Here is a 114,286-nt window from a genome sequence, read left to right as displayed (position 1 = left end):
CGGGCAGGTACACGTACGGGTGTGCACCTATGGACGGACACACAGACACACGTACCGTTGTGGGATTGTGAAGACAGACGCACAGACACGTGTGCCAATGTGTGCATAGGGACACCTGTGCTCGTGCGGGTGCATGGACAGACGCACAGACATGCATATGGACAGAGGCATGGACATGTCCATAGGTGTGGACCTACACACACAGAGGCAAGGACATGTCCGTAGGTGTGGACCTACGCGTACAGAGGCATGGACATGCACGCACATGCACACATATGGGTATGCACGCACGCACACACATGCACACCTACCTGCATGGGCACGCATGCACAGGCAGACCCGTGTGCACACACACATCCATGCACACACGTGTGTACACACCTGTGCATACGTACTCCTGCACTTCCATGTGTACACAGCACACATACACACGTGGCACATACAAGCACAGACACATATACACATACAGAGACAGGAATACATGGCACATGCACACATATGTACATCCACATGTGTGCACACATATACACACACATCTATACATGCATAGACATACATACACACAAGCACACACATATACTTCCCTGCAAAGGGCGACGAAGCTGGTGAGGGGTCTGGAGCGCAGGTCTTCCAAGGAGTGGTTCACAGAGCTGGGTTTGTTCAGTCTGGAGAAGAGGAGGCTCAGGGGAGACCTTATCGCTCTCTACACCCCCCCTGAAAGGGGGTCGTAGAGAGGTGGGTGCTCCCCAGTGACAAGTGATAGGACAAGAGGAAATGGCCACAGGTTGCATCAGGGGAGGTTTAGATGGGATGTTAGGAAAAGCTGCGTCACTGAACGGGCTGTCAGACACTGGAACAGGCTGCCCAGGGAGGTGGTGAGTCCCCATCCCTGGAGGTATTTAAAAGACGTGTGGATGAGGCGCTTAGGGACATGGTTTAGTGGTGGACTTGACAGGATTAGGTTTACGGTTGGACTTGATGATCTTAAAGGTCTTTTCCAACCTAAATGATTCTATGATTCTATGCGCATACATAATCATATGCATGCGCACACATAGATGTACGTACACACACAGGCACAGGCATATATATACACACCTACATGTACAGGCGCAGGCAGACATGCATGCATACACACAAACGCTCACACACACAAGCACACAGGCACGCTGGCAGTGTGCCGCTGTGGTGGGCTCCTCTGGGGACCCCAGCATGCCTCACTCTGGGGACGCATTTGGGCAGGTGGGGGCCAAGCGGGTGCTGTGGTGGACTCAGCATACATTGGGTGAGAGGCAGGAGCCCACGGCTGCCACATACCACCCTGTGCCACCCTGGGGTGCACATGGCCCTGGCACCCACGTAAATTGACTTCACACAGGTGGGAAGGGGCAGGAAGCTGCTGGACGCGGGCAGGGGTTCAGCAGGTTTATTGCCTGCACAGAGCCTCCGGAGCAGATGAGCAGTGGGGGCACAGCCCTTCCCCGGCCCAGCCCCGCAGGGCATGCAGCTGCCAAGGAGTCCTGTCCCGACGGTGAGCGCACAGCGCACCCCGGTCTCAGGTGGTCCCAGTGCAGGGTGGGCTTTCCTGGGGTTGCTGGCGGCTGTCAGCACTCGTACTGTGGTGGGGCACAGCGCCCAGCCCTGCGGGGCAGAGCAGCCATGAGCACTGTGCCAGGGCCCCTGGAGGGGGGGGCATCCCTGGGCTGGGGGCACCCCGGGTGAGGGGCAAAGCTGGGCTCTGCCGGGGCTCAGCCATGGTGGCTGCCTAGGCTGGGGGCACTGGGACTGGGGTGCACGGGAGGTCCCTGGGCTGAGGGCAGTGGGAAGTGGTGTAAGGGTGGGGGGTCCCAGGGTGGAGAATCCCCAAAGCTGAGGAGGATAGTGGGATTGGGGTGCTTGTGGGGCCCTACAGCTGGGGACATGGGGTACATGGGGGGGTCCCAGGGCTGGAGACACTGTGGGGATGGAGATAGTTGCGGGATCCCAGGAGTGCAGGCTAGGCTGGGCAGGGGGTGATGAGGGAGACGGGCAGGGGTCCCCGCTCACCTGCAGGCCCTGGTGACGCACTCAAGGCTGTGCCGGCAGTGGGCACCCAGGGGTCTGCTGCCCACCATCCTCCAGAAGGGCGTCATACGGGGCAGCCGGGGGGCCGCGTGCCCCCCCACTCCCCAGGGCTCCTGCAGTATCCAGAGGGGTGGATGGTGCTGGGAGTGGGATGCCGAGCCCCTGGCCCCGGGCGCCCGCCCCCCGTGCCCGGACCCACCTGGAGGGAGCTGGGGAGAAGCAAGAGGAGGGAGAGGAGGAGCGCGAGGCCGGTGGCAGTGGTCGAGAGGGTAGGGGGAGCCCCACTGGCCCTGCCACCTCGGCTGGTGCCTGTTGCGACAGGGGCTGAAGCTGCCATGGTGTTGCAGACTCCAGCTGTCCGGTGCCTCCGCTGGGCACTGCTCCTCCCCTGTCACGGCCCTGCACAAATATTTGAGTGGCCCCGGGTGGCGGGACAGCCCCTTGTCACCCCCCCTCCACAGCTGGGGGCTGCCAGCACCTCTGCGGGGCATCCACGGGGCACCCACAAGACACCCAGTGCCTGGGCATCACCGTCTGTCTCCAGCTACAGCCCTCAGCAGGGTGCCTGGGGTGCAGCTGAGCTCCACAGCTGGGTGAGCTCCACACCTGATTCCCCTGTGCCGTACCCGGCCCAGATTTGCTCCAACGCTGCTGGGGCATGTGGGGCAGGTCATCCCCTCCCTGCCCGGTGTCACCCCAGAGAATGGGGCATGCAAGGTAGCAGTGCCCACTTGGGATGGGCAGCAGGAGGGGTAGTGAATGGGGAGCCGGTGGAGACAGAGCAAAGCCTCAGCGTAGGGTTTGGGGCAGGAGAAGGGGCTGGGAGTGGGGCAGGAGGAGCCAGGGATGTGCTGGCTGGCCTGGAGGAGAGTGGGGGGGCCAGTGCAGCCCCCAGCACAGGCAGCAGCCCCACAGGCAAGACCCCTGCCAGAGAGCGGGGTGGGGGCATGCCCCCAAAGGCGGGGCTCCTGGTGCTACCCGCAGGGCTGGCACCAAAGGGGTGCCAGGCTGTGCCCGAGGGGTTCGCACAGCTGTAGAACCCCCAGGAAGAGCAACCTGCCCCCAGCACACCGGGCTGGGGGCCCTGCACCCTCCACCCGGCTCTGCCCTTGCAGCCCAGGTGCTGACGCAGGCACAGTGCTGGGGTCAGCTGGGGACAGCAGCTCTTTCCCTGAACTGCTGCTCCACCATCCATTTGGCAGCAGCTGCCCCACCGCCAGTGCAGAGGAGATCACACAGCTAGGGCAGCCCATCAGCACCTGGGGGTACCCCAGGAAGGGGTCTAGCCGGATGGGCACAAGAACCCGCTTGCACAGCGCGTACAAGGACACCGGGCTGGGACAGACAAACCCCAGTGCCCATCTGTCTCCAGGCACCCAGCAGGTCTGAGGGGTGCCTGCAGTAGGCCAGGGTACAGGTCCCTGCCAGGGGCAGCACTGGGCACAAGCATCCAGCGGTGCCCAGGGCTGGGAGTGTGCCCAGCTCCCATGCCTTTCATCATCGCTTGCAGGTATGAGTCAACACCCCACGCTTAATGATTGACAAGGGAAAAATCTTCCCCCTCGGGTCAAGTCCACAAGCTTCCAAAAAAGCAGAATACATTCCCCTTCCCACAGCCTCCTGGCTGGAGGTGGCCAGGATGCAGCCAACTGGGGACAAGGGGCAGGAGAGGAGCCTGGGGCGCTGTGGCTTCTCACTCTGCCGGGATGGGAGAGAAACATTGGGGCTGGCAGCACCCTGTCCCACAGCAAACACCCACAGAAGGGAAGACGTACTGAAACATCCCCACGGAGCTTGGATCAGCAATAACAGATGGGGCTGGAAGCCAAGCCAGAGATGAGACCCTGGCAAGAGCTGTGAGCTGAGGATGCGGAGGCAGTACCACCGAGCACTGAGGACAAGGATTACAGCTGCCACCCATACCTCGCTGCTCAGAGAAGGGGAACTTTGCCCCAGCTTTGCAAACACAGGGCATCATGCCCAGGAACAGGCAGGTTTGCCTGCAGACACCTTCCTAAAATAACCCTGGCAGACAAGTGCCTTGGCCACAGTGACAGACAGCCCGGGGAGTCCCAGCTCATTGGCCCCCCAGGAGCTGCCCCATATAGAGGGATGTGGGGCACCTCTTGTTCCCAGCCCCACGGAGGCAGCTGCCTGCAGCCACATCTGCTCCCCCCTGGGCCCAGGGCAGGTCTATAGTCCAGGGGAGCCTCTTCTCCCAGCTCCTGCTTCAACCAGCTGGGACTTACCCCCTGCACACAGCAGGGAGCAGCACCCACCCCCTCCAGTGGAAGCACAAGGGTGGCTGCACAGTGCCACAGTCTATGCCAGCCTGTCCCAGGGGCACCTGCTGCACCCCAGGGACAGAGCAAGAACAGGCCAAGATGGTCTTTAGCAAAACCCATCAATTTATTTACACAGTCAGCAATAAATAGAGGAAAGCCAGGCGGCAGGGGTGCTGGGAGTGGGACCGACCCCTCCGGGAACGGAGACAGGCAGGAGCCCAGCAGAGCCTGTACCCCGTGGGACAGCAAGGGTGTGAGAAGGCAGAGGGACACTGCAACAGGGGTCCGACCCCTGTGATAGGGTGAGACCCGAGCCCTGCTAGAGGGCAAGCCAAGGAAGTGAAGGACAGGAGTGGCAGAGGAAGCAGCGGGCAGAGCCCAGCACAGGCAGCTGCCTGGCCCCCAGCACTGGGAGCAGAGCTGACAGCTCAGGTCCCTCCAGTCTTCACAGCCCCCCAGAGCAGAACAGCAGGGGAGGAAAGGGGCTTCCCCCCCCACCCCAATTCCCAGCCCGGTGAGATGCTGCTGCAGCTGGGACTAGACTGGATGGGGTGCATGTGAGCTGGGAAGGAATCCCACAGGCAGGGTTGCACCAGATACTGACGGCACCAGCTTGGTGCCAAGCACAGGGACACCTGGACTGCTCGCCCTCCCTGCCCTGGCTCCACCAGGAGACCCCCAGCCACCTCCTAAGAGCTTTGTGCTCCAGTCCAGGGACACAGCTCTTCTCTGGGAGCACTGGGCCAAGCCCCCCTGCACCCCAAAACCAGGCAGCGGCTGTGGGGCTGCAGGAAGGACAGATGCCACAGGGTAACTGCCCCAGCATGGGCTCCTGCCTTTAAAAACCTACAATTTACATAAAACTGCCATTGTAAAACCTTCCCGCAGAGCAGTGCTGCGTGGGGAGGGGGGACGAACCCACCCCAGGCAGAGCAAGACAAACCCTAAAGTCCAGATCCAGCAGGGACAGGCAGAGTCTGGGGGTGATGTGCCAGGGCAGCAGGCATTACCGGCAGGTGCAGGACTCTGCAATCATGTTCTCGTACTCCTTGTAGAGGATGCCGCCGTCACGCTCGATCATGAGGACGCTGATGGGGCTGTAGCGGTAGGGGACGCAGGAGGGCCAGGGCACATTGGCATCCACCAGCTGATGGACGAAGCTCTGCACCACAGCGTGGTTGGGCGCGTGGTAGTCATAGCGGAGCAGGCGGGGACAGGCACCCTTGCAGTAGCGCGGGTTGTAGCGGTGGGGAGCGATGATCCAGTGGTCCCAGCCCAGCTGGGCGAAGCTGACGGGAAAGGGGTGCAGGGAGCAGTCGCTCTTCTCCCCTCCCTGCTCCCTCAGGTAGCTGGGCAGGTCGTGGGCCAGCGTCCCCGTGTCACGGCGGTGCCGGTGGGGCTCTGCCACTGGCGGTGCCAGCCCAGCCTGGGTGTCATTGAGGTAGAGAAGGAGGAAGGGGTGGCTGGGGGCCACTGGGGCATCGCGGCCCCCTGCCCGGCCGGCACGCACACAGACATGCCGCACCACCAGGCTCCCCACGCTGCCGTTCCCCAGCGCCAGGTAAGGGGTAACGTCCGCTTCGGCCCAGCCATGGTGGGGGCGGGTGGCAGGGCTGAGCAGCACCCCAGGTGCCTTGCCGGTGGCCACCAGCTCCAGGGCGCAGAGGAGGCGACCGCGGGCCAGTGGCAGGCTGGGCAGGTAGACCACAGTGGCTCGGAGGAGGTGCTCGGCCTCGGGCTGGCCCTCCAGGCGGTAGGTGAGGGGCTGCACGTACCAGCGACCTGTGGGGAGGCAGCAGTCAGTGCTCCCCAGTACCGCACAGCAGGCACCATGCCAGCACAGCCTTCTCCCCGGGTGCTGCTGCAGCCCTGCATGGTGACTGGGAGCCCGTGGCACCCTCAAAGCCCGTAACAGCCAGGTGCCCGAGCACGAGGCAGGAGCCTCAGCAAACAGCAGCCGTGTGCCACGGCTCGACAGCAGGGTGAAGCGCAAAGAGCAGCCGGGACAATTCCCATCCTCTGCACCAACACCACTGGCCTAGCACAGTATCGGGCAGGATGGGAAGGGGAGAGGGGCACGTGGGGCCAGCAATGCCCTTGCCCATCTCACCCCTGGGGCAGGGAGAGCCTGGGACCTCTGCCAAGGGGGACCCCTCAGCCAAGGGCAGCCCCACAGGGCACGGGACTTGCCAGCCCTGGCCAGGACACTAAGGAGGGGGAAGGAGGCAGGCAGAGACACACCCCCCCCCCCCAGGGGTCAAGCCCACTCTGGCAGCTCTGCTAAGCCCCTGCACCACCCTTGGTGCCCAGCTGCTCCTTACCTGCCCAGGGCTGACCCCTGTGGGAACTGGCCTGGACCAGGCGGACGGTGTTGGTGCCCAGGCTGCGGCCGTGGCGGGGTCGCCCTTCGTGGTCGGCAGCATGCCGGTACAGGTTCAGCATGTAGCGCAGGGGCTGCCCAGTTGCCGGCCCCGCTTGCCAGCCCCGGCTGCCTAGTGCCCGCACTTGCAGGGCCTGCAGGAGGGGCAGTGGGGGGACAGCAGGCAGGGAGCTGGGGGGCTGCGGGGACTGGTTTGCACCCCAGGAAAGGGGCACAGCGAGGAGGAGGAGGAGGAGGAGGCGGCTGGTGAAGGGATGGAGCAAAGCCATGATGGGGAGGAGGTGTGAACAGGGCAAGGTGGGGCTGGCTGGCAGCAGGATTAGGGAGAGCCTGCAGTCATGCTTCTCTCCCCTGGAGAGGCAGAGCTGGTCACGGGCACCAGCAAAAGGAGACCCCAGGGTGCTGCCAGCTGCTATTAAGCCAGGACAACCATGCCAGCTTCTTCAGCTTGGCACAGGAACAGAAAGGGGGGGGGGGGGGCTCTGTATGCAGAAAGGGGTGCAAATTCCAGACTAAAACCCAGACCAGGGGCAAAGCCAGCCGGACAGGAGCCTGGCTACAAAGGCTGTAGAAGTGCTGGGGCAGGGGCGAGGGAGTGGGATGGATGGGGGGGTGAAGTGGGGTGGGTGGGGAGGACCAGCTCGCTCAGCCCACCTGTGCCTGGCCAGCCTCCTCCTGCAGGATAAGAGGTTCCGGCCCCCGGGGCCGATTTTAAAGGCACGGCCCCAATCAGCGGTTAAAGGGCCAGGCGCTCCCTGGGTCCCAAGGGAGGGGGGCTGGAGCCCGGCGGGGTGCTCCGCTGCGGTGAGAGCCCCTCCAGCTCCACCCCGCCCTGTGCCGACTCTCCGGCAGCGGGCTCGGCACCTTCGTGCCCGTTGCTGCAAGCTGGTATGCACTGCCCAGAGCAGAGACAGAGTTGGGGGTCTGCTCCCAGACTGGCCCCGCAGCACGGCCAGGCTGCCCAGTGCCTTGCTTTCCCCAGCTGAGATGGGCATCAAGCCCAGGAGCCGTGGCAATGAGGCACACGGGTGGGCAGAGCGACCAGCAGCCCAGCGGTGCTGAGTGTGGCCGGGTCAGCCGGTGTACCCACGCTGTGGGCATCACCATGCCCACTGCACAAGCTGGGCTTGGCCGTCCCAGCTCCGAGGTCTTTCTGCCAGCACCTGCCCAAGGCCGGTGGGTGCACCGCAGAGCAGGGTACAGGCAGCTGTGGCCCATACCAATGGCAGAGCACCTGGCATGGTGCCCAGCCCTATAGGACACTGCTGATCTCCTGCTGGGATGGAGGGTGCCAGGGGAGGGGGTGGACACTCTTTGGGAACCACCAGTGCAGGCATAGGGACATGGGGGGAGCTGGGGGGTGTGTTGGTGCCTGCCTTGCTCTGGGTGTTGCCCACCCTTCAGGGTGCAGGCTGGGCACGGCAGTAAGTGCTGGGAGGGCCATGTGGTGGTGGTGGGGGGGTGTTGGGGCAGGGCGGGCGATGCAGTGCTTAATGGGGTGTAGGGCCACGTGAGAAGCCAGGGCGTAGAGCCCTCACGCCTGGCTGGGCAGCCCTGGTTACTCATTTGGGAAAGGGCACAGGGGCAGCTGAGCCCGGCAGAGGCTGGGAAAAGTCCGGGCATGTCAGGAACCAGCCATGAGTGGGGGGCATGGCAAGGGAGCTGGCAAGGCCACAGGGGAGAGCAGGAGAGTCAGGCCAGGGGTGGACATGTCGAGGCCGTGTGAGGGGGGCCATGCATCACTGCTGGGTGGGCCCCGGCGCCACAAACACCCCGGGGACTGCTGCATCCCCGTGCCCTGGGACCCCCTGGCGCAAGGACAGGGCACCCGTACTGGGCTGCCTGCAGCTGGGCTGGGCAGGGTGCAGGCAGGGTTCAAGGCAGGCACTGGTGGACGGGGGCTGCCACGAAAAACTCAAGGGACCCTTCCTGCGCCAGGGCTGAGCAGCCCAGGGGGGAGCTCACCAGCCCGGCAGACCAAGCCCACCCTCCCGGGCCACGGCATTGTGCCTGCCCAGGCTGCAGGCAGCCAGGGGCCATGGGCGTTGCTGGCAGGGCAGAGCTTTCCGGGCCGGCTGTGCTGTCTGGGAAGGAGATGAGTAAGAGTCGGGGCCCCGGGGTGGGGAGGAGCAGGACTCCCGGGCTCCCCCAGGAACCAGCACTGATCCATTCTTACCACCCCCAGCCGCTGCTCACCGCCTCCTTCCCCTGCCACAGTTTCCCCAAAGTGGCACAGCAGCCCCTCCTGGACCTGGTGGGGGAAAGGCGGAGGTGAAGCACGGCCATACTGCCATGTGCGCCCCGGGATGCCTGGCAGGACAGGGTGGGGGCCAGAACGGGCAGGCCAGACAGGAGCCGGCAGCATGTGCTTGCCCGCAGGCAGCGGGGCTCAGGGCGCCAGCATGATTGCCGGGACCGGGTGCTGCGGGGAGCCTTCTGCCCTGGGGAGCTGTGGCAGGTGCTGCATCACCCCACTGCCACCCGAGCAGGCACCCCCTACCAAACTGCCAGTCACACCGCGCTGGTGTGCTGGGCTGAGCTGTGCCAAGCTGAGCTGTGCTGTGCCAGGCTGAGCGGTGCTGAGCTGGCCCTAATGATGCTGGTCCCTGGCAGCACCATACTGTGCTGGGCCAGACCGGGTCGTGTTATCCTGATCTGTGCCAGGCCAAGCTGAGCCAGGCCAAGCCATGCTGTGCCGAGCTGAACCATGCCAGCCCTGCTTGTCCATGTCAACCCAAGCTCAACTGCCCTGAGCAAAACCGAGCCAAGCCAAGCAGAGCCAAAACAGGTCAGGCCCCTGGCCATGCCATGCTGTACCGAACTGAACCATGCCAGCCCTGTCATGCCATACTGAGCTGAGCCAAGCCAGAACATGCAAACCCAGCTGAGCTGCACTGAACCATGCTGGGCCGAGCCATGCTGGGCCAGCCAACCCATGCCAGCCCCCTTGCCACCCTATGCTAAGCTGGGCTAAATTGTGCTGGGCTGAGCTGTGCTGTGCTGAACTGAACTGCGCCAGCCCTCCATGTCATGCCATGCTGGGCTGAGGTGGACTGAGTGAAACCATGCTGGCTGAGCCATGCCAGGCTGAGCCAAGGAGCTCAGTGCAGGTCCCTGGGCTGAGCTGCGACGCGCCAAGTTGAGCTGAGGAGCACAGTGCTGTGCTGTGCCATTGTGTGCTGAGCCACACCATGAGCTGAGCCGTGCCGAGCTGTGCCACGAGTTGTGCCGAGTCGTGCCATACCGTGCTGAGCTGAGCTGAGTTGTGCCGAGCTGAGTTGTGCTGAACTGGGCTGAGCCGAGCCATGCCAAGCCAAGCTGTGCCATGCAGTGCTAAGCCAAGCTGTGCTGTGCCTAGATGAGCTGAGCCATGCCAAGCCGAGCTGTGCCATGCTGTGCTGAGCTGTGCCACGGCACGCTGAGCCAAACCGAGCCGTGCCAGACTGAGCTGTGCTGTGCTGCGCCTAGCTTTGCCGTGCTGTCCTAGGCTGAGCCGAGCCGTGCCATGCCATGCCATGCCCTGCCGAGCCAAGCCGAGATGTGCCGTGCCGTGCCGTGCCGTGTCGTGCCGTGCCGTGCCGTGCCGAGGCGAGCCGATCGCCGCCGTCCCCCCGCGCCTCATTGGCGGCGGCGGAGCAGCCCCGGTGCCGGCCGGCCCCGCCCCGCCGCTCGGCTCCGCGCCGCTCGGCCCGGGCGGGCGGGGGTGTCACTTCCTCCGCGGTGCGGGGCCGGGCCGGGCCGGGCCGGGCCGGGATGGGGCGGTAGCGGCCATGGAGCGGGCCGAGGGCCGGCCCGGCGCCCCCCAGTACGTGCATGTGCAGCTGCAGGGGGGGCGCGCCCTGGGGCTTCACGCTGCGCGGCGGGCTGGAGCACGGCGAGCCCCTCATCGTCTCCAAGGTAGGGGCCGCCGGACGCGGTCCCTCGTGGGCTCCGCGGCATCCCCCCGCGAGGGGCCTCCGACCCGTGGCGGGGCGCAGGAGGGGGGGGACACCCGGTGCGCGGCGGCGCTGGGGGCGCGGGGAGCCCCCGCCGTGGGGCCGCGTGTCCCGGCGGGGCGGGGCCGTGGCGGTCACCCGCACCCCCGTTCCCCCGCGACCCGCCACCCCGAGCCGCGGGGGAGAGTGGGAGCGGGGGCCGTGGGGGCCGAGGGGGCGGAGGGACAGCCCAGGCCCGGCGGCAGGAAGAAATTCCTCCGGCACATCCGTTGGGCTGGCGGTGGGGGCGGCCCGCGCGTCCCCCCCGCGCTGTGTGTCCCCCCCCGGCGCTGTTCCGCGGGGCGCAGCCGGCGGGGGGGCAGCCTCCCTTCCTGCGCCCACCCGTGGGTGCCGCGCCCACGGGCACCCCCGGGACCGGGCTGTGAGGGGACGGTGTGCGCCACGGTGGGGGGGACTTGAGTCCGCCCCGTCCCGTCCCGGCACCCCGAGGCGCTTGGGCAGGGCCGTGCCCGGGCCAGGGGGCTGGTGTCGGGATGCGGTGCCGAGCGGGGGCGGCGCAGGGCCCGGCCGCCCGGCTCCCTCCCGCGGGCGGGAGCGGGGAGAGTGAGGGTGGGGCCCCGCGGCCGCGACGTCCCGCCGCGCGGGGGTCACCGTGGCCCCGCCGGGGCATCGCCCTGCTGGGAAACCCGCTGGGAGCCGGGCAGCAGGCGGGGGTGCCCCAGCACCCCGTGCCCCCGCGGAGCCCAGCCGAGCCCCTGTCACCGGACGCTTTGGCTGCCTGCCGGCCCGGTGCCACCGTCCTGCCAGGGCCGGGGTGCTGGCGGGCCGGGCTGTTCCGCGGCCCCGGGGCTGCCTCCCTGCCCCGGGCCGGGCTGGCTGCCCCCCCGGGGGCCCTCCACGCCCTGCGCCGGGACGCGGGCAGCGTGGTCTGGCTGGGGGAGCTGGAAAAGTGGCTCCGGTCCCTGCCCTGCGCCTCGGGGTGGCACCGCCGGCGGGCGGGAGTCGGGGCCCTGCCGGGGGGGGCCGCTGCCCGCCCCGGGACTAGCTGCCGGGCCGCGGCGCGGTGGGTCCCGGTGGGTCCGGCGGCTGCTGGAGGAGGGGACGGGGCGGGGGGCGGGGGATGTCCCCCACCGCGGCTGAGAATGGGGGGGGGTGTCCTTGCGGGCCGGGGGGTGCCGGCCCCCGCGCTCCCCCGGCCGGGCCGCTGCTGCCGCGTGTGCTCTGCAGACAAAGGGGGCTTGTTCCAGTGCTCTGTGCATTCAGGGGAGGGTCCCCCGGGGCGCCCGCTCTGCCGCTGAGGCTGGTCGAGGTGTGTGCGCGCCAGCCCGTGCGGGGAGGGGGCAGCCCCCACCAGCGGCGCGGGGGGCCCCCGGCCTCGCGCCGGAAAGGGGGTCCCAGCGCTCAGTGAGACGGTTTGGCCTCCGAGCCCGCTCCGGGCGGGGTCCCTTCCTGTGGCAGAGTCCCACGGCGGGGCTGGCGTGGGCTCCGTGGCGCTGCTGAGCACCCCCCGGCACGGGGTCCCCCAGGCACATCTGGGGCAAGGAGGGAGGTCTGTGTGGAGCAGGGTGGGCATAGCTCGGGCACTGCCATGGCTGTGACTCCTTCTAAGAGAAGTCTCTCCTGGGGCAGGCAGATATTCCTGTGAGCCAGCCAGTGCCTACCATTAGGGCCCAGAGTGAACACCAGGGGTGGTGTCAGGGAAGTGCCCAGGGCTGGCCCGGCCAAGCAGGGCAGCAGGCGGCGGGGTTTGGCTGCCAGTGCTGAGTTCACTGGTGGCGAAGGCAGAACAAGGGACTGTTTGTGCTAGATTTAGCTCCTGGTGAGCGATGTCAGGGCTAAGACGCGTCCGTCCCCGCGCAAGTGGTGGCCCAGATGCGGGTGCAGCCCTGGCGGTGTCCTGCAGCAGGGGGGGACCCGTCACCACTGACTCATCCCCGTGGCTGCAGCAGGCAGGACGGGATGGGCACATAGCCAGGCAGAGGACTGGGGTGAAGGTGCAGCCTGCCCTGCCTGCCTGCTCTAACGGAGCAGCCCGGTGGTGGGCAGCAGCATGGCAGGGGTTAAACTTGGGTGCTCCAGCGCATGCATGGTGGGACTGGGAGCCCTTGCAGGCAGCTGGGGCCCCAAGCCAGGAAGGCAGCCCCATGGCCAACTCATGGCTGGGAGGGCAGCCTGCCTGCACGGGCACTACATTGGGCTGTGCTCAGCCTAGGCATGGCATTGCAATCCCCAGGTCCCTGAAAAAATGGGAGAGCTGTGGGGCGCTGGCCGCAGCTGTGCCAGGCAGAGCCATGGGGCAGTGCCGGGCTGGCCAGGGGGCCTGGCTGCCCCTGCCTGGCTCCCCAGGCACCATGTTGCTCGTGGGCAGGGGAATGCCCCCTGAGCCCTGCCCGGCACCAGGGCTGGGAAGGGGTGCCCGGGGTCATGTGCGTGGCGGTCAGCCTGTTGGAGAGCCACAGGTGCCCTCCAGCACTGCGGCCTGGCTGCCGCTCAGGCTGGGCTGCGGAGACGGCGCTGCGGGCACTGTGGGCAGAGCTCGTTTCTCTGCCGGGCTGGGAGCAGCAGGGCAGGGTGAGGAGCCCATGGGCAGGGTGGGCACAGGAGCCCTGGCACGGGGCCAGGCGAGCTCTGCCTGTCGCCCTGTGGGCAGCTGTAGGGTCCGGCCAGGTCAGGTTCCACATCCATGCTGGACTTGGGGGCATGGGGCACCCCAGGTCCTGCCCCATGCGCCTGCGTGCCCCGTGTCACTGCCACCATGCAGCCCAGCAACAAGGCTCGTTTGCCAGCCCTGCGGTGTGAGGGGCTGATCCCTGGCCGTTGGGAGCAGCAGGATGGGCAGGAATGAGTGCCAGCACTGGGCGCCCTGCCTGCCCTGACTGGGCGCTGCCCCATCACAGGGCTGCCTGCGCTGCACCTACCTGCTGGGCAGAGGGGACGGGCTGGGGCCGCTCTGTGCCGGCGGCACCGTGGCCCTGTGTCCTCCAAGGCATGGCGGTACAGGGTACCAGGCTCATTTCGGTCATGGGTGCCAGGATGGGGTAGGCACGTGCCAGGGCACAGCTTGGTGCTTCCCCTGCTGTTGTCTCCCCTGGGTGCACATGGTGTGATGGCATCCTTCGGGCATTGAAATAACCGCGGGTGCCCAGGCAGGGCCAACGTGGGGCTGGGAGCAGCGGTGGGGGGGGCTGGCATCCGTGCCTGACAAAGGGCCCTTGTGCTGCCCGCGCCTGCGGGGGAATCTGCTGGGATGGGACATTTTTCTTCTCCCCCCCTCCCCGATGCCCTTTTCTTGCTCAGAAATTCATGTGACTGGGGCAGGGGGGGAGCCTGGCGCCACAGATCCCTCCGCAGTGCCCAGGGCGCAGGCACCCCCTTTCCAAAGCCTCTTTCTCCCCTGGCACCCGGCGGCAGCGCCACACCCCTTGGGGTGTTCTGGGGGGCTGTGTCCCCCCGACACCCTTCTCTGTCGCCCAGGTGGAGGACGGGGGCAAGGCTGCACTGTCCCGCCGGCTGCAGCCGGGCGACGAGCTGGTGAACATCAGTGGGACGCCGCTGTACGGGTCCCGCCAGGAGGCCCTGATCCTCATCAAGGGCTCCTACCGGACCCTGAAGATGATCGTCCGCAGGTTGGCACTGCTGCGGGTGGCGGGGGCAGGGGTGGTGGTGGTGTCAAGGCTGGGGGGGTATCACCTGCCCCGGGGAACTGTTTGGAGCCTGGTGGTGCCCCTGCCTCCAGCCTGCAGATGCAGCCTGCTGGAACGGGGTGGGGGTCAGCCCAGAATGGCTGCCAGCACCCTATGGTGGGTGGGTGTTCCCCGACCCGGGGTGCTAGAGTTGGGGCAGTGCAGCGGGCTCACCACCCCCTTGCTGGGCGGTATCCGTGGCCGCTCCTCTCCCTTCCTGCCTGCCTGCCTGCCTGCTGCCTGCCTGGGAAAGGAAGGAGAGGCAGGGCCGGGCTCTGCAGTCTCCCCCGCCCCCCCAACATCCACTCCCCGGCTGCATCCCGACCGGGCTCCAGCTCCTGCGGCACCCAGGGGCTGGGGCAGCGCAGGGCACTGCCCAGGGGGCAGGGGGTACCACGGCACTGTGCCGGGGCTCAGCATCATCCATGGTGAGTTTGGGGGCTCTGGGGGGGGAGGGACCCCTGTGCTGACCCTGCAGCTCATCCCTGCCACCCTCCCTGCCCGCCTGATGGATGCTGGGGCAGCACCGGGCACTTGGGGGGTACAGGAGGTGGCATCTGCCCACATATCTATGCAGTGGCACTGGATATCGCTACTTGCGTGCCCTGGGGGGACTGGAGACCTCCACGGCTGCCTGGCACAGGGGGTGGGACAGGGCCTGGCACAGGACCCCTCCCCAGGGACATGATATGGCCGGCGCTTGCTGCGGATCCTGAGGGACCGAGGAACAAGGGGGATTGCAGTGGGGACACAGATGTGGCCTCAGGGTCCCTTGGTGTGCCTGCAGAGCCGGTCCAGTCCCGGCAGGGACCCTCGACCCTGACAGGGCATTGCCTCTGGGCTGCGCTGGGGACACGTCTTCAGTCCCCTGTTGATGCTAGCGGTGGGTACGCTGCAGGCAGGGGAGCCCTGGCAGCTGGGGGGAACCGTGGGATCCCCCTGCCTGGCGGCGGGTGCTGGCAGGGCTGGACCCTCCTCGCTGCCGTCCCCCTCAGGCAGGACCTGGCCTGGGGGGGACAGGAAGCCCCGTAGGAAGTGACTTCAGCCCCGGTTCCTCAGCCCGGCTTCCTCCCCATTCTTGTCCTCTCCCGCTGTTGCTCTTGGCAGGAGGAGCGTGCCCGTCCTCCGGCCCCATTCCTGGCACGTGGCCAAGCTCGCCGAAAGCCGCCCCGACGCCCCTGCCATGCACTGCCCCGCTGATGCCTTCAGCCTCTCCTGGCCCTCGGGGTGTGATGTCAGGTGAGACCCACCACCCACTCTTGGGGGCACCCATGGGACCGCGCAAGGGGAGGGAGTGGACAGGGCACCCGCTTGGGTCGGGGCAGGGAGGGTGCAGGGTGGGTGCTCGCTTGCTTGCCTCACGCCGCTGTTGGTCATCCCCTTGCGTTCTGCCGCCGCGCTGCCCTTTCCCCTGCCTGTTTACTTGCCGGCTCCTGGCAGGAAGGGGCGGTGGCTCAGCCGGAGCTGGCCAGGAGCTGCCGAGCCCCAGGGGCCCCCCTGCCAGCGCGGGCAGGTCCCGAGTGGCCGGAGCCACGCACGCCATGTCCCCGTGCCCGCTCCCACTGCCAGCGCTGAGGCAGCCTTGGTGCTGCTGCCAAACCCGGGGGTGAAGGGCAGGTTGGGGCTGCACTGGCCCGTGCCCCCCCTATCCCGGGGAGGACTGTATGTGTGTGGGGGTGTGTTGGCCCCCCGGGATCTCGTGCCCATCGGAAGGGCTGGTGGGGAGTTGGGCGGGGGGTGGCAGGCGCACCTAATGCCGGCATGGGGCCGGGCGGCAGCGAGCTGTCCCTGCAGTGGAACCCGCTGTCCCGGCACTGCAGCACCGACCGGAGCAGCTCCATCGGGAGCATGGAGAGCCTGGACCAGCCCAGCCAGGCCTACTATGAAGGAGACCCCTCACCCATTGACCAGGGCATGTACCACAGCAAGCGGGACTCAGCCTACAGCTCCTTCTCCGCCAGCTCCATCGCTTCTGACTGTGCCCTCTCCCTACGCCCCGAGGAGGCCACCTACGCCGACTCCAGCCTCCAAGGCTCCTGCAAGCCCCCTGACGGGCGCTACCTGACCACGGGGACTGAGTCACCTGCCAGCCGGCACGCTGAGACCTGGCGGGCGCCTGTACCCCCCCAGCCCCCTGTCAGGAGGGACAGCCTGCGGGCAGCCCCGGCCAGTGGAGGGGACAGGCGCCGGGCATCAGTGTCGGTGGACATGCTGCATGCCAAGGGCCGGTGGATCTCTGACACGTTCCTCTGCCAGCGGGACAGGGAGGCGGAGGCAGTGGGTGGGAGGATGCCGGCGCCGTACCCCATGAAGGACCGTCTCTCCGCCGACCAGTATTACATGCTGAGCTCCCACCCGGACCGGTGCCCTGCCGAGCCGCTCATCGGGGAGAGCATGGAGTCTGGTGACCGGCTGTACCCAGATGGTGGCGTGCACCGAGTGCCGGATGCGGCGGCGGGTGACAACCTGCTGCTCACCCCCCTCAAGGGCCATGCGCCGCACCGGCACAGCGCTCCCGAGCAGCTGCTGGCCTCCCAGCTCCGCTCCCTCCAGGTGGGCACCGGCAGTGGGCGAGCCTCGCCGGCCCCTGACGCGCACCGCTGGACCCTTTCCCCGCTGCACCCTGAGGGCAGCCGGCCGGGCACCACAGGGGATGCCCAGGACTCCCCGCTCTGCCTGGAGCCATGCCGCCGCCTGCCACCCTGCCGCTGCTGCCCCGAGCCACAGCGAGCCTGCGGGCAGGATGGGCGGGGGGCCAGCCCGTCGCATGGTGCTGAGGGGCTGGCGGAGGAGGAGAACCGTGTGGGGGGCCGGCGAGCTGGGGGTCCTTCCCACCGTTCTGCTCAGATGCGTCGCCGCAGCGACCGCTTTGCCACCAGTCTGCGCAATGAGATCCAGCGGCGCAAGGCCCAGCTGCAGAAGAGCCGGGGTCCCGGCGCCCCGCCGCCTGGCGAGGAGCCGGTGGAGGAGGCGGATGAGCCCCCTGAAGGCAGCGTGCCGGCGGAGGGACCCCGCGCCCCAGCCGAGCGTCACAGCCCCGCGCTGAGTGAGGACAGCAGGAACCCCGGCTGCTCAGGGGACCGGGGCATCCCCACCCCCGACCCACTGCCAGTCCCCAAAGGGCCTCCGTCCCCCGAGCAGGCGGTGCCGATGGGCCGGGGCCGCTGGCGCTGGTCCCCAGAGCGCAAGCTGCAGCGGCAGCGTTCGCCCAGCCCCAGTGAGCTGGAGGGCTATGGCCAGGGGCTGGCGGCCCCCGGCTCCCCACCGCAGGGTGGTGACGAGGCTGTCCTCCTGCCCTTCGCTGATCGCCGCCGGTTCTTTGAGGAGAGCAGCCGGCCGGTCCTGCCCCGGCACAGCAAGCCCCCGGCGGGTGATCATGGTGCCTTCCAGCCCCCTGGCCCTGAGCGCCGAGACGCCCGCCGCCTCTCTGTGGACCAGCCCTACGGCTCCCCCTCGCCCGGCCGCCCCGGCTCTGCCAGCCCGTATGCCGAGTGCTGCCGGGAGCAGCCCCCCTGCTACAAGCCGCTGGGGAGGCCAGGGGAGCTGGAGTACCTGCGGGGCTTCTCCTACCCCTACGGGGGTCCCCTGCGCCCCGAGCCCTGCCGCTATTGTGGGGGAGACCTGTGCCCCCCGCCGCTGGCCTGTGGCCACGCCTGCCGCTGCCACCCCCAGCCCTGGGCACGCTGCCCCGACTGCTGCTGCCTAGCCCCCCGCCCCGGGCGGGAGGAGAACGATGCCTGGCCTCCCCGGAGAGCTTTCGCCCCGGTGAGTGAGCCCCCTGGGACTGTGCCGGGGAGCACTACTGGCACCACCCTGCACCCCCGGAGCATGACCCTGCGTTGGGGTGGGGGGTACTGTGCCCATAGGAGGTCCTGCAGACCCCCTGCATGCCTGTTGCACCTGGATGGGGATGGGGTGGGGAGTGCTGGGGAGCCTGGGTGCTGGGGAGGGTTACGCTGACCCCACTTTCACACTCCCTCTCCTTCCCCCATGCAGGAATTTCCTCTGGATGAGTGGGAACCGCCAGCAATAACCAGGAAAGCCAGCCAGTCCATCAGGTAAGCCTGTGCCGGGGTGCCGGCACGTGCATGCCACTTGACAGGGACCTCTGCCAGTGAGGCATGGAGACCGCTGTGGTTTTGGCTGGTGATGTACAAAGCGCCTCCCTTAACGCCCTGGCCACAGGTGCGCTGTGCCCTGCGAAGGGGGGATGCGTGCCACATTGGGCAAGCAGGGCCCGGGGGTGTGAGGAGGTGCCCGTGGCAGGGCGGGTCTCTCCTTACCCATCACCAGGGGGCTGGGGGCATATCTGGGGGGTTGTGCCCAGTGCAGGGGCCCCGGGAGAGCCCGGGCTTCCCCGGCCAGCGGGGCTGGGTGACTCCAGCTGGGGAAACTGAGGCAGGAGTGGGCATGAGCTGTCAGGGGGATGACTGGGGGGGATGGGTGCCCCCTTCTCTCCCCAGCGAGCTCTCTCACTACCAACTGGGCTTCCCAAGGCTTGGCCCCTTCCGCCCCCGCTTTGAGAGCGCCGAGCCGGAGTGGCCACCCTGCTACCGGGCCACATCCACGCATGACCTCTCGTGGGATGGTGACCGCCTGGCCCGCTCCCCTGAGAGCCCCCCGGACCCCCTGCACCGCCCGCTGCGGGGCAGAGCCTTCTCCGAGAGCCACCTCAACCTGGAGCCCAGCAGCCCCCGGGGCCGTGACCGGAGGGACCTTCTCCGTGCCAAGCTGGACCCGCCCAGCGTCCCCAAAAAGAAGGGCCCCCCACCTCCTCGCCCGCCTCCCCCCAACTGGGAGAAATACAGGCAGCGCCGGACGTCCCAGCGCCTGCCAGATGGTGCTGGGCACAGCTCTGCCTTCACCACCGCCCTGATGCCAACCCGCAGCATCGCTGAGGCTGTGCACGAGCGGTCACAGAGCCTCACCGGGGAGCAGGGGGGCCGGTCCCGGGGGCATGCCGCTCGCCCCCCTGCCCCGCCGAGCGCCTGGCCCCGACCTGAGCCCCCCGGATCACTCCGCAGGACGCCTGAGCCCGATGCTGGCAGCGCCGAGATTGGCAGGCAAGTGCCACTGTGGCGTGGAGGTGGGAGCAGGGCTGTGGGCACAGTCTGGGCACGGGGTGGCTTTTGGGGACATGTGGCCCTTTGAAGCCTGCATCGGAGCATCCTAATCCACCCCCTGGCGTGGGCTGTGGGGTTTTCTCGGGGTGGGGGTGTCTCTGACCTCTTTCCCTGGGGTGGGCACAGCCCTGCATGTCCCCGTCCCTCATGGGCTGGCAGGGGAGCTGACATGGGTGTCCCCGGGTGGGTGTTGGCAGGGCGGCGGGGGCCGGGGAGGAGCGGCCGAAGGTGAAGCACCCCTGGGAGATGGAGGAGCAGCCCCAAAGGCTCGGCCGGAGCCAGGAGCGTGGCTGGGCCGGCCCCCGCGGGGTGGGTGAGTGCTCCCTGCCCCTGCATGGTGGCCCCAGCCCCACCACCCCGGAGGCGCCCAAGCCCAGCCCTGGAGCAGCGGAGGAGGCAAGCTGCCAGGGGGGCCGGCCCCAGCCCCGCCGCATGGACTCGGAGGAGCTGCTGTGGGATGCGGTGGGCAGGGACCGCTCCCTGGCCGGCATCCTGGCCCCGTCGGCCCCCCTCGTCACTGCCACCGAGGCGATGGGTGAGCTGCTGGTGGCGGGGGAGCGGCAGGCCTGGCGGGAGCGTTTCCAGCAGGACTGGCGCCTGGAGGCCCTGGCACAGGACAGGTAGGGCTGGTGGGGCACCAGGCACCGTGCTGAGGACAGGCTGCACCCCGCCGCCCCCGGCGCTGAGCCCCTGTCCCCGCAGGCAGGGCTTTGAGCCCATCTCACCGCCCGCCAGGAGCACTGCCAGCTCCACCGCCTACCCAGCGTACTACAGTGCGGCAGCGGGCAAAGCCGAGCCACTCGGCAAGGTGAAGGAGCTGCCGGAGGTGGTGGAGGGAAGCTCAGAGGAGGAGGAGGTGGACCGTGAGCTGGTAGAGAAGAAGGTAAAGTGGGCACTGCTGGGGACGATGCCCTCGGGGTTCCCCACTGCCATCGCCAGGTGCTTGCAGGGACCAGGGGCATCACCAGGTGCTCACAGGGACCGGGGGCATTGCTGAGTGCTTGCAGGGACTGGGACATTGCCAGATGCTCACAGGGACCGGGGGCATTGCTGTGTGCTTGTGGGGACTGGGGGCATCACTGAGTGCTCACGGGAACTGGGAGTATTGCCGCATGCTCATGGGGTCTGAGACATTGCCAGATGCTCGCAGGGACTGGGGGCATTGCTGGTAGCTCAGGGGAACCAGGGGCATCGCTATATGCTTGTGGTTTGTGGGGCCCAGTGCAGCACCTGTGTGTCAGTCCCCTAGTCCCAGTGGGGTCTGGCCCCAGTTGCCCTTGACCCTTTCCCTCCGGCAGCTGCAGCTGATTGAGAGCCTAAGCCGCAAGCTGGCAGTGCTGCAGGAGGCACAGCGAGGACTGCAGGAGGACATCAGTGCTAATGGGGCGCTGGGCGAGGATGTGGCTGCCCGCCTGCAAGCCCTCTGCACCCCGGGGGAGTTCGACAAGTACCGCCTCTTCGTGGGCGACCTGGACAAGGTGGTCAACCTCCTTCTCTCCCTCTCGGGGCGCCTGGCCCGAGTGGAGACCGCCCTGGGCAGCCTGGGGCCGCACGCCCCCGCCGAGGACAAGGTGGGCACGGGGCAGGGGACACCCATGGGGCATTGGGGTGCGGGACCCCCTGCCAGCGCCGCCTGTCTTGCCCACAGGTGGCCCTGCGGGAGAAGCAGCGGCTGCTGGCGGCACAGCTGGAGGACGCCAAGGAGCTGAAGGAGCATGTGGGGCGACGGGAGGAGGCAGTGGGTGCCATGGTGGCGCGGTACCTGCCCACCGAGCACCTCCAGGACTACCAGCACTTCGTCAAGATGAAGTCAGCCCTCATCGCAGAGCAGCGGGAGCTGGAGGAGAAGATCAAGCTGGGCCAGGAGCAGCTCCGCTGCCTGCGTGAGAGCCTCGGCCAGGCCCCTAAGGGCTGCTAGCCCCCTGCTCAGCCTCCCCCTGGGGCCCTGGCCATGGTCCCAGCTTGCTGCCAAAGTGGATCTGGCCCCCCGGAGGCTCTCCCTGTGTCCGTCCCTCTGTCCAGCCCCTGCCTTTTATTTATTTTTCCGGTTTACTGAGCAGGGGAGGGGGTGCCAGTCCAGACACTGGCAGGGGGGAGGTTGTGCCACAGAGCTGCCCTGGGCTCTGTGGCCACCCAGCACCCTGTGGCCTAGCAGGACCAGATGGACGGATTCTGCCACCCCCCACCCCCCCGGGGGTCCCTCCACCTTGTCGTGGACACCAGTGCCTGTCATGCAGCTGGTGCTGCACCATGTGCCTTAAACACCCTTGCAAGCTGCCCCAGGGCGTCCCCATGCAGCGCCTGGAAGGGTTAAACCATCCTGGCCCTCCATCGTGTCTGTTTGTCCATCTCAGTCCATCTGTCCGTTGGGAGCTGGAGGAATTTCGGCTGGAGGAATTTCGGCCTCCGGCATCCTCTTCCTCTCCATTGTGTCCAAAACAATGGCCCTGGCCAGTGGGTCCTTAACCCATTCCCCGCCTCCCCGAGGCACCGTGGGGGGCCGAGGCAGGTGCTGGTGGGTGCTGTGCACCCCTCTCCTGGGGGACACTGAGGTGGGTGCCCCTGGGATGGTGCCCTGCCAGAGGGTGGTGTGCTGGGAGCTGTAGACTGGGAGCTGTGGGCAGCCCCTGCCACCAATGCTGTGGACACGGGGACCACCCGACCTCATCCAGCCCTCACTTGCATCCTCTGCCCAGGCACTGGGAGGGATTAATAGAGGAAAAACCATGCTAAGGGCGAAACGGGACTCGTGACCCCCCTCCTTTTGCTGCAGCAGCCCCAAATAGCACTTAGACGTCACCCTGGGTCACTCTGCCGCCAAGGCGCTCTGTCCTCACGGGCTGGGCAGGTGCCTCGATGCTGATTTTCCACAGGGGTTTCATGCAACCGGCAGCGGCGTGGGGGGGCGGAGGAGGAGAAGCGTTTTGGGGAGGCAGGGTGGGCCACAGCCCCTTTGGGGGTGGCCACAGCCAGGCAGCCCAGCCCCAGGGTGCAGGCAGCGCCTGTGCCTGCCCGCTCGGCACCGCAGCAGCCCCCCGTGTGGCTGTTCCTCCCAGGGGCTCCCCTCAGCCCCCCAGCCTATTGAACACTACACCCCACACCTATCTGGCCCTACCCTGGGATGATGCCTGGCAGGAGTGGGGTACCCTGCACACCCCCCATCTCAACCGCCACCTGTGCCTGCTCGGGGACACTGCTAGGACCAAAGACTGCACCCATTGGGAGCCGGGGCATGTGTTGCTCTTGGGGGGACCAACAGCCCTCAGCAGGTCACCGCACCGGGGAGTGTGATGGTGATTGTGCCCGTGCCTTGCCATGTGCCACTGTGCCTTTCTCGCACTAAAGGAGCAGCAGCAGCTGCACAACTGTCCGAGTCTTGTCTCATCTCGTTTGTCCCTGCGTCCCCAGCCAGTGGCACTGGGGCTGGCAGGTGCCTTCCGGGGGGGGGGGGGATGCTCCAGCTGGGGTGAGCCAAGCCCTGGCAAGCTCTTAGGATCCAAATGCTCCTGTGGCATTGCAGGCACCTGGGGTGCACCCGTGGGCGGGGGGCTCTGCACCCAGTGCCACCAGGCCGGGTCTGGGCAGGGGGCAGTGCCTGGACCCCTCCCAGGGGCACATGGGAGGGGGCACAGCGCTGGGGTGACAGCTGTAGCATTGTGCCTGGCACTCGCAGCCACAGCATCACTGCTGGAACGTTTTGGGTGGCACCGGGGAGGGGGTGGCCCAGTGGGGGTGGCAGCGCCCAGGGGAGTGGCAGGGTGCTGCTGCTACTGAGCTGGCTCTGGGGTGCCCTGGCTCGCCCAGCACGGCAGGGTGGTGCAGATGGGCACGGCCACTGCCTCCTTGCCGGCCAAATGCCTTCCCCAGGGCCTCTGCGTGCCAGCCGGGCACCGGGGAGCGGGGCCTGGCAGCCCCCCCGCTGCGAGGGCAGCGCGGGCCCCCTGCCCACGCCTGGCAGCCCCACGCCCCGGGGAGCCGCGGTGCGAGGGCAGCGCCGGCCGCTGGATGGCGCCAGCACACGCGTGTGAGCACACGCACACACGTGTGGGTGCGTGAGTACAGGTGGGTGTGAGCCCACGCACGTGTGGGTGGGCACGGGCGCTCATCGGTGGGTGCGTGCACATGGGTTGGAGCGTATGCACACGCACGTTGGCATGGAAACACGGGAGGATGCTTGCGTGTGAGCCCGTGCGGCTGTGGGTGAGCGCATGTGCACGGGGATGAGCGTGTGTGAACGCATGCGAGCACACACTGGGGTAAACACGTGCACGCATATGGGAGCCTGTAGATGAATGGCTGAAGGCACGCTGAATGTGAGCATGTGGCTGCGCGTTGGAATATAGGCGTGCGCACGTCGGTGCACACAGGTGAGCACATGCACACACAGTTGAAGGCATGTACACGCACCTGAGCACACACAGCTGAACATGAACACACAGGTGACTGCATGCACACGTGTGCGAGCACACATGCACACACAGGTGAGTACACGCCATGCATGTGAGCACACGTGCACAGGGAAGAGCACAGCCCCATGCCGGGGAGAACAAGCACCAGCGGCGAGTGACTGCACATGCGGGTGAACACCCACATGGGTGAACATGTCCACGTATGTGTGACGTGCACATGTGAATGCATGCACACATGTGTGTGCACATGCAGGTGAACAAATGGACAGGCAGGTAAGCACACGTGGGTGAATACGTGCACATGTGGGGGAGTGTGTGTATGTGTGCATGGGCAGGGCCACTTGTGCAAGTCCATGCATATGGATAACTGGAGGCACACAGGGAGGGGGACACATGAATGCATGTGTCTGTGCCCCATGTGCCCGCTTGCCCCTCCATGCAGCTCCCACTGCTGCCAGGCAGGACCGCGGACCCAGGGCACAGGGGCTATGGCTGGGCTACTGGGTACCAGTGTCAGTGCCTGCACTGGATGTGGCCATGGGGTGGGAGGGGTCCTGGGGATCCTTGCGTGGGACCCCAGGGGAGCTGCAGGCCAGCAGGCTCATTGTAGCATGCAGGGCTCCTGGGTCTCCCAGAGTTGCAGACAGGACCCGGACATGCTGGGGTAGCCCCTGGCCCTGCTGTCTGTCTGCCTGCCCATCACTATAATCTCTCCATTTTACATATCCCCTGTCCATCCCCCTGCATCCCACACCCTGGATCCTGAGGGACCAGGAGCTGGAGGAGGATGAGGACGTGGTGGGTAGTGAGGCTTCAATGAGAGCTAAGCCCCCCCCGCCCAGATTCCTGCCCCATGTGGTAAACGGGGAGTCCCAAAACGGGGAGGTCCAAACCCCACAGCAGCCCCCCCTGCCCCCCTGCTTATTACAGCCCAAAGGACAAAGCCACGCACAAAGTGGGGGACAAGGGAGACCCAGGCCCTCTGCACCTGGGCATGGACCATCGGGGGGGTGGGCTGTGGTTTAGGGGGATGTGGGACTCTTGTCTGGGCCTGGCTGGCTGCCAGCATGGGGGTCCCAGAGCAGCAGTGGGTGAGGGCTAGGCACCGGGGGCCATGGCACCCCACGCTGCGAGGCTGGGGCCCTGTGCACACTGTGGGGTGGAAAGCGGGGCCAGACCCTCTCTCGGTCCCAGTGGTCTGTTTGGGGGCACGCCCCTATGTGTGCACATGTGTGTGTGAGCCCCGTATGCACCCTCTGGAGCGTATTCCTGTACAAATACACCTTTGTGGCGTGTTTGCGTGCATGCGCACCATAGAATCATAGAACGGTTTGGGTCGGGAGGCACCTTTGAAGACCGTCCAGTCCAACCCTCCTGCCATGGGCAGGGACACCTTCCGCTAGATGAGGTTGCTCAAAGCCCCGTCCAACCTGACCCTGAACGATTCCAGGGATGGGGCATCCACAGCTTCTCTGGGCAAACTGCTCCAGTGCCTCACCACCCTCTTCAAAAAACGTTTCTTCCTTATGTCCAACCTAAACCTACCCTCGTTCAGTTTAAAACTGTTGCCCCTTGTCCTGTCGCTACAGGCCCTGGTAAAAAGTCTCTCTCCGCCTTTCTTAGAAGCCCCCTTTAAGTATTGAAAAGACACAATAAGGTGTCCCTGTAGAGCCTTCTCCTCTCCAGACTGAACAACCCCAACTCTCCCAGCCTCTCTTCCTAGCAGAGGGGTTCCAGCCCTCCGACCATTTCCGTGGCCTCCTCCGGACCCGCTCCAACAGGTCCATGTCCTCCTTGTGCTGGGGACCCCAGAGCTGGATGCAGTGCTCCAGGGGGGTCTCACCAGAGTGGAGTAGAGGGACAGAATCACCTTCCTCCACCTGCTGGCCACGCTGCTGGTGATGGACCCAGGGCACGGTTGGCTTTCTGGGCTGCGAGCGCACGTTGCCGACTCATACGGTTTGTGTGCATGTGTGAGTGTGTGTACAAGTGTGTGGAGGCATCAGCACATGTGCTCACCCATGCCTGTGCATGCCTGTGCATGTGTGGCCACACGGACATAGAGTTGCATGGAGGTGGTCCATGCACTCACCCATGCCTGAACTGTGCATGCTGATGCACACACGGGCGTGTGCACACATATGTGCATGGCCACAGCGTGCGTGCTCCCCCGTGCTAGCCATGTGCATGCCCTTGTCTGTGTGGGTGGTGCACATGTATATGCGCAGCGGCAGTGCGTGTGCTCGCCCATGCCTGTGCACATGGTGCATACGCTTTCCCATGCCTGGGATGTGCGTGCTTGCGCAAGTGTGCCTGTGTTCACACGTATGGGCACGGCAGCCATGCATGTGCTCGCCCATGCCCGTGCACGTGCCTACCCATGTCCGCGTGAGCGGTGCACCTGTACGTGCATGACAGCAATGCATGTGCTCGTCTGTGCCTGGGCTGCGCGTGCCTGTACGTGTGTGCGACCGTGCACACGTATGTGCATGGCAGCAGTGCATGTGCGCGCCCATGCCGGGGGTGTGCCCGCCCGTGCCCGCCCCGGCGGCGCACACGTATGTGCACGGCAGCGGTGCGGGTGCTCGCCTATGCCCGCGCGGGTGCCCGCCCGTGCCCGCGTGCTCGGGGCCGTGCGTGGGCCGCCCGTGCCGCCGCGCGCGGTGCGCAGCAGCGCCCGCCGCGCCGGAGCAGGCCGGGGCTTGCGGCGCAGGGGCAGGGCCGGGGCTGCCTGCAGAGGCACATCCCGGCGGGGCCGCGCTGCGGGGCCGGGGGGGGCTGCGGGGCGGCGGGCGGGGGCCGGAGGAAGAGCGACCTTGCACAAGCGGCGGCGGCGGCTCGGGGTGTGCAAGGTGTGTGCGCGGCGGGGGGGCCGCTCCGCCTCCCCCCTCCCGGGCGTGCTGCGGGATGCTCGGCGGAGACCCGGCACCCGCACCCCGAGGTCGGAGGGGGGGTTCGAGGCCCGCAGCGAGGGGGGGCTGCGGCCGGGACGGGACGTGGGGGGGGGGGGCGGCAGCGCTGCGGTGCCCTCGCTTTCCCCCCTCCACCCCCCCCGAAACGCTTGTTGCTGCGCGGGGAGACGGCACCGCGTTTGCCGGCAGCCGCGGGGGGGGGGGGGGGGGCGGCGGAGCCGGCCCGCGGCAGTCGCGTGGGACCGGGCACGGCGCCGTGGGGTGCCCCCCCCCGCCACCCCCGGCCCGGGCACGCAGCCCTGCAGCCGGCCAGGCTCGCTCGCCCAGGTAGGTGCCCCCAAGCCCGGCCGCAGCCCCCGGGGCAGGCAGGGGAGCCGCGGGGAGATGGCTTCCCCCCCGTGCGGGGAGCCCCGCGCCCTCCCCTCCGTCCCACCCCACCCGCAGCCACCTGCTTGGGACTGGCGACCCACCGGCGTGGGGCCAGGAGATGCTCCCAGCTCTTCCCGGCTGCCGGGGCGAGGCGGATGGTGGGAGGCTGCTGCTGCTTTTCATGGAGACCCCCCCTCTCCCACCCCCGGCCTCTGAGGGCAGCCCAGCACCCTGGGGATGGGCACGGGAGGGGGGAACTGGCGCAGGCTGAGGCAAGGGAGGTGCTCCCCGATGCCAGGGCACGGGGTGACCGTAGTCTCCCACAGCAGAGCGAGGGCCGGTGTTGGGATGACAGGCAGGGTGAGGAAGAGTTGGGACTCCGAAAAAAGGCAAGGAAGGGAAACTTTGCCTGCACAGAAGCCACCCTGAGTGGCGTTCCTGGGCAAGGAAGCGCCGTCTCCCCTGGTTTCCAGGATTGCACCTCCCGGCTGGCGGAGCCATAGAGGGTGAGGGGCTGTGCACCCCCTCTCAGGGCTCTCCTCTCCACTCCTGTGTGTCCTTGTCCTCCCAGGGCTGTCACAGGCGGCGGCGGAGCCCTGAGCCAAGCTGGGTGGGAAGATGGCCGAGAAGCTGGTGGCTGGGGACCTGTTCCTGAGGAAGACCCGGGAATCGGTGTCATCCCTGGACTCAGACAAGCTGGCACCCATCTCGCCCGAGGCGGGCGGTGAGGAGTCTTCTGACAGTGAGGGCGAGCAGGAGGACAGTTCCCACAAACTCATCCGGAAGGTGTCCACCTCGGGGCAGATGAGGAGCAAGGTCAGGGGCGCGGGGGCCTGGGGCGAGGGGCTGGCTGGCGCGGGGTCCCTGCTGAGAAGGGGCGGGGGGGGCGGTGTTTGCCCGCTCTGGGGTGTAAATCAGTGCCAGGCACTTGCTGCTTGCAGACCCAACTCAGCCAGTGCCCAGGTCAGTGCCAGGAGGGGTCCGCACCCCTGTGCCCTGCAGAAGGGCACAGGCAAAGGTGCATACCCCATGGTGGCAGGGTCAGCATTGGTCCCGTGGGACTGTGGAGCACAGATTTTACCCCACCATTCGGGGACAGGGTCTCTCCCATGCCTGGACCCCCCTCCCCAATTGCCTTCATCCCGTGTTTGTATTCCCTGGGGTCCTCCCACCTGCCCCTGGGGAAAGGGGAATCTTTCGGGAAGGCTTTGCCCCACAGATGCTCTGGGGGTGAGATTTAGGGTCATCGTGGTGCTGTAGGCTCCTGGGATACCGCACCCCACTGCAGGCAGCTTGTGTGTGGGGCCTGGTGGGCAGCAAAATGGAGCCAGCATCTTTCCCAGCGCCCCAGATTAATTTGGCTGTGCCAGCTCCCCTGCAGGCCCCACTCCCGCAGCCTTCCCTAGATCCAGTCCTCCCTGGTGGTTTGCTGGGTGGATGGGGACACTTTTGAGGTTGTATGTGACGCTTTTGCCTCCCAGCTGTTGGCAGGAGGGCAGCTTGTGTGTGTATGTGCGCAGCTTGCTCAGAGGAAGCTATTTTGGTAGGACCTATAAAAACACGGGATGCGGTTCCTTCTGGCCAAATAGGAGTGGGTGGCCATAGGTGTCCTAGGTGGGGACAGTGAAATGGCCAGGCACCTCCTGCCTGAAGTGCAGGGAGAAATAACCTGGGCTGAACAGCCACGTGGAAAGCAGGGAGAGGAGGAGATTTTGGGTGGCGGGGGGGCATTTTGGGGAGGGGGGATTCAGGCACGACGTGGGGCGACCTGCCGAGTGAGCAGTCCCTTTGCATCCACCTCCTGGCTGCGGGAAGGAGGCGGTGGTGTGAGTCAAGGCGGTGCCTGCAGTGCCAGGGGGCACTCGGGGGCTGCTGCACTGGGGGGTGTGTGTGTGGGGGATCCTCGCCCTGGGGCTGTGCCAGAAATCCCCCCCACAGCCGGCTTCCAGCCCCAGCGACCCCTCGGCAGGGGTTTGGTGGCCGTGCCACCCCGCAGAGGGGTACAGCTGAGAAAACACCGCGGGGGGATGCAGTTGGGGAGCAGGGGGGTGCCCCCAGGGTCTGGCATTGGGTGCCGTGGGCACGGAGGGAGGCAGCGGGCGTGGGGCGGTGTGCCGGGTCTGGTGGCAGCTCGGGGCTCCTCAGGGCTGGGGTGAGTTCCCCTCCTGCTGGCCCAGTCCTGGCTCTTGTGCCAAGCCTGGCACACTGGCACGAGGGGGGGCAAAGGGCGTTTGCCCAGGGGTGCGGAAGTCGCATGCTCTCAACCCGGCACCATGGGGTTTTTCCACTTGGCAGGAGACATTTCCAGGGCAGGTGGCGCTGGGGGGGTCTTGCCAAGTCCCTCTGGCTGCTCAAGGAACGTGCCTCAGTTTCCCCTTCTTTGGAGCAGGCTGGCACCTCCTCTGCCCGCTCCAACCTTGCTGCCAGGTGGGTGCCATGGGCTGTGCTGGGGTGCAGGGTGCTGCGCGGGGGGCACGGTGGGAAGCCAGCTTGGTGGGTGGGGTCCTGGGGATGCTTAGCGCTGTGTGTGAGCCCTCAGCACCCTCCGGGAGGGGCGGCAGCAGCCACTGGAGTTTGCCACACAGCATTTACTGTGCTGAAGGGGTTTGCCGTGCTGTGGAGCATGGGGGGTATCGCAGGGAGTCGTCAATGCCAGGAAACCCGAGAGAAAAGGGTGGATGGCTGGGCTGTGCCCATGTCCTGCAGCAGCAGCACAGGGACACAAGCATGCCCCGAGGCCCCAGCCGAGGTGTCAAAGCCTGTCTAGGCTCTCTGGCTGACAGGCTACGCGTGGGGAAAGGCTGAGCTGCCAGCTCCCTGCCTGCCACAGCCACTGCCTGCATCCTGCCCGGCATCGGCAATTAGCCATGCAGGAGGTGATGCCGCTAAGCGTGCCGGAGGAGGTGGGTGTCTTAATGGATGGGCAGGTGGAAGGGACGCAGCTGGGTTAATGGCCCATGGAGTGGGGAGAGAGGAGGAGAGATGGGTGAGTGCGGGGCAGGGCTGGTGCTGGAGGGGGCTGAGGTCAAGCTGTGCGTGCATTCCTCTCCCCAAATGTAAGCGTTTTCAGTGTCACAGTTCAGGGTGTTCCCTGAGGATTCCTTTGCCTTGGTCTGGATGGGCAGGACCATGCTTTCCACCCTGGCTCCTTGCTGGATGGGTTCCTTTCTTCCCTACGGAGATAAGGATTTTGGGATGCGATTGCTGCTGCCACCCAGGTCAGGCTGTCCGGAGCTCATAGCTGTGCCGCAGCACGTGTGCTGCCCGTCCCTCTGGCCACGGCCACAGCTGCAGCCAGAGGGACAGGCAGCACGTGTGCCACGGCAGGCACCTTTCCGAGCCACTTTGACACCCCTGTGCACCCATGTGGGTTTGGGATGGCGGGGGGAACCATCGCCTGCATGCCAGAGAGCGGGGCAGGTACCTAATTAGCATACAGGTAATAAGTAAGGGAGAGTCTAGTGCCAGGGCTGCAGTTCCTGAGAAATAACTGGGTTAGCGGTGGTGGGGGGCAGGTTGGCCTGTTTTTTGGCCATCGGTGGTGTTTGGGGTGCTGGAGGGGGTCCGTAGGAGCTGCCATGTTGGGGAGCTGGGAAGGGTCGGGACTTCTACCCCACTGCCCGCCCACACTGACTGGGGGGACCCTGGTCCCTGGTGATGGGAGCGAGCAGCTTCCCCCACGCCAGGGTGTTGTCCAGCGCAACGGGGACCGAAGTGGGTGAGGATCATTTCGGGCTCTGCTGAATCCTTCCTGATAGCTACTCCCCTTTACCAGTGCCCCCCAAAATGCCTGTTCCCCCATCCCCTCCTCAAACCTCCCCATCAGTCACGTATCCCCACTCCACACCCCCAGCTTGGCTTTCTCTGGGCTGTAATTGCCAGGGTGCCCCGCGGGGCACTTTGTGCCGGCTTCTGTGCGGAGGCGATGAGGCCATTGTGCTTGGTGACAATGACAGCTGCCAAGCACAGGTGCCCCCGCCGGGCTGAATGGCCCCAGGATGGATGGGGTCTTGCTGCCGTCCCCTCCTCCTCCTCCTCCTCCTCCTCCTCCTCCTCCTCCTCCTCCTCCTCCTCCTCCTCCTCCTCCTCACCTCGGCGGGGGGCTGCCGGTTGCCTGCACCAGATTTTGGAGTGCAAGAGCGGGGCGGGGGCGATACTGTGCTGCACCCCAGCACTGGTCCCCTTAGGGCTGGGCATGGAGGGAAGGGGCAATGGGGAAAGAGGGAGTGCTGGCTCTGGGGTGCATCGAGACATTTGAGGTGCTGGCAAACAGGGGTGGGGGGACACATCCTACCCGCGTGGGCTGGCGCTGCCTCGGCATGGGCTCTCTTGGCAGCTGAGCGGAGGCAGGGAGCAATCCGGCAGCTCTGCTCGGTTTGGCTCTGGCTGCAAGGAGCTGCAGTGAGTGACTGGTCCCGGGGTGCTTACACCAGAGCTGGGGGGCTGCAGGGCACCAAGGGGGGCATGGCGGGGTGCATGCCAGGGATAGGAGCATTGTCCATGAGGTGGGCACAATGTGCACTGCCATGGCAGGCAGGGGCATGGCTTATCTGCTGTTTAGAAAGGGGGATCATGTTCCCAAATTCCTGATGTTGGGGTATGTCGCAGCTGCTCGGTGGGGCTGGGGGACCTGCCAGCATCCCCTGGAGGACTGGGGGATGTCAGTGGGTTTATTGGTATCCCAAGGGATGAGTTCTCCTGGTCCTTGCTGGAGGCACTGGGCACCCCGCAGGCTCAGGGTGCCCCAGGGATGGGCGAGCAGTGCCTGTGGATGTAGGGGTGTTGGGGCACCTGCGGGAGGCCTGGTAGGGTGGTGGTGCAGAGCCAGGCTGTGAGGAGGGCTGCCCGCCAAGGGCCAGATCCTGGCCAAAAGACGAGGAAAGCAAGGTAGGGCCCCTGGGGCCAGACCTGGAAACCTCCTTCCTGCAGTGGGAGGGTGGCACGTGGCTCCCGGGCAGTGCATCCTCCTGGCTTGACACTGGTGAGGGACTCGAGCATCTCTCGTATGTGGAGAGGCTGGGAGAGCTGGGGCTGTTCAGCGTGGAGGGGCGGCTGGGGCTGGGGGGTCCTTAGCAATGTGGATAGATATGTGAAGGGGAGGGTGCAGCAAAGAGGGAACCGGGCTCTTTTCAGTGGCGTCTGTCGGTGGGACAACGGGCACAGATGAAAAAGTAGGAAATTGCATCTGAACACAAGAAAACACTTTTTCTACTGTGAGATTGGTCAAATGCTGGCATGGGCTGCCCGGAGAGGCTGTGGAGTCTCCATCTGTGGAGATGTTCAGAATCCACAGGTTGAGTATCTCTGTGATCCTGGGCAGCTTCAGGTGACCTGTCCTGGTCTCCACCCCAGAGCTCCCTGCCAGCCCCAGCCAAGCCACAGCCAGCCAACACCAAAGCCCATCTCCACCCCAGCCGTGCTCCGCATTGCTCCCAGCCTGGTGGCACATAGCCTGCCAGGGGCGGGCGAGGGGACTGGATGGTCACTGGGTCACCCCCCACAGTGGGACTGTGCCACACAAGGCACAGTGATGCTGCCTGGGACCATCCCTGTTGAGGAGGCTGCAGCAGGGCAGGGGAGGCTGGGCTTGCCCTCGTTAATCAGGGCTCACGGAGCCGGTGCCTGGGGTGTAAAGATAGCCCCAGTGTCACCAGCCGGATGTTTGTGAGGTTTCTCAGATGTGCTGCCCTCTTCACACTCACATTTTCCATTATGCAAGTGCTGTTCTTGCCCGTCAGCAGCTGGGCAGGGTGGGAGAGCTACGGCGGTGTCCACCGGTACCCAGGCATGAGGGGCAGGGGGGGACCGGCACAGGGAGGGATGCCTGCCGTCCGGGTGCTTGGGGACAGATGTGGCTTTAGATAGGGAAGCATGAGCTCATTTCTAAAAAGCAGCTGAAGGTCATGACTGCTGGAGGATGAGGTATAGGGGGGATTGCCCCTCTTCTGGGGGCTCCTTCCCTTACTCCTCTCCTCCCCGTTAATCCTTCATTCCCTTTCAATGGCCTGAGTGGTGCCTTGTGGCATCATGTAATGGCATGTCAGGACCGGTGCTGGAATCTCCTTTCAAGTATCCTCCCAGCACTGGGAAGGGGGATTTGGGGTCCTGCAATGGCAGCAGGCTACATCCTCTGGTAGCATGGATGCAGTTGAGCCTGTGGGGCTGTGGCATCCCCTGGGCACCGAGCCACCCGGCTGCCCAGTCCCGGAAGAGGTCTGCCGTGTCGCAAAGCCTGATAAGGTTTCCAACCGACTCTAGCCCAGCAGATGCTGGTAGCCTCACGGCCGGGCTGTTTGCAGGTCTGCTGGCTCTCCCTTGCTGTCCTGGCATCTGCTGGCTCAGGAGGGGGATGAGGTCTGACCTGACCAGACCCTGGCACGTGCCTACTGGGCTGTTGTGTTTGGAGGAGGGCGGCTGCCCGGGATGATGCTGTTGCAATGCAGGTTGGTGCATTGGTGGGTGCTGGGTCCCCTCTCCTCCTCGCCGGGCAAGGCATTGTGTCGCCACGGGGCCAAGCAGATCCCATCAGGAGTGGTGTAGGGCTGCAAGCTGGGTGGGCAGCCAGTGTGGTGCCCACCAGCCATATGAGCCAGCATTCCTGATTAACTCAGCCTTCCTGGCTCTTCTCCGGCAGCTCCTTTGCTGTCCAAGCTGATCCTAGCAGGAAAACCCTCCCACCCCAGCTGTGGTCAAACCTGGCTGTGCTATGGGCTCTTCCCGGGGATGGCGGTGGCAGAGCTGGGAGAGTGGTGTGGGGGTTCAAAGCAGCATCCCAGGGCTCTGCCTTAGGGCCGAGGGAAGAGCCGGCATTTTGGGTTGCACCCTGGCCTGGAAGAAGCCCTGCTGGGGTATGGTCCTGGAGGGAGGTGAGTTCCCCTGGGCTGCGCTTCAAGCCCCCTTGCCTGTGCCGAGCACACCGCCAGCCTGCAACTTGATGGCCTCTGGGGACCAGCGCGGTCCTGGTGGGGTACATTGCCTATGGCTGGCCATCTTCCCAGGGCTATTTTTAGCTGTGTACCCACGAAGGCCCCACTGCCACTTGCCCTCTGCCAGCTGTGGCTGAGCCGGAGGTGGCAGTTTCTGCACAGACCCCGTGTGGTTTCGTTCTTGCCTTCACCTCCCCACCCTGTGTCTCCAGGACCACCCCCCCGGTGCCGGGCACATCCTAGGTGCTACTGAGCCCCCCGGGCTGGAGAGAGCAGGGAGGGTACCCGAGATGGGGCAGGGGGAGGGCTGGGGCAGAGCCCCGCAGAGGGGAGCCAGCCTCTGGCTGGTGGCCGGGCAGGTTGCACATTGCTCTGGGCATCGGCATGCCGTGTTGCCGCCTCTGTTGCTGGGACGGAGCCAGCGCTGGCTCCGCTGTGGCTCCCTGCAGTGCTGGCTGGGGCTTGCCAGCCAGAGAAGCTGTAGTTGGGGTGAGCGGAAGGGCTAGGGCTTGGTTCGGGGTGTGGGTGGCACCCCGTGCTCGCGGCTGTGCAGCAGCCAGCACAGAGCTCCCACCCCAGTGTCCGGGGGCTGTCAGTGTCCCCGAAAACTCTCCGGGAGGAAGAGGCAGCCCCTGCCCTGTGCTGTGGGTGCACGGCTCCTGCTCCTGGGAGCCATAGGGTACGTAATAGCCACTTGCTGTAGGGGGTTGTATTATTGTAGTGACCCTGGAGCCCTGCTTGGGGCTGTGGGGGAGCCAGCATGGCAGGGGTGATGCCACCCCAGCTTGTCCCGCCCGCCACTCGCCCTGAGTGCCGGCCTCTGCCCTCCCCACCCCTTTCCTGTTTGTGAAGGGGAAGCGATGGGCTCGCTCGACGCTGCCCGCTGCAGCGCAACTTCCCACTGCGTGGCCAGGTCTGCTGGTGGCCTTGGCCATCACATGCCTCCCAGGTCTCCTCGTGTCCCTAGTACCAAAAGCAGGGGTCCAAAACTGCTGAGCCACTGGGGAAGCTGCTCCGGGCACAGGGCGGCACCGAGTGCTCCTGGCTGAGACCCATGGACAAAAAATCGGGTGTGTGTGGGTGACTCGCCCCAGTAAGACCCTCAAAGAGCCCTCCTGCACCCGAGGCAGAGTGACTTGTGTCCCTGTCCAGGCAGCGTGGCATGGCTGGGCTCCATGGCTCGTTTCAGAGATGGGACCTGCCTCATTTTCCCCAGGGAGGGGGCTGGCTGGCTGGCCCCACACTGGCAACACTGGTGCTGGCTGAACCTGTGCCCCGTCATGTCAGCGTGGGGAGTGATGGAGCCTGGACGCGCAGCTGCAGGCGTAAGGGGTTGTGCGGCAAGATGCTGTGCATGGTGGAGCAGAGGGCTTGGGCTTTGCTGCCGTGCCTGGGGCACCCTGGGCATGTTTTGGGGAGCACCCAAGGGTAGATGTGGGGAGAGGTGTCCCCCAAGCTTTTCTGCACCAGCTTTGCCACCCCATGCTGGGATGCTGGTGACTAATTAGTCTGCACTGGGGGGAAACCCAGGCATGCCTTCCCATAGCCACGGCACTGCGGGTGTCATAAAACTCTTATGGGTGTCATTGTGGAGGTGGTGGGGGCTCTGCCTTTCGGGCTGTGCCCTAGCCTGGGGCTGGCACAGTGCTGGCAGCTGCGTCACCGACCCCAGAGTGGCCAGGACTGTGATGTCCTGGGGCTGGGTGATTCCTTGTTGCCACTGGCTGCCAGGAGAAATTGCTGCAGCAGCCGCAGCAGCGCAGCTGGGGGTGTTTCAGCTCCGGCCCCCTCGCAGGAGGGGATGCTGTCCCCTCAGGCAGCCTTCCTGGCCGTATCCTGCCACCAACGTGGTCCTGGAGCCAGGCAGAACTGAGCGCCTGTGTCCCGCTGCAGCGCTGGCTCCAGCCCCTGCTGTGATAGCCCTGAGCCACTGCCATGGACCTGCTGCCTCTTCTTCCTTCTCCTTGTCATCGTGTTCTCCTGCTTCTCACCATCACGGGCTCCCACACGCAGCTCCTTGCCATCACATGCTGTCTTTCCTTTGCAGCAAAAGCAATGATTGCAGCAAACCCAGAGCCTGTGCCTGCGTCCGCTGCATGCAAACAGGTGTGGTGGAAGCGGCGTTCGTGGCTGGACCCCACCTGGCCGTGGCAGGACCCTGCCCTGTCCCTTCCTGGCATGGGGCAGGGACCGCTAGGGTGCATGGCTTGTATGTGGAGTTGGGGGTCACAGCTGGACTCCCCTGAAAGGCTGCATTCCCTTTGCTGGCTGTGTCGCAGGCTGGGCTCAGGGCAGCTCTGGGCTCACCATCTCCTCTGTGCTCTCGCAGCCGAGTCACCAGGGAGGGGACGCGGTGGGTCCCTAGGTGCTGGCACTGGGACACTAGGGCAGTTTGAACCTGCACTGACACTCACAGGCAGCATGGGGACCAACCACAGCCAAACCCTGCGCCAGCCCTGGGGGGAGCAAAGCGTTGATAGGGAGTGATAAAGGCTTAAAATACTCCTTTCCGAACTTGGGGCTGCAAGCTGGAAGAGAGCCGGGGACACCCCGGTGCATGCCCTGGGGGGCTTGGGGACGGGTCAGTCATTTGGGGGAGTTGAGGCTTGGGGAGAACCCCAAGCAGGGTTTTGGCTTCTTTGTGACCTTGGAGGCTCCTGCTTCTCCTGGTGCTCCGGCCATCTTTTTCGGGGCAGTGGGTTAATGCCGAGGCCAGGGACCGGTGTGTTTGCAGGCTGGCAAGCGCCTGAGTGCCGCCTCTTGCAGCACAGGGGCTGGGCGCAGCCCCAGCGCCGCGGTTCTCTCAGATGCCCTTGGTGCCCAGTGCTAAATCACCGTTAAATGTTGTTGTGCTGGGATCTGATAGAACCGCTGTTGTGGCTAATTGCAGACAAGCAGCTGAATGGGGCTGCCGATGGTGTTTAAAGAAGATACAATCAAAGATTAGGCAGTGCCACAGCATCTCTGCCACCCTCCTCGGCACAGGCTTGTAGCCGCGTTGCAAACGCTAGTTAATTGAGCCTTGTAAACACCACTGGGAGGAGGGTAAATATTGGCAGGTGGTGTGGATCGGGGAGGGCAGAGGACAGGCGGCCAGGCTGCAGGGATGTGCTGCGCTGCAAGGGGATGCTGTGCCTGCTGCGGGCTGCCCTCCGCCTCAGGTTGTCCCCTCCGGGGGCTGTGGGTGCCAGGCAGGGCTGGCTGCATCCCGGCCGTCTGCTCGCCAACCTAGCAAAGAGGCTGGGCCTGCAGTGCCCAGGTAGTGCCACGTCCAAGACACAGTCCTCGTGGCTCTGGGGCATTGGTGTCTCCTCCAAGGGAGCTCTCCCAGCTCCAGCTCTGCCCTTGGCTCTCTTGGGTGCTGCTCTGGGGATGGGAAGGAGGCAACCGGCAGCGGTGGTTCTGTGTGCCTGGAGACCTCCAGCCGCCGGCACTGCCATGCCCAGCAGCATCCCCCTGAATCACATACAGTGCCCAATGCCCAGGGTGTGGTGGGCAATGGACATAATTTACCCTGCTACATCCAGCACAGTGTGAACCCCAGAATGTTCCATCTGTGCTCTGGGCACCACTTAGCTCCTGGGGACCCAGGGACCGGTGTCACCGGAGGGGAAGGGGTGGCTTTGGGGGTCCTGGGGGCTGCGGGAGCTCATGACCCTGTGGTCTCTGCAGAAGAGCGTGAAGGAGGGGCTGTTGCTGAAGCAGACGAGCTCCTTCCAGAGGTGGAAGAGGCGATACTTCAAGCTGCGGGGCAGGACACTCTATTACGCCAAGGATGCCAAGGTAGGCTGGGGGGGTGCTTCCAGCATGCTCAGCTGGGGGTGCTTGAGTCTGCAAGCCCGGGAAGGAGCCCAAAATCCCTGCCTGGTGGACTGGGGCTCCGGTTTCTCCCACGCAGTCCCTGATCTTCGACGAGGTGGACCTGTCCGATGCCAGTGTGGCCGAGACCAGCACCAAGAACATCAACAACAGTTTCACGGTGAGGGAGGTGCAGGGCTACCTGCTGTGCCCCTCCACCTCAGACCCTTGGGGGGAGGCACCACAGACCCCTCCCCACAGAGCTGTGGGGCACCTTGCAGCATGGCCTTGTGCTGCTGGAGGTGGCACCAGTGGCAGTGTGCCAGGGTTTGCTGGGGGCTGCTCTCCTGGGGGGCTGGCTGGCCACGCGGTGGCCTTGCAAGGGGACACAGGGATGGTGGCTGTTGCAGGTGATCACGCCATTCCGGAAGCTCATCCTATGTGCAGAGAACCGGAAAGAGATGGAGGACTGGATCAGTGCCCTGAAATCTGTCCAGAAGTGGGAGATCCATGAGGTGACGTGGGCCGGGGGCTGTGTGGGTGCTCGTCTGCGAGTGGGTACCCTTCAGGAGCCAGGGGTGCCTTTGGCTGCTGGACAGGAGCTGCTTCCCTTGGTGCAGCCCTGTGGGGAGGACAGGAGCCAGGAGTGGGGCTGGGGGGACTCAGGAGGGCTAGGAGGGAGGGAGTGCCAGCTGGGGGTCCCAGGGGACTGACCGGGCAGCGCTGTGCCCTCCAGCAGACCACACAGTTCAACATGGAGCACTTCTCGGGCATGCACAACTGGTACGCCTGCTCCCATGCACGCCCCACCTTCTGCAATGTGTGCCGCGAAGCCCTCCCGGGGGTCACCTCCCATGGCCTCTCCTGCGAAGGTCAGTGCTGGGGTCCTGCTGGGGGGTGGGCTGGGGCTGGGACCAGGGCAGGGGACCCTCTCTGAGGCTGGCCTGGAGCAGGAGCGTTGCAGGGTGATGCCCACCGGCTGCCAGGACAGCACCGTCAGCAGCCGTGGAGGGGTTGGGAACCAGGGGTCCGCATCCCATGGGGACCATCCCTGCTCCTCACCTGCTCACCCCTGTGCAGTCTGCAAGTTCAAGGCGCACAAGCGCTGTGCCGTCAGAGCCACCAACAACTGCAAGTGGACAACCCTGGCCTCCATCGGCACCGAAATCATTGAGGACGAGGATGGGGTAAGCAGGGGAGTCCCCATGGGGGATCCTGGCAGGACAGAGCCACCAGCAGAGCTGGCCTTGCTGTGTCCAAATGAGAAGCAGGGGGGACCCTGGCACCCAGCTGTCCCCTGCACTGTATGGCCTCTGGGCTTGGCTCTGCAGGGACATGGCTTGGGGACACCTCCTCTGCCACCTGGCCTCAGGATCCCTATTGCTCTCCAAGTTGGGCCACCCCCAAACGTTTGCTGGGGACATCCCTGCCCTGCCCCACGCGCTGGCGGCTGCAAGGGGCCAGGCAGGCAGGGTCGAGGGGGCACGGGAGGCGTCCCAGGGTTGTCTTGCCCTGCTGTGGGGCATCATCCCCTGCCCACCTCTTCCGTGGTGCCTGGGAAAGGGGGTGGCCCACGTCACTGTCCTTCAAGTGCGTGGGGGCAGCAGGGGTGATGTGGCGTTGGTGACTTCCCCTTTCCGCAGGTGGCCATGCCCCACCAATGGCTGGAGGGGAACCTGCCCGTCAGCGCACGCTGCGCTGTCTGCGACCGGACCTGCGGCAGTGTCCGGAGGCTGCAGGACTGGCGGTGTCTCTGGTGCAAGGCCATTGTAAGGATGTGTCAGTCCCTGTCCCCTCCACCATGGCACAGACAGCACTGCCCCTCCTGGGTGCATGGCTGGGGAAACTGAGGCTGGGGGCTTTGGTGCTGCGTCCCCTAGCTTTGCTTATGCGCTTTTCCCTGTGTCCTCAGGTTCACAGTGCCTGCAAGGAGCTCTTTGGCAAGAGGTGTCCCCTGGGCCAGTACAAAGTGTCCATCATCCCACCGACCGCCTTGAACAGCATCGATTCAGATGGTGAGTCACGGAGGGGACAGGGCTGGGCTGAGGGTGGAGGGGACAGCCTGTTTGGGACAGGGCTCTGAGCTCTCTGAGCTCCTCTGCAGGCTTTGACTTGTGGCACTGTGCACGCTTTCCTGTGGAGCACCAGGAACACTACCATCAGTAGGCTCCAGAGTCAATGCCCCTCCCTGCCACACCCTTGGTTGAAGGCTGCTTGTTGCCTTGCGCTCTGCCCCAGGGCTGTGCCGGTGCCATGCTTTGGGGTGGCACTTCTTCCCTGCATGTGGCTTCGGTTGCTCCTGCCAGGCTGCCTCTCATGGTGGCCCTGGTCATGGTCCGTGCTGGGGTCAGCAGCGCCAGCCCTCAACCCTGAAGTGGGGTGCCCCTTGTTGCACCCCAATGGTTCAGCACCTTGCAGGACAGGATGAGGCCCTTGCTTGGGTTATTTCTCAGTGTCTGAAACTTGGATGGTTTTCTGGTAGTGCGGAGCACAGCTTCCCCCCAGCGCGGGTGGCTGCAGGGCACTGGGGGGAGAAGCAATGTGCGGCCCTGCGGGAACCCCCCCCCCCCATCTCCCTCACCCTCTCCGGAGGGGCCCAGCTGGCCTCAGCCAAGCAAAATCTGTTCTTCTCCTCCGGATATTTCTTTCCTTGTTCTTTAATGATTTTCAGCGCTCGGCTCAGCTAGTGGCTCATCTGCTTCTCATTACTCATCAGGATGCTGTCAGGGTAACCATCACGCGGCTTCTCCTCCGGCTTCAGAGCCGCGGCTGCTCGCGGCTGGCTCCCCAGTAGCGTCTCTGCCCTGTCCCTCTCGCGGCAGCCCAGTCAACCAAGGCCGGCACGGCTGCGGGGCTGGCAACTGTGACTGCTGCCGAGCCCGACTGGGCTCTGCTGCCGCAGGGAGCAGCCCGGCAAGGCCTCAGTCCCCCTCCTCCTGCTGCGCTGTGCCCCCCTGGCATACGGGTGCCGCTGGCAGCGGGCTCTTCCGCAGCAGCCCACGCTCTGACTCAGCAGCCCCCAGTGTTTTCCTTTGCCGATACACTCTGCTCGGCTGGGTTGGGAGCGGAGATCGAGCGATGCCCGGGCTGGGCGGCGGTGGGCTGTGGGGATGCCGCTCCCTGTGCGGTGGAGGCACCGGGGCTCCCGGTTGCATGCCGCAGGGCTCTGGGTGCAATGGCTGTGGGGCCGGTGCCAGCGGCAGTGAGGGCTGATGCTTTCTCTGCCGCAGCATCGCCCGGTCTGCCAAGGGAAGGAACTAGCAGGCACTGGCCTGTGGCCTGGGATGGCCAAGATGTGCCTGAGGCGGGTGTGGGCTGCGGGCCAGCTATCGATCCTCCTCTGCCCTGGGCACGTTTCATTCCCCATCTCATTTCTTTAAAAGCACGGTGCCGGCTGCCAAGCCTCCCGAGGCTTCTGCGTCATTCACACCCACCCCACCAGAGCCCTGGTAGGAGCAGGCAGCAGCGCTGGGGGTGACAGTACAGACCCCTGGGGCTGCGGCTGGTCCCCTGTGGCCGTGCCGGCTGCCAGTGCCACCCCCGGGAGCACCCCCAGGTGGGAGTGTGCCTTGTTCCCACATGGTTTTGCTGGGTTGGTCCCAGCTGGGCTGTTGACACAGTGAGGAACCGACCCTCCTGTGCGTCCACCACCACTGCTCCTTTCGGAGTGGCAGCCCGGGGACGTGAGTCAGCTCGGTGACACACTTTGTGCCTGCAGGGACAGTGATGGAGCAGGAACCTGACTTGGATCTGCCCTAGTGCTAGCCTTGCCCATCCCGATCCCCATCCCACCCCATCCCCATTCCCATCCCCACTGCCATCTTTTACTCTTCCTCCCACCTCTCACCATCCCCTGGGCACCCTGATCACTGTGCCTCCTGCCTGGCCCCAGCACCCTGCGGGTCGGGCACAGCACAGTCCAGGTATCCACATGGCTTCTGCTCTCCTAAGGTGTCTCCATCAGTGTCCTTGGGGGGTGGGAGCTAGTGCTGGGGCCTCATGCGCTTGGGCTCGATGCAGGTTTCTGGAAGGCCACCTGCCCATCGACCTGCTCCAGCCCTCTCCTGGCCTTCGTCAACTCCAAGAGTGGGGACAATCAGGGTGTCAAGTTTCTGCGCAAGTTCAAACAGTTCCTCAACCCGGCTCAAGTCTTCGACCTCATGAACGGGGGCCCACACCTGGGGTAAGCACTGGCCTGGCCCCCCCGGGGTGGCCCAAGCAGGGTCCCAGCGGGTGCCTGGCACAGCCCCCAGCCCCTCTCTCCTGTCCCCTTGCCAGGCTGCGCCTCTTCCAGAAGTTCTCCACCTTCCGGATCCTGGTGTGCGGAGGGGACGGCAGCGTGGGCTGGGTGCTCTCCGAGATCGACGCCCTTGGCCTCCACAAGCAGGTGAGTGGGGGTGCTTGGCATCACCAGCGCGGGCCAGCACTGTCCCCAGCGCCAGCACCCACTGCAGCTGGGACCCCCCCCGTGTACCCCAGGGTGCTGCGAGTGATTGGCACAGCGGGGTTGGGGGTGTCACGGGTGCCCTCAGGGGCTGCTCCGAGCGCTTCCCGCCCTGTCCCTCTCCCGTAGTGCCAGCTGGGAGTCCTGCCCCTGGGGACCGGCAATGACCTGGCACGGGTGCTGGGCTGGGGCAGCCTGTGCGACGATGACACCCAGCTGCTGCAGATCCTGGAGAAGCTGGAAAGGGCCACCACCAAGATGCTGGACCGGTGAGCGTGGTGCAGGGCACGTGCCTCTCTGCTCCCCCCCGGCCTCAGCACCTCTCAGGCAGCCTGTCCTTGTCCCCTGCCCACATGTCCCTGTCCTGGGGTGCCAGGAGGTGGCAGGCAGATGTGGTCTCTGCTTGGCAGGTGGAGCGTGCTGACCTACGAGGCCCCCAAGCAGTCCCCCCCGGCCCTCAAGGAGGAGGAGAATGGGGACTCCAACATCCAGGTGGGCACCACTGGGGACCGAGGGCTTGAGATGGGGCAGGGCACACTGGGGGGGGCAGGTCCCCCACCACCCCATCAGCACACAGAGGGGGATAGCACAGGGAGAGGTCATGCCAGGGGTCCCTGGGGCCTGGGGCTGTGAGGGGGCTGGCAGCCAGCTGCATGCGATGAAATGAGTCTGGTAGGTCTCAGCCTGGCATGTGCACTTGGGAGCAGGCCAGCAGGGTGAGGTGGGGCTGGCCTGCTACCGGCAGGCTCTTTTGGATTCTTCCGTGTGCTCCCCCTCAACCCCTTGCCTCATTTTCCCTCCTGCTGTGGCTGAGCATTCTCTCTGCCCGGAGATGTGGGCATGGCCGCCCTCAGGGCTGGGAGAATCAGCTAAGGAGGGATGTTCATCCCTGGTCCAGGGCTGGCCGGGCAAGGCTCCATCCTGGAGCGGGGCGCCCTGCAGGGTGTCATGGCTCCAGCTGTCCCCCCTGTCCCCCCTCCAGGCCCAGATCTCCCACTACGCTGACTCTGTTGCCTTTCACCTGGCCAAGATCCTGGAGTCGGACAAGCACTCTGTGGTGATCTCATCTGCAAAGTAAGAAGGGGCCTGGTGATGGGGGCACGGGAGCCCCCCTGCCAGGCGGGGGGCATGTCCCCAGGGGTGCTGAGCCCCCTCAGGCCAGACTGTTCCCTGTCTGGCCACCAGCATCTGCCGGCTGTGCTGGTGCCTGGCAAATAACCCTGGCACTGCCCCTCCGGTGCAGGGGGGTGTTATCCCAGCAGCCCCCCCCGGCTGGCATCTGTGCCCAGCTGGTCATGCCGTGCCCCTCTCCATCCACCTGCTGCTTCTCTCGGCAGGTTCCTCTGCGGCACTGTCAATGACTTCGTGGCTGAAGTCGGCCGGGCTTACAAGAGGGCAACAGAGAACAAGCAGGAGGCTGAGCTGATGGCACGGAAAGTGGGTTGCAGGGGGAGCTGGAAAGCTGGGGCGTGCTGGGTGGCACAGCCCCTGGGCAGTGGAGGGGCTGGCGGGGTCTGGTCAGGTGGCCCGTGCCCTTCCTGTGGATGCATCAGGGTGCGCTGTACTTGGGGTGCCAAGGCACTCGGGATGTCCTGGCGAGCATGGGGTATTCAGGCGCCTGGGGTCCCTGGGCAAACACGGGGTGTCTAGGCACGCGGGGTTACCAGTCAAGCATGGAGTGCCTAGGCAGAGATGGGGGTGCCCTCATGCTTGGGATGCCCAGGTGCTACAGGTGCCCAGGCAAGCACCCAGCACTGGTGGTGGGCAGCAGCTTGTGCCAGGGTGCTGAATGTGGTGGGCGTCCCACAGTGTGCCATGCTGAACGAAAAGCTGGACTCGCTGGTACGGGAGCTGAATGAGGAGGCTCAGGCCATCGTGGTCCCTGAGGGAATGGCGCAGGCCACCCCTGCCGACACCAAGGACCAGGAGAACGGAGGCAGCTTCAACCCCAGCCCCATGCCTCGCATCTTCAAATCCAAGGAGCAGCTCATGCTGCGGGCAAACAGCCTGAAGAAAGCCCTGCGGCAAATCATTGAGCAGGCGGAGAAAGGTGAGGGGGTGGCAGGGGCTGGCAGCTTGCATGGCACTGCAGCAGCCTGGCACAGGCTGCAGAGCCACCACAGCTTGGTGCTGGACCTGTGCCTTGGTTTCCCCATCTGAAATCTTGGGGTGGCAGCAGTGCTGTGCAATCCAAGGGCATCAGCCCTTCTCTGATGCTTGGTGTGGCTGAGGGAGGTCCCCACTGCGGGGCAGAGGTGCCACCCTGGGCCCTGCCTGGCACTAGCCCATAAGGCTGACCCGGGGAGGGGGCACAGGGCCATGCTGCCCAGGACTCGCTGTCACACCCCTCTTTGCATCCAGCTGTGGATGAGCAGAACAAGCAGACCCAAGCCTACCGGGGCAATGTGGGCCCCAGCAAGAAGGACAGCTCAGAGGAGCTCAACAAGGAGGATGAAAGGCTCAGTAAGATGCCAGTGGGGCACGTGGCTTTTTGGGAGGCATGGGGGTGAGCTGTGGGATGGGCTCAGGGTAAAAGTCAGTTCAGCAGCTACCTCCTCTCCCCCTCGGCCAGGCTCCCGGCGGGAGACGGTGACCTCCGCGTCTTCTCCCATCATCCTGGACCGGCCGGACACCTTTGGCAGCTTGCAGTTCCCCGAAGACCCCAGTGCCCTGTGAGTCTGAGGTCCTGCCCACCCTGGGGCCCCTGGCCCACCCTTGCTGCCCATCATGGAGTGGGAGCAGAGCTGAGACCACGCTGCCTCTTGGAGATGGCCGCTGGGGGATCCTCTGCCCACCAGTGTGGCATTGCTGGTGCCCAGCCCTCCCTGGCCTGGTGGTGCCCATGCCGGGGAAGCCTGCATGTGCCTGGTGCAGGATCTCTTGCTGCCAGCCCCTTGGCCAGCACCGTGGTCATGCTGGGAGCCCAGGGCTCCCCCCCAGCCCAGTGCAGGCAGGTCCTTGGTGCGCCGCGGGTGTCCCACCATGGGGACCGAGGGGGCTCCAGCCATCCCTGCTGACTTGGGTCAGGCTTCCCAGTGCCAACACCTCTGGGAGCTCACACCGCAGCTTCGGCAGATTTTATACCCCGTCACCTGCTGTCAGCCCAGCGGTTGCCCGTGTGCAGCTGCCTCCCAACTTGCCTGCCCTGTCTGCTGCTTTCAGCCACTTCTCGGAGAAATGTGTCATGAATAACTACTTCGGCATTGGCCTGGATGCGAAGATCTCCCTGGAGTTCAACAACAAACGGGATGAGCACCCCAAGAAGTGCAGGTTGGCTGAAACCCCCCAGATTCCTCTGGGAAAAACACATACAGTCCCCCCCCCGGCTCTCTGATGCCTGCACCAGGAGGGACCGTCAGGATGCCGGGAGCCATGGGGTCGGCTCAGGGCTGCCGTGTCTGGCTGGGGACCCCTTCCTGCGGCAGGTTTTCCACCTGCACCCAGTGCCGTGGTGCTGGGGTGAGCACCCCTGGGTGGGCAGCAGATTGCAAACACCCCTGGGAAGGGGGAGGGCTGCTGCAAGGCTCCGGCTGCTGATGCCCCCCCCAGGTGTGTGAACGGGCACAGGAGAGCTTGGTGGGATTTTCCCACTCTGCACTTGGGTAGAGGAGACATTGCCCTGCTGCCGTGGAAGGGTGCACATTTGGGTGCCATGTGCTGCAGCCTGCATCTTGTAGGGGGCAGCGGACAGCCCCCCGCCCCCCCCGTTCTGGGAGTGGGGAAACTAAGGCAGACGCAGGGCCAGCAGTCCAGGCTGACTGGTTCAGCCCAGTGGCCCCGGGGAGGGCACAGAGCCTGCGGCAGGTGGGGGGGAGGAGCCCACAGCCTCTCTCACCCGGCCCGCTTTGCCTTGCAGCAGCCGCACCAAGAACATGATGTGGTATGGGGTGCTGGGCACAAAGGAGCTCCTGCAGCGTACCTACAAGAACCTGGAGCAACGGGTGCAGCTGGAGGTATGGGGCTGGGGGGAAGAGGGATGGGACGGGGGGGTGGCGGCATGGCAGCCCCCCAGGCTCAGCCCTCTCTTGCAGTGTGATGGGGTGCCCATCTCACTGCCCAGCCTGCAGGGCATCGCTGTCCTCAACATCCCCAGCTACGCCGGGGGCATCAACTTCTGGGGAGGCACCAAGGAGGACAATGTGAGTGCCAGCGTCGTGGGCTGGGGAGGGGGGCACGATGTCCTTCCCACTGTCCCAGGGAACCTGGGAGCCCTTGGGCAGGGCTATAGCTGTCCCTGCCTTGGGCACACACAGGGCAAAAAGCTGGGTCCCAAAACGAGCCAGGTTTGGGGGGGTTTCACTTGTACTGGTCCTCTACAGAACTTTGGGGCTCCATCCTTTGATGACAAGAAGCTGGAGGTGGTGGCTGTCTTCGGCAGCATCCAGATGGCCGTGTCGCGGGTCATCAACCTCCAGCACCATCGTATTGCGCAGGTAGGGACAAGGGACCCTGCGGGACCCTGCGTGGTGCTGGAAAGCTTTTGGGGCACCAGCGGAGCCTGGGGCGGCGCAGCTCAGCCAGGCTGCTGGCTGGCACCGGCATGGCGCTGGGAGACTTTTCAGCCCTGGCACAGCGGCTGAAGCCAGTGGCGCGGTGCCAGCCACGATGCCAACCCCAGGCTGTCCACCCCACAGTGCCGTGTGGTGAAGATCACCATCCGGGGGGACGAGGGCGTTCCTGTGCAGGTGGATGGAGAAGCCTGGATCCAGCCGCCCGGCGTCATCAAAATCCAGCACAAGAACCGAGCCCAGATGCTGACAAGGGACCGGGTGAGCTCGGGGTTGCACAGCCCATGCAGTGGGGCTGTGCTGGGGCATGTGAGGTGTGACAGGCTGAGGGGGGGGCCATCTCTGTCCCCCACAGGCATTTGAAAGCACCCTCAAGTCCTGGGAAGACAAGCAGAAGGGGGAGAGCTACCGAGCTGCCTCCCGGCCACGGCTCAGCTCCCAGCAGTCCATGGAGTACCTGACCGAGGAGGAGAGCAGCCTCTTGCAGCAGGTCTCGCAGGTTGCCGAGACCCTCATTGCCAGGTCAGGCTGCGGGATGGGGTGGGCACAGGGAGGTGGGGGAGCTTCACTGTGGCCACCCAGAGCTACGGGGGTTTCCTAGTCCTGTGCTGCCTGTCCAGCTCGGGGGAGCCCCGGCAGCTCCAGCCCCTCTCGTCCGCAGGATCCACGAGGCAGCCAAGGCTCACAAAGCCGTGGAGCAGGAGCTGGCGCACGCTGTCAACACCAGCTCCCTGGCGCTGAGCGAAGCCCTCTCCAACAAAGCCGCTGGCAACGCGGAGGTGAGCTAGGGCTGGGGATGCAAGGCAACCTTCACCCGGCTGCCCTGGGGCCCTGCCGCTCAAGGGGTCACCCCTCTATGCCCCCAGTTTCTCAGCAGGAATGCAGCTGTGGAGGTGGTGCTGAGTATCAAGGAGCTGTACACCGAGACCAGGGCATTCCTGGAAGGGAAGGCGGTGAGTGGGAGCTGGAGAGCACCCCAAGCCCCGCAACGGAGGGGCCGTGCCCTTGGCCGACACCTCTGGGGGTGGCAGCAGGGCTGGGGATGGTCCCTGTCCCCCACAGGTGGACTCACCGCAGGAGGAGGAGGCCCTGCACCGCCCCCTGAGTGTCCTGGGCCAGGAGCTGCAGAGGCTGCTGGACATCCACTGGCTGGGGCCTATTGCCCACCCCGCTGAGGAGGTGGGTGCACAGGGACTAGGGGTGGGGTATAGCCCAGGGGGTCTGTAGCACCCCACTCAGCCTGGCTTCTTGCAGGAAAGCGCCGGCAGCGCCAACAAGGGCAGCTTCAAGCTTCGCCTCAACATCCCCAAGCCCAGGAAGGACAAGGACAAGGTGCAAAAGCAGAAGACCAACAGTGTGCTCCCAGGTAAAGCAGGCAGCACGCCAGGGAGGGAGACAGGCACAGCCCACACTGGTAGGGACCCCCATGTGCCTCCTGTCCTGGGCATGCTGTGGAGGGACCCTCTGGGAGGGTGACAGGGCATGTCCTGGCTGCCTAGGGATGTTACCTTAGAGCTTAATTTTTCTGCTAACGGACATGTGGAGCCCCTCAGCTCTGTAACTCCACCACTACTGCAAGGGGGAGAAGGGGGCTATGGTACAATTCAGCCCTTCAGGTAAGTCCCTGCCCCAGGGCTGGGGGTCTTGTCAAGGGGGAGAAGCTCAGATGCTCCATAAGTAAGCTAAGGAGAGGAGAAACCTCTCCAGCCTGAGCCTGCTGTGGCCTCTGGCCCTGCCAGAGCTGGGCGGGGGGGAGGACACTGGCTGCAGCCTGCCTACCACTGCTACCTTCCCTGCTGCATCTGGCTGCCTCTGCAGGGGCCCTGTCCACCTCTGTGGTTTTCCTCCCTGCTAGCAGACAAGTGGAGCTCCGAGGAGGTGGCCGCTTGGCTGGAAGCACTCGGTTTAGGGGAGTACAGAGACATTTTTGTCCGGCATGACATCCAGGGCTCTGAGTTGATCCTGCTGGAGAGGAGAGACCTGAAGGTACAACCCCCTTTGTGCCCCCTAAGGGACCCCCAGCCCTGGGGAGCATGGTGTCCTCCACCCCTCCTCTCCCCATTCCTCAGGGTGGCAGGGGGGAAAAGCAAGGCAGGTCCTGACCCTGCACCAAGCCCCAGCCCTGCAGGGCTAAGCTTGCACTGCTTGCTTAGCTTGCACACAGGGGCAGGAAGCAGGGGAGGGGGTTGGCCCTGGCTGCCCGGCTTGGAAGGCTCAGTGCACCTGCCCAAAGCAGGATCAACAGCACCATGCCCTCTCCTGCACCCAGGCATGGGGACATACTTGCGAGAGGACAGAGGGCTCCTAGCAAGGAGCATGCTCCGACAGAGAGAGCACGGGGAGCTGGGCTTTACAGCCTTGTCCTCCACCCTGTGGCTTCCCTGCCAGCAAAAGCCAAGGAGGGCTGGCCCCCTACGAGCATGTCAGCTCCCCTCTCTCCTTCCTGCAGGACCTGGGGATCACCAAAGTAGGCCACATGAAAAGAATCCTCCAGGCCATTAAGGAGCTCAGCAACCCACCCTAGGCCGGCAGCAGGGCAGCAGCCCAGCCCACTGTGCTAGGTGCTGCCCCTAGGGACCAAGGGTCAGGCAGGGGGGCTCCACAGGTCCCCGCCATGCCCTATGTGTGTGGATCCCCCCTGCTTGCCTTGCTTTGTCTGTTTGTCCTCCGGTGTGCCTGGAGCTGCTGCTTCTCCCTGAGCCTGTGGGGCTGGAAACACTAAAGCAGAGGTCAAGCCCCATGGGCAATGTGGCCTGACCCCCAGTCCAGCCCAGAGCTGGGTCACTACAGGAGCTTGGGCTGCTATATGTGCACCCAAGCTGGGGCCAAAGCAAAGATCCCCCTTCCCCACATGGGTATTTAAGCTATGTAAATATTTGGAGAGAAGATACTCATTGCTGCTGCTTGTGTAGTCTCATTGGTGCGGGGAGGGTGATGGGGTGCGGGGAGGGTGATGGGGTGCGGGGAGGGTGATGGGGTGCGGGGAGGGTGATGGGGACCTGGCCCCTTCCAGCCTTCACCCCTCAGCTTCCTGCTCTCACCTGTTTCTGCTCCCCATCATGCAACCCCCCCCCACCCTCTACCCCAATACAGCAAGGGGAATCGCAGCTCAGGGGCTCAGCATAATCTCCACCACCATCCCCTACCCCTGTCCCAGCAGCCACCACCAGCACATAAGACAAACACAGTATTTTATTGACAGCTCCACATGACTTTTTTTTTTTCCCCTTCCCTCCCTCCCCTTCAGTTAAAATAGGTATTAGTTATGTACATGGTGCTCCCCTGCCAGAGAGCACCCAGCTATTTACAGGCTATTTACAGAAACAGGGCTAGCAGCTCTTCAGTATCTCCTCCAGCTTGAGCATGTCCATGGGGGTGACTTTGGCAACCTCAAAGAAGACCCTGGAAGGAACCACATCGGCTTAGGGCTGTGGCTGAGCTCTAACACCCGTCCACCAGGGTCCCCCAGCTCTCTGCAGCACCCAAGGGTGTGTGCTAGTGGTGCCACCCTCCACAGAGTACTCACCTGTGTGAGTACTTGGTGCGCACAGCCTTCAGCTTGTCGTGGGGCTGGTATGTAAGCAGGAAATTCAGCCTCTTCACGAGGGGATGCAGATCCTGGCAGCGGTACCCACTGTAGTACTCCAGCGTGGGGGTCTGCAGAGGGACAGCAGGGCTGAGCTGAGTCCTCTCAGCAACAGTACAGCCATCATCTTCCCTTTCCAGCCCCCCAAATCTGAGCATAGCCCCAGAGCATCACCCCTGCACACCAGTCCATCTGCTCCTGCAACCCTGTGGTGCCTCCCAGCGTGCCTTGGGGAGGAGCAGGTTGGGCAGGTGCTTACCCAGCCACCAAGGTTCTTCATTGTGAGTGCCAGCAGCAGGCAGCTGGCAGCCAGCTTAGAGGGGCTCTCCCGGGCGTAGTCGTACTCCTGCAGGGTCATCTCACAGAGGAAGCGGGCTAGCGTCAGCGTCTCCATGGTGGCACGGGCACACTACAGCCGGGCAGGCAGGGAAAGGCTCAGCCTTCTGAGCAGTGCTGCTCCCCTCCCCAACCTTTTTGGGATCTAGAGTGCAGCCCCTGGGGCACAGATCCCACATCCCCAGCATCCTCAGCCCTGTTGGGGGGGCCTGGCCAAACCCCCCTTGCTGCTAGCTGGGAACGCAGGGATGCACATTGCCACCCCAGGGAGCCAACAAAGGGGTGCCTGGAGGCACCTTGACACCAGCCCACCCTCCTGCTGCACCCACCTTGGCAAAGCGTCTCAGGAACCGGTAGGGGATGGGGATGTTGATGTCGAACTTGAGGGTGCTGAGGATGCTCATCTCCATAGCAATGAGCTCTTCCCGCTTGTAGGCATCATCGCAGATGTAGAGGAAGTCATCCACGCATGGTGGGCACCGCTCCTGCCGAGGCACAACTGCTCAGCACCCTAACAGGGACTCATCCTTGCAATGCTCAGGAAATCCTACCAGTCTGCAGGCCCTGTAAGGGCTCATGCCCTGCCAGGCCCTGAAAGGACTGTTACAACATCCAGTGGGGCTTTGTGTTGTCTATACTGCCTCAGCCCTTGGCTCTAACTCCAAGCTTTGCTTGGATGAGGTGAACTCAGGTGTCCTGGCGGTCTCTGCAGAGCAGAGAGGAACCACGTTTCCAGTGACAGCAGGAGACAGGATCCAGCCCACTGGGACTGTATTCACAGCCCTTTCGATAGGAAGGGGTAACACGAGGACAGACATGCTGTCCCAGCAGCTCTCAAGGCAGAGGCCTGGCACCATGGCGACCTGGCCTTCTCCAATAACCCATGGGGAACCAGAGAGGCACAGCCCCCTCTGCCCCAGCACCCCAAGACAGCACACGAGGAGTCACCTCAAATTTGGAGGCGATGAGGATGGCCGTGGAGCCGATGAGCTGCAGCTTGTCCCTCATGCTCACTACCTCCACCAAGTAGTGGTCCACTAGCTTCACAGCCAGGTACAGTGTCTCGTGGTTCAGCTCAAAGTTCTCCTGCAAGGATGCGGGCAGGAGGAGGTGTAAGGCAGAAGCTAGGCCCACCTGGCCATCCCAGGTTCCCTCACAAGGGCCAGAGGTGCCCACGGGGCCCAGCTCGGAGAGAGGGATGCAGGCTCATCCCCCAGCCTGGAGTGGGGGGGAAGATAGCTCTGCACTGGGGAGACTTGCAGAAGCCTCTGCCAGCATACTGAGGTCCCACACGCCAAAGGCAGGGTGGGGGCTGCTCTACAGAAAGCCGTGCCCCCTCCTCATGCCCACATACCTGCACCTCCACCATCCAGTCCACCAGGATGGCACGCATGTCCCCGCTGATGTCTGGCTGCTTCTCCATGTAGTCAGGGAGCATGAATTTCTCCTGCCAAGGTACCAGCTGTCAGGGACTTGCTGGACACCACCCTCTCAAATGAGCCCCCTCCTGTCCCATACAGGCCCCTGCCAGGTGCTCAGAGCCTCTGGGCAGCGAGTGGCCCTGCCTGCTCGGTCACCCCTTCCCCAGACAGGGCTGCCACCCCCTGGCCAGGTATCACCCACCTCTCTTCCCCGCATGTATTCGAAGATGTCCTTGGCGTACTCTGCACTGGCATAGGGGTCACCCAGCTGTTCCTTGTCTATGTCCTCCACTGCTGGTATCTGGTGGGAGGGAGGAGGCAGCAGTAAGGAGGAGGCCCCAAGCTCTGTGGGTGCTGGTCACCCCTTCAGGGCAAGGCTGCTGCACCTCTGCACCCCCTTCCCCACCTGCCCCCATCACCCTGCAGCCCCCACCCCACTCTTTCCCATGGGAGATATTTTGAAGGAAGAAGGTGGGTGGGTTTACCCCCCTCCCCAGCTTCCCCATCACACTGGCCCGAGTATCTCCGAGGTCCAAAGCACTGCCTGGTGCACTGGTATCACCGGTGGCAGCCATAGACCAGCAGAGTCAGGATGAGACTGGGGGCCAGGCTGCAGCCCAGAGTCCCTGCCCTCTCCTTGAAGGGCTTCGGTACCTGCGCAGGCACCAGCTCCTCTGGCACAGGAATCTCCTTGGGCTCTGCAGGAGCCTCTGTCGGGGGAGTTTTCTTCATTGACCTGGACAGAAGAAGAGCATAAATAATTGCTGGGAGGAAACCACATTTGCTGGCTGAAAGGGGTTCTCCAGAGCCCCTTGCTGCTTTAGGAAGGGGCTAAACCACCCCTAAAATATCCCCACAGAGACTCTTAGAATCATTTAGGTTGGAAAAGACCTTTAAGATCATCATCAAGTCCAACTGTAAACCTAACACCGCCAAGTCCACCACTAAACCATATCCCTAAGTGCCACATCTACACGTCTTTTAAATACCTCCAGGGATGGTGACCCAACCACTTCCCTGGGCAGCCTGTTCCAATGCTCGATAACCCTTTTGGTGAAGATATTTTTTCCTAATATCTAATCTAAACCTCCCCTGGCGCAACTTGAGGCTGTTTTATCTACTGTCTGCCTTCCTCATCTGGCTGATGGTCTCCTTCGCCCAAAGGAATCCCCCACTGCTTGTTCTTCCCCATGGGATAGGTTTGCAGGTCCCAGCCCTGCAGCATCACCCCTGCCCGGGCGGGTCTTTGTCCCCATCTCCCCTGGCTACTCACTTTTTCAGGTTGATCTCATTGTTCTTGGCCACCACCAGGGCAGCATGAGTCCTCTGTGCCTTGTGTGGTGCCGCTTTCACAGCCTCCTTCTTCCCTGCCACCACCTGGTTCTTGTGAGCCTGTTTGGGTGAGGATGGGGGTATACAGAAGGGTGCACAGAGGGGAGTGAGGTGTGCCCTGCAGGGAGACCTCTTGTCCTGCTGATGGGGCATGGGACACCCTCCACCCCATGTGCTGGAGGGGTTACCCAGCCCCACCCTCACAGGGGACTCACGGGGGCACCAAAGCCCCCACACCCACAGAAGCACTCACATTGGTGATGTCCCCAAACGCGGACCTCTTCTTGGGCCCACCCTGCGGTGAGGATGGAGACCTCTTGGCCTGACAGCTCTCCTCCTGTAATAGAAGCTGTTAGAAGATGGGACACCAGCTGCCCCACAGGAGCCCCCCCCACACGCCTCGATGGGCTCAAGACTCACCTTCTCGGGGTTGGCATTCTCTACGGCAGGGCCCACCTTGCCTGTTCGGGGCTGCTTGGTGCTCAGCATCTTGGCATTGCGTGGCAATGGCATCCTCTCCCTTGGCCTCTCCAAGCAAGCTGGGAGCAGAGCAGGGCTTGATGCAGGCAGCTGCCTGCCCCCAGGGATGCCCTCAAGGGTTAGGGGCAGAACCACGGGGCGCTCATCTCTCCTGGGGGGGGGCTATGCAGCAGGGACAGCCCAAACCCCTCCTGGGCAGGCAGATAGTGCCCTGAGGCAACCCCATGGAGGGTGCAGGTCTGGCTAGGCGTGCAGGGAAGCGCTGGTGTGCTCCACCCAGGGGAGGGGGGGGGACAGGGAGCCCCACGACCCCCACCGAAAGCACCCCGCTGGGAGCGGGGGGAAGGAGTAGTTCCCAGCTCCCTGCATCCTGGAGAAGCGTGTAAGGGCTCCCACTCCCTTATCCCCCCCCGCCCCCAACACCAGGTGGGGAAGGTGGCTCAGGGGGACGTTCGCACCCCAGGGGAGCAGGAGCCCCCAGGCCAGGGGTCTCCACCCCTGCCCTCCCCCGGGGCACTGGGCCTATGGGGGGGATACCGGGCCTATGGGGGAGGGGGGGGGGGGGGGGGCGACACCCTCGGGGGAGGGAAGGGCTAAGCCTTCAGGGTGCCCCCCACTCAGCGGCCCCCCTCCCCTACACGCCCTCCCCCAGCTCCGCGGGTCCGCCGGGGGAGCCGAGGTGTCCCACTCACCTGCGCCGCCGCCCCGCAGCCGGCCCCGGCTCTTTTGAAAGTAGCAGTTCGGTAGCGGCCGGCCAGCACTGGCCGAGCGTCGTCCAATCAGAGCGCGGGGCGGTGCCAGACGGCGGCCAATCGGCGAGCGGGTAAGGATGCGGTTGCTAAGGGGCAGGGCTGCAGGGTTTAAAATTCAGCCCCGGCGGCCAATGGAAGGGCAGACTTGCGGCAGGGGCGGGCCAGGCCGGCCTGCCGAAGTGGGCGGTGATTGGTGGGACGTGTTGCCGTTTAAATGCGTCTCGCGGGGGCTGGTGGGGAGGGTGTCATGGCGGCCAGCGGGCCGGGCTTGGTGCCGGTGGAGGAGCAGCTGCTCCTCCGCCATCCCCTACCGTGCCCTGGTGGGACCTGGAGCTCCGGGGGAGCAGCCCCGGCTCTCCCGCCCTTCATGGCGGGGTTGGAGCGACCTCCGCAGGCCTCTGGGCCTAGCGTCTCCCGCAGGGCCCTTGCCCTCGGCCTGCTGCCCACTTCCTCTGCCCGCAGCCAGGGCAGCAGGTCACCCCTTTGCCCCCTCGGGGGGACACCGGGGCTGCCCTTTCTCACCGGGTTGGGGGTCCCTGGTTTGGGGGGCAGGGTGTACCCCTGGCTGGCCGTGCAGCTCCTGTGACCCGTTGTCGCGAATGCATGATTTAGATTGCTTAAAGAACGCTGTCAAAAGGTACCGGCAAAACTGGTATTAACACGATGTTGTAAAAGTGCGATTTAACGAAGTTCAATGGTAAGGTTCGCTCTTCCTGTACCGCATGGTCATTTGAACAATGATTCAAAACTACCAAGGCAGAGTCAAAGTTACCAAGGCCCAAATCAGAGTTCCCGTGATACAAGGTTATGCGTGATATCAGACGCTTACCAAAGACCTGCCATTGGGAAAAGGCCTCTGCCTCGAGGAGCAACCTCGAGAGGTGTCCCAGCCCAAGGGGAGATCGCTGCCATGCAGCCACGCTGCCTAGCAGGGAGAGCTCAAAGAAGGCTCACTTAGGCTGTCACATCTATGGGACAAAGTGGTTGGCTTGTAGTCAAATTACATGCAACAGGGAAGGTATGCATAAGACTCCTTGTACCCACAACTTTCTTCGTTCCTTGACAAATGAGTCTTGGAAAAGCCAGCCACTATTCATGTGTTAATCGTATGATCGGTGTTCCAAGCTCACATGCATCATATGCCTATGCTCACTGTGGCACTCTGTTCCTTTGTGGGTTTTCAGAGAACAGATTGGAACTAGAGAAGTTCTGTTTAGGGCTCAGGCCTTTAGCTCTTTTGGAACCTGAACAAAACTACTGCGAGTTTGGTTAAGGGGTTGAGTGCATTCATCACACCCGGCCAGGCAGGGGTGGCATCAGCAGCCACCAGTTCATCCCTGTTGGTCAAGCTCTGAGGGCTACAACGCACTGCTGCAGACACAGCCTCAAACGGGGCATGAGCGGGTGCTGTTTAATACGCTGGCCAGGGAGAAAGACCCTTGCCCCAAAAAACCCTTGCAGCATGGCTGGGGGAAAGGGTCTGTCCCTCTTGCCTCCTCCCCTGCCCTCTGCTCCTGCCTGCTGGGCTTGGGACACCCAGGAGGGCCCATCTTGGGCTCTTCCAGCAGCTCAGTTGCTCTCTGAGGGTCTGTCCACTTCTCATCCCCTGCTGAGATCAGAAAGAGGCGGGGGTTGACCTCCCCAGAGTGGAGCCCCAGCCAGTCACCCCCCCTCCCCCGCGTCTCCTTTTCTGGAAGGAGGATGGAGACATTGAGTAACATCCACGTCACAGCTGGCCATGACAAGTACCTGGGGGAGCAGGGATGGCAGTAGCTGCTGGGGGCAGAGGTAGCCCCTACCTGCAACCCTGGGGTGGGAGGCACCTGCTCCACGCTCATCACCTGAGCTCAACTGGGGGGCACTGAGCTGGGCTGGTGGGAGCAAAAGGTGGCTCCAAGGCCAGGAGCTGCCCTGCTTGTGAGGGCTGGTTCTCGCTGGGCAGCCCCTGACTGCCCGCACACCATCTGAGCTGCTCCCGTGGTACCAGAGGCTTTGGGGATGCTCTGACCTGATCCCCATTCCCTTGGTGACTGGGATGGCAGGTGGCACATGTGCCACCCGTTGTGCAGAGGTCCCTTCCCCTCTCCAGTTCTTGGGGGCTTTTAGCACTGCGCCAAGATTCAGGCTCAAAGGAAACCCCCCCCGCCAAGTCGAGGTAGCTCGGCAGAGCTCAGCACTGCAGCAGATGAGAGCTTCCCCCAGCTGGCAGACTCCCAGCAAAACCTTCCAGATTCCTAAATTTAACCCAAGGAAATCCTTTGGGATAATCCCACACCTATGTGCTGCTGTTGCTGTTGGAGCTGATGAACCCCTTGCTAGGCAAACATCCCAGTGCCACCTTCCAAGGGGACTTAAACCTGCTGCCCAGGGGCCATGCAGGCAGGATCAGTCCTTTCTCCTTGCTGACAGGCAGGGCAGCTTGGGCTGTGTGCAGGCAGCTCTGCCACGTCTCTAGCAGAAAGACCTGGCGCCATTGACTGCCAGGAGCAGCAGAATGGCTTTGGGGTGTCACATGGCCAAGGGGTGCTTGCAGGGCCAGCGGGGATTTAAACCTGGGTCCCACAGATCTTGGGTACTTTCTGTCCCCAAAATCAGTCAGGGCTGCTGTGGGTTCAGCCCATCTTGTTTCCTCCTCGGCCACTTGTCCTCTCCAGCTGCAGCTCCCCTGGTGCTGCCACTGCCGTCCCTGGCCTGGGAGCTCCCTGAGATTTGCTTGCCATTGGTCTGGGATCCTTGTGGGATCCAGGTGTCTGCCTCTCCTTGTGCATGTTGGGGCAGCACACACTCCAGCCACAAATGCGAGTCGGGTGCATACTCGCCAGGCAGAGCTGGGACGCATCCCACCTCTGATGGTAACACAGTGCATCAGCCTGTGGGATAAGATCTCCAGCCAAAAACCCCCATCCAAGTCTGCCTGCAGCTCTGCGGGGGCTTGGGCAAGCCGCCCACTTTGGAACGGGTCTGCGTCTGCCCGTCCTGCCCAGGCTTGGCAGGGGGAAGCCGGCTTTTCCAGTCCCCATGGTGCTGCTGTGCTGGCGCTCCTTGGGAGGCTCACGGGAAGCCTGGCCCTGCTGCAGGGCCTGTCGCTAGCACCACACATGCCAAAATCCCACCCGGCCGTTGCAGGGTACTGGAGAAAAGATGGGGGGAGCAAGAAGTGGACCCTGCAAAGTGAACACTGTGGGTCTGCAGCAGGAGCTGTGCCAGCTGTCCAAGCATGGAGGCAAGTCTGTGGTATCAGTCCTGCCTGTCATCTAAGGATGCTGGGGGCCAGTCTGAGGTGGGAGCCCCCCAAACTCTCCTTGGGCTCTGCCATCCCTCAGCAAACCCCCAAATCAGGCAGGACGCCAGTCCTTGCCCCCACTTATTAGAGCAAGAGTGCAAGGCGGCTGCATTGCCATGGCACTTGGCTCTGCACTGGGAGAACATCCACTGCCAAGCGCAGTGCGGCTCTGGCCACAGAGATGGGGCTGGTGCCTCCCCGGCCCCCAGCAGACCACCAACGCCAGCAGCTGGTTTAAGGGGTGCACTGACATCTCCCACAGCCCTCTCTTGCTGCACCCAGCCCAGGCACTTCATGAGTGGTGGCAGATGGAAAAATAGACCCCACTATGTGCTAGCTCAAGAGCATTGGTGCCTGGAGTGCCCCTATCATGAGAAGAGCTGGGTCACTGCTTCCATCCAGCCCCTTCCCACAGCACTACAGAGCCCGCGCTGCCTTCCAGAGCTGGAGCAGTCCCCAGGCTGAGCCCGGCTCCCGGCACCACCAGGCTGTGAGAAGCCCCTCTGCATGGCATCTGGGGACATTCGCTCCAGGATTGCTTACCAGACAGAGAGCCTCAGGCTCAAGAGAAGGAACAAGGGCAGGGAAGCGTAGTTGATGGGATCCACAGGGACTGGTTTTCCTCCCTTTCCCTTCCCCAGACTAAAAACTTATCCTTTCCCATGCTAAAACAGGCCCAACTTGTTGCTCCCCATGGCCCAGTGCCAGAAACACTGGCGGGAGGCAAGGAGCTGATCTGCACAGGGAGGACTGAGCTTTGCCGCTTCCTTTTTCCTCCCTTTTCACTATTAATAGCAGAGCTCAGGGAGAGATGTTGTGTCTACGAGCTGTTGCATTTATTTACTGGAAAAAGGCCCAGCAAGTTAACCCTGGGGCTCTCCTGCCAGTGGGGAAAGCATGAAGGAAAGCACAGAGGAACACAGGGTGACAGAACTCCCAAATGCCCGCAGGGAGGTGAGAGCCAGCGCTGTGCCAAGCTGCTGGCTGCCCCAGCTCTGGGGTGCAGCTCCCCTGGGGATACCAGGGCTGCAGGGCACGCGGTGTGGTAGGGCTGTGCTGGTGATGCTCACAGCGCTCTCCCACCTGCTCCACCTGCACCCTCCCCACGTCCTGGCCATTTCTGCGTCTCTGCGGCCAGCACACTGCCCGAGTGCTGGGGGGTGGTTGCAGCACCAGGGGTGGAAGCCAGCACCCAAGAAGAAACAGGAGCAAACAGCCTGGAAAGGCTCAGGGTGAGCTTGGCGTGGCTGAGCAGGATTAAGTACTAGAGCCAGCCAATGTGAGCTGAGGATGGGGAGGTTAGCTTAGGGTTAGCGGCGTGTTTGCGGCAAAGGAGCCAGCAGCTCTATGAGCCATCCTGCAGCCCTCATCACACCCAGGGACCGCATCTTACTGCCAGGTTAGAGGTTTCCAGGCTGGTGGAGCAGTCGGTTGATGGCCACACCGGGGCTGCCATGGCCCTGCTGCCACTCGGGATGCCCACTCACCCCAAGGAGCCCAAACTCTTGTGTCTCTCCGATGTCAATCCCGTTTAGCCTCTGCCCCCTGCTGCTCTCTGGCCATTTTCTTCCAGTTCTTACTTGGTGGCCGCTTTGATCTTGTGGATGGCGTATGGGCTCGACTCCTTGGGCATCCAGATCTCCTCCTCTCCACGGCCCTGGCGCTCCACTACTCCCTCCATGGCCGCTGTCAGCTCAGGGCCGAAGATGCTGTCGGTGGCCCGGTAGGTGCGGGTGAGGCGGCGGAAGGAGGAATCTGAGGAGCTGTCGTCAGGAAGGTCTTCATCCTGTTCATCCCGCAGCTTGGTCCTGCTCAGCTCTGAGCTGCTCCCCAGCTCTGGGTCTTTGAGAGCCTCCCCCATCTCCTGGAGGAAGGTCGTTTTGGGGCTGATGATGCACAGCAGGAGCATGAGGCCGCCTGAGACCCCGCAAAGAAAGTAGAGGCCAACTTTCTCTGGGACGCCTGGGGGGCGAAGAGCAAAGAGACACCAGGGTACAAACTGCCTCCGCAGCCTGAGGGGTACCAGTGCCTGGAAAACCCCCTCTGCCGGGCATATGGGAGGAAGAGGAGGGGAGCAGGGATGCCCTCAGCACCCAGGCTGCAGGGGCAGGATAGACCCTGCCCCAGTGATCGTGACAGCGTCACCCAGAGCCTCATCAGCACCCACCAGTGTCCCGAAATGCCCCTTTCCCTGTAGGAAACCCCCACTGGGATGTGGAGTAGACAACACGGTGGAAGGAATCATCTCGCCAGGGATTTAAATGAGTAATTTCCCCTGGCAAGGGAAATTTTTGCCCACAGAGAGGTGCTCTCTGTGAGTGCCCCTGCAGACAGGGCAGGAAGGAAGGAGACCCAGCGGGTAATTCAGCCCATCAGAGAAGGAAGGTCCATGGGCAGGACCTCAGCAGCACTGCAACTGCCGATGCTGCGGGACCTTGGGGCTCGTTCAACCTCTGAGCTGTCGCCCTACATGGCTCCCCGCAAACCCAGCATGGGTGCTTGGTGCCCTCCTCCCTCACGTGCCTGCTGGAGGCGTCTGGGGTCTGGCTGCCTCTGAGCCGAGCACCGGGCTGAGCAGGGGGGCATCACAGGATCTGAGTCACCCTCCCAAGCCCGTCCTGCTCACCCGGGTGCTGTGTGAGAGCCAGGGAGGGCACGTACCCCAAAGGTGGGCAAAAGCTGCCAGAGAGCTAGTAAAAATCATCCTGTCTTCCCGGAGCCTGGAGAACCTGGGCCCTTTGTACCAGCCACCTGCAGCGAACAAGGGGATGCACGCTGAGACACGAGGTGCTCCCCAGCGCCCCACTGCCCAGCTGCCTGCCCCTGCCTGCCTCCTTCCCCACGCCACACTCCTTCCTTCCTGCACAAGTGCTCCTCTGCCCGTGGGGATGCTCCCCTGCGGGTCCTCCTCTCCCCTGCTCCCAGCAGACCACATCTCTCCAGCCCCTCAGACATGAGCACCGAGACCGATGGGTAGCTTCAGCCACGGGACAGCGATGCTGGGATGGAGCTGCAGGGCTCGTGCCAGCGGTGGGTACCACGGACACAGACAGGCTATGGAAGCAGAAGGGGTAGTTCACCCTGGGCACGGACATGATGCCACACCGCTTTTGGTGTAGCCTCCCCCCCACATTACCATGCATGTAGTCTGAGAGCACGAAGGGGTCCGAGGTGTCAGGGCCCACCTCCTCCAGCAGCTGCTTGGGCACTGGAAGGAGAGCACACACGGAGCATCACCACCCTGCTCATCCCCAGCAGCCCACTGCCTCCCCAGGGAGCCCCGTGCCCCTGCCTGCATGGCACAGGGTGGGCACAGCAGGGGCTCAGCCAGTGGCCCCCATGCCCCCAGCCCCGCGGGTGGCTCTCACCGCAGGTGTAGGAGACTCGCAGCTGTTTCTTCATGCCGGGGAGGCACGGGTCCCCAAAGGTGGCCCGGTCAGCAGACACGGTGCAGTTCCCCTTGCGGTGGCACTTCTTGGACACCCTCCGCAGGGCATCCGGAGCCAAGCACTCTGCAAAGACATGGGGCATGGACCCACAGGCAGACCTGCCTGCCCCTGCCCACTGGGCACCAGCCAGCCGGGGCCAAGGGGCACAGGTACAGCCCGATGGCATACTTGTACCACACTCTCTGCACGGCTCCTGGCCCCGTTTCTGGCTCGAACTGTTCCGGCGTACCTATATGGGGTCCCCCAGCATTCAGGGCATCGCACTCCGGTTTGCCCCGCAGGAATCGTCCGTAATTTGCAGAATAAATGGCCAGGATGGATTTTGGTCGGCACTGCAGCCTCAGCTTGTCATTCTCACACACGGTCTTGACCCGATGGTTCCCTGGGGAGTGACACCGCAGAGCATCCCAATGCATCCCGAATCACCTGCAGCCCCCTCCTCCTTTAGCCCAGCCAAGGGTCTGAGAGCTGCCAAGGATTGGGCTGGAGGAGGGCTGTGAGACACAGGAGCAGTTTGGCTCCCCTCTCTGCCCCTTTCCAAGCAGCCAAGGCTGGGAAAGAGCCTACGCAGCATTGACCAGACCCCCCTCCACCTCACCTGGACGGCACTTGTAGGAAGCGATGAGGTACTTGTGTGTCCCAGGGCACGGGTCTGGCCCAAAGACTTGGCTGTGCACCGAGAACTGGCACCACTGCTGGTCCTGGCACTCAGCTAGCAGCTTCTGGAGAGCAAAGCAGGACAGACATGAAGATGGGTGAGGAGTCCTGAGGCTATTCCCGCTTCCTCTCCCTCGGTGCCATCACCAGGCTCAGGGAAATAGTCTCTCACCCCGCAGATGTGTCCTATGGCTGCTCATGCCCCGCCCGCCACAGTCACCCTGCTTCATGTGTCGGTTCCTGAATCAGTTCCTCCCCTGCACCCACACAGAGCTGTGTGCCAGCACAGGTCTGCCAGTACTTGTGCCGGCACGCATACCAGCACCACACCACACCATATGTGTGCAACACCTGTGTAGGCGTGCACGCTAACACAGCCCTGCGCAACACCCATGCAGGCGTGGACACTGACACGGCTCTGTGCAGCAGCCACGCATGCATGAACATTCACATGGCCCAGTGCAACACCCGTGCAGGCGTCCACACTGACGCAGCTCAGTGCAACATCCATGCAGGCGTGCACAGTGACGCGGCTCTGTGCAACACTCATGCAGGCGTGTACAGCGGCACGGCTTCGTGCAACACTCGTGCAGGGGTCCACGCTGACGCAGCTCAGTGCAACACCCATGCAGGCGCGCACAGCGACGCGGCTCCGTGCAACACCCATGCAGGCGTCTGCACTGACACAGCTCAGTGCAACACCCATGCAGGCGTGCACAGCGATGCGGCTCCGTGCAACACTCGTGCAGGCGTCTGCACTGACACAGCTCAGTGCAACACTCGTGCAGGCGTGCACAGCGACGCGGCTCCGTGCAACACTCGTGCAGGCGTCTGCGCTGACACAGCTCAGTGCAACACTCGTGCAGGCGTCTGCACTGACACAGCTCAGTGCAACACTCGTGCAGGCGTGCACAGCGACGCGGCTCCGTGCAACACCCGTGCAGGCGTCTGCGCTGACACAGCTCAGTGCAACACCCGTGCAGGCGTGCACAGCGACGCGGCTCCGTGCAACACTCGTGCAGGCGTCTGCGCTGACACAGCTCAGTGCAACACTCGTGCAGGCGTCTGCGCTGACACAGCTCAGTGCAACACCCGTGCAGGCGTGCATAGCGACGCGGCTCCATGCAACACTCGTGCAGGCGTCTGCGCTGACACAGCTCAGTGCAACACCCGTGCAGGCGCGCACAGCGACGCGGCTCCGTGCAACACTCATGCAGGCGTGTACAGCAGGGTGGCTTCATGAAACACTCGTGCAGGCGTCTGCGCTGACACAGCTCAGTGCAACACCCATGCAGGCGTGCACAGCGACGCGGCTCCGTGCAACACTCGTGCAGGCGTCTGCGCTGACACAGCTCAGTGCAACACTCGTGCAGGCGTCTGCGCTGACACAGCTCAGTGCAACACCCGTGCAGGCGCGCACCGCGACGCGGCTCCGCGCAAGAGCCGCCCCCCCGCCCGCAGGGCTGCGTGCAGCGCACAGGCGCGGCCAGGAGGTGGGGACGAGGGTTCGCAGCACGGGGCTGCGCGGGCCGCGTCCCCGGCGGGGAGCGGGGTGGCCTCTGCCGCTGCCCGCTGTGCCTGCCTGCCCACGGCAGCCCGGAGGCGACGCTGCCAAACCCGCGGGGTGGCCGAGCCGGGCCTGTGGCCATGGCAGGGGCCTCCCGGGCAGCCTGGGCTTGGGCTGGCCATGGGGCTGCGGCTCCCGGCCCCCAGCATCCCCCTGGGATGCTGGGCGTGCTGCGAGCCCCCGCAGCAGCAAACCCACGGCCTGAGCAGAGGCTGCTAGCGGCGGGGGGAGAGCGGGGCCACGGCTTGTTCCTGACCCTTTGTGCCACCCCTCTGGGAAATTGCCCTGCGACTTGGGCCCTAGGATCCCACCACCTGAGACGATGGGGCCCCTCTGTATCTCTCCTTCCCCTCCTCTGTCCCTGTCCCTCTCAGCCCAGCACAGGACTGAGCCTCGTCTTGGTCTTCACTGGCTGCCAGAAGTGAAATTTGAGGAGGAAATGCAATCAATCTCTCTCCCCAGGTTTTGCCAGAACAGAGCGGCGCCTCAGCAGCAGCCTTGCTCTTTGCTATCCAGACATCCCTTCTCCTCCGACAGCAGCCTCCAGGCAGCGGGGGAACCCAGCCCCATGCGATCACAGTCCCCTGGGTGGAGCGGCTCCATCGCGCTGAGCTGCACAGATCCTGTTCACAGACCTGCCCTTCGGTCTCCAAACATCTGTGCAGGGCTGTAGCCTCCATCCTGCGCTTGACACACAAGATCTGGGGACCCTGAGCTGTGTTTGCAGGGTGGTTTTTGGGGCTGGCTTGGTGTCACACCAGCACAGCCTGGCTCAGCACTTGCAGAGCTCCTGGGACATGCGGGATGCCAGGAGGGGCTCTGTGGCTGGAGCAGGACTGGGTAGCAAAGCCTTGCAAGCTCCCAGAGCAGGGAACTGGCCCCTCAGCTCTTGTTCCTCTTCTCCGGCTCCATCTTCCCCTTCCCCACAGGCAGCTGCATGCAGCTGGGTTTGCTGCGGTTTTGCCCCAGCCCTAGCAAGGAGCTGGAACAGGAATAGAAAAGTAGCACATGAAATCCTGTCCCCATTGAGGGACTGTCCTGCTGGCCCCCAGCATGCATCCCGGCTGCCCTGGGTTTGTCAGAGCCCTGTGACCAGGAGAGGGAAGTGGGTACGGTTCAGGCGTGCCGTCTCTGGCACGGCACGTTACCCATCTCACCTGCTCTCCTGCAGCCAGTGGGTGCAGCGTCTCCCCAGCCATGGGTAGAGCTCAGTAGCTGGACCATGAGGAGCAGCTGGCACCGAGGAGCATTGCCCAGCTGAGCAGGGCTCCGGAAAAGGCAGTGACCAGGCTCCTGTGACCTCAAGGCCAGCTCCAGCCCCAGGCGCTCCTGTGGGAGATGGAGATGGGGGTCCAGCATTCAGACAAGGTTGAAGTTGCTGAGAACTGGAGGAGTCTGGCTGGCAAAGGACACGGGCTCGAGGCTTTGCAGAACAAGTGTTATTGCTCTCCTTGCTCCTTCCCAGGTGACTGCTATGGTGCCTGGAACTGGGCTGCTGCCAGCTGCAACAGCCAGTCTGGTCCAAGGCATCCCAAGGCTGCGGATGCTAAGGCCAGCCGTGCCGGTGTGGAGAGCCGGAAGCCAGGGTAAAGCTGCAGGACACCAAGGGATGACATCCCCTCAGCTCCTCTCTGCCCCATTCCTCAAGTTGCTCATGATGTCTCATGTGTGGGGCCAGTGGAGGGCTGATGTCCTCACCAGGCACAGGGTTTTCCCCCAAACACAAAGAGGAATCGAGCACAGCCGCAGCACGGAGCAGGCTGCGGGGCTTTTGGAGCAGCCCAGCGAGCGCTTCCTCCAGCCAGGCATCAGCTTTGGAGAGGTCCCTTCCCTTCTGCCAGCCCCTGCCTTCCTCCCCTCTCCCTGTGCTGGCTACTGCAATCAACAGACCCTCCTTTGGGCCTGCTTCATTAATCTTCTTCTCGGGAGCTGCCAGCACAGAGGGGTGCTTCTTCTGGCTGGGGAAGAGCCGAGCCCTGAGCTAACCCCAGGGGATGCACCCGCAGGGCTGAGCACAGCATCCCTCATGGGCCCCTGTCCCGCTTCCTGAGCCTGGCACCCTGGTTGCTGCACCGCCGCTCTCTGGGACCCAGCCCCAGCTGCCAGGGCTTTCTCTGAGCCTGCTTCGTCCTGTGGGGTTACTCCAAAAGCCAGCTCAGGATGCAGCAGTGCCTCCTGCCAGGCTCCTCTGGCAGGGCTGCCCCACCCGGGGACCCACCGCAGAAGGGCTGGTCCATCCTTATCTCCCAAAAATGCTCTGGGAAAAGGACCCCAAGGGTGAATCCCGATGCTGATGGCAGCAGCTTCCCTCAGGGCACGGGGAGGCTGCGCTGCCTGCAACCACCCTACCCAAGCAGGCAGCCCCGCGACCTGGGGAAGGAGGTGTGGGCAGCTCACGGTCCCTTGGGACTCCCCACCCTTACCAGGTGGGCGGTGGCGGACATGCACTCGGTGCTCTCCTGGGAGGCATTGCCAGGGCTGGGGCAGAGGTTGGGGCTCGGCACACGACGCCCGTAGAAGGCGCCAAGGATGCTGATGGTGGTCTTGCGAGGGCAGACGATGAGGAGCTGCTCCCCGTCGCAGGTGTGGGCAGTGTGGTTCCTCAGCACCTTGCGCAGATACCCTGGAAGGGGAGAGCATGGGCTGCGTTAGCCGGAGGAGATGCTGGGACCACGGTGGTGGTGGTGCTTGGGCTCCTGACAGCCGGTGGAGCGAGGACGTCCTGGGCTGGGGCACTTTTGGAGCAAACAGGACCAGAGTGGGGCTGCGGCAGAGAAGGCGGGCTTGCAGCAAATCTTATATTCAGCATTGCAGCCAAGAGCCTTTAAAGCAGCATGGAGTAGCCGAGCTGGTTAGCAAAGGGAAGCAAAAGCTGGAGGCAGGATGACAGGTCAGAAAAAACATGTACAGAAGAATCCCATAAGGAGCAGTCAGGGGTTTAGAGAAAAATCAGGCTTATTATGGAGACATAGGGAGGAGAGAGCAAGGATGAGCCAGAGAAGATCACCCACAGATGATTACCAGAGTCGGGGAGAGGAGGATGCTTTCTGTCACACGATGCCGAGCCATCAGTTGGAGGAGAGAAGGGTCCAGTGGCTGCTACGAGCTCCCACAGTTGGCAGGGTCAGTATGGATGGGTGTGAACCACCAAGTAATAATCTGAGCCCAGCTGACCCTGGGTCTCTCTGCCAGAGAAGCCCAGTGCATCGGTGCGAGCCATTCCCAGCCCATGGCCTTTCCGATGAGCATTGACCCTTCTCTCCCTGAATTCCCAGCGTGGGGTATTTCTCTCTTTTAATCCTGCCTAGTTTGTGCCCCAAACCACTTACCCTGTTGTTTTCCCTACAAGGGACAGTAAGGTGGGGCTGTCCTGCCCAGCCTTTAAGAGAGTTTACCAGGCAGCTATCAGCTCTGGCTGGTATCAGCTGTGATGGGTGCTGGGTGAGCGAGGAAGCTGTTTTATTAAAAGCTCTGCAAGCTGCCAGGGGTGCTCTGAGCAGGCACCAGTTGCTGGAGAAGGCTGAGGAAGCAGGAAAAGCTGTCAAAAAATGATGTGTAGGGCCCTGGACAGAGCAGTTTGCATCAGGCCTTTGAGTAAAACAAAAGTAAAGGGGAGGCATCCTTCTGAGGCTGGGAGGTGGGGACAGGGCAATGCCGTACCTGCCGGGCAGGACCGTGGCCTGCTGGGTGGGTCACAGACCCCAGTCCCCAGCTGTGGGGTCCTTGGAGGGACTCACACCCCAGCCCAGTGCTGGGGTCCAGAGCAGGACATGCACCCTGTCCCCCAGCCTGCAGTGTGTCAAACTCCCCCCAAACCAGTACAAGAAGGTGGGAGAGCCAGCTCCCAGCCTCGCACTTCTCCCTCTGTCCCTCCACTTCTCCCTCTGTCCCTCCGCAAACTGGTGCCAGGCTCAGCTGCACAAAGGGCCCCTTTCACCTTCCCTGCTGCTGCTAACCCCTTGGCACCCGCAGCCAGCATCCCTCCCCGGGAGATGTCAGCAGACACAGCTGGCAGCTGACCCTGCTCGGAGTTAATCTATCCTTTGGACATGGGCAGCTGCTGGCATTTCTCCTTGCAAGCTTGGGATGAGCGAGTGGCAGGGCTGCAGCCTTGTGCAAGCGAGCCCCTGCTCACCCCTCTGCGTGCTGGAGGAAAGAGGAAAGGAGAGGCCGAGGAGGGTGGATGGGAGCAGACAAGCTGTTTCAGCCAGGTCAAAGCTCCAGTGAGATGCAAAGATGCTCCTTGGAGGACACAGAGCTGGATCAGTCCCTTGGGGTGCAGTGCCCACAAAGAGGGGGGCAGGACAGGGCTTGTCCTGCCCCACTTGTCCAGTTGCCCCATATCACCGGGCGCTGGGGGTCTGTGAGGGGCACGGGACCCTGCCTGGGCTGCTGGCCCCCACCTCCTTCCTCTGCATCCCCTGCAGCAGCTCCACGCCTGCAGCAGCAGCCAGCCTCTCGTGCAGGCTTCAGAGCCGCCCAGGGCTCGACTTCTGCCTGGCACCAAGTCCACAGCCACCTGCCCATCCCCGAGACGGCTGGCGGTGGGGCTGCCCAAACCCACTGCTGCCGGGCCAGCCCGGGGCACAGAGCACTGAGCCAAATCCTGGGGATGGTGGGGGACATGGCGGAGGAATAGGGGGAGAAATGGGTTTCCCCAAAGCCAGCCTGCCTTCCAGCAGGCACCCTCCTCCGCTGCCATGCAGGCTGGCAGCACTGGCGGTTTGTATTTTCAAACAGAGGCTCCAACAGCACCACAGGGACAGAGGTTTCTCCATCACACCGGTTTGGGGGAGTGAGCAATTGCGAAGATGGGGGGGTTGGGTGAAACCATGGCAAAGAGGCTGCAGGCAGATTTTGCGAGTGATTCCGTTCGCCTGCCGGTGCCGCTGACTCAGTCCGTGATGGTGCGGTTGTGCAGTTAGCTCTGCCCAGATGAAATCACATCCTCTCTGCCACAGCCCGCCCTGCCGTACTCGGCAGCATCCTGCTGGGCTCTCGCGCCGCCCGGGCGTGGCAGAGCAGAGTGGAAGGTGTGCGTGGCTGTTTCTAGAAGATCCCTCGGACGAACAGCAGCCCCTGGGCACCCAGGCTGCCTGCACCTGTCCTGACTGTCCCAAGTGGTGGGGCACAAGGGATCCCAAATTTCTGCCTTGGCTACATCTATAAGGCTCACCAGCGCTGCTCCCAGGGAGAGGATCTGGCCCTTGCTGTGCCTTGTGGCAGTGCACCCTACAGCTCCCCTACTCACGGGTGGCTCTGGCTGGGGACCGCAGCCACCAACTCCGGCCGGGGACTGGGTAGAGCTTCAGCCCATCTCTTCCCTCGCCTTCTCAGAGCAGCAAAGTCTTACAGGGGAGCCCTGGGTGCTCCAGGAGCCTTCAGCTCCACACACCGCCCAGCACTGAGGGCATGAACCTCATGGCCCGGGGGGTCTCAGGAAAGCTCAGGGACTGTCTTAAGATTTGGTTTTTTGCACTTCTGCCTCCAGACTGTCCAAAGGAGCGCAGCAGTAGCAAGGGGAGCCGCTCCCTTGCTCACACTGAGGCTGCGGGACGTGCACGGGGTGTTTTCAGATCCCCACCCTGCCGTGGGGATTAAAAAAACCCAGGTTTTTTTGGCAAACTCCCTCTGGCCTGCACTGGTTTGTGCCTTGCTTGTCCCTACCCCACCAACCTGCCTGTTGCTTCGCCCTCCCCTCACACCAGCGCGGTCCCCGGCATCCCTCATTGCCCTGCCTGCGCCCCGACTCACCGGAGAGCTCTGGGCTGGCCTCCAGCCCCACGGCCAGGCAGAGAAGGACCAGGGCTGCTGCTGGCCCCACCAGCCCGGCCATGGCGCAACCCGGCTCTGCTGCGTCCCACTGGGCAGCCTCCGCTGGTCTGGTCCTCAGCAGCAGCTGGCGCCGGGGCTGGCAGTGCGCAGGGACAATGGCTCGCTTCTCTGCCCTGCCAAAGCGCTGGGGCTGGGCGGGTGCCTGTGTACCCGCTCTTTGTCTGCTGCCCAGGGCAAGGGGCTGCTCTGGACAGCTGGGGCACTCTCAGCACAGGGCCACCTCCCACGGGGAGGGAGGGACATGTTTTCAAAGGCGCTTCGTGGCATACGAGCGGGTGCCATGCCTTGGTATCACCGTTGCTGGCGGAGAAATCAGCAGCCCCTTCCCTCCTGCCTCCATTCCCCCCGAGCAGAGGGGCAGGGCTTGGCGAGGTTTCCAACGTGCCCCCTGCTTTCTCACAGACACGGTGAGGCAGAAATCCGGATACATGTGTGCCGTAATCTCCATCTCGGCAAATGTCCGGCCATTCACCCTTTGAGGAGGAAGGGAAGGGCTGCCTGCGCTGCCTCCCAAGGTGGCTGTTCCTGCAGAAGAGGCAAACGCCCTCCCTGCATCGAACACCGCAAGTGGGGACCTCTTTGCTGCCGCCCTTCAGCCCCCACAGCCTCCGCAGGGCCAGGTGCTCCGACATCTCGCGAGGAGGGCACCGTGCCATCCCCGTACCCCCTGCCCCACAGGAATTAAATCCCTGCCCGCTGCTTCAGCTGGCAGCTTGGAGGGAAACCCAACGGGCAGGAGCTGCTTGCTCTCCCCCCAGGCTGAGGTCAGCAGAGAAGGCAGCAGCCGGCAGTGCCAGGAGCCAGCATGGCTACCCGCAGGCTCAGCATCGCTCAGGGGTGGGCAGCAAGACGGGGGCTGGGGTGGCAGCAGGGACCGGCACACATCACCTGTGGGTCTGCAGTGGGAGCTGGGTGGGCGGGTGAGACGGGCGCCAAGCTCGTGCTGATGGTGCTGCCATGATGCCTCTTGGTACTCACACCACCGTTAATTCACCTTTCTCGCTTATGTGAACGTCAGGCAGAGTTTCCTATCCCATCGGGTGGAGCTTCAAGTTCTCCAAAAAGCTTTGATGGGGCAGAAAGAAAAGTGTCCCCCAACCCCTCCTGTGCCGCCGCCAGCGTAAGCACCACTCTGGGCTGTGCAGCAGTACCCTGGAGAGACATCTCCCTTGGGGAGACTCCTCCAGGAACCTGCTAAATCATTTCCCAGCCTAATTGCCTCGGGGTGGATGCTTTCTTATCAGGGTTTGAGTATTTTTAGGGAAGTCTGAGCTTACCTGAGCTGGGGGGGGGGGGCTGAGTAAAGCAATCAGGATTCCCATTTTGTGCAAAGCTCGGTACCAGCTATGGGGTCCTGAGGTGCGAGACAGGACTTGCCCAAGACAGGAGTTAAGCCCGTGGGTGCTGGGAAGCCATCTCCGCTGGGACGGCTGCCAGGATGATCTGACGACAAACGTTTCCCTCCCATCCTGGGGAGGAAAGCAAGCCGGTCATCCTTCCTGCGAAACAGCCCAAATTCCAGGAACGGGGCCCTGCCGGCGGTCAGCCCTGGAGACATCCCTTCCCATCACCCTGCCACACACTGCTCTGGCTGGGCTGCTGCCAGCGGTGCTCCGGGGTTCCCCGCTGCACACCGACGTGCTCCAGCCTCTTTGCTTTCCCTCTTTGGCTGTTTTGCAGTCCTTCCTGCCCAAGGTTTGTGCCCTGGCAGCGCTCGGCCAGCTGCAAAGAGCCGGTGGCAGCTGGCCAGGCTTCCCTGAACTCTCGCCCCGCTCAGCCCCGCTCTGAGCCAGCGGTGCTCCGAGGAGCCCACCCGGGAGGACCCGGGGGTGGTGGGCAGGGAGAGGAGCTGTACCCTCCCTCCCGGCAGCTGCCCATCGTGAAGCAGCAGCAGGAGGGGGAAGGCAGTGGGAAGGTCAGCTCCGTTCACCCCGAAGAAGTGACGAGCCCTGGGGCACCGGTGTCCGGGCACAAGGGTGGGAGGATGGCGAAGGGGCAAGACCAGACCGGAGCAGCATGAGGAGCAGCAGGTGAGAGGCTTCCTCTGCAAAACTCCCCTGCTCCCAGCTGGGAGGTGACGGCAGTGGTGCCGGGGCCGCCTGGGCCGCCAGCCCACTGCTCGGAGGCATCGGCGCAGCGCCTGGGCGGGTGCGATAGACTGGAAGGGACTCGTGAACACGTCCAGATAGACCCGTGCTGAGTCACGGCTGGGAGGCCCCGCAGCTTCCCCCTCCCCGCTGGCAGGTCCCGGCACACACCCCATCGCTCCTCCCCGCTTCAAAAGGAAGGAAAGAGCAAGCCCCAGCCCTCCGCGGGGCGCGAGCGCAGCTGAGGTGCTCGAGCCACCAGCCCTCTGAAAGCCTCCCCCACCAGAGGTCTGCAAAGGACGGAACAACTCACCACAGCAGTGAGCGGCCAGCAGTCCCTCCCCACGCTGCCAGGATGGAGAGTCGGCAGCACAACGCCAAGGAGCCCGAGATCGAGCTGTTTGTGAAGGTGGGTCTCAGGGGCGGATGGTTGCTCTTTGGCAGTTCCCTGCAGGCTCGTCCTCACCAGGCTCCAGCTGGGCATAGGCGGTGGAAATTCGTGGGTATCTTCATGTTTCGGGAGGCTGGAGATGGGTACCAAGTTTGGGATCGCTCGCCATGAAGGCTGGCAAAGCGGGTGCCCAGAGGAGGGGACCAGGCACGTGGTGGCGCGGGGACTGGTGGGGTGTCACACCCAGCATCCTAGAAGATGCCCTGGTCTCATAGTCATTGCGTACTCCAGGGGAACAGCGCAGCTGGTGTAACGAAGGAGCAGGCACACGTGTGCCTCTTGAAACCCAGATAAGACAAGCCCCAGCCTGGGAACAGCAAGCAGGAGGGCTGAGAGCAGCCACTTCAGCTTCTCCTGCGAGCCAGGGTTGCGAAACAGAGCGGGGACGGCTTGGGGAGCCAGCGCGGGTGCCCACATGTGGGCGGGATGGGGCGGCTTCACAGAGCAGCCCAGGGGGATTATTTGCTGGAAATGTTTATTTTTTCTCCCTGTTAAGCAATTTTCTGAACACTTCCCCTGGAACACTTTAACACTCATGTTCAAAATATCTGCAGCGGACATGCGGGGCGTAGAAAGAGAGGAACTGAAGCTGGCGGCTGGTAATTGAGTGTGCCAGCAGTGATGCCAGCGGGGCCCTGGGACACGCTGTCAAATGATGGCAGCCGGGGGGAGCGATGCCTCCCTGTGCCACCACACGGAGGTTTTCAGGGCGGTTTCCCTGCAGCCGCTCAGCCCCACGGGCTTTGCTCCTCTCCTCCTAGGGCAGCTCGGTGCCCGAAAGGACCTCAGTGCCTGGCCGGAGGCACCGGCTTCCCTGACGCAGGCACCTGGCAGTGCTGGGCACCACGCAGCTCTTTGCTTGGGTCATAGTTGGAAATATGTGTTGGAAAGGATTATCTGAGGCTTCGTGGGAGGGATCTCCCCCATCCCCTTGCCAAAACTGTGGCCACGGCAGTGCTTGCCAGGCACCAAGCTTAGCTGAGCCAAATCCAGACAAGTGTATTTTCTTGGTGAAAGAATTCGGGTCTTGAATTTCCTTCTTAGCGCCACTTTTTCCCCGGGAGGGCTGGGGAGAAGAGGAAAATGATACACGAGATGACTGCAATGGCGGCAGCACCTTCAAGGTGGTTTTCAGAGGGAAGGGAAACAGAAAACAAAGCAGCAGCGTCGTCAGGACTTCCCCTACGCCTTAATTTAGCACGAAAAAACCCTTCTGGCTTGTCTGTTAACAGACAAACTGATGATGTGCCTCCTACCATTCAGGACCCAGTTTTACCGAAGTCACAGCAGCTCCCGGCTGCAGACAGGCACCCTCCCGTGCCACCGACACCTTGTACCTCTCCTGGGCCTGGGTCCAGCCCGAGATGTGGCTGCTGGTGTAACCCGCAATAGCCATAAATCACGGGGGGAGCTGGCGCTTCCACAAGCGCCGACCGGCACGCTGCCTCTGCCAGGCTTTCACTTCGGCAAATGCTGAAGGTAACTGGGCGATGCGGGGAGGGTGCGAAACAGCTCCCGCATCGCTTTCAGGCTGGGGCGGGCAGTTGCCAAAGGGCTGCCAATTTCTCACCCTGCGGTGGTCCCGGTGAGAGCATTGTCCCACGGGCTGGGGGGCTCTCCCTGCCAAGGAGGCGGCTCTGCCCCTCAGCCCCATGGTGGATTTAGTCACCCACAAGGCTGCTTCCCGGCTTTCAGGGTGGCTGTAGGAACCGTGGGCAGGTCCCGGTAGGTGTTGAGCACTTAGCAGTGCCCCAAGCATGCAGAGCTGCTCCCTCCTCCCACCGCATTTCATGCTGTTTCAGCGAGGGGGAAACCACAGGAACTACTAAGTAACTTTGGGGTTTTAATGCCTCATGGGGCCTCACAGAGTTGGGGCTAAAAACCTGCACCTCCCTGGAGATGCTGTGCTAGTCCACGCTGGGTTTATCCATCATCCAGAGAGGAAAAGAGTGGGGGAAGTCAGTCTGGGGGGGCTGCAGGCTCTGCACCCCCTGCCCCGGACCCTGCTGCAGCCCGGGGAGAGCAGGGGAAGAGGCTCTCTCCAGAGAAGGAAGCGAAGAGCGATGACTTCCCCGCCGCGCTGCTTGGCTTTTGCGGGGCAAGGGAGGGCATGTGGCTACGAGTCCCCCCACACCCCCTTCCCCTGCACTCCCCTGGCTCCTGGAGGGCTCTCCCCACGGCCGCGGGGGTGCCAGCGGGGACACGCCAGAGCCCGGCCCCCCCCCGGCAGCGCCCAACCACTGGTGGAGCTGCCCTCCGCTTCCTCCAGATAAAGATTTGGCTCTGAGCATCCTAGGATGGGCCCAGCTTAATTTTTTTTCCCTGCAGAGGCCATTCTGATTTTCCTTTCTCTCTGGTCCAAAATTCCCCACCTCTCTATTTTTAAAAGGCAAAGGGGAAAACCAGCCTGCGCTGCTCAGGGGCTGGAGCTACAAGACAAACACAGAGAAGCTTGAAGCAGGCAAGCGCAGCCTGAGCCTGGAGCAGCCCCGGTGAGGGACATCCCACACACCCGACTGTCCCCTCCAGCACCACCCGTTGCCTCTTGTGCGAGTCCACCAGAGCCACTGCTGCCTTGGCTCAGCACAACAGCTCCCGTGGGGCCAAGATAAATTGCAATTAAGCCCCCTCGCTCCCACTGAGCGAGGAAAGCAAAGGGGAGCACAGCCGGCTGGCTGCCCTTTCCTCTGCCACCAGCAAGGGCCGTCTCAAGAGAGCGGCGAGGAAAGCGTTGGTCCTCGTGCCAGGCAGCCACAAAAGCACCTTCTGAGCTCTTGGTGTTGGAGATGCTCCAAAGGATGGTATTAGTTTTGGCTTGTAGGTGCCAGCGACAGCGGAGAAGGGAAGGGGAGCAGAGGTGCCCTGCTCTCACGCCAACAGGAAGCCCGTGTGGCTGTTTTCCGACCCTCCCCTCCAGCTCCCTCACAGGACAGCCGACACACAATTTTATCCGCTACCAAAGAAACCTTATTTGTTATAAGCTGACATGGGACGCTCCTGAGCGGCAGTTACCCAGGAGCATTTCTTATTAATAGCCAGCAAAAAGCCTCATGTGTGAATTTAGCTTCACTTCTGGATACATCCCAGAGAATCAATACATTTCTCAGTTCCCATTTCCTTTCTCAGGAGCATCATTTCATGACAGCTGATCATAGAAAATACTGGCTAAAAGTAATTTTCATTCCTCTGGAAGAACTAAAAGGTGTTGGCATAGTGGAAAAGCAGACCATCAACTCCAGCTGACCACTCAGAGTGTTGGGGTTTTGCTTTGATCAGTTTACCAGCTCCCTTACGACGAGTTTGAGGCTGGTGTATCTCTCCTGGAGAAGCCGAGCACTCCGGAGTTCACAGCTTTCTGGGCACCTGTAGATACAGACGGGTGACTTGTAGCACTTACCTCCAGCCCAGGAGAGCCAGGCACAGCACTCTGCATCTTCTGCTGATGAAGCATCCTCAGCCATCCTGTCTTTGGGGCCCCAGTGAGGTGCGAGCTCTGGAGCCACCTCCAGCTGCCCACCCTGGATGTTATTGCTGCTGTTTGACTTCTGCACCACCAGATCCTCCCAGATCTCATCACCCTCGTGCTTAGCCTCTGGACTTCAGCTTGCCAGCTGATACCAAGGCTTGGCACAGAGCTGCAGGGCATAAGCCGTCCCACTGGGGCTCATGCACTGACACAAGCTGCTCCGTGGGAGCAGCATCCCTCCGCGAAGGAGCTGGCGTGAGCTGTGCTGCGCCTCCCTGCAGTGGCAGGACTGCCAGACACGCCAGAGGACCATGGTTCACGTGCTGCTGAGGAACCAGTTAATTCTCTTAAAGAAGTCGCGTTTCCTGTGAGGCGAAAGGGTTACCTCTCATACCACAGCACAACTTCCCTCTCTGAGCAGCATCTGTGCCAGTTTTCATGCACTGGGGGGAACCTGCCCCATTCCTCTTGGCCAAACTCCTCATAAGGAGTTTCAGTCTTTTTTGCAAAGGATATTTTCAGCTGCTACGTAGCAAGGAAATGGGCTTCACTCCACCTGCTGCTGCTTTCCCTTGGGATTGCTGAATGGGCATCATCTGGGTGAGACCCTGATGAGGGAGCCCTGGTGGGACTCAGGCAGGTTGTCCAAGCTCCTCACTTTCCCGTGTCCCCACTGCTGTTTGACCCCATCCTGGTTACAGAGCAGCCCCCTGAGTGTTGAGACACTGTGGCTGTGTCCATGCAGAGAGTTTGAAAACACGTGATTGAAGCTTTAGGAGCTGACACATAGCTCTATTCCCCACCAATGCTGGGTGGGATGCCAGCGTGAATCCACCTCTGCACGGCCCCCCTACTCCCAGCCCCTTCTCCTCCCCGAGGCCGAGGAGGTGCTTGGTTGGTTCTTGGCCATCATCAGCCCGGGGAAGTCATGCCTGGCTTCGTTAAATGCACACAAAACCGGAGGCAGACACTAACAGCGCACGAAAACAAACCGCTCTTTTCCTGGCAAACATGAGCACATTTCCCTTCTTGCCGCCCTCTCCAGCCTGGCCTCCCAGCCAAACGGACCCTCCCTTCCTCCCCATCCATCAGCAATCACCCTCCACCTCCTTCCCCTGCCTCCTTCTCCTCTTCCTCTTGGCTTTATCTCAAATTTCTGGGAAGGATCCAACCCCGGGCATCCTGAGGATGCTCTCCAATGCTTTCCAGTGGCAGCAGGGCTACGACTCAGGGAGGGGATCCTACAGCCGAGCCGCCAGTGCCGGGAAAGTCTCCCTGCAGCATGCAATGCCGGGGTGCCGGGCCAGACCCTCCGTGTGCCTTCCTCCCGAGACTGGCTCCGGTGGCTCTCCACCTCCAGGCATCCCATCTGGGCTGGGTGAGCCCAGCCGATGGGTTAAATCCTCGTTTCTCTGCTTTCCCGGCAGGCTGGTCTGGACGGAGAAAACATCGGAAACTGCCCCTTCTGCCAGCGCCTCTTCATGGTGCTGTGGCTCAAAGGGGTCAAGTTCAACGTCACCACGGTGGACATGACCAGGTGAGACAGCACCACGGCCCAGCCCTGTGCCAGCCGTGGGGGAAGATACTCCTGGCTCAGCTTCCCCCGTCGGCACTTTCCTCCCTCCTGCCCACACTGCAGCCAGCGTGTCACTGTGGGAGGGACCGGGGTGACAGTCCCTGCCTGCACACTGCCCGTCACACCGTGGGGTGCAGGGGGTGGGCCAGCACAGAGCTCCAGCTGCGAGCCAACGTGTGCACAGCACAGGGACCCCCCGTCCTGCTGGATGCAGGTACCAGTCTGAGGCACCACAGGGCAGACCGAGAGGCTGGGGGGCACTTCTCAACCCCCCCAAACCCAGCAGAATGTGCAAGTGGGGATGCTCCCGGTCCTGCGCCCCTCCCACACACCCACCTCAGCCCTGTCCGTTTGCCCCGGGGAGGCTGGCAGTGCAGGCAGGCTGCAGGCTCTGAGCCCACTTATTTTCTCCTCTCCAGGAAACCTGAAGAGTTGAAAGATTTAGCACCGGGCACCAACCCACCCTTCTTGCTGTTCAACAAGGAGCTGAAAACAGACTTCATTAAGATCGAGGAGTTCCTGGAGCAGACCCTGGGCCCACCCATGTAATTGCAGGCTCGCTCCTTCCCCTTTCGAGGCTCGGCGGGCATGCCGCAGCGTTGCGTAGCGCTCGGCAGATTGGGAAACCGAGGCAGGGTGCTAGGAGGTGCCTAAGAGCAGCCTGGGAGGGGGCCGGCTCCCCACCCAGCACCCTGAGCCGTGCTCTGCAGGGCCTGGGGTTGCAATGCTGGGGGGCTGCGTCCCCGGGGAAGGCGGCGGGTTGGGCTGTGAGGGGACGGGGACGGGCTGGGGTGGAAAACAATGGGAGGAAACGCACCGGTCCCTTGGCGCAGGCAGGGCCGGGGGGAGAGGGAGAGTGGGGGCACGTCCCAGTGGGTTGGCAGCTGGTGTTGCGGCGATGGGGGGCGTGAGACCCCCTTTGCCCGCTCATACCCAGTGTGCTCAGCTGAGCGAAAGCACATGCCTGCACTTGAATGCAACAGCGCAGCTGGCCCAAAGGGTTGCCGGGGGGGGCCGCCCCCCCCCCTCCCCCCCCCCGAGCCCATGTGGCTGCCAGCCCTCCCACCGCCTGCAAAAGAGGAAGCCTCAAATGCATTCATCACCTGCCTCCTCGGACGCGTCTGCCCTTGCAGTGCGCCCAGGGACGTATCAGCAAGCAAGAGGCTGTTCCTGAGGAAGTCATGGGAGCTTCTGGCTTCCCCGGACAACTCCCGTGCCAACATGCGTCCCCCGGGCTGGGCCAGAGCTGTGGGCAGGCAGAACTCTGCTTCGGGGCTCTGCTGCCACCAGCGACCCCAAACCGTGGAGCTGTTGCCCTGTGATTTTCCCCTAGCAAACACCCAAGATAATCAGCTCCCAGGGTGGCAGCTGCAGTCATCTAAAGCATCACCGTTCTCCCACAACCAGCTGAACATGACCTGCACCCTCCAGTACCAGCCCTGGGCACCATGGCCCAGGAGATAACGCAGCTAAGGACCACGCAGCTGAATCTCTGCCTCCATCTTCGCCTGCACTGACACGAGTGTCTCTTTAAAGGTATCCGCACCTGAGCCCCAAGTACAAGGAGTCCTTCGATGTGGGGAGCGACATCTTTGCCAAGTTCTCAGCGTACATCAAGAACCCGCGCAAGGAAGCAAATATCAGTAAGAAACGCGTGTGGGGGCTGCGGGGCTGTGTTCTGCCACTCTGGGGTGGGGGAGATGCTGTTGTCTGTGGGCAAATCCTGCCACCAGGTTAGGGTTTCTGCTGCCTCCCCCACCAAAGCCGCCTTGGCAAGCAGAGGAGTGCGCAGGAAGGGTGAAGGCAGTCCTGTGCTCCACGGGGCTAACGGCCCCATGCGCAGGCACTGTGGAGAGCAGGTCCTGGAGGGGAGCGTGGGGTGATGCTGCTGGGATTCCCTGGGAGCAGAGACTGGCCAGGGTCCAGTGCTGCGCACCACTGGTGTGGCCCTGGGGGCTTTGTCCTTCTATGCAAAGCCTGGGAGAGGCTCAGCCACCTTGGCACAGCCCTGGGCTGTGCTGGGAGCCCAGGGCACCAGGCTGACTGCACTTCTTTCCCTGCCCACCCAGATTTTGAGAAGGCCTTGCTGCGGGAGTTTCAGCGGCTGGATGTCTACCTAAACACTCCTCTCCCCGAGGAGATTGACCAGGACAGCGTGGAGGACATCACTGTCTCCAAGAGGAAATTCCTGGACGGAGACCACCTGACGTTGGCTGATTGCAACCTCCTGCCCAAACTGCATATCATCAAGGTAATGGCACCGGCTCCCAGGGCGAAGGTGGGGGCACCCACTCCAAGAGGGAGTGACAGAGTGGGGTGATGCAAACAGGGGGCTGAGGGTCCCGTATTTGTCCCTCCCGCAAGCCAGAGAGCGAACCTGCCCCATGTCTGGGAAGACTCAGCCTCCTCCTCTTCTCTCCTCTCTAGATCGCAGCCAAAAAGTACCGCGACTTCGAGATCCCAGCGGACATGACAGGCGTTTGGCGCTACCTCAACAACGCCTACGCCTGCGATGAGTTCAGCCACACGTGTCCTGCAGACGAGGAGATAGAGTACACCTACGCCAGCGTCGCTAGGAAGATGACCTAACCCCACTGTGGGGTGCGCTGGCAGCACTGCCCCGGCCGAGCCCTCCACCTCTGCAGTCCTGACACAACCAAACCCTGGCCAAGGGAGGGACTGGAGGGGGTTTACGGCATCGCTACTCCCTGTGTTTCAGAAATAGTGCCTTGCTTCACAGCCTCCTGCCGCTTCCTCCTCCTCCGCCGCTGACTGGCTGCAGCCCCTGTGCGCCATCAGTGCTGACCACATGTATGGACCGGTCCCTGCGTGGCTGCAGTGGCAACTGCGTCCCTAGTCCCTGAAAACGGGTCTCATGGCCTGAGACCACGCGTCATGGGAAAAGCCGAGCGCTAGCCTTCGCAGCGGCCCTTTGGTGGAAGAGATGAGACACCCCAAACGGCTGTGTCAGCCCTGCCTCCCCATCTGCTGTTGGAGCTGCTCTGCTCTGCCAGCCCGTGCGGTCCCAGCCATCCCGTATGCTCAGGAAGAGGCGTCCTGGGATCCCAGCGCATCACCTGGGCTGCAGCTGTTTGAATTTGCCTGGTCACCCTTCTGCACAGCACCCCGCAGCCTACGTTTGGGCAAACCCTCTCTTCCACCAAGGCATCCAGGCTCCGTCTGAAGACACTGAAGGGCTCTGCCCCCAATAGTTTATTGCAGTGACAAATTGTTCTCACTGCTAGAGGGTTGTAACATGTGTCTAACTCCCCTTTAGGACATGGGGGCTGGAAGATGCTGGGGATGATGCCTGGCACGAAAGTGCCAGGACCTGCTGTGGGAGGGAAGAAGGGGTGCAGGGACTCATGAAGGGCTGAGGACCAGGGCATCCCTCCCATGTGTGCCAGCACCCAGGGCCACGTGCTGCTAGCTGCAAGGTCCTGCCTGGCTCCTGTGAGCTAAGAAACCTCTCCCTGCCTTGCAGGACACGGCAGGAGATGCAGCCATGTGCAGCTCCAGCTCCACCACGCCCTCCCCAGTCCCCACCGGCACTTCAGGTGCCTGACTGGGAGACGGAGGCATGGAGTAGGGCATCGTCTTGTTTCCACACCCCAGTACCGGACAGCCAAAGAGAGCAGGCAAAAGCTGCTTTGCAAAGCGCTGTGTCTGTAGGAGATATGTGGGCAGGTTTGGTGCTCCCTAGCTCAGTGTTGTGCTTTCCCGTCCAGTGTCGCTGATGCAAGAGGAGTCAAAGCCGCTCTGCACAGCCATGACATCCCATCCTCCCCCATTCGATACCTCCAGCTCCCCCAAGGGCTCCTGCTAGTGCCTGTGAATTCAGCCAGCCCTCCCCAGCCAGCCCTGCGGGCAAAAAAATACTGTACAGTGAGCGTGGTGGGTCCTGCGGGGACACAGCAACGGCCGACCCGCCCCCCCTCCAGCCCTCACTGCCACTTCCCTCTTTGCACTAAAAGGTGTGTCCTCGCAAGCCTGCCTCTGATAGCACTGGGTTTGGGGACTGGTTTTGTTATTAATGGGTTTTGGTTTGTTTGGGTTTTTTTAAACTAAGAACAGCAATAAACTATATTTTAATATGTCTTGCTTGTGTACTGTCAGCGCACGGGCCAAGGCCACCGGGCATGGAGGGTGCTGCAGCGGGTGGAGGGGGCTTCCCCGTAGTGGAACCCTTTTGAGATTTAGCATGAGTGAAGCTGTAGCCCCCAGCCTCTGCCGTCCCGGACCACTGGGATGCACGTGGCAGCTCCTGCCCTGCCCGCAGGAGAGGTATCGCCTCCCTGGGGCATGTACACTGTGATCTGCCCATGCCATGCGCGCGGCGGTGGGAGGATGCAGGACCCTGCACAGCGTGGGGATGGAGTAACCACAGGATGCTGCTCCGGTGCGAGGGGTTTATTTGGCTCCTGCTGGCAGCCAGCAAGTCCCTGCCAGGCCACAGTGGCAACTCTGCTTTGCCACAGGTCTTGGAGGTCCACTGGTATGGGAGAAACATTGTCCTGCACCCCAGATCCTCATGGGACAATCCCCCTACCCCATGATACCCCTCCTCTGCTGCAGACCCTCTCCCCTTTTCCCCACAAGGGACTGGAGACCTTTCAAAGTTCTGTGCAAACCAGCCCACAATGAGGTGTGGGGTCATGCGTGGATGGGCCTGCCAGAAGGCACTGGGAGCAGGGCTGGCAGGCAGGTGGCAGGCAGAGCTCCTCCTGTACCCCTCATTTGGTGACAGAGTATTTCCCGAAGCAAGCTGGGAGAAAAAGGCTTTTCCTTTTCCCTCACCCGTGTGAGGGGCTGCAGCAGTGCTTGGCTTCAGCCGGAAGGTTTAAAGGAAGGGAGATGTCCATCTCTTCTCCCAGGCTCTCCTTCGGCTTTGGAGAAGTCAGGTCTAGGAGCACAGCCTGGGAACTGAATGCCTTAGTCCACACAATGGGCACCCTCTATCCCAAACCACGGGCACCCTTCACCCCAAGTCATGAGTATCCTCCACCCCAAGCCCAGCCCTTGCTTGCCATGGCCTCTTTGCAGGTCGGTGGTGGGTTGGGTCCCAGGACCCACTGGGAGCTGGGCACTCAAGTCTCTTGCTGGGTTGCTGAGGGGTCTGGTCTGTCTGGGTAAACCCCTGGCTCTGGAGCTCACCCACTGCCACCATCTTCCAGAGGACTGCATCAAGGTCTTCCACCTGCTGTGGCACAGCAGCCCCATCATGCGTGTGTGGTGCCCATCTGGCAAAAACAGCCCCCAAACCCCCTTCCCCTCACTGCTGGACCAGGGAGGGAAGCAGTGTTGGCACCCGAGCGGGACTGCCTCAGTCCCCATTTACTGGCCAACAGGGATGGGGTTTGCTGGGACCTCATGGGGAGCTGGCCCATGGGAGTCCCCTGCCCAGCAGCGTCTCCCTGGGCTGCCCTCCCCTAGTCCAGAGAGGCACCCCCGCTCACCAAGCAGTTGGTCGGGGACATGCTCCTGGAGAGTGCCTTTACTTCCTGAAAAAAAGTTAACATATGAAATGCCATGAGCATACAGGGGCTATGGGTCCAGCGTGGAGGGCAGGAGCCAAGGAAAGATAATGTTAGAAGAAGAGGGGACACAGCACCATCACCTGCTTCTCTCCATGCTCCCTTGGGGGCACCTAACATGCCGCACTCCTTCGTCCTGGATGCAACCCTTCACCTCTTCAAGAGCATCCTAGTGCCTGCCTTCCTCCACGTGTGCCCCCGCACCAGCCCCATCCTGGGTCCAGCTCACCTTGAGCTCTGGGACTCTCCCTCGCTACAAGTTGCTTTCTGGCCATGGCTCGCTCCTTATCCCGGTGCAGACAGAGCGTGGTTCAGGTTCCTGGGTGGCTGGAGTCCTGCTAGAGGCTTGCTATCAACCACAAGGTCAACTGCACTGTCAGCCAGGTTAAAATCCGTCAGCATAAGGTCTGGGTTGAATGGGGAGATGGTGGCAAGGACAAAGCGGCTCATTCAAGCTGCCCTTGCCCCTTGGGCAGTGGGACAGACCCTAAGCATGGTCTACAGTTCCTGAGAATGACAGCCAGGTTGTTTGAGGGGGACTAGGGTTCGTCTCCTCATCTGGCCAAGCATGCCAGCCTGGGCTAGGAGTCAAAACACTGGCCATGGCACAGCAGGCGTGGTCCCAGTAGGGCTGAGCAGAGGGGAAGGATCCCCTCCCTCGACCTGCAGTGACGCTCCTCCTAACGCAGCCCAGGACACCGTTGGCCACCTTTGCCGCAACAGCACGTTGCTGGCTTGTGGTCAACTTGGTGTTGACGAGGACAGCCCTGGTGTGTCCTGGTGCCTGGGGTTGTTCCTCCCCAGGGCCAGGACTCGGCACTTTTCCTTGCCGGAACTGCAAAAGGTCCCTCTCAGCCCATCTCTCCAGCTTGTCCAGATCCCTCAGGATGGCATCATGACCCTCTGGCGTTATCAGCCTCTCCTCCCAGCTTTGCATCAACTGCAAGCATGCTGAGGGTGCACTCTGTCCCATCGTCCAGGTCATTAATGAAGATGTTAAACAGAACCGTCCCCAGTACCAGCCCTCGGGATGCACCACTAGTGACTGGCCTCCAGCCAGACTTCGTGCCACAGATCACAGCCCTCGTTCAGCCAGTTTTCAATCCACCTCACTGTCCACTTACCTAATTCGGACTTTGTCATCTTGTCTATGAGGATGCTATGGGAGACAGTGCCAAAAGCTGAGGCAAACAATGTCCACTGCTTGGCGTTGCCTTCAGCCTGACTGCAACAGGCAGGTAACACCTCAGGTAAGTGCAAGCAGAAATCTTCCCCGGGTGAGTCTGTCCCATGGCCTGTCTGTGTTGCTCTGAGGAAATCGATAGCCTAAGGTCACCACAAACCAAACATTAGGCACATGGCTACGACTAAAGCAATAAGTCCCTTGCTGTCTGTTTAACTGGAAACCAGCTGGTGTGTCAGGGGCTTTCCAGCGTCTCACCCTTCGACGCGTCCCTCCCCCAGTGCATGCCTGCGCACAGCCCCCAGGAAGCTCCCACCAAGCTCCGGGAGCTGAGCAATCCCAAGCACTTGGCCTTGTATTTCCTTTGCCTCAGATACGCGGTCAAGCTCCTAAAGCTCTGGAAGTCCCCATGAGTCAGCGAAGCGACAAGAGGAACCCCTGTGCCTGCTCATTTCCCAGAAGCACCAGGCAGCGTGCCGCGTCGGGGCCGCTTGCAGGGGCTGCGCAAGTGGATCACGGGGCTGGGGTCATGCTCTCCTTCAGGGCTCAAGCTCTGCCCGACTGACTTTTTCTCCAGGATCAAGAAGCCCAGAGTGTCTAAGCGGGTGCTTACGTCGCTGGTCAGTACTAGTACATACGGACCAGGAACGCAGGGTGGACGCGAATGGGTGTCATCAGCCACAAGACCAGCAGGCGCTGGCTCTGCTGCCTGTGGTCCCCGGGGGCACTGGCCTCATGCAGTGATGCACGGCAGGGCACCGTGCTGCAGCAAAGCCCCCGGGACACGGTGCAGTGGGCTGGTGTCACAGTGCCAGGTCTCGCGGCTGTTGGGGAGGCTCGTACCAGCCCTGTGACCACGAGCAGAGCTCACCCCATCCCAGACCACCCAGTGTGCACCACTCGCTCTGCACGTGAACTGCAATTCCCTCATCTCCACGTAGGGTGTCGGAAGAATGTCGAGCCTAGAGGGATCCTTTGTTTTTATGTTCCAGGATGGCTGATTCTCAGGGCAACATTGTCTGTCATCCCAGAGTACCTGCACACATCACCCAAACTCTGCTGTCTGCAGATCACAACAGCCAAAGCAAGTCCCTCGGGTACAGGATGGTCTTCTCTCATCCAACCTGATGACACTAGGAACGGGTATAACCCTGCTGTACATACACTACTCCTAACAACACTGGGGAAAACCCTCCCCAGGCCAGAAGGTCTTTCTGCCCAAAGAGAAATAGGGGGAAGCTGCGCTGCTGTGCATGTCTGCAGCAGCCAAGCCCCCATGAAATAGCAGATACGAGCCCCGTGGTTTGAGCCAGCATTCAGTGCCAGCCATAAAGTGGTGCACAGGGACAGATCCCACCTGGCTTTCAGGCACAAACACTCATGTCAGTTGTCCTTACCTTGGGTACTGTTGCTTTCAGGGCAGACAGGATAAGTGCTGATGCAGCAAGCCCCCAACAGTAGCGCCAAGATGATGACCATCCTCTGGGAAGCATCTTCTCCAAACCTTGACCAGTTTCCTAGGAGCCTGTGCGTGAGGGAGTGTGAGGCGGTTCTCTTTTATGTCCTGCAGCTCTCTGCGACCAGTATGCTCTTATCAGGTGGCTTGTCTTTTCTGCTGGGTTGGCCATCCATCCTGATGACACCCTGGAAGGATGCTTGATAAATACTTGGCGGGGTTTTCAGAAGCTCCACTGTTTACCGTGGCTGTGCTGTGTTGGGGGAGGAAGCGCTACGGAAGGCTGGACAGGTTAACCATGCCTCTGGTGGGGTCTGAGGAGGATCAGAAAAGAACACGTGGCCAACATTTGGACAAAACGTGTGGATCCACGCTTCCTTTTTGCATGATCTTCCTCCCCAAGGGTTACCACATGTCTTCTGCTCCTTTGACATCTCATGGCAACACGAGGGCAGTGGCAAAGCCTTCGGCCACCCAGGCATCCCGAGCTGATTCTCAGTGGGTGTCCTGGTTGCTAATGACAGGACTCGGCAAGTGACAAGGCTCATCCTCTGCAGACGGCAGCAGCTGGAGCTTCCTTGCTGAACGGCGTTTGACCTTGCTGGCGTTCAGAGGAGCCTCTCTCCTTATCCCAGAAGCTGTCAGTGCAATTCCCCCTTCTAGAGGATGCATCTGTCAGCTCCAGGTGACCGATGTCGTCCCAATCCCACTTGGCTGTGGACACCCACCCAGGCCAGTAAGTCACTGCGGACTGAAGGGCATCAGGCCGGGCTTTGCAACAACATGAATGTGGTGCAATTCAGAGCCAGCACTGAAGTCTGGGTAGTTTTGGCTTAGAGTTAAATACCCATTTTTTCTCTCTAGAAAAAAAGGTAGCCAGTGATGGAGGCCTTGCAGCCAGTGTCCCAAAGCCACATCCATGAGACAGGGTCATGAAAAATGGCCTTCCTGAGAGAATAAAACAAAGGTGGTGCACGCTCTTCTCAAAAGCTGCAGGTACAGAGGCAGACCTCAACTGTTCACTGTGTCAGCAGGGACCTGGCCCAGCTCTCCCATGTCCAGGTTTCTCCAGTTCCCATCTGAGTCCCCATCTTACTCACAAACTTCACTTTCAAATTACTGTAATATCAGCCAACTGGAATTGCTTCTAAATTATATCTCTTTGCCTGGAAGGCTTAATTCAGGGACACCCATCCGAAACTGATCCCTTTGGTGACCTCAGCCAGGCCACCTTTGCTGTGACAGCAGCTCGCACCCTTGTTCATATAGCGCCGTGCTTCCCGAGAGCAGCGAGAAAGAGTTTGACAGACATGAGAAGATTTCAAGCTCTCAGGAGCTGCAAATCAACCTTGGGTGTTATTTGTGGGGGCGAGGAGCTAGTAAGGTTCTTTGGGTGCTTTTCTACCCCTGCCAATGCTGGGGCTCAGCCACGTTGAGCAGTACCTGCTTCAGAGGTGCCACCAGGAAAGTCCCTTTGAAATCTTGGTGGGAGACCTATGTTTCTCAGTCTCTTGTGTCCTCTCCTTTTGTGGGGTGGGACATCATGGAGCTTTTCCTGAGGAAGATTGGACAGGATGCTTGGGAGCCCGAGCATCTGTTTTTTAACTGAGAGGCTGACCATGACCCTGCTGACCACAGAGCAGGGAGACAACAGTGTCTGCACGCCCATGTACCGGCTCTCATTTTTCATAAAGTGGTTGAAAGTGCATTAACAAGAGATCGTCACTTCTGTCTGCAAATCCCTGTCTGTCAGGCACAGATCAGACGGGGAGACAGATGAGGTGAAATGTTCATCCATCCCGACCGGGCATGCCGCTCAGCTGGGAACTTTCTCCTAACAAAAATCCATATCTACCCTGTTTTCCAGCTGCTCCCATCCCCTGGATGCCAGGTTTCATGCCATATAATGAAAAATCCTGGAAGCAGGCTCATCACTTCTGCTGTCAGGACACGGGCAGGAAGCACAGCCCGGAGAGAGTTGCCACGGGGAGAAAGCGTGGAAATCCCCTCCAAACTCACGTGTGCGTCACATGAGACGACGTGCACCCAGCTCTGCGGGTGGCTCTGCCTGTGCTGTGCTCATGGGAGCATGAGCAGTCTTGGTGGGCAGAGAGCTACAGATCAGTGTGCCCAGAGCAGTACAAGGGGAGCGGGGAGGCATTGAGCTGAGCCACCTAGTCCATTCCTTGTCCACAGACCAGAAATCCCCTGACGTGCATCAGGAGGATGGGGAGCACAAGGACCGGCCATATCTCACAGACCTAGTCTGAGCCTGCTGCTGGGAAGAGCAGGGGTGAGCTGTCAGGCTCCTCCAGCCAACACAGGGGAGTTCATCCTGTGGAGCAAGGGGACCTGGTGACAGAGCTGGGTGATACATGGCTCCGTCAGCTCTGCTTCAGCAGGGCACCCATGGTACCTCCTGACTGCAGACACTTGCCACACGTCCCCAGACGAGGGCACTCCCAGACTAGCACAGATTCGCTCTGCAGCCTCCCAGACCCAGAGCTTGGCCCTGGGGTGACCTGGGCATCCCCACTGCCTGTTGGCGCTTGGCACTTGGGTCCCGACCTGCTGAGCTACCGGAAAGCTCCTGCCTGGGGAGAAATCACACAGGTCTGAACCAGCAAGTTCACATCTCTCTAGCCTATCAGCCCTGCAGCCCTCTCCATCCACATGCTCCAAACACATTATGCTTAGTCTCCAGCTTTTGGGGCTTCCATAGTTCCCACCCACGTACTGGTGGGCTTCCCAGCCAACCCAAGCAACTAAGACCATCCATCTCCTGACCTGCTGGGTGAGCACTGTGGGGAGAGATGCAGCAGGAACCGGTGGCCTGGGTCACGTCGCAGCTCAGACCTGTCAAACCACGAAGCCTTTTGGGTTGAAGGATGGGGTCTGGCAGGACAGCTCTGATGCTGCTGCTCCATGCCACTCCGCAGACCCACCTGGAGCTGCACAGCCATTGCAAAGACACCTTGCACAGGGGTGGCTGGATAGCAGGGCCTCGCTCAGCGAGCCTGGGGCCCCACAGTCCCGGGTCCCTTGCCAGATACACAGGCACACACCTTGTGAGTGCTTGGGATGGCTGCAAGGCTTTGGGGTGGCTCTAGGCTGTCCCAGAGTGCTGGCAGGGCAGCTGCAGTGACAGGCAGGATGGAGAGTGGGCAGAGCAGGGTGAGCACAGGGCCACGGCAGATCAACGGGGTGGGGAGACGCTGCTCTCTGCATCTCTGCCTCCCATGGCATTCAAAGGCAAATAGGGATCTTCCTTCATTCTGGCAGCCTGCAAAATATTAGAGCTTAATTTTTCCCCATCGTTTCAGGAGCTGCTGTCTCCCTCATGTTTGTTAGGTGCTATGTTTCCTATGTGGCAGCTGCAAAAGTCCCATTAACCCCCGCACAGCAATTTTCCACTCTCCAATACTTTTATAGGCTGGCAGCTCAGCTCTCTGAGAATTAGTAATAAGAAATACCCTCTTGCATAGTCCTAAAACTGCTGTTTCTAATAAAGAGCTGTTTTCAGCTGCATTCCTCTCATTTCTTTGATCTGGTACCTGCAGAAGCTGAAAGCACCGCCAACAGCACGGAAAGCAGCCAGGGATGAGCCTATCGATCATGGTGAGTCAGAGCTTTCACAAACCTCCGCACCAAATACCTCCAGGCGTAGCGTTGTGGCCCTGGGCCTGAGGCCAGCATGGGAAACAGCGGCCGACCTCCGAGATCATGGGTGCTGCGGGGCTGGGCTGGATGTCTGAGGACCCATCACTGGCTCACCCATCTCCAGGCTGTGGAGGGAGCGTGGGACGGTGGCGAGCACAAGGTGGGAGCCAGGTGCATGCACATGCCTGAGCACTGCAGCAGTGCTGGAGGCACCCGGCCGGGCATCCTGCTGCATGGGCTTGGCTGGGGCTGGGGGCCTGCCCCTGGACACAGCTCATCCTCCAGCACAACCCCATCCTGCTCGGTGTGCAACGCCTGGCCAGGCAGACCGGAGCGGGGTGCAATCCAGACCCACTCCACCCAGATCCTCAGCTGTGCACGGTGGTGGCAGGTCTCTGCTGGGACATGCCAGGACCTCACCCCGCAGCGAGCATCACACCTTCTTGCTGTGGCTCTGCAGAGCCCCACACGCCGCTCGCACCTCCGAGGTGAAGCAAAAAACCTCTTCTCACATCCACTCGGAAACTTCAGCTGCTGAAATGCCATCTTGAAATGTCACGAGCCTTTTGCCTTTTTCCACTCTGCATGAACATCTCTGTTTCATACAGAACAGGGACATCTCAGCTGCTTCAACCACCCCCTGGGACAGGGTGAGTCCCCACTGCCGGTGAGTAACTTGCCTGAGTCACTCACGGGGACCCCAGCACAGTCACCCTGCCAAAAACTCAGAAAAGAGCTGTTTTTCTTTTGATCTTTAAAGACCTGTCAGGCTGTTATAAAAGCACTGGTTGTGCCCCGTTGCAAGCCCAGCATCCAACAACAAGGCGGCCGTGGGAGCCAGTTTAGTCCCACTGTGCTGGGCCAGCACCGCCCAGCGAACAGCCCAGGTCTCACCTGGTGCAGCACAGGCTGGACTGGCACGATGTACACTCTTTGCTTGGCCTGGAGGACCTCAAGCTCAGGATGCGGCTCCTTCCCAGAGTCTAATGGCACAAACAACAGGGCAGCTTTGACCGATGCTTCTGTTGAATGGTTCCTTGCAAATGCCCTGCCACTGTGCAATGACCTTCAGGAGCAGTGGTAGGGCTGGAAGCCCCATTGGCCTTGCCAAGGATGAGGCGGTCAGACACAGAGTGCTCCGCACGCCTGGGGTTTTGGCTGTGACCTTGAGCCACATCGGAGACTATGAAGCGCAGAGGGGATGGTGACCGGCCGCCACAAGGAACAATGGGAAGAGAGCAAGCCCTTGGCACATCATCTCTGTTCACTCCTAAACAACGGCCCCAACTTCCTTGTCTTGCTGGCCAAACACTCCCATCACCAAGGGCAGCAACACGCAGACCAGCTGCAGGTGCAATTTTCTCCCAGGGAAACCCCAAGTTTTCCTAGCGCCTTTCCCAGATGCCGCTCAGACAGGGCAGCGCTGGTTCTGTAACACAGAAAGAATAAGCACAGAATCTAGTTTTACATAATAAATTAGTGTTATTTAAAAAACAGCTCCAGTGCACAATCAGTATTTCCAGACAAATTAAAAAAAACAACTCCTCTTTCATTAAAGAGGTTTATATCTATATATGAGTATATACATAAATTTGCATTAGTGTATATACTGTACACATGCATATACACACATATAGATGGATAAATAGATAAAAGTTCTGGGGCTTCAACTTTGGTATGCATTCCTTACGCTTTGGTTCAGGAGCACCAAAACCACAGAGGGAAGCTCTGAAGATGCTGATCGCATCCACCCACGGCAGCCGTGCCCAGAGCGTGCCCATGCCTGCCCGCACGGGAGCCTGCCCCAGTCCTGTCCTGTCCTGTGCCCCAGCGAGGCACAGGCAGGTCTGAGCAGGCAGCATCGTGGCCGGGGCAGCTCTGGGCAGCACCTCAAGCTCTGCTTAACGCTGTGATCTGGGTCCCGGGAGCTCCCAGCGTGCCCCCGCCTGCCTGCTACGGCTGGCCGTCAGCTGGGGGACGCAGCTCATAGCCGGAGAAGGCAGCTGCCCGTAGGATGTTGGGGGGCAACTGGGGCAGCTGGCAGGGGCTGGGGAGGGGGACGCTCAGTGCTGCCTGCTCCAAGTCACCCTGCTGCACAGTGCTGTCACCTGGCTGTGGCTCAGTCCCATGGCCATGCAGGGGCTGGAGAGCACGGACGAGCTGCCCTCCATCCTCCTCCTCACTGGCCAGAAGCTTCACAGAGCTGAGCAGTACCCAGTGCCCTGCCATGCCAAGGCTCTCCCGTAGGTCCTCCTGGCTGAAGTTCCTGCCTGCTGTGGGCAGAGGAAGGCAGCTGCCTGCTCCTAGGGCTGGGCACTGGCATTTAGAATAAAGCTGGAAGTGCAGGGAGTGCCATGACTCGGATGTCCGGTAGTCTCTGTCACCTGTGTAGCTGTCTCTGGTCAGTCCCACTGGCACCAGCTGCTCCAGCACATCATCCCCATCGCATGCCTCCCCATCCTCCTCCAGCCGTGATGAGACCTGGGAGCCCAAGGCATGTCCCAGCTGGCTGTGGGTGCAGGACGGGTCCCTTCCCTCGTGGAAGTCTGGCCCAAACCCGTTGGCACAGTACCCACTCATGTCCTGGGCAAGGCTTTCTCTGAAGAGCAGCTGGTCTGTGGGTGTTGTCCGCTCAGCTGCAGGCGGTCCACAGGAGGGGAGCATGGTCGGCAAGAGCAAGGCGAGTGAGTCCTCCTCAAGCTCTAGGGTGGCCACCCTGAAGGTCACACTCAGCTCCCCGTTCAGGAGAGCCTGCCAGGAAACAAGCAGTGAAGCAGTCAGCCTCAGCTTGCTGAAACCTCCACCAGCTTGGGAGTGATGAACCATGCACCCCGGGGAAGGGAACGGTCCCGGACAGCCCGTCTGCCATGCTCACACCTGGCAGAAAAGCAGGCAGGACTCTGCTCACTACAGCATGGGGACTCTGGTGCCGGGGGACGGTCACAGCAGCTATCATGCTGCTGCTTTTCAAGCTACGCCCCAGCTATCAGAGGCTGTTGGAAGAACTCTCGCCTCCTCAGAGACGCAAGCAATCCCCGTGTGGAAGCCAAGAAAAATAGGAAAGCAAAGGGCGCTGGCACTGAGCGGGGCCAGGGCAAGTGGAGCAGCCTGCCACCTCCTCTCCACACTGGCATAGGGGACTTCTTTAGCTTAGCAAGTTGGTTTTGTCCCAAGTGCTCAAGGGCTGCTCAGCCCTAGGCTGCTGCCACCCCCAGCACTGGGAAACCGGGATGCCGGGGGGAACTGGGACTCAGGGAGAAAGGCTGTCCTGGTGACTGTTTCCATGGGGCTCAGTCCTGCCAACCCAGAACATGTTTTGGATCAGCTCAGCAGGGCTGCAGCCCTGGGAGCCTCTCTGAGCCTCAGGGCTGCATCTATCGCAAGGGCAGAGCAGTGAGGGGCTGCATCTCACCCAGGCCAGACTGTCCCAGGATAGCAGTCCCACTGTTTGCTTCTCTTCCCCTCTTTCTCCCCTTCAAGCTGTTGTAGATGGACATGCAGCCAAGCAAAAGCCAACCGCCTAAAGCGGGAGGCTCTTAACCCTGAGGGCCATGCTCGCAGGCTACGTGCTGCCCGAGACACCCTCCTCCAGTGTGACCCATGGCTGATTGATGCATCCCACCAGTATCTTCTCCCATGCAGCAAGGCCTGGGGGTGCAGTGGGTCGGACAGCGGGGGAGGCACCTGGGCACTGAGACGGGTTTGGTGGTGCAAGAGATGGAGGGAAGGAGGTGCCGATGCAGGGGACTCCGGCTGGGCCGCGGCGCACGCGAGGCAGAGGCTGGAGGAGGATTGTTCACTCACAAGCGTTTTCGGGAGGTGCGTCTCCGAAGGGCTGGGCAAGACGTGCAGCTGGACAAAGCAGAACCCGGCCACGCTCAGCAGCAGGAAGACACCACTCAGCACGGCAAGGAGGACCCAGGGAACGCCTGCCAGGAAGTCACAACAGTCTGAGGGGTGGAAGAACCCAAGCCGGCATCCCCCCACAGCTTGCCCTATGGCAGCACTTCCCCGGAGTCCCTGTGGCAGGCTGGGATGTTCAAGGCAGAGATATGGGGCAAGCCCACGGCGGGTGGTGAGAGAGCATCTCCCCAAGAAAGGTCCCCACAGCACCTTACTGGGCCACCAACCCTGACCAGAATGGCTGGGGAGTGAGTGACCCACACCTCCACACATGTCCATGCCACGAGCAGGACCTGAGATGCAACCGCAGCAGCCGAGCTGGCAAGAGAGCTCCCACCTGCAGGGCCCACCGGAGTCACCATGCACTGCTCAGCCTCCCGGCTCTGCTCCCCGGCCACGCCCGCAGCCGCCGTCCGGACACAGTACTGCGTGCTGGGCTTCAGGTACCTGAAGGTGCATGGCGCTTCCTCCCTGCTCTGTTTGCAGGGCACCTGGAAGCAGAGGGGACGCGTGGCCAAGGCGGTGGGAGGTGGGGTCTGTGCACTGCTCCACTCCCCGGTGCAGCCTTGACACCCCACTCGCCCCACAGTGTGGAGCACAGACCCTCCCTCCCTGCCTCCCCAGCACCTCCAGTGCTTGTTTCTTCACCCCAGGAGCTGTTCAGGTCCCAGAGCATCTTGTTAAACACCTACTGCACGCTTTCATCTGAACAGAAATTGTTACAGGTTTTTCTTATTCATGCAATCTAGAAGAGGAAAGGGATCTCCTGCCACCCCCCAGGTTGCGAGCCCCGAATTGGGAGTGCAAAGCATCTCATGCCCGCTTGCACTGCTGGTTGTGCGCGGGGCTGGGACAACTCTACAGGCATTACCGCACCAATGCAACTGGACACGAGCATCTTTGCTGCAACCAGGAAAGCTTTGGCAAGTCCCATGCACTCTGAGCCTTGCCCACCCCGTCACGTACTTGCTGGACAAGCATGTCCCCTTCGTACAGCCTCAGCCAGTACCACAGCTTCAGCAGCACTTGGTCGATCGGCTTGTAAGAGCCGTTTTTGCTTTGGTAGGGAGTGAGTGGCATGATGATATTTATGCTGAGGATGTGACCCTGGAGCAGCCAGGACAACTTGGGGGGGCCCACAATTGCTGTAGGGAGGGAAAAAAAAAATGAAGGAAGAAAATGAAGCCCTTCAAAACAGAAGGCAGGCATCTCATTTCCCTAGAAATGATGTTTTTCTGTTGGATATCCCACTCCCAGCGCACAGAAACTTCCTCAGGCCTAGCCTGATGGCACTTTGTCCTGTGAAACCAGCTCTAGAAATGGCAGCCACCACGTCTGCGTGACAGCCAGCACTGCTTCTGCCTCCTCTGGTCACATCAACACAGGCCAGGACAGACCTGCTAGCACCTCCGGCTCCCTGCTGCTGACCACTTCATCTCTGAGCTGTCCGATGATGGTCTAGAGACTCGTTGCGGAGTGCAGCAATTGCTCTTTTAGCTAAGTGCATCTATTTCCATGCTAGTTGGGCGCAGAGGGAATGAAAAGGGGAACCCAAATGGCCAGCGTACACCCCATTTTAGCTGCTTGCACATTCAGCTCATTGCAACAACTGCCTATGAGGTGGGTTAGGCGAAGGTCCTAAAGTTTTTCCTTCCTCCAAAAGACAGCTAGGCTTTTTGGACAGGACAGCCAGCCTGTGACTGAGAAGAGGCACGTGCCCGCACCTTGCAAACACGGCAACTAGGGCAAAGGCAGTGCTGGAGGGACTTCTCCTGCCTTCATCAGCCTGCGCCAGCTTTACCTTGCTGGAACAAAAATGCCCTCATCCAGCATCTCCAGGACCTACAGCAGGGACAAACAGGGGATGCTTTTAAACGGCAAGCTTGGAGCGGTATCCTCTTTCCTACTCCATATTGCTGCATCCTCCAGAGACCAAAATTCTCACAGCACCTCGGTGGCCTGGGGCCTCCCATCTGTGGTCCTCACCTCACTGTGTTTCCTCCTCTGTCCCCTTGCTCTTCACCCAGCCCTTAACCAGCAGCTCTGCTCCCAACCCTTTCCTCTGGTCGGGGCTCGTGGCACTTTTCCCCACCAGTATCTTCATGATATTTCCCACCATATCCCACCAGACCTCTCCAAGGATCCCTCTCCCCATTGCCCCCCCCCCCAAAAGAGCAGGAGCCCAGCTGAAGGGTCTCCCTGGTCCTTACTGTCTCTGTACGGCTGCAGCTCGCTGGAATAGGCCCACTTGGACAGCTCTCCTCCGGCCACCACTCTCACTCGTGCCCAGTAGATATCATGGATCTTGTCAAAATACAGCTCACATGCCGAGGAGGAGCCGGTGCTGTTCCCCCAGCAGGCATCTGCCTTGCTCCAGCGAGAGGTTCTGCCCATGGAAAAAATGCAGGGATTTCTCTTTTTCGGCACCTTCCTAGCCAAAAAGGAAGGCTGCCTAGCCATTGCCAACCTGTCCGAGTGGGAAGTGTGGGAGAGCACAGATACTGGCCAACAGCATCCTGGGCTGCATTAGGAAGAGCATTGCCAGCAAGTCAAGTCCCCTCTCATTGGCACTGGCGGGATGGCACCTGGAGTGCTGTGCCCTGACCTCGCTCTCCGCTACAAGAAAAAACATGTCCATGCCATAAAGCACCCACTGAAGGGCCAAAAAGATGACCAAGGGGTTGAGGCATCTGTAAGGGAGGGCTGAGCAAGCGGGGACTGCTTAGCCTTAAAAGAAGGTGGCTTAGGGTGGGGGGGTCTTATCAATGTGATGGGGTAAAGAAGATGGAGACTTCTTCTCAGTGGTGCCCAATGAAAGGACAAGAGGCAGTGGGCACAGGTTGAAATACAGAAAATTCCATTTAAGCATAAAGGAAAAAAAACCCAACCCCCAAACCCAAAAGCAACCCTTTTTTTTTTTTTCACTGGGAGGGTGACGAGGAAAGAGAACAGGTTGCCCAGGCAGGTTTTGGAGGCTCCATCCTTGAAGGTGGACAAAACCCAACAGGACACAGTCCTGAACTGACCCTGCCGGAGCGGGAGTTGAACAAGCTGGTCTCTGGAGATCCCTGACAGCTTGGCTATTCTGTTTCTCTATGATATTTACTGCCAGATAATAACCCTTTGGCTACTGGGGGTCCCCGACAGCCCTCTGCCAGGGTGAGGGGGGATGAGCCACCTCCGCCTGCTCCTCCCCGCCGCCCCACCTACCGTCTCCTCCACTCCACCTGGAAGGCGGCACCGCCAGGCGAGCCAGGGTCCGGCTCCCACCGCAGGCAGACGTGGAAGTTTTGTGCCTCCAGCCTCACGTCCCGCGGAGGCAACAGTGTGCCTGGGGAGGGAGGGAAGCAGAGGGGCGTCAGGCAGCATCGCTCGCTCTGCTCCGTGGGGGCCCGCTCCTTGGCCACTCACCACTTGGCCATGCTGCATGGGTCTCCCTGCTTTGTTCTCCTTGCTCCCTGCTTTGCACCTGCATCACGGGGCCTCTGTCCCACCCTACAACCCCCAGCTTCAGTCCCGCATAGGCAAACACCGACTCCCTGCCAGGCTCAGGCGAGCGCTGGCTGCCGGTGCAGCACTCAGCATCCGCGGCTCACAGATCTCTTGCACACCCCGCGGTTCCACAAAAGGAACCGACACCCTGACGTGGCTGCTGATGACCCAGGGATTTTCTTTCCCATCACCCCTTGAAGACCACTCGGTCCCCTCCGCCCTGCAGGTACTTTCTGTAGGTCTGAGAGTTGTCCCCATGCTTCTTTCCCCACTGCAGCCAGGGCCAGCCCCCAGCCTGCTGCGGCAGCTCCGAGCTCGACTTACCCTGGAGCGGGGTGTAGCTGGCCAGGGACAGAAGCAGACTCAGGGCAGGGCTCATCCCGCCGCGCCCTGTCCATCTGCCCCCAGCTCTACACTGCCATGCTGGGTGCTGTGGTGAGAGGACAGGCGTGCTGGAGCTGTTCCGCTACCTGCAAACACGATGGGCAGCCGGAACCTGGGATTAGAGAAAATCTGTTTTTTTTCCTGAAGGTGTGGCCAGCGACACCCGCCACAGGCATGCCTTGCACACAGAGGTGGTGTGCCCAGCCATGGCATGGAGGTGCCCACTGCAGAGTGGTGGTGGACCCCCCTGCTGCCCCCCAGGTGAAGGTGCCCTCAGGGCTGTGGTGGCAAGTGGGCCTGTGGGGACCCTGGGCAGCTGCCACGCTCTGCCGCAGCACTGTGCATGTGCTGCAGGGACCTTCTTGCACCCACCTCTAGCTGGTTCCCCACAGTGTTTGGTCCCTCCCTAAAGGCAGCAAGAAGTCACGCTGCCGCCGGTGTCACCGGGCGGTGGGTCTGAGAAGGCTCCTGGCCTGATGCTTGCACCACTCGGCACCACTCCGGCGGTGACTCAGCCCTGCTCCGGGCATGACTCACACTGGCACAACCGGTGACACCACTGCTGGGACACTCCCAGCCTCCTGCAGCCTCTGTGGGATGGGGAGGATGCCATGCGTGCCAGCACCCAGCCAGGTGAAATGGGGCACCTCGCAGCACCCAGAGGGACGATGGGGCAGCGCTGTGGCCTGTTACCACACTGCTTCCTCCTCCATCTTTCCAAAACCTGGCCAGTAATCCTTACCCTGACCTTGCCCCAGCGCTCAGCTCTGGGGATTTTTTTTCCCTGCTCTTGCTGGCTATAGAGGTAACCTTGCTCTCCAGGGAGAGATGTACAAGGGCTTTGAGGCCACCAACGCTGACCTCCTGGTCGTGGGGACACATCCACCGGCGAAGGTGGGGAGCCCGGGGCCACCTCCAGAGGCAGATGGGTGGGACCACCTCCCTGGCCAGGCTGGACAGCTGTAGGGCTGGCTTACTCTCACCCGTTGTCTCTTGCTTTTCCCGTTTTATACTGACTCTGCATTAATGTTACAAGCGTGACCACTGTGGCAGGTGTGTATAAAACGCTTTCCCCATGGTTTCCGCCCCTTGTAAGCGTTCAGAGCAGGAAACAAGGAGGAGCAGCCAGCAAGTAGGGATGGGCAGCTGCAAACCGTGGGCAAGGGCACTGATCCCCGAGGCGAGACCTCCGAAATGCCAGAGCTGAAGCGCGGCAGCGCGGTTACAACTTCCCCCTGCCCCAATGCTAGCGCAAGCCTTCCCAGCTTTGCAGCAGGCCCCCAGCCAAGGTGGCAGGCGTTTCTCCCTGGTGGGAGAAGGGGCCCCCGGGACTGTTCCCAGGACTCGCGGAGGTGCAGAGCAGCAAGTCAGATCCCTGGGGAGACCCCGGGACCTGGCTGCCAGCGCAGGCAGGGACAGGGCTGCTCCTGCCGCAGGAGGAGGCAGCACACTGGAGGCCAGCGCCTTCGCGGCAGCGAGGGCGGCCGCAGGACGGTCCCTGCCAGCCCCCTGCTGATGGCAGCACGGCCGGTCCCCATCCACCCAGCACCCCTCCACAGGTCCCGCTTTCTGTAAAAATATGGTGTAGTGCCTACCCCATTGGCTGAGACTGCAGAGGTTAAACCCCTCTCCACCGCGCATCCCTTCCTTCGCCCGCATCCCCCATCGCCACACCACCCTGAAGCACCAGCCGTCCCCCCTACCTCGTGCCACGCAGTTGCTCCTCCGGCTCCTATCGTAACAGGAACCCGCTGGTGCCGTCTGTGCCCACCACGCTCTGTTAAACACAACCGCCTTCAGCTCAGCGATCCCATTAGGTGCTGAGAGTGTTCGCTGGAAGCGTCATCAGGGTCTGCCCAACTCCCAGGCTCCCTCCAGCCGGGGCACTGGCCCGTGTCCCCTCTGCCACCGCACGGGGAGGCTGCGGGAGACGTCTCACGGCACTGCACGTGATTCGGCTTTGGTGGCTCATGCCCTTTTTCTTGGGTGAGGGTTTTTTTTCTTTCTTCCTTCCTTCCTTCTTGAGGGTGTCACCTGGCTGCAGGCTCCCCGGGCTGGCAGCCCTCGGCCGGCTCAGCAGTGCCCTCTGCGAGCGAGTGGCAAGACGCAGCCTGCACCCCGCATGCTGGCTGCACCCAGCCTTGGCACCCAGTGCCCACATCCCCCCTTGCAGGGACCATTAGCAGCTTGAGGACAGAACAGAGCAGCACAGGGATCAGGCCAGGACCAGGGGTGACATGTGACATGTGGCAGGACAGACACAAACCAGGACGTCCCTGCAAAGCCAACCCCAGGAAAAGGTTTTAATTTTGCCAACATCATCGCTGCAGGCTGGGCACGCAGACCTGGAACCCCGCGCCCTGCCCCACCATAGAGGCCCCAAGGAACCCGCGCATGGCTCAGCATCGCCCTACGAGCCCCAAACCTCTGCAGTCCATCAGGGAGAGAAAGCAGCAGGGTTTATGCTTTCTGAGTGTTAACGCTGTGCAACCACTACAAGACTAACTGAGCCACTGACCGCGGCACCACCGGAACTCGCCAGCACCCTTCAACTCTTCCAGGAGCCGAGCAGGCGCCACAAGTCCAGGCATTTTAAAGCAAGAGCCCAGCAGCAGCCAAGTGCCACCCTTGGGGCAGACGCCAGAACCTTCACTGCTGTCCCTGCACTGCACCGACAGCGTTTGGCAGCCTCGGCGCATCCCACGGCGAGAGTGGAGACGGGGCCGGTGCCCCAGGGGATGACAGCCCCGCAGCTGGCAGGGGAACCACTGCTGGGAACAAGGACACACAGCCGGCAGCAAACTGGGCAGACTCTTTAATACCACCCTTGCTGAGAACATCTTACACTGGTTGCCCGCCCCAGGAACAGCCAGCTGCCCTGTTTCTGCCTGCATCCGCTCACGGGGGCAGAGAGGCTGGGCAGCTCGGGAGGGCGGGTGGCAGGGGCAGCGGATGCCAATCAGGCTGGGTGATCCCCCGGGACAGAAAGGGAAGAAGACAGAGGCAGGAGATGCTTTAGCCATCTCAACACACAGAGAGACCCATTTAAAGAGCTCTTCCAGTGCTGTCAAAAGCTCACAGGAGGAAAAGCTCCTTCTCCCTTACCTGCCAGCTCCGCACCGGGCAGAGCCCAGCACCACCCACCCCACAAAGCACCACGGGTGAGACGAGCATACAGCTGCCTCCAGCACCCCCAGCCCCTCTCCCTTTTCAGTTTGGGGGTGGGGGAAGCCCTGTGGCAGCTCAGGGAGGCTGCAGCGGCCGGCAAGCCTGTGGTGCACCGTGTACAGTCCCGGCCCCGTGGACAGGGTAAGGCCAAGGAGGATGGATGCACCCAGGGAGCCCTGAGGGTAGTGCTGGGAAGTCATCCAGGAGCAGTCTGGCAGCACCTCCTCTCCCCAGCCTTCACTCGGCATCTTCAAAGCAAGAAGCGTGACAGAGAGATGGCCATCTCCATGCCCGGGAGGAGACAGGTGCCTGCTGCGGGCAGGATGTGGGCAGCCTGTTGCCAGCCCACGGCACTGGGGCTCCTGAGGGGCCACGGGGAGGGCAGGTCTCTCCCCTGGCAGAGGGTGCTGCAGGGAAGAAACCACCCTAGCAGCAACAGCCCGGCTTCTGCAGGGGTTGGAGGCACCGCAGGCCGCTCCCAGGAGGGTGCAAGGTGGGGTGCGGAGGGAGCAGGTAGTGCCATGAGGGGACTGCGCATCAGCGCCCGCTGCCGCCTCACTGGGCACCACCGTCTCCGTCCCTGCCTCCCCGCAGCGCCAGGAGGCCAGGCTAAACTTTCCCGGGTAAAACCCATCCTCCGAAGGCCTTCTCCAGATACCGGGCTACCGCCAGCGTCAGGTGGTCATTGTAGGAGGCTGCCACCAGCTGGATGCCCAGCGGCAGGCCCTCGCTGCTCAGGCCCAGCGGGCACTGCGTCACCGGGAAGCCCAGGACGTTGAAGATAGCTGGAAGAGAGACGGTTGCATCAGAGCAGCACAGCAACTGGAGTAAATCACTGCCGGGCTCTCCCACCACAGGTAGGTAGCTGCTGCCATGCATGGCGCCGGGCTCCTGGGAGCTGGTCCTTGCTGGAGCGGTGCAGTCAAGGCAGGCGGTGCAGAGACACGATGACAAAGGGACATCACCGGCCAGAGGTTCCCAGTGCCCACATCACATATGCAAATTGCACCCATGAGCGATGACACACTTAATGTGGCACTTGTTGTGTCGTGCCAAGATCTGCCTTGGGAGATTCCTGCCCCAGGCACCATCCCTCCATTACTCCAAAGCCAGACAGCTTTGCAATGCGGCGCTGGCATCAAGGAGCTCAAGCCGTGGGAAAGCCACATAGAGAGCCCCAAACCATACCCCAAGAGACACAGCAGCTCTCACTGCTAAACCACGGTGTCAGCTGTAACAGCGTGAGCGCATCCCTCAGGGACAGGGTGCCCCCCCCTGCTCTGAGATCAAACCTGCCCCGCTGCGGACAGCGGGTAGAAATGCCACAGTTTTAAGAGCATGACCATAATCCTTGCCCCATGTTCTAGAGCAGCGAGACACCCCTCTGCGCTGCAAAGCCCACTGTCAGCAATGGAAATACTCCAGGTAAAATACCCTGGCTGCCAGTCTGCACTGCTGCAGCGGGTGAGGGCATGCCCGCAACCCCTGCCCGTACCCCAGCAGGGCAGTCAGAGCTGCTCACCTGTGTAGGCGAAGTTGAAGGGCATGCATATGGGGGAGTGGTGCCTGGGAGCTATGGTGGGGTGGGAGGGGTAGAGGAGCACCCCATCCTGCCCCAGCAGGGCCTCCAACTCCTCCTGCAGGCTCTTCCCCATGCTCACCAGCTTGGCATTCCCACCAGGGTTGAGTTTCATCAGCTTCTCTGTCAGTCCCAGGGCTGCAGGGCACAAAGAGGAATAGAGAGTGAGCGAGAGGACCGTGGGTTAAGCAGGCTAGAAAGTGCATTGCCTGGCCACAGGCAGCATCCCCCAGCTCCTCGTGGGGCCCCCCAAGCCCCTCTCCCTGCCGGCATGCCGGTTCCCAGAGCAGATTGCTCCCTGCAGACAGCCTGGCATTGCAGGCAGCGTCTCCCCAGCTTTGGCAAGGGAAAGGCTTTCAGCCTGCCTGTTGCTTCAAGGAGTTTTTCCAGCCACTGGGATTGAGCAAAGCTGGTGGAGCAACCTCAGCACTCATCAGACAGCAGCAGAACAGCACTAATTAGGGTTCTCTGGTATCTGCTGCTAAGAATTGAGATTGGTGCTGACCCCTAACTGGGAGGACACTATTTTCATTTAACAACTCGCCCGCCCCACCACTGCCTCTGCACACCCCGAGGCTCCTCCCGGCCTTACCAATTGCTGGGAGAGTGTGGGAAGACATCCCCACGAGCCACTTCATCAGCTCCCACAGCGGCCACACCGGCTTCCCGTGATCCCCCAGCAGCTCCGTGAATACCTGTGCCTCCTGTAACACACAGACACGCTCCCTCCATCAGCACCATCAGCGAGCGTGCGACAGGGAAGAACAGCCTGACAAATGACAGCGAAATCTCCAGCTGTTCAATTATTCCAATGCAAGCTGCTCCCATTTTCAGACAAGAGATGCCCATCGGGAGTGTTACACGGCTCTAGCACTAATCCAGAGTGGCAGCAGAAGCACCTTTCATTACCCCTCCTCTGGCATGATGCAAGGGATGATGCGCTGGATAATGTCTCCTGGAGGCATTTACTGCTGTTATATGGCTGTGGAATCAGGAAAAAGGAGGCAGAGGGGGCCAGGCATGCCCTCCTCAGCAAGGTGGTGTTGGTTTATTTTTCACCGCTGCCTGCGTGGCAGAATGCACATGGTATAATACTCCCGAGAGTTTATTTTTGCTACAAAACACTTCCATGCACGCAGAGAGCATGGTGCAGTGGCTACAATTCAAGGGAAAAGTAAGACATACAGGCCTGCTGCTGAAAAGCTGCTAATCCACCGCCTCAGTCTTGGCAACCTAATGGGCTTTAATCCCAACCTACAATGTCAGGAGACACAGTACGGAGGTAAGAGCGAGGCGGGATGCTACCTGCTTGGCTGACTTACTATCTTGCACAGAAAAGGTCAACATGCTAAAATGGCCTCTCCCTCCCTAAACCGTGTCGCTCCTCTGCCGGGAGCCATACCGTCATCTCACGAGAAAGCAAGGGAGAAGGGGCTGTGTAGTTTTGGGAAGAGATGAAAGGAGGATTGGGGGGACAAACAGAGCAGAGAAAGCTCCCGGGCAGGCCTGGGAAGCCTACAGCTCTCCACGGCTGGCCCCAAACAGACGATTCTCCCCTGCTGCCAGTGAATTTGTGCCTTTGCCAGCTTTCTCTGACACACCTGCCCATCGCTGTCCTTGGATGACATCATGGCTGACCAGATCTGGAAAGAATACTTCATCTTGTGGATTGTCACGCGCCGAACCTGGACCCCCAGCTCGCTTTCAAGGTGCTCCACCACCTAAGGGAAAGAGCGGGAAGGGTTTGTTTCCTCAAGGATGTGACGCGCTGCAGTCAGTCCCTGGAAACTAGGGACAGGAGAGAGCCCGGGAGCAGCTCTGCTGTGCTGCCACGCAGGGGGCTCCCACAGCTCCCGCCTGCTCCCCTCCACCCTGAGCAGCGGGACCTCCTCCATCTGGTAGCAGCCTTGGAGCTCCCCAAACAGCCCTCCGCGTCACCCCCAGCAATGCTCCAGAAGAGCACCAAGAGCAGCACAGATGCTTTCACTGAAAAACTAAAAAGTTCTTTTGCATGACTAAATGCCAGGCAGCAACCCCGGGAAGACCACAAACACACAGCCACCCCTCCGCCATGCGAAGTGCCCTCGGAAGGTCTCTGTAACATGGACAGGAGAGGTTAAGAAAGCAAAATACAGCTATTGCAATGAGAATTAGGCCAAAAACTTCGGACACCCTGGTGCCCTCCAACACACAGGTGCTGCTGGCAAGGGCATCTGCAGCCACTCGCAAGATTTTCCCCTTGTTTCTTTAACATAGAAGAAGAAAAAGATCTTTCCACCTTTTTTTCCACTGGAAGCACAGGACCGGGACTTGAGGCTGCCTCCGTGGCACTGCAGCCCGCAGCCCTCCATCCTGCCAGCCCCTGCAGGAGCCATGCACAGAGCAGCTCACCTCGCCTCCAAGGGACTTCCTCAGACTGGTCTCCCCAGGTTTTATCTCCAGGCTCACCCCAGTGAGAGCCAACCTCCGTTCCTTCCTACCTTCTTTTGGGACTGCAAGATCTCCTTGTCCACAGGTGACACAAAAACGGACCCGCCATCATGATCCATGCAGTGAAATTTTATTTTCTCCAGTGACACCTTTTCATTGAGCTTCAGCCTGGGAAAGGAATGGCGCTTTGCTTACAAATCCATCCCTGGCTCCTCCCTGGCTGCTAGAGCTGCTCACACTCTTGTTAATGCGTCCTCAGGACACCCTGCTCTACCCATCAGGGTGGGAAGGAGAGTCCCTGAAGACACACAGACACCTGCTGCCCACAACCCATCCAGCTGCTTGCCCGTCCCTTCAGTCACAGCTAGTTCTGCACATCTGTTGCTGTTAGGAAAACCCTCATCTCTCAAGATGCACCTTGTAATTACAGACCCTGGCCACAGCCGAGGTTGGGATTGCACCACAAGAGCCACGGAGAAACAAAAGTGGTAACGGAGAAAGCAAATGCGTGCAGGCTGCAGCAAGAAGCAGGACCTGCCCGGTCTGCCCCATCTCTGCTCTGCTCCTTACTGGTACATGCACATAAAAGGCTGCTTGGTTGCATGGACCTACGAGGAGACCAAACGGGGCTGTGGCATGGGATGGAAAACTCGTTATTCAGCAACAGGAAAAAGCACATGTAAAAACCAAAAGAAAGGCCAGCCCTAGGAGGGAAGGGCCGTGCTGGACGTTGCTGGCTGGAGCAGCTCACAGGTGAAGTCTTCCTGCGAGGAGGACCCAGCTGACCACGGCTGCCTGTTCCCCAGGGCGCCTGGGTGGTGGGAAGGACAGCCCCGGCTGCAAGGCTCCTGCTGAAGCCAGGGGCAGAGGAGGGAATCAAGTAACAAGCAAGCTGGGTGGTACAGACCTGCCTTGTACACCAAACAGGACTGACCCGCTGCACTGGCCAGAAAGTAGCTGAGACCAACTCAGCAGCTTGAAGTAATAGGAGCAACTTACTTGTTGACCCCAGGACCGGCCATGACCCTCAGCATAGGCTCCAGGTCCTCCGCGTAACGGCACATGGGCCCTGTGCACAGGAAGCTGGTCCGCACCCCTCGAGCGTTTGGGAACTGACCGTCATTGGGCACCACACCTGCGAGCATGGAGGGAGACGTTGGGTACCACCCTGTGAGCATCCGTGAGCACCTGCGAGCATCCCCTCCAGCTGAGGCAAGCCGTGCAGGAGGGCGGCCTCCGGGTGCAGAGCGAAGCTGTTGCCCAGGGATTGCACACATCAGCAACACTTGCAAGCTGACAGCAAGGTGCACAGGGTGGGGAAAGGAGGGAAAGCACCCAGCTGGGACACCAGCTGCCAAGGAAAACACCCCAGCAGCAGATCCTGACCTTGGGAAAACATCCCACGCTGAGGATGCAACACCGGGGTGAAACACCTCCCACGCGCTTGGCATTCTGCCACCAAATGGCTTCCCACTGCCCAAGTCAGGTTGTGCTCATGCAGTGGGCTTGTCCCGTCAAGAAGTTGCCTGTCCCCTTACAGCAATCCCACCAGAGACAAACGCAGGAGTGTCCTGAACAGGTTCCTCCCACACCCCGCATTCCACTTCCTGGCACTTCTGCTGGGGAGGAGAGAAGATCCCCACGCCCGCTTTACCTGTCGTGGGTTTATGGCCGAAGACTCCGTTGAAGAAGGCAGGCATCCGGATGCTGCCACCGATGTCGGAGCCCACACCTATGACTGAGCAGGCAGCTGCCAGGACACCGCCCTCCCCGCCTGCAGGGGAGAAAAATACAGCAAAAACCCCACAGGCTTATAGTGCAAATCATCCAGCACAGCAGGAGCGTCTCACAGCGGCTGCTTCCCTTTGCAGGCGGATGGGGTGGGAGCCGCCCCAGCTTTAGCGATGCCTGGGGGACAGCTGGGAAATGCGGGCCAAAGCGATTTCCCTGCCCAAGTGCCACACCAGCACTGCTGTTTGCATGTAGATTAAGACAGAACGAGCCAAAGCGATGCCGGGCGTAACATCCAGGAGGTGCAAAGCAGTTGGACCTCCACATGGCCTACTGCACTGCCCGGGAAAGAGGCCCGTGAGCCCTGCAGGAGCCCAGCAACAAGTTAAAGCAGTGTGCAGAGGACTCGAGAACTCTTTCCTTGCTGCAATTTAACCCGCTGCTCGTGCAGGACCATGCCAAGGTGCCGGAGCTCACCTGAGCTGCCGCCCACGATCCTCTGCAGGTCGTAGGGGTTGTTGGTCCGGCCGTAGACCCTGTTGCTGGACTCGTACCACATGCACAGCTCGCTGCAGTTGGTCACGCCCAGCGGGATGGCACCGGCCTGCTTCAGCCGAGACACCACCGTGGCATCCGAGGTGGCAATCACGTTGCGGCGGTTGACCAAGCCAGACGTGTTGGGCATCCCTGTGGTGCCGGGGTCGACAGATGGAGGGAGGCATCAGGGCCAGCTCCCCCCAGGCCACCCTGGGGGCGGCAGGCTGCAAGGCCGGTCAGAGGGACCGTGTCTGTGAGAAGCGGGTCCCCAGTGGGGGCTGCTCCTCTGGGGCACCACAAGCCCCGTAGTTTGGGTGCTAAAAGCGAACGCAGACACACGAGTGCAGGCAGAGGGGGATGCAGAGCGGGGAAAGGGAAGCTGCTTCCCTCCAAGCGCCCTGCCACAGCCACCCACCCCCCTGGGGAGCACGGGGCTGAGAGGGAGCGAGTCGCGGCCCGTGAGGCTGGAGAGAAGCAAGGGCAAACCCACCGTGCAGAGAAAAGGCCTCCTTGACGGTGACGGGAACCCCTAAGAGGGGAAACTTCTCCTCCAGGTAGTCATCGCCAGGGCCCTCCGAAAGCAGCTTGTCCACCTGCTGGGCTTCCTGCAGGGCCTCCTCAAACCTGCAAAGGAGCAGCCGGGGGGATGCTCCGGCATCTCCAGCCGCGGGGCACCGGCGAGGAGCGGCTATCTCTGCAGGGGGGGCGGATGCCAAGCGCGCGGCAGGAGCCGGTAACGGAAGAAGAGACTTCCCCAGCCTCTCGTCGCGCTCCTTCCGAAAACCGCTTGCTCCTCGCCCAGCCGAACCGCCGGCGGGAGCGCCCGGCCCCAGCACGGTGCCGCGGCAGGGGCAGCCCGGCTGCACGGGGCCCCGCTGGAGCCCGGCCCGGGGGGCGCGGAGGGAGGCGGCGGCGGCGGCCCCTGCCCTCTCCCGCCGGCCTACCTGTCCTTCACGACGGCGTTGATGAGGGGATTGACCTCCTGGATCCTCTCCACGTACGCCCCAACCACCTCGACGCACGTCACCTGGAAGACCAGAGGAAGCGGAACCCGCAGTCAAAGGCGGGCTGGGCGGCGGGAGCCGGGCGGCCGGGGGGACCCCCGCCAGCGGGGCTCGTCACGGGACGCGGCGGCCCGGCCCGCAGGGAGGGCTGCGCGCCGCGGGGCCGCGCACCCGCACCCGCACCCGCTCCCGCCGGCCCCGGCCGCACCTGCCGCGCGCGGAGCCGCGCCGCCAGCTGCCGGGCGGGCAGCAGCAGGAGTTCGCGGCGCGGCGGCGGGACGGCGCGCGGCGGCGCGGGGCGGTCGCGCGGCGGCGCGGGGGCCACAAGCCCCAGCAGCGCCAGGCAGGCGCGCGACAGCAGCCGCAGCAGCAGCGCCAAACACCGCTCCCCGCGCGACAGCGCCATGACCGCTGCCGCCCGGCGCCGCCGGGGCCCCGCCCTCGGGGCGGAGCGCTGCTGCCGCGGAAGTGACGCCGCGCGCCGCGCCGCCCGCGTTGCTGTAGCAACCGCCCCGCCGCGCTCCGCGCCCCTCCGCGGCGGCGGGCTGCCGGCGCGGCCCGGGCTCGCGGCCCGCCCGGGGCTGCTGCGGGGGTCTCCCGCCGCGCCCGTCCCTCCCCGCGGGCCGGGGGCGCAGCGCTGCCCGCGGCGGGGGGACGGGCGGCCTCGCTACGCGTGGCGAGGCCTACCTCCGACCTCGCTACGCGGAACTAAGGCCGATTCTCTGCCCGCCGCGGGCCGTCCCACTGGGGCTGCGAACGGCGGCAGCGGTGTTGTAGCCCGTGGAGGTTCGCCTCTTGCTGCTCTGGGGGCGAGGGCAGCGGGTCGGGGGTAAATGCGGCAGCTGAGCGGCTGGTTGGCTGGAGATCCCGGCCAGCCCGCGAGGAAAGGCCGCGCGTCGGGGGCAGCGGAATCCCGCCCTGTGGAAAGGTCTCCACTGAGAAGCTGCCTTGGGCAAGGTGTGGAAGCGGTCCGAAGGGCAGGGGCTGAACTGCAGCATCCTTGAGTGCATCCGCAATGCCTCTGGGTTGCCTGCGGAGCATCCCGTCCCGGGGGCGAGGAGGAGATGCTTCGGTTCCCTGCAGAGGTTGCCCGTCCACCTCCAAAAGCCTGTCCTCAAGGTCTAGCTCTGCACACAAACCAAGTGGGTGCTGCCAACCTACAGGACCTTAACGCTGATCAGCTTAAAGTTGCCATCTGATTATATTGTTCCTTTCTGTTTTAAACACTAGGCTTCATTCTCAGGCTTTTCCCAATCATTAATACACTTATTTTCAAAGAAGGACTGAGATTTTTCAGTCGCTTGATTACAGGAACTGGAAGAGCCCTGGATAATCCTCAACCCTCAAGACAAAAGTTACAAGAATCAGTAACGCTGGGAAAAAAAGTCATGTGTTTTAAAGCAAGTATTTAAGCAGCATCTGAGCTGGCCTTAGTACACCTCTTTCTGTCCACATAGTTGGTAATTAAATTATCGCTGAAAAGCAAGGGAGATGAGGGGATACGGTTCTTGTGAAAATCTTTTATAACTACAAAGTCAACAAGTCAGCGTTTATAAAAATAATCTGCAGCGTACACACCCTGGGAGGATATTGGGTTGACCTCTGTCCCATAAAAACCTAAGCTGAACATAAAAGGAAAGTCATCTTGATAATAGTTCTTTTTTTACAAACTCTTATCAAAGAGACCTTTTTTCCCTGCCTAACGCAAATGGAAGAGAGGAGAGGAGGAAAGGGAAAGCTGCTTTCCCTGCTCGGAGTTAGTTTCCTTTGCCCTAGGAAAGCACAGAATGCCTCTCCATCCCCTAGTGGGTTTAGTCACCAGATGTCTCTGAGGGACTCAGAAAGGCTGCTCCAGCTATAAAAGGTGGGGGAGTCCCGTGCTACCGCATGGGCAAGGGAAACATTTGTCCCATGCTGATGATTTTAATCACCTGGCTTCTCCTTTTTTTGTTGGCAGGTCTGCCCTGACCGCACACACCAGCCAACTCGGGGACAGGCTACAAGCAGTGCTGCGCTCGGTGTTTCCTCGGGCAGGCCAGCACGGTGTGGCTGACAGCGCGAAGGCAGGTTAAAAGCTGCTTTTTGCATTTCTCTGACATTGCTGGAACACCTGTAACCTTACCTCGATCCTTATGTAGCCTTTGCCTTTTCCCCGACAACAGCTAAGCACTGTGCACCCTCAGATTACAACAGGTACGGGTTGGAAAGGTTTGTGCATGTGCCCAAACCTCACACCTGCATCTCTGTGCAATTGCGGCTTAACAGAGCCCCAAAGTCACCTGCTTAGAAGAAACTCGAAGTCAGGACTTGTTAAAACCTGGCTTGTGAAATCTTCTGGCTGTGTTGGCAGTTGCATCTTCAGTTTGCCAGATCTGGAACTGGGGATGACAAGGCTTCCTGAGAGCTTAGGAGTGGCCCGGGTAAGTCAGCTGTTCCACAGGTTTCTTCCAGGGTTAGAATGGTAAAATGCGTCCTCTGAAATGAGGCAGAGAGAGAATGCCCCTCCTAAATGTAATCCCAGCACTGCTTTTGCCATTTTTTTCCTCAATCTCTTGGTGGATTTGCCATTTTTTCCCCCTCAAGTCCTGCCCAAATATTGGCAGAGAGGGGTATGAGCAAAACCACTTCTGTCCTGGGGGCTCTTTGCTGCTCAGGAGCTTTAGCAGAGATCTTCCCTAAGCAGCCCAGCTTTGGCATCTTGTTTGCCATGGAAAGTGTCTCCCTTAATCTTTGTCTTTCGACTTTTGAGAACAGAGCTTTGAAATTCATGCCAGATCAGCTGCCACGTACTTGGCATGAGCTCCCCGCGTCCCCGCGAATCACGCTGTATACCCGGGCTGCCCCAGATAGCAGCTCGTGCTGTTTCTCATTAGGTCAAGCTGGTGAGCTTTCTGGGAGTCGAGCCAAAAGAACAGCTACCATAGTTCATGGTAGCCCAGTGGAGCTTCATTTCCATGAAAAATGGAAAAAATGGGATAGAAGGTGCTCTAGAAATAAAGCACTAAGATCTGCAGCCTAAGGTCAAAATGATTAAGGCTGCTTTTCAGTTAGCAGAACGAACCAAACAAGCAAACAGCACCCCATACGCACACTAAGAAGCCACTTAATTCCAATCTGATTAAAAGCCAAGCAGCCAAGAGCAAGGAGGTCGGAAATACGCAGCGGAGCTCACACATTCAAACCTGTCCCAACGCTTTATCCTAGGGCACACCAGCTGGTCAGAAGAAAAACATGATTCAGGGTCTTGTGCTCCTGGAATTTGTACCTGTCATTATCCCCCATTGTTTCATTATTACCAAAGGCTTAAAAAAACACGAGAAACTAGCAAGAACGTACGGAAAGCTGGAGCGGTTCTGCTCGCTGTATGTATGCACGTTGTAACTGCTAATTGGGCAGGAAACCATGAGACAAGCTCAGCAGCAGAGCCCGAGACTGGTGGGAAGCAAAGAGGCGTATGCTGATCGACAATACCGTGTTCTGGTTGCCTTCACCGACCTCACCAAAGCTCTTCTGTATCTTTTCCCCAGTGCAGAAAAAATACCTTTTGGAAATTAAAAGAAGACAAAGAGCCTGACAGCACAATTCTTTCCTTTGCAAAATGAGTCATTTAAAACTTACCCTTAAAATAAAGTTTCAGAAGAAAACTGGGGTTTGTGTCGAGCAGTGCTAGGGTGGGGGAAGAGGGAAGGGACATTTAAAGTTTCAGATTTAAACACAACAACTCAGATGCTTAATTCCCAGCTGACCCCAGAAAAAAACCCCAAGTTTAAAGGCGGTTCCTCCGAGCCTGCTCTTAACCAGATCCACCGCTGAGGGATGCAGTGCTCTGCGTTTCCATCAGCTGTCTTCTTGCGAGCTTGCCTGGAGCCAGGCCAGCGTTATGTGGCTGTTGAGTACCCGTGGCTTGGACTTTACCTGTGCACTTGGACTTGATCCGTGCAGGAGCACAGATAAACCTGAGCGGCAGCATGGGGCAGCCCTCGGGGACATCTCATGGTCCATTTGCTCCCTGAGACGGCTTGGGAAGCTCTCCCCCTTTGCTGAAGGAGCAGGTGTGAGCGGGTGCCTGTGCTTGCCCTGCAGTCCCACGAGGTGGGGAAGTTTTCCCATCAACGCCCTGTGCTTTATGGCGATGTTGGGAGCTCTTTTGGCAGGCCTGGCTGTCACCGAACCGCTCTCAGGTCCTGGTGGGGATGGTGCAGTGCCCAGTTAGCGGGGGCCCCACTGTCAGTGTGGGGAGGGAAGCCCTGGGCTTGTCTGGCACTGGGCTCTGGGGCTGCTGGAGCTGTGGCACAGGGACACCGTTTCCAATTCCAGTTAGAGATACAAAGAGTGTCTTTTTTTCCCCCTGAGACCCTGCCTGAAGGAGCAGGGGCTGGGTTTCAACTTCGTCTCCGTCCAGGGGCAGCTGCAGAAGCAGGGGGGGCTGTGTCTGCCAGCTCGCTTGGCTCCCCACAGCCCTCACCGGGAGCTGCACTCAGGAGGAGCCAAGCGGCAGCCAGGCATGGCGGCACGCGCAGGACTGCTTTTCTTCTTGGAAATAAAAGAGCCAATGTGGAGCAAGCCACAACTGAGACAAGGCAATATTTGATTTATACACTGCATTGTTTATGTAACTGCTGCTAACAGCTCTCAGAAAGAGGCATCCTTCCCTTAGCTCCCCAAGTCCTTGTTTCCTCCTGCAGCGAGCTCTTACCAGGCTGTCAGGTTATCCAGCTCGCCACTCCGACAGGCTGTGGCAGGTCCCCCAGACATGTGTGGACAATGCGGTTGCTGCAGGAAAACCCCGTAATGACCCACCAGAGCAGTGGCGTTCCAGCTGCCAGGCACGGCTGGCGCTTCCTCTTCACAATTTGGTGGAGGCTCGGGATGGGTGCAGGTCTGCCTGGTTATGGGGCAGGCTATTGCTAGGGGGCAAGGTGTCGGCGGCTGGCATTCCCCGCCTGTTGTGGGAGTCCTCTTTGTGGATATGCCCCCCTTGGCACTAAGCTGGCGCTGCAGAGGTCTGGGTAAAACTCTGCAATGGGGCCACCACCCGCAGACCCACTGGCAGAGCAGCTGCGGGTTTTGCAGCCAAAGCTCTCCCAGCCCGACCTCCGTCCCAGCCCAACGGCAGAAGGGCTGGGCCAAGCCAAGTTGCACGATATGGCTGCCAGCGATTGCCCTCCTGGATGCGGCCGGAGCCGCTGGCGGTGGGGGTCGGCTTCCCGCTGGAGCAGAGCTATGGGCCGGGGAAGACGGGTGTTTTCAGACTCCCTTTGCTCACTGCCATTGCAGCGAGGGCACTGAGCACCCTGGAGCCAGGGCAGTTCCACGGGAGCACCCAGGGCAGTTCCATGGGAGCACCCAGGGCAGTTCCACGGGAGGTCGCTCTGCCACCACCGTTGGGTGTCCCTGGCCCCTGCCTCGCAGGGCCGCAGCTGTTCCCGCTGCACGCAGCCAGAGCACGCTGTGTTCGCCTGGAGTCCTTGGTTAAACAAAATGTTTATGCATGCCTCTGCTCCGACGAACATCTTGGCCGGCTCGCACGAAGCCTGCCCTCCACCACGGCTCCAGCTGCGCCAGGGTGCAAGCCCCAGCTGCTGGGAGGTTTGGGGAAGGGTCTGTGTGATGCTAAGTTAGGACCCTGCTGGCCTTCTCTGGATGGTCCCCACTCCAGGAACCCCCACCCTCGGTCCCTGCGCCCCCAGCTCCGCTATGAGGGGCTTTGGCTGCCAGGGTAAGTGGCTGCCCTGCAACCCCTTGGTGCCAAGGGGAGCTGCTGGCCCCCTTGAGGGGCTGGGGGACACACACACTTTGCTTCTTTACGCCGGGGGGGTTGACACCCACCCCATGAACCTGCGACCCCTTTCACACTTGAGCAGGGCTTTGGGGTGCATCTCGAGATTGCAGGAACAGCTAAGATCTTTCCTGGGCTCCAGGGTGTCTCTGGCAGTGCAGAACACCATTCCTGACACTGTGCCTTCTCAACACCCTCCTGGTGACCACCCGCTCATCATGACCATGAACACCATGGGGTAGGCTGGGCCATCTCCGGCACCAGCCAGGGCAATGGCAGGGCTAACACCAGTTTCCAGGGCTGGCCTGCTTGCAGCTCCGTGTCCTGCCCAGCCAGCATTGTCTGAGATGTGCCTGCTTCCTTCCCTGCCTGAGGGGACTGTTTGTGCCAGTTCTGCACATCTGAAATTGACTGGGGACAGGCTGGCCCCACTGGCCTGTCTCATCTCTCAAGCAGTGTGCCGCTGCCCAGTCCATGCCCGCACGGCAGCCCTTAGCCAGATGTGCCATCACCATATTCATGGTGTTGCTCCTGCTGACACCGCCAATCCCCTTGGAGGGTATGGGGTAACTCCCCCCACCAAGCCATTTCCCCTGTGGGGAAGGAGCAACATGCCTTGGGCAAGAGGGACCTTGCATATTGAGGTCATTTACAACCCTGCCAGGTGAAACCAAAGCCAAAGAGAGGTGTTGGGAGGTTTACGGGGAGCTCTGGGTGCAGATGTGACTCAGGGATGGATACTAGAGCTGGGATCTGCTCCGTGGACCTGAGAATTGAACAGTGCCTGGGAGACTGGCACTATCCCGTGTTTGTGTACGTGCTAAGGGCATGCGGGGAGAGTCACATGAGATGGAGCATCCCAGCATGCAGAGTTTAACAGCCTGATAGCACAGCTAGGGATGGGCAGGCAGGGAGGCTGGAAGAAACTGGTGGGATCGGTGCTAAACTCACAATCTTCTGGCTGATAGTTGGGTGATGGGTACCTAGCAAGAGACATCAGCCCTGTGTGTTAGCCAGACCTGTGAGGAGTGGGGAGAAGGGGTCTGATGGACTGAGATAGGGCCAACAGCAAAGCTCAGAGCTCGGTGCCTTGAATTCAGGGGGCCAGAAAGGAGGAGAAAATGCTGATGGTCATCAGGTGCTGATGGCCACTTCGGTGATGATGGCCCCGCACCGACTCCCAGCCGTGACTCACTGCCTGGGGCAGGCTGTAGGATTGTTTCCCAAGAGCACTGGCTTTCAGCAGAGCCAGTTGCCCAAGCGGCTTGCCCGCCCCTGCCAAGCCCTGTGCCATGGCCCTTACGAAATGGTGCTGATAAACACTCCAGGGCA

General features: G+C 62.0%; 7 protein-coding genes across 7 annotated transcripts; 3 read left to right on the top strand and 4 right to left on the bottom strand.

Annotated features, from left to right (window-relative positions):
* Positions 1-5,355: 5,355 nt before the first annotated feature.
* Positions 5,356-6,998, bottom strand: BMP15 (bone morphogenetic protein 15). The gene is made up of 2 exons (XM_059824620.1): positions 6,671-6,998; positions 5,356-6,131 (listed from the first exon to the last, which is right to left on the bottom strand). The coding sequence occupies exons 1-2, from the start codon at positions 6,996-6,998 to the stop codon at positions 5,356-5,358; spliced, it is 1,104 nt and encodes a 367-aa protein (XP_059680603.1).
* Positions 6,999-10,499: 3,501 nt separating this feature from the next.
* Positions 10,500-22,844, top strand: LOC132318143 (protein Shroom4-like). Its single transcript, XM_059824380.1, is given in 13 exon segments — positions 10,500-10,556; positions 10,558-10,626; positions 14,139-14,290; positions 14,601-14,673; positions 14,675-14,775; positions 15,455-15,586; positions 16,168-18,112; positions 18,344-18,405; positions 18,811-19,410; positions 19,668-20,090; positions 20,173-20,353; positions 20,769-21,041; positions 21,119-22,844. Coding segments are annotated over 13 exon segments (4,338 nt in total). The 3' UTR covers positions 21,389-22,844.
* Positions 22,845-27,778: 4,934 nt separating this feature from the next.
* LOC132318133 (diacylglycerol kinase delta-like) lies at positions 27,779-49,360 on the top strand. Its single transcript, XM_059824312.1, has 29 exons — positions 27,779-27,976; positions 37,759-37,869; positions 37,985-38,065; positions 38,295-38,399; positions 38,624-38,756; positions 38,965-39,071; positions 39,528-39,653; positions 39,797-39,899; positions 41,905-42,067; positions 42,163-42,271; positions 42,458-42,597; positions 42,739-42,820; positions 43,311-43,402; positions 43,666-43,765; positions 44,138-44,378; positions 44,690-44,791; positions 44,901-45,000; positions 45,491-45,598; positions 46,185-46,281; positions 46,360-46,467; positions 46,648-46,761; positions 46,963-47,097; positions 47,192-47,358; positions 47,498-47,615; positions 47,703-47,789; positions 47,899-48,015; positions 48,091-48,207; positions 48,655-48,822; positions 49,286-49,360. Exons 1-29 carry the CDS (start codon positions 27,779-27,781, stop codon positions 49,358-49,360), a joined length of 3,504 nt encoding a protein of 1,167 aa, XP_059680295.1.
* Positions 49,361-50,119: 759 nt separating this feature from the next.
* Positions 50,120-54,051, bottom strand: CCNB3 (cyclin B3). Its single transcript, XM_059824493.1, has 11 exons — positions 53,932-54,051; positions 53,765-53,848; positions 53,453-53,571; positions 52,834-52,915; positions 52,382-52,480; positions 52,113-52,205; positions 51,707-51,844; positions 51,088-51,243; positions 50,682-50,831; positions 50,363-50,493; positions 50,120-50,238 (listed from the first exon to the last, which is right to left on the bottom strand). The coding sequence occupies exons 1-11, from the start codon at positions 54,022-54,024 to the stop codon at positions 50,166-50,168; spliced, it is 1,218 nt and encodes a 405-aa protein (XP_059680476.1). The 5' UTR covers positions 54,025-54,051; the 3' UTR covers positions 50,120-50,165.
* A 5,551-nt stretch (positions 54,052-59,602) lies between these two features.
* On the bottom strand, positions 59,603-69,535 carry LOC104253478 (protein eva-1 homolog C-like). Its single transcript, XM_059824642.1, has 8 exons — positions 69,454-69,535; positions 66,123-66,322; positions 62,074-62,197; positions 61,705-61,857; positions 61,395-61,538; positions 61,163-61,234; positions 60,688-60,777; positions 59,603-59,988 (listed from the first exon to the last, which is right to left on the bottom strand). Exons 1-8 carry the CDS (start codon positions 69,533-69,535, stop codon positions 59,603-59,605), a joined length of 1,251 nt encoding a protein of 416 aa, XP_059680625.1.
* A 2,333-nt stretch (positions 69,536-71,868) lies between these two features.
* Positions 71,869-81,202, top strand: LOC104255411 (chloride intracellular channel protein 2). Its single transcript, XM_059824343.1, has 6 exons — positions 71,869-72,030; positions 76,966-77,075; positions 77,534-77,659; positions 78,651-78,757; positions 79,184-79,365; positions 79,542-81,202. Exons 1-6 carry the CDS (start codon positions 71,977-71,979, stop codon positions 79,701-79,703), a joined length of 741 nt encoding a protein of 246 aa, XP_059680326.1. The 5' UTR covers positions 71,869-71,976; the 3' UTR covers positions 79,704-81,202.
* Positions 81,203-99,540: 18,338 nt separating this feature from the next.
* On the bottom strand, positions 99,541-107,581 carry FAAH2 (fatty acid amide hydrolase 2). The gene is made up of 11 exons (XM_059824421.1): positions 107,384-107,581; positions 107,116-107,198; positions 106,662-106,795; positions 106,112-106,321; positions 105,558-105,677; positions 104,903-105,038; positions 103,954-104,071; positions 103,075-103,194; positions 102,066-102,177; positions 101,417-101,611; positions 99,541-100,679 (listed from the first exon to the last, which is right to left on the bottom strand). Exons 1-11 carry the CDS (start codon positions 107,579-107,581, stop codon positions 100,504-100,506), a joined length of 1,602 nt encoding a protein of 533 aa, XP_059680404.1. The 3' UTR covers positions 99,541-100,503.
* Positions 107,582-114,286: the final 6,705 nt, after the last annotated feature.

Source organism: Gavia stellata, chromosome 14 (assembly GCF_030936135.1).
Source record: "Gavia stellata isolate bGavSte3 chromosome 14, bGavSte3.hap2, whole genome shotgun sequence".
NCBI lineage: Eukaryota > Metazoa > Chordata > Aves > Gaviiformes > Gaviidae > Gavia > Gavia stellata.
This window is presented reverse-complemented; position numbering and strand designations above follow the sequence as displayed.

What these genes read in the sequence shown, in the direction of transcription:
- BMP15 (XM_059824620.1), bottom strand. Translation starts at nt 6,998, where the DNA reads ATGGCTTTGCTCCATCCCTTCACCAGCCGCCTCCTCCTCCTCCTCCTC. An exon ending in CAGGGGTCAGCCCTGGGCAG is followed by an intron (nt 6,132 to 6,670) that starts GTAAGGAGCAGC and finishes GCCTCCCCACAG; the next exon opens with GTCGCTGGTACGTGCAGCCC.
- LOC132318133 (XM_059824312.1), top strand. Translation starts at nt 27,779, where the DNA reads ATGGCCGAGAAGCTGGTGGCTGGGGACCTGTTCCTGAGGAAGACCCGG. An exon ending in TCATTGAGGACGAGGATGGG is followed by an intron (nt 39,072 to 39,527) that starts GTAAGCAGGGGA and finishes CCCTTTCCGCAG; the next exon opens with GTGGCCATGCCCCACCAATG. An exon ending in AACGGGGGCCCACACCTGGG is followed by an intron (nt 42,068 to 42,162) that starts GTAAGCACTGGC and finishes TCCCCTTGCCAG; the next exon opens with GCTGCGCCTCTTCCAGAAGT.
- CCNB3 (XM_059824493.1), bottom strand. Translation starts at nt 54,024, where the DNA reads ATGCCATTGCCACGCAATGCCAAGATGCTGAGCACCAAGCAGCCCCGA. An exon ending in AATGAGATCAACCTGAAAAA is followed by an intron (nt 52,916 to 53,452) that starts GTGAGTAGCCAG and finishes TCTTCTGTCCAG; the next exon opens with GTCAATGAAGAAAACTCCCC. An exon ending in AGGAGCTGGTGCCTGCGCAG is followed by an intron (nt 52,481 to 52,833) that starts GTACCGAAGCCC and finishes CCCTCCCACCAG; the next exon opens with ATACCAGCAGTGGAGGACAT.
- LOC104253478 (XM_059824642.1), bottom strand. Translation starts at nt 69,535, where the DNA reads ATGGCCGGGCTGGTGGGGCCAGCAGCAGCCCTGGTCCTTCTCTGCCTG. An exon ending in TGTCCGCCACCGCCCACCTG is followed by an intron (nt 62,198 to 66,122) that starts GTAAGGGTGGGG and finishes TTTGCTCTCCAG; the next exon opens with AAGCTGCTAGCTGAGTGCCA. An exon ending in AGCTTTTGCCCACCTTTGGG is followed by an intron (nt 59,989 to 60,687) that starts GTACGTGCCCTC and finishes TTCGCCCCCCAG; the next exon opens with GCGTCCCAGAGAAAGTTGGC.
- LOC104255411 (XM_059824343.1), top strand. Translation starts at nt 71,977, where the DNA reads ATGGAGAGTCGGCAGCACAACGCCAAGGAGCCCGAGATCGAGCTGTTT. An exon ending in ACCACGGTGGACATGACCAG is followed by an intron (nt 77,076 to 77,533) that starts GTGAGACAGCAC and finishes TCTCCTCTCCAG; the next exon opens with GAAACCTGAAGAGTTGAAAG. An exon ending in CCAAACTGCATATCATCAAG is followed by an intron (nt 79,366 to 79,541) that starts GTAATGGCACCG and finishes TCTCCTCTCTAG; the next exon opens with ATCGCAGCCAAAAAGTACCG.
- FAAH2 (XM_059824421.1), bottom strand. Translation starts at nt 107,581, where the DNA reads ATGGCGCTGTCGCGCGGGGAGCGGTGTTTGGCGCTGCTGCTGCGGCTG. An exon ending in CGGCCATAAACCCACGACAG is followed by an intron (nt 105,039 to 105,557) that starts GTAAAGCGGGCG and finishes CCATGCTCGCAG; the next exon opens with GTGTGGTGCCCAATGACGGT. An exon ending in TCTTGCAGTCCCAAAAGAAG is followed by an intron (nt 103,195 to 103,953) that starts GTAGGAAGGAAC and finishes TCTTTCCCTTAG; the next exon opens with GTGGTGGAGCACCTTGAAAG.